This window comes from Neofelis nebulosa, chromosome 13 (genome assembly GCF_028018385.1).
Source record: "Neofelis nebulosa isolate mNeoNeb1 chromosome 13, mNeoNeb1.pri, whole genome shotgun sequence".
In the NCBI taxonomy this organism is placed as follows: Eukaryota; Metazoa; Chordata; class Mammalia; order Carnivora; family Felidae; genus Neofelis; species Neofelis nebulosa.
In genome coordinates this window covers 79805060-79949238 of record NC_080794.1, presented here as the reverse complement: position 1 = coordinate 79949238, position 144179 = coordinate 79805060, and the positions used below count along the sequence as shown (strand labels likewise).

At 43.3% G+C, this 144179-nt stretch overlaps 1 protein-coding gene and 2 long non-coding RNA genes across 7 annotated transcripts; 2 read left to right on the top strand and 1 right to left on the bottom strand.

The window, feature by feature from the left end:
• Window positions 1-45003: 45003 nt before the first annotated feature.
• CACUL1 (CDK2 associated cullin domain 1) lies at window positions 45004-129692 on the top strand. 5 transcript variants are annotated; one of them, XR_009252676.1, is made up of 12 exons: window positions 45004-45838; window positions 71836-71962; window positions 72875-72977; window positions 96155-96250; window positions 98480-98582; window positions 104794-104883; window positions 109407-109545; window positions 116079-116122; window positions 116560-116748; window positions 127843-127995; window positions 128792-128896; window positions 129038-129692. XR_009252676.1 is itself a non-coding variant. In XM_058697915.1 (9 exons), exons 1-9 carry the CDS (start codon window positions 45472-45474, stop codon window positions 116598-116600), a joined length of 1110 nt encoding a protein of 369 aa, XP_058553898.1. In that variant the 5' UTR covers window positions 45004-45471; the 3' UTR covers window positions 116601-121478. The 5 variants fall into 5 exon arrangements, 1 of the variants encoding a protein (XP_058553898.1); XR_009252678.1 differs by lacking the exon at window positions 128792-128896; XR_009252677.1 differs by having other exon boundaries at window positions 128792-129692.
• Window positions 49360-50039, bottom strand: LOC131493447 (uncharacterized). The gene is made up of 2 exons (XR_009252680.1): window positions 49831-50039; window positions 49360-49609 (listed from the first exon to the last, which is right to left on the bottom strand). It is a non-coding gene; the product is annotated as an uncharacterized LOC131493447 (long non-coding RNA).
• LOC131493448 (uncharacterized) lies at window positions 78060-87941 on the top strand. The gene is made up of 2 exons (XR_009252681.1): window positions 78060-78461; window positions 78720-87941. It is a non-coding gene; the product is annotated as an uncharacterized LOC131493448 (long non-coding RNA).
• Window positions 129693-144179: the final 14487 nt, after the last annotated feature.

Here is a 144179-nt window from a genome sequence, read left to right as displayed (position 1 = left end):
AAAAGAAGCAGCCTCTTTTCTCATGGCTGAGGCAAATATTGACTCAAATCTGAGCTGTTTTCTAATTTCCCTTACAATTCAATTCGTTGAAGGTGGTGATTCGTGGTGACTGGTGGGTTTTGTTTAAAAAATTAAAGAGGAGGCAAGATGGAGGGGTCTTGCTACAGAGCACTGCGTTGCCAACTCATGTTTTGGATCATTTGGCTTTCCTGTCCCCGGATGCAGAGACATGAAACCAGAGAATCAAGTGGCAGTTGAACATGGTTAATGGAGACTTTATTATTTTTTTTAGAGTTTATTTGAGAGACAGAGCATGAGTATGGGGAGGGACAGAGAATGAGGGAGACACAGAATCCAAAGCAGCCTCCAAGGCTGTCAGCACAGAACTGGCTTGAACCCACGAACTGTGAGATCATGACCTGAGCTGAAGTCAGATGCTTAACTGACTGAGCCACCCAAGTGCCCCAGTTAATGGAGACTTTAAATACCCGGAGTGACTTTCCCCTCAGTAGGTAGGGAGGCGGGGAGGTGGGGCAGGAGAGAGGCTCCCCGACTGACTGTAGAATAAGGATCCGGATTGTGTGTATTCTCTCGCCAGGGGTAGGGGTGTTCAAAGCCCCTCACTCCCTTCTCTGGTTTGCTCCCCATGCAGATTGGTGCTGGGCATGGTGGAGACGAGCCACCTTGCTGGCCTCGGCATTTTGGATGAGAAAACAGCCCCAGAGAAGTGAGAGAGGCTTGCCCTGTGTCTCCCTGCTGTTGGTGAACACCGATGCAGACGTTGGCTGATGCTGGGCTCCTTGTAGCTTTCAGTGGCACCTGTACATATCATCAGTGAGGCAAGCAAGGTGCCAGGCCACGAACTTGGAGGACCCCTTACTCTCAAGCACCTGCATTTGTGCCCTCACTACCTTCTTGTTGCACTCTGGCCCAGGCCCCGCATCACAGCTTGCTAACCTCTGTTTCCAGGTATTCCCTGCCAGACCCTGCACTACTCATTTTTCATGTATTATTGCATTCAATTCCCACCATCCTAGTGATATGGGTGTTATCGGTACTTTCATTTTTACTGACGAGGACAGTGGGGCTTAGAGAGAGAGTAACTTGACCAAAGTCATGAGGCTGGAAAGGCAGAGTTCGGTTGGAATCCCGGCTCCAGGCCCCATGCTCTGTTAGTAGAACCCCAGATTTCCCAGGGAGAGAAACACTTGGATCCAGACATTATGGTCCCATGGGTTGCTTGCTCAGCCTGCAATGGCAGGGGTGAGGGGGGGGGGTTCCCTGGAGAGGGGCTGGGGAAGGGAGAGAAAGCCAGGTGCCACATGGCTTGGGAACATGGCCCCGCATGTGTGAGTGGTGGTGGGGAGGGTGTGTGGCCACAGGAAGGAAGCAAGGAATCTCACTCTGTCCCCTCAGGTCAGCAGACCCTGCTGATGAAAACAGGGCTGCTTTTACCTTTGCCTCTTGCAGCCTCCCAATCTTAAACACATAATTTCTTTGCATTTGGCTCTTTCTCCGAGTCTCTGGAGATGGAGCCTTTCCCTGGGGACGGAGGATAGGGTGGGCATGCTCAGGGGGGCTGGGGTTTGGGGCTCAGGCTGTGGCTAACTCCAAGCCTTGGAAGCTGATAGGAGGGCAGCTTCCTGGAGCATCCCCACAACCCCAGTGCAAGGAACATTTACTCTTTGGGGGAAGGAAAGCTGGGGACAGGGGGTAGGCTCTCTGCAAGGGCAGCAGGGATCTCTCGGGCCATGAACAGTGCTCTGAGGGAGCCAGCCCAGCCCCCTGCCCACAGTGAGCTGAGAACCAGAACAGCAGCTGATCTGAAAGACTGTGATCTATAATTTATACCCAGCTCCTTCCAGAAAGGACTGGCGGCTGTCTGCCAGGGGATTTGTAACTGTGGGTTTTGCTTTGATGAAGCTAAGGGGATTTCAGGTGGTCCCTCAGGTTAGGTGGTACTGAATCTGCTGTGAAGCAGATTCCCATGTATTCACTTCTCTATCTTCACAGCACTGCTACAGAGTCAGAATAATTATCTCCATGTGACATATGGGGAAACTGAGACACACAAGGTGACATGACTTGCCCAAGGTCCCATACCTGGAGAAGGCAGGATTTAAATCCAAGTCTGCTTGATTTGGACAGCATCCAAGATTATTCCCTAGGAGGCAGATGTTGATGTCATTTAAAATCTCTGGCTGAAATCTCTTTGGTGCCTACGGGCATTTTAGGCATGACCCAGCTCTGCATGTTACCCAGATGGTTCTAGCCACCCACTGAACTGTGGCCTATATTTCCGTGGGAACATTTCCACCCAAAACATGGGTCTTGGCTGGTCTGGAATAGAATGTCTTTTGTTATGTAGAGTGAAGAGTGAAGGGGGTGAGATTTGACATCTATGTACTTTGTACATGCAGACCTGGCCATAAGGAGATCTACTACCCACCTCTCCAATCAAAGAACTGAATTGTAGATGATGCGGTCCTTAAGAACATGACTCTGAAGTCAGATTGCCTGGTTCCAATGTTGGGTCTGCCACTGGGTGATGTATTTGTCAGCTTGGGCGGCCATGACAAAATACCATAGACTGGGTCGCTTAAACAAGAGATGTTTAAATGTAAACATTTCTCAAGAGAGAAATGTATTCTCTCACAGTTCTGGAGGCTGGAAGTTCAAGATCAAGTGTTAGTTGATTTCTTCCGAGGCTCCTCTTTTTGGCTTGCAGATGGCCTCCTTCTTGCCATGTCTTCACATGGCCTCTCTTATGTGCACATCCCTCCGGTCCCTTCTAATAAGGACACCAATCCTATGGGATTGGGGCTCTACCTTTATAACTTCATTTAATGTGAGTTATTCCTTTAAAGACCTTATCTCTAAGTACAGTCACATTGGGCATTAGAACTTCAACATATGTATTTTGGAGGAGCAAAGTTCAACAGGTTTTTTGTTTTATTTTTTATTTTTTGAGAGAAAGAGAGAGTGAGAGAAAGAGAGAGGAAGAACAGTGGAGGAGGGGCAGAGAGAGAGAGAATCCCAAGCAGGCTCCACACCCAGTGAGGAGTCTGATAGGGGCTGTATCCCACAAACCATGAGATCATGATCTGAGCCAAAAATCAAGAGTCAGATGCTTAACCAACTGAGCCACCCAGGTGCCCCTGGAGGAACACAGTTTAGTGCATCATATATGAATATAGTCAGGAGCCTCCCTAAGCCTCAGTTACATGAGGTTAATAAAAGTAACTATTCCATAGAGTTGTCGAGGGAGTTGAGGGAACACATGAGGACAACACATGTCATACAGCAAGTGCTTCATGTACCCAGTGCCACCACCATCACCTCCAGCATCACCACTGCATTATCTGTGTCACTCTAAAGGGAGTTATGAGGAACCCAGGGGGCTGCTGGTTTCAGACCTGTAGGTCCTGCTTGTCATTTTTGGCTCAAAATTGCAGCCACACAGAATCAGACCTGCAAGGATCTTGACCTATGATACCAAATGCCGATTTTACAAATGAAGAGACTGAGGCTAAGCTAGTGGCTCATCTAGGGTCAGAATACTGGTGCCCTGGGCCCTGTTCTGCTGTTCCTATGGCTTTTTGAACCATTTCAGTGACCACAAGGGGCCAGAAAGATACGTTCCTTGCTGGAGCCACCATGAGGTATCTGAACTATTATTTTTTTCCCCTTCATGTTTTTTTTATGTTTATTTACTTAGAGAGAGAGAGTACACACGTGCATGAGTTGGGGAGAGGCAGAGAGAGAAGGAGGGAGAGAGAGCACACAGGAGGGGCAGAGGGGGAGAGAGAGAGAGAGAGAGAGAGAGAGAGAAACAGAGAGAGAGAGAGAGAGAGAGAGAGAGAGAGAGAGAGAATCTCAAGCAGGCTCCACACTATCAGCACAGAGCCCAACATGGGGCTCCATCTCATGAACCACAAGACCATGACCTGAGCTGAAATCAAAAGTCAGATGCTTAATCAACTGAACGACCCAGGTGCCCCTTCCCTTAATGTTTTAATGCCTGTTTTCCTCATGTCTGGACAGAGTGCCTGTCAAAAGTGAATGAATTAAAGCCATTAATTACCAGCTCCCTACACGTGGGTCCCCAGCCCAGCCCCTCTTCGCAGACCCAGTGTCCCAGCTCCTGATGTGATGACATCAAACCCTTCCAAGGGCAGCCTAACATTTCCTTGCCTTATCCCATCCAGGCATCTGTGTCTCTCCAGGAATTTGGATGGAAGTATTAATAATCCACCAGGCTTCAGTCAGAAGGGCATGATGACTCACTTGTTTTGACAGTATAATATCTCTGGTTAAAAATAATGCAGATGCTAAAATCCAGAAGTCCCAACAAGGCCTGGCAGCTTGGTTGACTTCTGACCAAACGTCCACTCCTGCCATCTTCCTTCCAGCAGGACCCAACTGTGCTCAGGTCTGAGGTACCGTGTACTCAGTGGGAGTCAGCCTGGAGCCCAGCTCTCTCCTGTTTTGTGTTAGGGCTGGGCATGTGACCCAGTTCTGGCCAATGGGATTGGAGGGAAGTCTCCTGGGACTTTTTTAGATGGGAATCCCCTGACTCCTAGTTTCAGGTCTTGGGATTCAGTTGTTTGGGAAGTGATGGCCGCAGCAGCTCTCCTACAACCAGGAGGGCAAGGTCAGAATAGGCGCTCAGAGGATGGGCCTGGAACCCAGGCAACACAGAGCTTTGAATCTGCCCCGGAACTGCCCACCTCCATCTTCTTAACTGAGGTGAGAACCTGTGTTGTTGTTGTTGTTTTATTTTTGAGAGAGAGAAAGCTCAATTAGAGGAGGGGCAGAGAGAGAGGGGACACAGAATCAGAAGTGGGCCCTGTGCTGACAGCGGAGAGCCCGATACAGGGCTCGAACTCACAAATCGTGAGATCACGACATGAGCCGAAGTCAGATGCTTAACTAACTGAGTCACCCAGGTGCCCCAAACCTGTGTTGTTTAATTAAGCCAGGTTTACTTGGGTGTTACTTACAGCCAAAGCCATCACAATGGAAGCCAAGTTGGTGGTGAAGCCCTTGGCCAGGTGCAGCTAAGGGAAGGTGTCTGTTTCTACTCAGGGACAGAAGAGACTGTAAGGACCCTGGATACACTTCTCAGTCCTGATGTCTCACCTTGTGACAGGTGGTCAGAGAGTCCTCCCACACCACCCTCTTTCCTGTCCTCTTCATCCTGTCCCCCTCCTCCGCCTTCATGCAACAGATCAGTGGGCACTGCCCTTCGAGGTGAGGGGGGTCGTTCTACTCATTAGCTTCACACCAGCTGCCTCTTCCTTCCCACGGCCGTTTCTCCACCACCATCTCCTCAGCTCATTCTGGTTCTGGACTCCAATTTTACATGGAAGTCCAATGAGCAGCTACTGAGGTCTACACATGCTCCAGGCCATACACGCCCTCCACTGGATCCCTCCACTGACTGTCTGATATGGGCACTCAGGCTGAGCCTGGTGCTCACCATATTTTGCAGATGGGGAGGTGGAGCTAAGTGAGGCCAGGCGATGCCCCTAAGATCCTGCAGCCAGGTGTTACACCTCTTTCTGCTACTTTTTCCCTGTAAGATGGGGTGGGATTGGTAATATAGTGTAGTAGGTGAGGGTCCTAGCCTGAGGGCGAGTGGATTCAGATGTGGCTGGGCAGGGGCATGGGCGCTTTCCAGAAGTGCGTTGGCCTGATGGCCTAAGGAATTTGCTGGGATGAGAAGTCACCTAAGGGAGAAATTTGGCAAGATCAGCTCCACCCAGGACTGGCAGTGGCACAGGGGAAGTGGTTGTTGGGACTGCACTGAGCCTGAGTGTAGTCTGGGGCCTTGGAGACCTATAGGGGACAGCATTGCAAGTAAGGGCTGTGAGATGTCAGGATGGCCACACTGCAGCTCGGGGGCCTGCAGGACCTGAGTGGGGAGAGAGGTGTCAGCATGGCCCAATGGCCTGCCAGTGCTGGAGAGAAACTAACACACATATGGGCAGGTCCAGTCCCCAGGTAGGACAGGTGTGCATGGGGGCTGTGTGATCCCCCAGACATTTGAGGGCTTTACCTTGGAGGAAAGCTGTAGACAGCCTCTCCTGCTGAGTTCCTTGCCCAGGGTACTATAGTCCAGGAGTTGGCATATCTGGCCCACCACCTGTTTTTGTGTGGCCTATGAAATAAGAACAGTTTTTACATTAAGTGGTTAAATTTTAAATATTTATATAAGTACATATATATATATATAAATTTATATAAATACAATATACTCAATTTTGCTTCTTGGCCTACAAAGCCTAAACTATTTACTATCTAGGACTTATTAAAGGTTGCTGGCCTGTGGTGTGGTCTTTTTTTTTTAGAGTCCAGACTTGGGGGCACTTGGCTGCTGGTGGAGAGACTTGGCCTTGCCTGTATCTCAGCCCTGGGGATGCTGGCCTTCCTTGGTCTTAGGCACAGTGCACCAATATGCCCCCCTTCATTTTCCTTGAGGCCCCCCAAGCATAGAAGGGTAGGTCTGGGAGAGGGTGCCAAGCTCCAAGAATGAGCCCATGGCTCCACCTTCCCACCAAAGTCTTCCCAGGGCTGTCGGTGCTTCTGACAGCCACTCGTGCTGCGGGCAGGTATGTTCCTGCCAACTGAGCAGCATCTTGCTGATAAAACCCAGTGATCTGCGTTTAACAACAACAAGGCCCTGCCATGTGTCTTTCCCCCGGGGCTGCCCATCTGTCGGCCCTGGGAGATACTCTTCGTGCAGCTGGAAGCTTCCCCACCATTGAATCAGGAGAGAGCTGAGGCCCCCAGAGCCAAGCCCAGCATACAGGCCAGCAAATCTCTGTGCTTAGCCTACTCCAGCTCCTGGCCACCTTCCAGGCTCTCCATGACATCGCCAGATGGTGGTTAACGAAGGGTGAAAAGCTCCTGGGGAAGGCCTGGGCACAGAGCAGTGTGGGAAGTCCAGCCAAACAGAAGGCACCCTGACCCTGGCCATGGGGAGGGCTCCAGGTGTGGCCTGCCTTGGGCCAACCAGCTTTTAATCCTGACCCCTTGCCAGCTACCTTTCCTTTTCTTTCCTTGTCACCATCTCCAGGGACCTGCCAGTTGGATGCTTATACGTTGCAAAGGACAAGCAAAGGCAAGGTGTTAGTGGGTGCGTGCAGTCTTACAGGCTCAGGCCAGCGCGTTCTGGGAGGGCAACTGCTCTGTGGCCTGCCTACCTGCAGATGCCCTAGCAGACTGAGCCCTTCCTTTTTCCTGGAGTGAAGGATTGGGCATCACACATCTGGGATCTCTGTGGTACATCGTGCATCCCGCCGAGCCACAGGCTGGTCTGTTCAGGTGAAATAGTTTGACCTAACTATCAGAGCTGTGACTGATGTTCACTTCGTCCCCTAATGTTCTCAAGCATCATGCTAGAGAGGCCAGTTCACTAGTTCTGTCCCCACCTGGGCCTCTGTCTTCTTCTCCCTTCTGGAACCCCCAGAGAGCCAGGTGGGTGAGGCCAGATGGGAGAACAGGGCTGGGTCAGGACAGATCCAGTTCCACATAATGGAGAGAATATTGTTATAAAATAATCCAAGCCGACTCCAGGATGCCTGTCTCCCTAGTGGGAGCGTGTGGCATACTTCCTTCCCCTGGGTGTGAGGAGGGAATGTGGGACGGAGGAAGGAGGACACCGCAGGACATGGTGTGTATGACAATGTGCCATGGTGCATCTGCCAGGAGGTTCTGGGCTATTTGTCGGTGGGAGCTGGAGAAAGCTGCGGTGCTGTGCACAATAAAGCAGGGGGTCTTTTTGAGGTTGCAGGGGAGCAGGTAATGAAGAAGACGCCCAAGCAGCCTGGTAGGTGCTGGCTGGTAAAATGGCTGAGGTTCTTGCGAGTGGGCATAGCCAAGATTTAATTTTAAGCTTGTTTCGCGGATCCATGTGCCCTTCCTCTTTCCAAATCACCAGTGCAAACTGCTGCCTTCTCAAGGCCTGGGGTGGGTCTGTGCCCCGTGGTTGGACAGGGTCATGTGAACACAAAGAACCAGCCAGGGAACACAGAGCAAAACCCAGGAGTTCAGAGGAGGCAAGGGAGGAGAACTGGAGGGGCCAAGGGCATGTAGCGCTTTGGGGAGGGGTGTGAGAGGAGGTCTGAGGCAATGTGGTCTGGATCTTAGGGTACCGAGAGACCCCAGGGGACACCTATCCACTCTAGAAAAGTGCATTGAGCCCATGAGCCCAAGGTGAGTGGATGACAGCTCTGCTCGGCTGCACGTTGGCCCATTTTCCTGGCAGGTTACCAGCCAGTCCCGGTGTCTACATCTCCCTGGCTTTTAAAGCAAAGATGGGAGTCTGCAGCCCAGGTGTCGGTCAGGGGGGCAGAGCTTTAAAAGGGCACCAGTCATCCCTTTGAGCAAGGGAAAAAGCTGGGCATTGGAATGTTTCTCTTATTCCGTTTATTTTGTCTCAGCATTGGGGAGTGAATGGAATTAAAAACCTAAAGAAGCTTAGAACTTTAAGACAGTGGGGATAGGCCCAACCTGACCCAGGATCCCTGGGTCCTTGACCCAGAGGTGGAAATGGTTTTGGAGAAGGTCTTCCCCAGGCCTTCCCCTAGCCCTGCTTAGCCATGCTTAGGCGGAGGTGTGGTCGCAGGGAGGGACGCTGGCCCCAGAGGTTCTTACCTGCTGTGGGTTTGGTGTTTTATGGCTGGTGAAGGTCTTGCTTGGCTAAAGAAGAGCTAGAGAAGGTGGAGCATGAAGCCCAGATGCGCCCTATTAGTTCTGGCTGGAGAGGGAGCCAGCCTGTTGGGGAGCCCAGAAGACAGCAGTGTTTGTTGCCAGGCTCCCATCCGGGCCACTGGAGAGGCAGGCATTAGCACAAACCATGCCGAGTGAGGCATGGAGCAGGTTGCATTCTACAAAGAGGGCTGCACCAACAGGCACCCCACCCCACGCTCTTCTTCCAGTGTGACATTGACCTCCATCATGCAGGGAAGCAGGTGTTCCTTGAAACTGGGAAGATACTGGTGACTGCCTCCACCAATGAAGTGTGGTAAGTGACTTACAAGGCCAGGTCATAAAGGGTAATCTAGCTTCTGCTGGGACATGCACTTGTGGGGCCCTGAGCCCCCAGCTAAGAGGTTTTAGTTACACCAAAGACCCCACGCTGGAGAGAGCATGTGGCGAGACCATATAGAGATAGAGAGCAGCTCAAGGAGCCCACGCTGCCACAGTAACCCCGTGGAGCATAAGACCTGAGAGGGAGTGAGCCTTCAGGTGACCCCAGCCCCATCATTCACGTCTTCTCCACCGGACGCTGAATGGAGCACATGAGGCCCCTGCTGAGCCCTGGTAACACTCCAGCTTCGTGGGCAAAAGAAACACGTTGCTGTTTTAAGCCACAGAGTTTTAGGCTGGTTGTTATGCAGCCACAACTGACTGATACAGGGGTGGAAGGAGGATATTACCACATATTAAGTGGCCATTTTGCCCAATATTTCACAGGCATGAATTCATCTAATTCCTATAACAGAAAGGTAAACACCACTGCTGGCCCTTCTTTAGAGATGCAGACACTGGGAATCATAGAGATAACAGACGCTGGGAGTCATAGGCAGTAAGTAGCTCCACCAGGGACACATGCCTGTGGGTGACAGGGTCAGGACTGGAACCCAGAGCTGACCTGGAGCCAATGCTGTTTCCCATGGTGACACCTCTCTGTTCTGGAATTCTTGCCCGAGCTCTGTTGTGAGCTGACTGACCAGCCTGGGACAAGCCCTGGCCCTCGTCTATGCCACAGCAGACTCCCCATCTTGTACCTTTGGCCTTGCCCGACCTCTGCCTTTGGACACCTGAGGTTGGACCCTATGGACCTACAGACTTAGGCCTTTTGAGGCCAGTGGAGCTGGACACATAGACACGCATGAGGGCTGGCTCCCCAGCAACAGTGGCAACAAGAGAAAAGTGTGCTCTGGAGCACAGAGCTTTTTGTAAAGGAGCTAAGAAATATTCTCTTTCTTTAAAAAAATTTTTTTAACATTCATTTTTGAGAGGCAGAGAGCACGAGTGGGGGAGGAGCAGAGAGAGAGAGAGAGGAAGACACAGAATCTGAAGCAGGCTCCAGGCTCTGAGCTGTCAGCACAGAGCCCAATGCAGGGCTTGAACCCATGAACCGCAAAATCATGACCTGAACCGAAGTTGTATACTTATCCAACTGAGCCACCCAGGCGCCCAAGAAATATTCTCTTTCTATGCTTAGCATTTACCCTGTGCAGAGCACTGCTCCAAGGCTTTTTACGAGTAGTAACTTTAATCATCAGAGCAGTTCTATGAGGTGGGCACCTGGTTGTACAGATAAGGAAACCTAGACACGGGGAGGTTACTGAATTTGCCCAGAGTTACATGGCTCATGAAGGCTGGAACTGGTATTTGAACCTATCAGTTTGGCACAAGAATCCCATGTGGAGGGACATTAAAACAACTCTATTCTCAGACTCGTCCAAGCAGATTCTACATTGCGTTTTCTTTCTTCTTCACATCCATATTCCTTGATCTGAATCTCTTGGAGAGAGAAAACAGGAAGACACAGGCTGGCACTATGAAGGGGAAATGGGGAGCTCTGGGCTTCTTTCTGCCCCCCAGGATGCATTCAGTCAAGTAGCCTGCTCCTGCACAATGTGGAGACAGAGGTCTGAAATGTCCCTGAAGAGATACTCGCATCTGAGCAGGCTCAGAGTCTCCACAGTGCCTGTTGCCATGGCAAACAGCCATATAGAGAGCCAGGCAGATCATTCCAGAACCCCCGCCCCACCGGTTACCCTCTGACCCAGCAAAGTGAATGGTCTATGCTTTGAAGATGCTGCATCTCTAACAGGAATCTGAGCTCAATGTTTGGCCTCACCTTGGAGGCCATGTTCCTGCTTTGGACCCGGAAGTAGCTTTCCTCCCACCCCACTGTTCTGGGGGGAATAAAGACAGTGCAGTGTTCCGATGCTCACAACCCCTCAGCCTTAGAAAAGCACAGTTACTCTCCACACTGATGAGACTGAATCCTTGCATTTAAGCTGTCACCGAATGCTGATCTTGAGCTAGGCCTTGCATGTCCCCATATCAAACACTCAGGAGCGATTCACTAGTCAGTGACTGAGGTTGGGTTATTGTTTTGTTGGGGTAAGTAGAATATCTCCCCTTTTTGGGCTCCTGGGTGGATAGAATGAGATACAGTATATCAAGGACTTAGCACAGCGCCTGGCCCCAGAGAGAGGCAAAATGCATGCTTATTCCTGTTCCTTGTTCTGACCTGTCCCCCTGCTACCCAGTACATCATCTTCTGTCCTCTCTTTCCCTGGAAAGTACACCAGAAACATGAAAGAAAGCCTAGAGGGCTTCCTGGAGGTGATATTCCTATACCCAAAACAGGATGTATATACGTTCTAATAAAATCATGGCCCCTATTTTTACAGTATCTACTGTGTGCCATGCACCGTCTGTATGCTGTCTCACTTGATTCTTATTGCAATCGTTTGAAGTTTCATTATCCCTACTTTTCAGATGAGGAAACTCAGATGAGATGCAGAGAAATTAAGTAACTTACCCAAGACCACACAGGTTATTTGAACCTGGGAAGTCTGGTACCAGAGTGTGGGTATTTAACCCCCACGCAATCCTTTTTTGTGTCATATTTGTGTTTGTATTTGCATCGGGAGTCTTTCCAGCTGCCCTTCATACCCCTCTTCCTGCTCTGGCTCCTCTGAGCGGCTAGACCTACCTCCCTGAGGGATGGGGAACCTCTTGCCTCTGTCCCCTTTTGGATTCTCTATGCCTCCAGTAAGGCAATGACCATTTGTTCAACCACTGGACTGCACCTTCCAGTCCACTGAATGACTATGGAAAGAGAAGGGAAACAAAGGAGACAAGCTCAAGTGTGAGACTGACTGGGGCCATAGCCATACTGGTTGGCAGGCTCATGGAAAAGGAAAAGGTCCCAGGAATGGGGCTAGAGTGGTCCTGGCAAGGCCAACTCAATGATCACCATCCAGGGTCTAATGGCAAGCTCTGGGAAGTCTGGGAAGCAAGCTCCAGCTTTGAGAGACAGGGCTGGAAAATTCTGGCAGTGTTGGGTCTCCAACCTGAGCTCCCTCCAGACAGGGGAATCAGAGCTGGGCTCCCAGTCTGTGGGGCAACAAAGTGCTGGGCAGGGAAACTGAGGCAGGAACCTTATCCTCCATGTTGGGCCAGTCCAGGGGTCCACATGCAAGGTTCTGACTCCCAGTATGACCTGGCCATGCAACCTTAGGCCTGTGGGTAGTAGGACTCCATTCCAGGCCACGGGATGCCATTACTAAGGCTGTTGAGACATTTACTGCCTGTTAGGATGGTCCCAGACCTGAGTAGTGCTGGGTCTGCAAGTGGGCATGGGCATTCCAGCTCAAGGAGGTGGGAGGGAAAATCAGGTGAGTAGAGGTGAAGGTCGCACCTCTTAGCACCCCACCTCTCCTACCATAGGGTCCTGTGTGCAGAGAGCTCAGAGTCCTCAGACCCTCAGAGTTTGCTCTCCAAGGGCCTTAGGATTGGTGTCACCTAGGGCTTAGGAGGGAAGGACATGACAATCTGATTGTAGAATTTTATACTAAAGTGTTAATGACTACTTGTTTTTTTATAAAGGGTCTGAGGACCTCACAGAGGCCCCTTCTTAGTGTGATGTGGGGGTGGTGGTGTCGACTAAGCTGGGGGGATGCCATATATGCCAGTAGCCTGATTAAAGCCTACCTGTCTCCCCACACAGCCCCCTTCTCTGTTCTTTACAGATGTCCCAGGTCCTTGACTCTCCCCTTCTCACTCCCGTTTTGACCCCCATGTTCTCATTCTTTCCTTTCCTTCACTTAGCCACAGTGAGAACCAGTCCCCCGTCTTGTCTCTGGCACCCTGCCTGGGAAGCGACTTCTGGCATTTGCCCTCTGCCCCAAGGACCAGTAAGAGATGTCTCATCTCTGGTCCATGGTACCAATCAACTGCATCCAACATGTCCAGCCTCCCCTGCTGGACCTCTGTGGAGTAGAGGGACAGAGCAGGAAGTGATAAAGACTGTGGCGTCCTTTGGGAGTCAGGAAGACTCCCCTTCCTCCCAGCTGAGCCCTCCTTCTGAAGGAAAGGCAGAGGCCCCTCTTGGTAGTACAGAGTGAGCCCCACGGGTAGGCTGCTCTGCTCCCTGAAGCCAGGAACCCGCATCATCTCCTTGGTGCTTGTCCTTGAGTCCTGGCAAATTCACACACTGTGCCCTGGCTTTCCCAAACGGAGAGATCAGCCACAAAAAAAGAAAAAAAAAAAAAAAAAAAAAAAAAAAAAAGCCATGGGTGAGAGATGGGGGAGGCCATTCCTCTGGCTCCCACATATGGGTTTATTATTCCCAAACTGCAGCACTGGGGTCAGCCGGGCTGGCCTCTGCCTGCAGCTGTGGCCGCCTATCTCCACTCCAGCAGGCTCCTTCCACCTAATGACTGCTGGCCACCTGCACAAGGAGATAGATGGCTGCTGTCACCCCAGCAGGTGTGCAATGCAGAGACACAGACGGTGGGCCACAAGGGCAAAGGTGGCCGTCGCAGATGGGTTGGGAGCTGGTTTGGGGCTTCGGGAAGGACGGAGGCTCCAGCCTGCAGCCTTTCGTGAAAGGCAGTCGCCATTCCGGCCTCCTTCCCTTTTTCCTCTTCCCCTCTGTCCTGGAAGCCAGCCACCTTTCCCTGTCAGGACCATCGGACTGGTGGTGCATGGGCACCATGGGCTGTCCCTGCCTCCAGGGATGAGAGGGGAGGCTTCCCGGTGTCATGTGACCCAAGTGCTGGCTCTGGCTTTCTGTCTTTATCCTGATGTCATCATTACGGCCTCCACACTGGCTGTTACCAGGAGAGGAGGAGGAAGAGGAAGAGAAAGAAGGGGGGGGAGGAGGAGGAGGAGGAAAAAGAAGAGGAGGAGGAGGAAAATGGGGGTGGGGTGGGGAGTGGGAGGGGAAGGAGGAGGAAGAGGAAGAGGAGGAGGGGTCATTGACTCCCATGGGGCACTGTGGTGGGAGAAACTCCCTCTCACTGAGCTGTGGAACCTGAGTGACTTTCCCGTTCAGCTTGTCTGGGACCGAGTGGGTTCCGGGGGGTGGGACTTTGAGTTTTAAAAGTACGAAGTTCCTGGCAAGCTGAGATGAGTCAGGCACCCTGCGTGGAAAGCCATGTGTGGATGGGGCTGGAGACAGTGCCCTGCTACCCTGGAAAGAAAGTGCCTGCTTCCCCTGGTCCCCCGACCCTCTCCAAGAATGCAGCTTTTCGGTCACCTGGCCATGTGAACTACGGCTTCCTGGGGGATGAGGTCTTGCCTTCATCTGCCTCCATGCCTGGTGTGTCTCTGGCGAACTCCATTTTCCAAGAACTGGTGCACTGGGAACCTTGGCTGTGCCCTGAGAATGAGATTGGCCCGTTTCACTGGCACCTTCCCATCCCTGGGTGGTGGCCCAGAGCATGTCTCTGAGAGCCTAAGGTTCAAACCAGAGAAGCAGATGCATTGCCAAAGCCAAGGGTAAGGGTGGGAAGTGAGGGAGTCAAGAACTTCTGAGAACATGAGACAAAGCCAGGGTCAGGGCTGTGTTTGAGACTCCTGTTGATGACTGGTTTGTAAAAGTCACCGTCACATCCCCAAAACATCAGAGTGTCTATGGCGGAGGTGCCAGTACGAAGGGAAGGGAGGAGCTGGGTGAGTGATGCCTCTGACCCTGACTTTGCACAGGATGCAGCAGGGTGGCGGGGCCGGGCTCTGGGAGGTGGTCGGCTCAGGTGGCCCGACGTGGCCTTTGTCCCTAAGAATCAGCTTCCTGCACACCTGAAGCTGGAATGAAGATTTCCACCTCCCTGGCCTGGAACCCTTCTGCACTTGCCCTCTGCTGGCTGTTCTGGATGACTCAGCCCCTCTGCCCACCCCTGAATTAGCCTGCCTGGTCATTCCATCACAGGTAACCCGGAGAAGAAAGCCCGAGACCTCAGGCGGAGATGTTACCAGGCACACAAATGAGCTTCAACTTTAGTCATGTAAAAAACAAAAAAACAAAAACACAAAAACCAAAAAAGCGGATTTCCGGTTTGCCTCCGCAAAGAGGAAGTTTTCTTTAACTTCTCAAATCTTTCGGGCCCCAGTGCTGACTGTTCTTCCTCTTAGGCACCTGCAGCCTCAGCCCCGGCTGGAAGTGCCCCTTTATGCAGTCAGCACCAACCACGTTCAACTTCTTGATAGCTGATTCCAGCCAACCTTCTCCTCTCCCCATTTCCAACCCCAAGAATGTTGCAGAGATTAATTAGAAAGAAGCTATCTGCAAGAAGGCAACCGCATGACAAGTCTCTTGAGAGCGGGGCCCCTGTCTAATTCAGCTACTCATTCCATAAATACATATTGGATGTGCCGGGCACGCTTCCAGGGAAGAGGGTAGAGCGGTTATGGGCACAAGGCTCTGGAGCAAGGCTGCCTGGCTCCACCAGTAACCCCACCAGTTACAAGTCGTATGACCTTGGACAAGTTAATTAACCTCCCCAAGTCCTAGGCATAATAACATTACCTACCTCATCAGGTTTTAAGGATTAAAAGGTAGATACACATTCCTGAGAACAAGGGATGAAAACACATCTCTGCACAAAACTTGTACACTAATGTTCCTAACAGGCAAAAAATAGAAACAACCTAAATGTCCATCAACCAATGAATGGATAGAATCTGGTACATCCGTACGGTAGATTATTCAACAATAAAAAGCAATGAAGTACTGACCCCTGCTCCAATGAGACTGAGCCTTGAGAACATTATGCTGGGTGACAGAAGCCAGTATTATATGGAAGTGCCACATATTATATGATTCCATTTATATGAAATGTTCAGAAAAGGGAAACCTAGAGAGGCTGAGAGGAGATAAGCAGTCGCCTGGGCAGGAGGAGGAGGGGAGAATACAGAGTGATTGTTAGTGGGTACAGGGTTTTATTTTGGGGGTAATGCAAATGTTCTAAAATTGACCATGGTGATGGTTGCACAACTCTGTGAATATGCCAACAGCCACCGAATTGCATTTAAATGGGCGAATTGTATGGTATGTGAGTCACATCTCCATGAAGCTGTTTTTCAAATGTCTTCGAACAATGGCTGGCACATATTAAGCACTATGTATTAGCTCGTGTTATCTGGGGCTAGGAAAATAGGAATGAAAAACACGAGCAGATTCTCTGCTCCATCCAGCTTGTGCTCCTAGAACTCACTTCTCTAGCTCATGCATTGTCTAACGCAGGGCTGGCACACAACCGACGTTTGCTACCATTAGACTGTGTGTGCCCTGTAAAGTGTGGCCATCTTGCTTTCCGTGAAGGTGTGACTTCTTTTTTTTTTTTTTTTTTAAGTTTGTTTCTTTATTTTGAGAGACAGAGAGAGAGAGCATCAGTGGGGTAGGGGCAGAGAGAGAGTGGGAGGGAGAATTCCAAGCAGGCTCCACGCTGACATAGCACAGAGCCTGTCGTGGGGCTCAAACTCAGGAACCGCAATCATCACCACAACTGAAATCAAGAGTCAGATGCTTAACTGACTGAGCCACCCAGGCACCCCGAGGGTGTGACTTTTGATGTCTGGCTTAGCGCTATCTGCCCATCCCTTCTTGTCCCTTAACAAAGCTCACCCTCTCATGGACCACAGGACTGACTCACCAGTTCTGCTTCTGAATTTTCTCAACTCCTGACCTGGCTTTGTCCTCTTCTGTAAAGCAAGCGGGAACTCGTACAGCCTTTGCTATTCAACGTGCGGTTCCAGGACCAGCGGTGTCTGCAACACTATGGAACTTGTAAGAAATGCACAAGATCCCGGGCACTGCCCCGGAACTACGGAATCAGAACCTGTGTTTTGACAGGATCCCCAAGTGATTCATTTATACATTGAAAGGTTGAGAAGAAACCCTGAAGCCCCTTCTTGGCTGTAAAGCTTTAGGATTCTGTGGGAAGGCATCTAGTAACAACAGCCAGAATACGTGGAGCCCTTACTCTGTGCCAGGGCCTCACACAAGTCCATCTCATTATCCCCACAAGCTCAAAACTGGGGTAATCATGATGCTATCTTCCAGGAGAGGGAGCTGAGGCTGCCTCAGAAAAGCTGGGCCTCTCCGCTGAGGTCACCTAGCTAACTGGGGACAGAGCTGGATCCCAAATCGGGTGGGCCTGACTTCAACCATGCCGCGTTGCCTCAGGGGTCCAGGCGATGCTTCAGAGAGGAGTTGACATTAGATTTTACATTGCCAGATGATGAGGAGTTTGCCAGGCAGTGAGTGGGAGACAGACGTTCCAGGGGAAAAAAAGAGTGAGGGCGGTGGTCCAGGGCTGGGAGAAAGTTTGGCAAGTCTAGAGAGTGGCCTGAAGTGTGGTTTTGATAAAATCAGTGATAATTTGGCAAGAGCTGGTTTCTGCTGAGCACAGCATGGGAGGAGGGGGAGATAGTCAGGTTACCTAAATTATCAGCAAGTTTAGATAAAAATCTAATGACATTTTAATGTGTTTTCTGAAGGTGCTATTTACTGAGGTGAAATGTATTATACTGAGCAAGCATATGTTGTTCATTGTGCTAGAGAAAGATCATTCCTGTGGATTGAATTTGCCTTTTATAATTTACCTGCCATTACTTTAAAAAGGGTCAGCTTTGCCATAGCCATGTAAAGTATCTTGGGAGTTACGGACAGTTGGGAGCTATGGGAGTTACGAGTCTCTCCTCGGACAGAAGGACCATTACCAAGGAATGTTACACTTGCTAGAATTCTTCCCGCGTTTGTCCATCCACACATGGTTCTGAAGTTGTCCTCAAGGGGTCTCCACATCACTGGGCAAAGCATCACAGAGTCATAGCAGTGAGGCCACAAGTCATGTCCTAAGATTGTAGCCATGGTGAAAACCCTCAAAATCAAATCTCAGGGGCATTCATTGGAATGGACATTTTTAAGCTCATCTTTAAAGTTCTTGTTCGAGTCTGTGCCCCAGTGACAAATCATTTGGTAAAAACAAAAGAAAGAAAAGATAACACATTCTTCTCTTTAACTTGGATTTTCCTCTACTGAGGCAGTATCTAAATCAGTTAGGAAGTACTGAACTGCAAGGAACAGAAACCGCAAGGAAACATGGTCTAAATAGCAGAGATGTAGCAGGCGGCTCTGAGTTGGACAGCTCCAAGGGCTTGCTAAGAGATGGCTTCGCAGTGATATCCTGGCCTTCGGCTCTTCCCTATACGTCTGTCTCAGAATATTGGTTTGTCCTCTTGTTGGCTTCCCTCATGATTCCAAGATGGTAACAGCAGTTCCAAAAATCTAGTAACATAAAAAAGGGAAGCATCACCTTATGGGTTTCTTTTAAAAAGGATTGAAGCCTTTCTAGAAAGCCCCTCACCAGACTTCTCACATTTCATTGGCCATAACTGTGTTATATGCTCTTTGCTATATCAATCACCAGCAAACTACAGTTGGCTTAGATCAGTGGATATTTGCCCCCTGGGGGTGCAGAGGAGCACTTGTCTGGGCTGGGCAAGGGTGAAGTCCTGAAAACGAAAGAAAGAAAGAAAGAAAGAAAGAAAGAAAGAAAGAAAGAAAGAAAGGAAGGAAGGAAGGAAGGAAGGAAGGAAGGAAGGAAGGAAGGAAGGAAGGAAGGAAGGAAGAAAGAAAGAAAGAAAGAAAGAAAGCAAGCTCCACCAGTAGGAAAGAATAGCAGGAGGCATGGTTTGGGGTAGGTAATCAATAGGATTTTCTATTAATTTCTTATTCATGGCAATGGAAAACTCTTGAAATTCTGAAATCAGGGGGTGTGATAGTCAATTATTGGTACAAAAGTGCTGTTTAACAACCACCACAGAATTCTGGATGCCTCAAAAAATAATCAACTGGGCTGCTGTCTCATCTGGACTGTGTTTGGCTGGGGTAGCTTCTCTGTATCTGACCCTCACCCTCCTCCTGTGGCCAGAAGACTCTGCCTGTTCTTCTCATGGAGGTGGCAGGGGTATGAGAGCCCAAGCCCCAGTGAGTAAGCCTGTTCAAGCCTCTACTTACCTCCTGTCTGCTAATGCCCTATTGATCAAAGCAGGTCACAGGGCCAAGCTGGACCTCAAGGGGCTCAACCCATTTAGTGGGAGGTACTGCAGAATCAGACAGCTGAGGGCCTGGATACAGGAAGGGGACAAATGCAATCTATTATAGGGGGGACAAAATAGTAAGTCAAAATAAAAATAAAATATTAAGTCAAAAAGAAAACAAAGGGTGACTTTAACAGTATTTTTGCTTTTAAACTGCACTTTAAAAATTCAAAGACCTTTTTTTTTTTCAGAACATAAAGGAATTTGGAGATGTTCAGGTGAATAGAAACATTAAAACATTGGGACCCTGGGTGGCTCAGTCGGTTAAGCATCCGACTCTTGATTTCAGCTCAGGTCATGATCTCACAGTTTGGGAGTTCCAGCCCTGCCTCTGGCTCTGCACTGACAGCCTGAAGCCTGCTTAGGATTCCCTCTCTCTCCCTCTCTCTCTGCCCCTCCCCTGCTTGCGCGTGCTCTCTCTCTCTCAAAATGAGTGAACTTTTGAAAAACATTAATAAGGTCTGTGTGTGTGTGTGTGTGTGTGTGTGTGTGTGTGTGTGTGTGTGTAGATTGCAAAGAGTTTCAAAAAGCAGATTTTTCTAGCTCTGAACACCACCGTATCTGTGGTTGTATTAACACCATATATCAGAGTATTCGTTTCCACCGGTAACTACTCTCATTGCCCCATCCTTCTCTTAAAAAGCAATACCTGTGGTCTATACTGAGGAAATAAGTGAAGACCATATAAATGAGAAAAAACAAGGCTTTCACTGAGAGCAGAAACTCAAAAGCAGGCAGGGGAGTGGGGAAGCTTTATAGTGAGGGAAAAGGAGGATTTCAAGACTGTCCTGATGGGAGATTGTTGGGGAGGCTGGAGGTGGGTAACTGGAAATGGGACATTTTGTGTCATCGGTCCTGAGTTGGAAGCAGGGGCAAAAAATAGTGAAGCTGGCTGGCAGTGACAGTCCTAGCCTTTCTGATGGGACTGCTGCACAGGCAGGTTGCTGCAGAGGTTAAGGTCAGAGTTCTACTATCAGCCACGGTCTGGCCATTGTCTATTTGTGTATTAGTTTCCTAGGACTGATGAGACAGAAAGCCCCAGGGGCTCCTCAGGATGGTGGAAAGAGCCCTTCACTCTGGACTCCAAACTTTTCTGCCCCCCTCCAGACATCAGTGCCACCAGCACCCCCAGAGACACACACAGCTCTCACCTCACCAACCTGGCCACAGGGGCACCTCCACGGTCCCAGAAGAGAGTGTGTGCCTCATGCCATGCCTGCTTTACATCTGTCCATCCAGATCAGGCTCAAGAGCCTCACCCCTGAACCTCCCCAAAGCTTTTCCCCTCTTTTCCCCCAGACAGAATGAATTGTTCCTGCCTTTGGGTCACCCAAACGATTTGAGTGAATATTTATTAAGATGAGGATTGATCACCTTGTGTGAAAAGGCATTTGTTACCAGTTTGTCTCCTCCCCTATGCTGTGAATACGTTGAAGGAAAGCTTTCAGCTTTCTCTGTGCCTAGTAAAGGGCTTTGCAGAGAGAAGGCTTACAACAAAGTCTTTTTTGGAAGACAACTGTCTTTTTGGGGGAGAGAAAAGGGCATAGTTAGAGTTGACAGATAAAATGCAAGACAGTTAAATTTGAATTTCAGAGAAACAATAATTTTTTAAATATAAGTATGTTCCAAATATTGCCTTATAAGCAGATCCAGAAATAACGTATGAGACATACTTATACTAAAAAAAAACAACAACAAAAAACCCTACTCATTGTCTATCAGAAACACAAATTCAATTGTGCCTACTGCATTCTTGTTTGCTAAATATAGCAACCCAGACCACAGGGTAACGCCTAGTGAAACTGCAAAATGGTTTGACTCTGAGGCCAAGAGGAAATCTCCCCAGTCCACTCTTCCCTTCTCTGTGAGGCCAGAACTCTGCCCCTGGAGTTGACGAGGCTTTGCTGCTATTGTACCCACTGATAAAACCCCAAATGGCTGGCTCCTTCCCCAAAGATCAGAAACCAGGCTGCTCATTTCCGGGAAAATGCTTCGAAGATTCCTAGAGGAGAAGCAATGCGTGGAAATGGTAGTGGAAAGACAGGAGGAAGGAGCCTTAATGGTCCTTAATGGGCAAGAAGTTAATTTTTTGAGCCATAGTCATTTCCTTCGTGTTGGAAAACAGGAGTTAATTGTGAACACAGATGAGGAAGTGCTTCCTTGCATGGGGAAGTCTTCTGTGATGAAGCATGATATCCAGAGGAGCTCTGCGTGGTCACGAGAGAGGAAAAGACAGATGCTGGTCCATGCTGTGCCCCTACTCTCCTTCTGGGCCCCACTTCATCCATAGAAATTGCGGGGAGGATGTGCGCGGCAGGTTGAGTGGTGACCCACAAAACCTGCCAGTGTGATCTTACTTGGCAAGGGGGTCTTTGCAGATGTAACTAAGGACTTTGAGATGAGAAGATCATCCTGAATTATCTGGGTAGGCCCCCAAATCCAGTGACAGATGTCCTGATAAAGAACACACAGAGGAGAAGAGAGACATACAGAGGAAAAGGCAATGGCAGAGCCAGGTGACACGAACCCAGAAATGCTGACACCACCAGAAGGTAGGCAGAGTCACAGAGGATTCGCCCCGAGGCCTCCAGGGGCAGTGTGACCTTGATTTTGGACTTCTAGCCTCCAGAATTGTGAGAGACTAAGTGTCTGTTGTTTTAAGTCCTCAAGTTTGTGGTATTTGTTAAGATAGCTGCAGGAGTAGAGTCCTTAAAGCCCAGTGCCAGGCTGGGAGCGGGAGTTAAGGATGTCCCCCCCCCCCAGGGGGCCACACACTGCCGCTAATATGAAGCCTCTCTTGGTTTCTTATGAGAAAATGGCCTACAATCCCACAGAGTTCCAATTTTATGTAAGACCAAGCCCTATTTACCAGATACTTTATACTAGCTACTCAGTTGTCATAAACATTGAGTATAAGGCAATGTTTTAAATTGGGAGTAGTATGTGGAAAATCTCACTTGCACATTTTTAACATCAAATTTAATTAATGTGTATATGGGGAATCCACAGAAACATGAGATTCTCCTCATGTTTGTTTTTGACAAAGAACATCGGTGGTCTCTAAGTAGAGGGGCTCAACACCATCCACTGAGTTGTAGGAAAAATAGTAGAACTTTAGGTCCAAAAAATAAGAAAGCAGTTTCCCAGTTTTCATATGTTGAAACCCTAACCCCAGTGTGACTATATTTGGAGATAAGGCCTTTAAAGAGGTGATTAAGGTTAAATGGGGTCATAATCTAACAGAATTGGTGGCCTTATAAGAAGAGAGAGAGGGGTGCTGGGTAGCTCAGTTGGTTGAGCATCCCACTTCAGCTCGGGTCATGATTTCCCGGTTCGTGAGTTCAAGCCCCACCTCAGGATCACTGCTGTCGTCAGCCTGTCAGCACAGAGCCCACTTCAGATCCTATATCCCCCTCTCTTTGCCCCTCCTTCACTTGTACTCTCCACCCCCCGCCAAAAAAAAGATAAAAAAAAAAAAGAAGAGCAAGAGAGGGATCTCTTGTAAGCCCATATTGAGAAGGCGACCATCTGTAAGCCAGAAAGAGAGCTCTCACCAGAACCTGATCATGCTGGCACCCTGATGGCAGACTGCTGGCCTCTAGAACTTTGAGAAATAAATTTCTGTTGTTTAGGCCCCCAGTGTATGGTATTCTTATGGCAGTCTGAGGTGACTGATACAGGGATATGCTATCAAAAACATTTGGGGACCCCTGAAGTACATAATATGGTTCTTATATATTCCTCCTCTAATTCTTACCAAATTATTTTCCTGGAAAGTGCAAATGGCTCAGAGAGGTTGACTGTGGCAGCAACGATGGCTCCAATTTGTCCTTGCTTTCCTGTGAGTGGTCTCCTCCTATACAGACTTTGGCCTTGGCCTTGTGACTTGCTTTGGCCAATACAACAATAGGTATTATATCATAAGCAGAGGCTTGGAAATTGCTTGTGAGTTGTAGGTTGCTCCCTCTCTTACTGTGGGACCTTCTAGCACTTAGTGAACAAAGCTACCAGAGTCTCGGGTGGCTGAGAGACCATGAGGAGAGTGACTACAGACATCCCCTCTGAGGCCTGGGGCCTGTGCGTGGGACCACCCTGGACCACCAAGCTCTAACCAGCTGGCCCTGAGTACAAGAACTTCCCAGACAACCCACAGAGTCATGAAAAAGTTGAAAGGTTTGTCATTGGAAGTCACTAAGTTTTGGGGTGGTTTGTTACATGGCAGAAGCCAAGTGATACATGGGGTAGGCAGATTATAGGGTCTTTCACCCAGTTTAGATGAGTTGGAGCCCAAAATATGGATGGTCACCATATGAGATGATTTTCTTTTTCTTTTTTTAAATCTTTATTTGTTTTTGAGAGAGAGACAGCATGTGAGCAGGGGAGGAGCAGAGAGAGAGAGAGAGAGAGAGAGAGAGAGAGAGAGAGAGAGAGAGACAGAATGCAAAGCAGGCTCCAGTCTCTGAGCTGTCAGCACAGATGTGGGGCTCGAACTCACAAACTGTGAGATCATGACCTGAGCTGAAGTGGGATGCTCAACCCACTGAGCCACCCAGGCGCCCTGAGATGATTTTCAAAAGTCTTTCCAGCTTTGTTATTTGTCTTTGCACATATTAGCACATATCAGATGCTCAAAACCAGTTGTTGAGTGAAGAAGATGGGTCATAGCAAACACACATCAAACATTCCCTACATCTGCTTACGTGGATTATTTTACTTAATCCTTCCCCCCAAATATGCAGTAGGTACTACGATTACCATGCCCATTTGAAGATGGAGCAACCAAGGCTTAGGGAGTTTAAGTAACTTGCCCCAGACCAGACAACTGAAGGCAGCCGAACTGGGATCTGATCTCCTGTACCTCTGCCTTCACAGCACCCACGTAGGTCCTAGGCGACACCACAAATTCTAAACTGCCCATCCTTCTGTACTGGATGAATTCCGACGGAAGCTGGAAACAGAATTATGTTGTATTTGGTACACACATCCTGCTTCTGCAGCCGTACAGTGGTGGATGGGGTCTGATCGTCTTAGTTCTCATGATGGTGCTTCTGTGGGCCTGGTGGCCGGTGCCTGATTGAGAAGAGGTCACCCATGGAGGTTGTTAGGAGTAAGTGACATACAGCACAGGAGCTAGCAGCTTCTGGTGCCACTACCTGGGAGGAGAGCCAGGGTGCCCTTGCAGCTCGGGCTCACTGAGAACTAAGTGATGCCAACTGCCTTCCCTGGGACCCAGGTGGTGCCCATTATGCAGAGATAGAGCCAACTCTGTGGAAGGTCAGTGCCAGGCAGAAAGAACAGCTTTCTCTACTGGAGGTCTGTGTGAGGCCTTCGGTCTGTCCATCCTCCTGCCTTCATTCTCAGACAGAAAACCACAGATTGAGTCACTCTGGTCAGAGCTGTGTACAAGCTGCTGGTGGGGGTGCTTGGGCTTTGTTAGAGGCAGTTTTCCCTTTGAGGGGAGAGGGTCTGGCAGCTTCTGGGCAAGGGCTATGAGAGTATAAGAGTGGTGAGAGTTTTACATGAGGTTGTTCTTTTAGTCCTTAGAGGGGGTGCTTTCCTGGTTCCCTGTGCCTCTCCACCCTGTTATTCTCCATTATGGTAAACTGTTTACTGTGATTATTTTGTTTGCTTATTCACTTGCTTAAAAATTTTTTTTAATGTCTTATTTATTTTTGAGAGAGAGAGAGCGAGCAGGCCAGGAGCAGAGAGAGAGAGGGAGACACAGAATCTGAAGCAGGCTCCAGGCTCTGCGTAGTCAGCACAGAACCCTATGCGAGGCTTGAACTCATGAACTGTGAGATCATGAGCTGAGCCAAAGTTGGACGCTTAACCGACTGAGCCACCCAGGAGCCCCTCCACTTGCATTTTTCTCCTCTCTTCCCCATTGGACATGTATCTCCATGAAGGTAGAGACCTTGTCTTTTTCTTTATGGCATCCCCTGCATAATGTCATGTACATTTAGTTGCACGATAAAAATGTGTTTAGTGAACTCCGTAAGGCAGACATTATTAATCTTATGCAATAAAACAGAAAACTAAAGGTCAGAATTGTTGGGTAACTTGCTTAAGATGACGCAAGTAGTGAATCATGGGAACCAAATTCTAACCTGGGTTCTACTGACTTTGAAGCCTGTGAAGTTTCTCTAAAACATGAGGCAGGTACCACAGGTGGTAAGAGACAATAGTGCACAAATGCATTTAAATAATATTGAATCATGAGGCAAAAGTCATTTCCTTTCCACTTATCCTTCAATCCTGATTATCTCAAAAAAATTAGTTTTTCTAAAAAAAAAAAAACTGGCCTCAAGCTTAGAGCAAGACTGTCAGCATGAAGTTTGGCTATGAGAGGCGGAAGGTTTGAAAAGATTGGATGAACAAGGTAAGGTATTTTCTCTTTCATATAAATGAAGCATAGGCAAATAGCCCAGAGTTGGAAAGGCAGTTCTGTGATAGTCAGGAACCCAGACTTCTTCCACTCTGTTGTTCTGGCACCTTGGTCATGTAGAGTATACTTTATAACCCAAGATAGTTGCTGCAGCCCCAGCCATTGTGTCCACCTTCTAGCCATCGGGAGAAAGGGAAGATCCTGCCACTTTCATTAGGGGCCACTTCCCAGAAGTCATGTGTAACAGCTCACTTTATATTCCTTGGCCCACCGGAGAATTTTATTTCCACTGCTGTGTTAGGAGCCTGGCTTTCACAAGGTTCGTGGGCTCATTGCATTTGGCAGAGCCTCCAAGACCGGAAGCTTTGATCAGAAAATCAAGAAGTGCTCGAATGTGGGACGGGCTGTAAAGTAGGACTTGTCTTATGGCTCTGGGCCCAAGGCTGATGAGGACAGGGAGTCAGTCTGCATGGGGCTGTGCGAGGCAATTTCCTTTCCTCCCCAGGGTGCGGGGTGGAGGGAGGGAGGGGATGCTCCTTTGTGTTGCTCCCCTCATTGTCCTACTGAACCCAACGAAGGGGAAGGGTTGCGAAAGAATCCCTTGTAGGGACTAGGGTGCCCGCAGGAGGGGGAGCCTGGCACTCCATCCTGATCAGATAGCTCTCAGGCCCTGGACATGCTGGTCTCCAGATGGGCCTCACTGAGCAGGGGAGGAGAGGGCTGGAGAGAGATGGAAGGGTGAAGGCGAACACCTGTCTACTGATGTATGCTCTGAACACCCACGTGTGTGAGTTTCTCAGGAGTCCAGGGGACGTGGTGGGAGGTGGCTGCCGCCGGGCAAAAGAACCCAAGCATCAAGAGGCTGTGGGTATCAATGCCAGAGGGGGCAGCTTGAGGTGTGTGGTAGAGTGGAACCAGATTGCTCACTCGGGGAACTGGCGAGCGGAAGACACCTTGGAATCAGGAGAACTCCTGCCTGCACCCACACGTGCTAGTGTCTACAAGCCACCCCCAGGGAGGATCAGCCAGGCGAGTGGAGAGGACTGCAATGTGCCAGCCACACCAGGAGACCTCTGTCCTCTCCCCTGAGTTGCTGAGTCCCAGCCCCCAACCCCAGACAAGCTGGAGAAGGGAAGGATTTTCTCAAAGGCAAAGCAAGCCTCCCCTTCACTCCTAAGTATGAGGAGGAGGGAAAAGCAGACTGCCTTGTCCTCACTCTAGTCCCTAGACCCCGAGCCCAGTTGTGATGGGGAAGAGGTGACCTTGGAATCAGACAGGAAATTAGCATGCTAAACCAGACTGGGCTGTTTTAATAAGCTCTGAAATATGCCCAAGATCCTGGGGAAGGGTACTCCACAGAGGCTGATTGATTCTTTTACTCACCATACGCCCTTACCACCATTGACATTGTGCTAGCCACTGTCAGATGCATAGGTCCCTGCACTTGTCCAGTGGCGAGGGAGACAGATGATGGAAAATAAACTCATGCTCCCGGGGTGGGCTACAGAGGACTGGGAAGGAGATGGAGGGAGGTAGTTACCTTTCTGAGGAGGGGATCTTGAGCAAGGGCTCAAATGAGCAAGGGAGGGGCTTGTGGGACTGTGGGGGCTAAGATCGGAGTTTTCTCCTGATTTCCTACTGGAGGAGGCCTAGCCAGCCTGCTGGGGTCTCCCCGCGCACCATGCATGTCAAAGCTGGTGATGATTAGGATCTCAGATTCCCAAATCCAACCCTGGGATTTTGATCCGGTTGTATGGGAGATGGGCCAGAACCTTTCCAAAGGTTTATCTGATTCTGATCATCTCAAGGTCTGAGAACCAGACAGCTCAATGTCCCATTTGCTACTCACCATGCACCTGCTGACTTGAAAAGGGAGCTGGAACCATTAAAAATTGAGAGCTTTCACTGTGTATCAGGAATGCTGCTAAGCACTTTGCATTATCTTTAATATGTGTATATGTATAATATTTGCAAGACCACTGAAGTAGGTACTATTATTCTACCCATTTTGTAGATGAGGAAACCGAGGCTCAGAGATGTAAGTCACTTGCTTGAGATCACAAGATGGCATGTGGGAGTGCGAGGTTCTGACCCTGGCATGAAACTATGGCTGTGCCTTCACCCTTCAGAGATGAGGTAAACACTCACCATGACAGCAACCAGCCACACAAGGCAGAAATTTCAAGTGACACATGGGAGTGGACCAAGCACAGCTTAAGATTTCAGAGGTGACACCTCACGCCAGTCAGAGTGGCCAAAATGAAGAAATCAGGAGACTATAGATGCTGGCGAGGATGTGGAGAAACGGGAACCCTCTTGCACTGTTGGTGGGAATGCAAATTGGTGCAGCCGCTCTGGAAAGCAGTGTGGAGGTTCCTCAGAAAATTAAAAATAGACCTACCCTATGACCCAGCAATAGCACTGCTAGGAATTTACCCAAGGGATACAGGAGTACTGATGCATAGGGGCACTTGGACACCAATGTTTATAGCAGCACTCTCAACAATAGCCAAATTATGGAAAGAGCCTAAATGTCCATCAACTGATGAATGGATAAAGAAATTGTGGTTTATATACACAATGGAGTACTACAGGGCAATGAGAAAGAACGAATAATGGCCCTTTGTAGCAACGTGGATGGAACTGGAGAGTGTGATGCTAAGTGAAACAAGCCATACAGAGAAAGACAGATACCATATGGTTTCACTCTTATGTGGATCCTGAGAAACTTAACAGAAACCCAAGGGCGGGCGGGGAAGGAAAAAAAAAAAAGAGGTTAGAGTGGGAGAGAGCCAAAGCATAGGAGACTGTTAAAAACTGAGAACAAACTGAGGGTTGATGGGGGGTGGGAGGGAGGGCAGGGTGGGTGATGGGTATTGAGGAGGGCACCTTTTGGGATGAGCACTGGGTGTTGTATGGAAACCAATTTGACAATAAATTTCATATATTAAAAAAAAAAGATTTCAGAGGTGACAAAGAAGGCAGTGAGGTCTTGGGGCGCCTGGGTGACTCAGTTGGTTAAGCTGCCGACTTTGGGTCAGGTCATGATCTCACGGTTTGTGAGTTCGAGCCCCACATTGGGCTCTGGGCTGACAACTCAGAGCCTGGAGCCTGCTCTTCCGTTTCTGGGTCTCACTCTCTCTCTGCCTCTCCCCTGTTCGAGCTCTCTCTCTGTCTCTCTGTCTCTCTCTCTAAAAAAAAAATGAATAAACATTAAAAAAATTTAAAGAAGGCAGTGAGGTCTGGATATTGAGGAATAAGGGCTCGGACAGTCTCCAGTGGGGGGCTACGGCTTGGGAAGGAGGAACAAGCAGAAAGCGGTACCTGCAATGCAGAGCGTGGACAGTCACCCAGAGAGAAGCAGAGACCAGAGACCACATGGGCCCTGGCTGGGAAAGTGGAGACAGTACTGGCCTTGGTTCCTTATGGCAATTTGGACCTTCATCCTAGCGCAGAGGGTGATAAATGGAGCCTGGGGGCTAGAGTTTGCCTGGAAACAAATCTCAAGCAGTGGAAAACTAGAGGTTTCATGGTCAGCATATCTAAAAATAGTAACTCAGTGCAAAACTGAAATAGAAAAAGTTGTCTACCTGCGTCTCTGTGACTTTCCCACTGACTGGCACTCAGGAACCTGTGTCCCTCTGCCCTCCTCCCTTGCTGTGCCTCCCATTGTTTGCATGATGCTTGGATATACTTTTTCTGTCTCCAGAATCCAGGAGATCTCAGTAGCCTCATGATAAATGCTTCTGTTGCTTCAGATAGTTTGAGTGGTTTTTGATCCCTGCAATCAACATATCCCTGTCTAGAATAGAAATGATGAACCTGATGTCTGGTACAGGCCAGTTGAGATATGGGTGTGGGATCATGCAGGGCGACCTCTGCTAGGAAGCTGGAAATTAAGAGATGGAATCTGAGCAACGTATTGAAGATAATGCCAGCTGCTGTGACAGATAAACCCTGAGACCTTAGTGGCTTAGCACAGTAGTTTATTCCTTGTTGACGCCATGCTGTGTGCATGTTCCTGATCAGACAACCTTTATCCGGGAACCTGGATCCCTCCATGTTGTGGCTCCTCCCTCCCATAATACTTCCCCTGTGCTCGCCCATGACTGTGCTGAGCCTGTGGGGAAGCACCCCTGCCCAGATGTGACAAAGATCCCTTTTACTCACTTGCCACTGAAGAGAATGAGAAGTCACTCACATGATCTCACCAAAATGCAAGGGGGCTGATGCTCTAGCAAACAGTATGGCAGTTCCTCAAAAAGTTAAACGTAGAGGGGTGCCTGGGTGGCTCAGTTGGTTAAGCTTCTGACTCTTGGTTTCAGCTAAGGTCATGATCTACTGGTTCATGAGTTCGAGCCCTGTGTCAGGCTCTGCATTGACAGTACAGAGCCTGTTTGAGATTCTCTCTCTCTCTCTCTCTCTCTGTCTCTCTCCTCTCTCTCTTCCCCTCATGCATTCTCTCTCTCTGAAAAAATAAAAAAAAAATAATTAAATTGAAAAGTTAAACATAGAATTACCAAATGACCCAACAATTCTACCCCTAGGTATGTACCCAAAAGAACTGAAAACAGATGTTGGGATAAATACGTGTGCATGAGTGTTCTCAGCATTATTATTCACAAAAGCCAAAAAATGGAAACAGCCCAAATGTCCATTAACAGATGAATGGATAAGCAAATTGTATGGATATCCACACAGTAGAATATTCAGTCACAAAAAGGAACGAAGTGTTGTTATGTGCTGCAACATGGGTGAACTTAGAAAACTTACGCTAGGTGAAAGAAGGCAAATGCAAAAGGTCACATAATGAACAATTTCTTTTTTTATAAGACATATCCAGAATAGGTAAATCTATGTTTGTTTTTTTCTTTTTCTTTTTTCTTTTTTTTTTGCGAGAGAGTTGTGGGGAGGGGCAGAGGGAGAGAGACAGAAAGAGACTGAGAATCTTAAGCAGGCTCCACACTCAGCATGGAGCCTGATGGGGCACTGGATCCCACCATCCTGGGATCAGGACCTGAACCAAAATTAAGAGTCGGATGCCCAACTGACTGAGCCACCCAGGCACCCCAGAATAGGTAAATCTATAGAGATAGAAAGCAAATTGGTGGTTACCAGAGGTTGAGGAGAGGGAAGAATGGGTAGTTATTGCTTAATAAGTACGGAGTTTTCTTTGGGGATGATGAAATGTTTTGGAACTTGATATAGGGGTTGGCTGCACAACGTTGTGAATGTATGAAGTGATGCTGAATGGTACATTCCAAAATGTTAATTTTATGTTATGTGAATTTCACGTCAATAAAAAAAATGCAAGGGGGCTGGGAAGTGTCATCCCTGGTAGGGCAGTGGCTGCTTCCTAGGGATAACTCCACACTCCTGAAGGGGGTCATGTGTCCTTGGTGACCAGCTAAGCATCTGTGTGCATCTTTCTTCATCCTTCCTCCAGAACACTTATCTCCTCCCCAAGGGGAGATAATCCAAAGACCTCCCAGGACACTGTATCCAGCTTAAAGCTGAGGATGTCCTGTCCTGTTGATTTCAGACGTGGCTTCCCTTGCTCTGGTGACATACAAACTAGAAGGACAAGTTATCTGAATCCCTCACCTTCGCACCCAACACCCAGAGGTAGAGCAGAAACAGCATGACTACAATACAAACTTGTGTTCTGAAAGGGGAAGACAGGCAGACAGAGCAGCCGCTGGCCCCTGACAATTGTGAGCTCTGGCTGGGCAGGCACCGAGGAGGTGGGACCATGGGTGAAGAATTTCGCTTGTTAGACCCCATTCTAATTTCTGGGAGGAACTCCCTGGCCCATTGTTCTTTATGGCCCTGACTCCATCCTCTGGGAGATTTTGCCTTGATCATTACCTCCTGGGCCACATCTAAAATGAATGTTGGAGAGTTTGCTCTACTTAGCGACTGTGCAGCTTGCACGAGCTGACTTCCTGCCTGTGCAATCTCAGGGCCCCAAGGGTTGTTTAATGCTTGAACAGTCAAAATATTTGCTAGTTTGGGTTTGTCATTTCTTTGGCAACAAAACACCTAAAAATGGGAGGTTTCTTACTAGACACACAAAAAAGTGCATTGTGTATGATTTTAGTTATATGATATTCAAGAACAAGCAAAATGAACCCATGATGCCCCTTGTTTTTGATCGGAATCCATGTACAAGAAGACTCAGAGAGGCTAATTGGCTTGCCTAAAGTCACACAGCCACTTCGAGCAGAGGCAGCGCTAGAACACAGGTCTCCAAATTTACAGCCCAGAAAGCTTGGCTTGGCTCTCACAGGGAATGAACAGACACAACAGTTTCCAAATGTGGATTTTTCTTTTGGTACTTTTAATTAGCATATATGAAATACACTGCCAATCTAATTTAATTATAATTAGGTAACCAGAAGGCTGATTATGTTGTAAATTTAGATTAAAGAGCTGTTGTTTTCAATTAGGTTTGATTGTAAAGTGCTTTGACACTCTTCTTGGCCTCACGGAAAGTTCATTATATAACTTCCCAGTTTCTCACTTGGATTTTGCCCACAGGTCTGGGGTGGTAGTAACTGAACTAAAGTTCCCAGGACACCCCCAGTCTGGTGCAGATTTGGACCTGGTACCTACCCATTGGTGGCAAGGGCCGCCAGATGCTACTGGGCTGTTGGATCAGGGTACTTTCAGCTGCCTGTAATAAAGAATCCAACTGGAAAAGCCCAAACCTCAAGGGGACTTAAAGTCACACACAATAAGACACACGCAGGTATGCAGGCCCAGGGTTTGTTAATTTGCTTTCAAACATCCTTAAGGACTCAACTCCTTAAGGATTTCATCTCCCTGCTCTACCAACTTAAACATGTTGGCTTCTGTTCTCAAGCTTGTTGCTAGATGCTTATGGGATGGTTGCTGCAGCCCCAAGCTTTCTTATGCCCCCAGAGGGGGACATTCCTTCCTTGTGTCCCTTGAGCCTCCAGCAGACTTCTCATGGCTCCTTGGTCAGGACTGCAGCACAGACCCGTTCCTAAGTCACCATCCCTAACGAGTCACCATGATTGACTTGAGCAAATCAAGTAGAGTCTTTCCAGGAGCCCATGATTGCCTGATACCCACCAGCAAATTAGGAGAGGCCATGGGGAAGGGCAGTGGCTGTTGGCTAGGCTACCAAAGGTCCTTGCCTGAGGCCAGTGTGGCCACACCCTGCAGAAATGGCTAAGCTCAGCTCCTGTCCTTGACTCTCCAGCAGATACCTGCTCTCTCTATTCCTCGGGGCTAAGCTTTGGCATTGTTTGTAGATGGTGTTGGCCATATAAGGCATGGCTAAGAAAGAACAAGGATGAAAAAGAGAAGACATTTTAGAAGATCATGCAAGCCAACGAGAAGATGAGACAGAAGTGCACATAGCTGCGGGAGTGGCTAAGCCACCCCAGTTGTCTCTGGGGAATATCGGGAGCTCTGCCTTGGAAAGAGGGTATCAGAGAGAATGGGTTTGACCCTCAGCGCCTCAGGTAATGTTCCCAGCAGTCCTCTGAAGTATTATCTGACCCAGACTCAACTGTTCTCCCACACCAGGCTGCCTGGAGAAGTGACCATCCTCTTGCTGGAAGATCACCTGAGGCTCTGAATTCCCTCTGCTGCCATGCATGGCCCACCTATGGACAGTGGAGTGTGGTGGACATGTAGGTAGGTCCTGAGGTCAGACTCCTCATGCTCACACTCCAGCTCCTTTCACCTCCAACCCTGGGAGTTTCTTCAAGCTCTCTTAGCCTCAGCTTCTTCATCTGTAAAAACTCTACTTTATGGGTCTTGTGAGGATTGAATGAGATAATCCATAGAAAATTCTTAGCACAGAGTCTAGCAGATAGTCAACAGGCAATGGATATTTGCTATTTTTCTCACTACCATCCGTAATTCATGGTATTCTGGGCCAAGTGGAAGAGCTGGCTAATGCTCTGGCCATCACGACCCCCAAAATCCTTTTCAGCATTGGTTTGAAGGGTAGCTCTGAGCACAGAGCAGAAAAAGCAGCCCATGCTGGAAGCAAAAAGCCCCTGGTATGGACCTGGCACATAGTAGGTACACAATAACTATTAGTCACCCTCCCTGCCTTAAAATTATACAATCAGCTCAATGGCCTTCCCATTCTCTCCTGTCAAGCCTTTGGAGTGATGCTTAAACTGTCACCTTGGAGACAATGTGCTCCAGGAGACAGGTTTCCATTTTGAATCTCTGATGACTACACAGGCCGCCTCCATTTCTTAAAAAAACATCTTCAAAATGTTGGGGCAACTGAATGCCTGAAAGTTGAACAATGGATCCCCATAGTAATGACGTTGCACTCTCAGAAAGCTAAATATATTATAAAGTTCTTGATCATAATTGTCCTTTTTGACAGTCCTTAACAGTGTTTTGTTACCTTTTGAAATGAATTTTGTTCTTTTATTTTGCAATTAAACACATGAGTAACTGGCTGAAGTCCAGTGAATGGCCGAAAGAGATTAGAGTCTCTGCAGCATTTGTAATGGTTTCCATCTGTGTCCAAACAGGATTAACTTTACAGCTTTTTATTTTTTTATTTTTATTTTTTATTTTATTTATTTTTTTTTTTTAATTTTTTTTTCAACGTTTTTTTTTTATTTATTTTTGGGACAGAGAGAGAGACAGAGCATGAACGGGGGAGGGGCAGAGAGAGAGGGAGACACAGAATCGGAAACAGGCTCCAGGCTCCGAGCCATCAGCCCAGAGCCTGACGCGGGGCTCGAACTCACGGACCGCGAGATCGTGACCTGGCTGAAGTCGGACGCTTAACCGACTGCGCCACCCAGGCGCCCCTTTTTATTTTATTTTTTAATTTTTTTCACATTTTATTTATTTTTGAGACAGGGAGAGACAGAGCATGAACAGGGGAGGGTCAGAGAAAGAGGGAGACACAGAATCTGAAACAGGCTCCAGGCTCTGAGCTGTCAGCACAGAGCCCGACGCGGGGCTCGAACTCACGGACCGCGAGATCATGACCTGAGCCGAAGTCGGACGCTTAACTGACTGAGCCACCCAGGTGCCCCTTTACAGCTTTTTAAAAATCACTGGTATCAGTTCATCCAGTTTTCCATTCTGTTTTTATGAAACAATAAGGCAAAAACATGCAATTTTCAAAAACATATACTGTTGACCACATAATAAAAGGGAGCCTCCAAAACTGACCTGTTGGCTGGCAGGATGCATCACTGTTTCAAAGCTGGAAATGTTTGGGTTTAGACGATGAAAGGCAATTTGGGGTGTGAAGTATGAAAGTGCTGATTAATGTGTGAAAAAAATGGAGCTGAGACCCATTTCTATCTGCCCCTTCTTAAATATGATAAGATAGATACTAACTCCTACCAGATGACCAATGTGGCCTCTAAAAGGTCCTGGCCTCTGCCCATGGCTAAGCCACTGAGAATGCTGGCCTCATGATCATGAAGCATCTTGGTCCAACCACCTGGAATGCCAGTGAGCATTGCCCAGATTGACTGGCCATGAAGAACCAGGTGTTTCGTGCTCACTGCTGCCAACCACAGACATGCCCATGGCACCTGCCGGTGCTGGCTGATGGCGAAGGGCCAGTCCTCAATTTCAACCACAGGAGGGGCCTCACTTGCAGGCCACAGCTGAACTGTGTTGGGCCCAGGTGTTGCCTTCCCCTAAGACTCCATTGGGATTGGACGCACTGGATCTTTCAAAGCTGTGTCATCACTCAACATGCAAACAATGACTTTTAATAAACTTCTGAATTCTCATCTCCAGAGTTCTCTGTAACTTTCTCCCCTGACACAGTCCTTCACCCCCCTCCTCCTACACAACCCTTTCACTGCTGCATGATCAGCACATTCTTTCACGTATTTTTCCTTCAAATTTTTCCTCCAAGTCTTTGCTTTAACCCAAACTTAGCTGTTGTCTGAGCACAGTATCTTTGTGGCCTGTCTAGGAGACACATGTTTCTCATACCCTGAGGTATTTCTCTGATAGGGAGGTGGTGTTGGCATCCTCCTTGTTCCTTCCCTCCCCCTTGCAAGCTCCAATGAGGCATACACCATTGGAGTTTCCCACCCCATCCTCACAGAGCAACCATCTCCTGGTTATTAGCACCCCTCACTTTTGTTTCTGGACGACCTTTATCTCTACATCAATTCCTGCCATCATTCCCTTGAGGGAAACTTCAACACGCATGTGGGTGGTCCTTCCAGTCCTCTGAACTCTTCCATCCCTGGCTCTCCCACCAGGCCCAATTCTAATATTTGCAGCAGGAGCACAAATGGAGGCTCATCTGTATGTCCCAATATTTAAATGTTACACATCCAGCTAACCAACTGTTAAATAACACATATCCTATTTCCTTTCCTTGATACAAAAAAAGGTACATGTAAAGTTATGGTAAAATATCAAGGATGATTGAATTGAACTACTTTTGTATATGTCTGCGCACTCTTTCCACGAGCCTATTATTTGGGTAAGTAATGAAATAAAGTCATACATAATTCATAAATTATATTTATTCCCTAAAAGTTAATTTTCTTGCCTTCATTTAAGTAAATTACTAATTATGTTGTTATAATCAAGACTTTCACATAATTTGTGTTCTATTGAGAGTAATGACTAATTAGACAACCTTCTGGGGACATTGTGGTTGTTAAGGTGTTTTTCATCGATTTCAAAGTGGAGGAACTATGTTTGGCTGAGGTTGAAGCAGCTGGGACTTGTCAATTAAATTCTTAAAGTAATACTTGGATTGGAAGGGAACCATGAGTTTCATATATCACATTCATATCATGATAGATCATGAGTTTAACATACAACATTTTGATGGGGTTAGGTTGTATATTATCAATTATGTATCACATTATCACAGAAAATGGCATAAAATATATTAATTTCATTACATAAATTGCTAATCATCAATATCACAAATTTTTATTGTCTCTCAAAAGAAATATCAAGATCGATACAGTATTTTAAAGTGTTTTCCTTCCAAATTCTTCAATGTTGACAACAACAACATGTTATTAATGTGTTAAAATTTTTCTCCAGATTACATTTTGAGATGTAATGGCCCAAAATAGTCTCTACAGAAATTAGTTTGGGGAAATGTTGTATGAATTTCCTTCATAGTCATGCGAAGTTTTTGTTTCCTTTAAAAATAAAAAAAAATGTTTTAAAAAATGAAGTAGACAAACTTAGCTCTGGTTTTCTTTTGTCAGCCACAGTTCATACCAAATAGCTGTGGGATAGTGCAAGTACCCTTTCTTCTAAAGACTACACTCAGATCTGAGAATCTTCTGTTGTCTCACTTAACTCTTCAAGTGCATCTCATCTATCTTGTCTAAATTATATCAAACTGCTTTAACACAGCAAGTAACTCCAAGACCGTGAATTAGAACATGAAAATGGACAGCTCGCACAAGTGGGAAATGTTACTTTGTTATGCAAGAATCTATTGCAAGTGGAAAGGATTTCAGAAGTTAATTAATTTGTCTTCCCTTTCAGTTAAGTGTTTCTGTCATTCAAATGGTCTCTGCATTTTGATATATCTCTGTCTCATGTGTAGGTGCTGGACACCACCCAAAAAGCCTTCATGGCATCCAGGAGAGGTCACTTGTTTTGAGGACAGGGGGTACAGAGAATGTTTGCCAACTCAAACATTCTACCTTTGGGTTATGACCTATCCTGCTGGTTTCTTAATTAAAGACAGACATCCTTGTAATAGCTCTTCGACTTCATGGAGACTTCTCATTCATAAACAACTTTACCTTCTCTCTAGCCATCTGCCCCATCTGTCTTTATTTTCTTACCCAGCTTGGAGTCCGTAGCTGATTCATCATTTCCATTGCTCACCCAACTCTCCTTCCGTTGCATGCATCTGATAAAACCCCAGCTATGGATGACCATGATCGTCTATCTAGGTCTGTGTCAGAGTGGCTGAGTTATCCTTAAAACCTTTCCTTCTCTCACTTTCCCGATTTAATGCATCGAGTCCTGTCCAGCCTAACTCCAAAATCAATCTGCAGTCCACCACCTGTTTCTACGCCCAGTGCCATCCCCCTAGTCCAAGCCATCATCATCTCTTGCCCTAAGTATTGCCATATTCTCTAATTGGTCTCTTTTTTTTTTTTACTCTTTCCTTTCCTAAAGGCCACTCACCTCAGGGCAGTTAGACATCCTTATAAAAACGTAAAGCATACACAGCACTTCCTCACTCCTTTTCCATTCAAGCAGATACAGAATCCTCAACAGGACTTATAAGGACTTGTATAACCGGGCTATTTCCTACCTTTCCTCCAGGGATATTCCATATCCCTTTTCCTCTCCTTCACTCTACACGAGTCTCATTACTTTCTTTGGGTTCCTAGATTATGTCAAACACCTTTCCCCTAATGAATCTTCTGCCCAGAGTGTTCTCTCCCTAAATTGCTGATGGATGAGCTTCTACCTTTCTCTCAACTTAGCAGAAATATGCTTTTTCAGAAAAATCCTCCTTGGTCACCCAAAGTAAAATACTTTTCTGTTGTGCCCTCTCACGGCATCTAGTATTTTCCTTCATGATGCCTTGTCATGCTTTGGCTTATGTGGTTAATTGTTTAATACTTGGCAGTGCAGCGGAATGGAAATACGAGAGGCAGAAACTCTTTTTGCCTGTTTACTCTCCGAGCCCCAGCATGTGCCTGGATACAGATACACTTGTGAGTGACTGAGTGAAAGGGATCGGCCTGCAATAAGGTGCTGATAGGAAGAACTTTTTTTTCTACAGTCTCCTTCAGCCTAAAGTCATTTCCTTCAGCTTCTAAATTCGCCACAGGGAGACTCTGCATCATTATCTGCTTCCCTGCTAGGATGGAATTTAGCATTCAGATGTTAAGATGTAAAAGGAAGGAACAAAATCCAACATGGAAAGAAATTTCGAATAAAGAATACTCCCCCGAGTGGCTACACATCTTCACGTCAGCAGCAATCTCTGTGCAACGAGTAAGGCTTGAGTTATTTATATGTCTCTAATCCTCTTGCCTTCTAATCAAGATCATTCCAGTAGCTTTGCATTTAGACTTCCAATTGCATTATACGTTTACAAGTCACTTCTCTGTCAAATGCTGTATTGGTCCATTATAATCTCCTAGGATAAAAAAAAAAAGTATTCATTCGGAGTGACTGGGTGGCTCAGTCAGTTAAACGTCAGGTCATGATCTCAAGGCTCGGGAGTTCGAGCCCAGTGTTGGGCTCTGTGCTGACAGCTCAGAGCCTGGAACCTGTTTCAGATTCTGTGTTCCTCTCTCGCTCTGCCCTTCCCCCACGCATGCTCTGTCTCTCGCTTTCAAGAATAAACATTAAAAAAAAATTAAAACAAGACACAAAAAACAAAGTATTCATTCTTCTTTATCCTAATATAGTTTATCTCTATCAAGGTAATGTTTTTAAGTTTTCCATGCTAATGCCTTCATGAAATTAATAGTAAGTTTGAAATAAAACAGCAATTAAATCATTTATATGTTGTATGTTGTCTACAACATCTTCTCTGATTCAATTAGTTCTTACTTGACTGTTAGAAGATGCATGTACAGCCTGTGGATTTTTTCACATAACTTTTCTTGTCTTCTTTCCTTTTCTTGTTCACCTCTGAGCAATGTCATCCTTTACTAACAATGCAAGAACTAAGATAAAAAGATGTAAAAATGGCAATAATAAACTTTGCTTTCTCTTAGGGAAGAATGTATCTCACCGTATAGATCATGTTTTAAGAGCTGATGAAAGGGAAAAGAACAGTTGATATGAATAAGCTTTCAGGTAGACTTCAGCTAGTCATGCATTTACGCATTCAAAAATATTGAACAATCACAACGAACTATTCCATGGGAAAGGTGACATGAAGTACTTAAAGACTGCGCCCACCCCCCTCCAAGTTTTAACTATGTATTTTTTAGTTCTTTTTAAAATTTTTTAAAGGTTTATTTAGTCGAAAGAGAAAGGGAGAAAGAGAGAGAGAGAGACAGAGAGAGCAGGGGAGGGGCAGAGAGAGAGAGGGAGACACAGAATCCAAAGCAGGCTCCAGGCTCTGAGCTGTCAGCACAGAGCCTGATGCAGGGCTCGAACTCATGGACTACAAGATCATGACCTGAGCTGCAGTCAGATGCTTAACCGACTGAGCCACCCAGGTGCCCCAAGTTTTAACTATTTTAGACAATTAGCCATATATTTATCTAATCCGTATATACGCAATTTTGCATAAATATATTGATTAGGTAGGTGCTAATGAAGGGGAGGGAGTGGAGAGTTTGTGATGAAGTTATGTAACGGATAGGCTCGAGGAGATTAGGTACTTGTGCCTTTAAGGGGCACTGTTGCATAGCCAGCACTTATTTAAACCTCCCAACTTGACCCCAGGTTTTGTTCTTGTATCTATTCCTCACTTTTCAGCCGATGTACTGAAGGAGAAGCTGATACCACTCTGGGCTCCAGGGGTGGGCCTTATTTGCCAGGAATAAATCCATACCCTTTCCAGTAAATGGCTCTGGAATATGTGTAAATGTCATGTGAATCAGTTCAGGAACGAGCCAATGAGGCACTGAGAGGATGTTTGCCGAGGGCTTCTGGGGAAGGACCTGCTTGCTTATAATAGACAGCTATCAGAAGTTACGGCCGCCTTCTTCTTGCCATTGGTGTCCATGTATACGAGGCCTGGGGGCTGTGACAGCCATTATGCCAGCAGCCTGAGGATGAAGCTTGTGAAAGAGGAGATCAGGACAAGGAGCACGACAGAGAACAGAGCTTGGAGCCAGTGCTGAACCACACCTCACTTTGCCCTGCTTAGACTTTGTCAGTTTGTTAGCCAATGAATAGCCTTCGTTTTTATGTAATTTTTACTCGAGATTTGTGTTTCTGGGAGCCAAAATGAACATTTAGTGTATAGAATTCCAATTTATACTTTCTTCATGTTGTTTTGTTTATTTTTTAAAACTTGCAGTTTTGGAATTTTTTTCTGATTATAAAAATAATACATGCTCATTGTAGAGAATAGAAAACATTGAAGGTTAAAAGAAGATTAAATCCATCCATAAGCCCGTTATCCCTAGATAACTGCTATTAGTATTTTGAATTAGTCTTCTCTTTATGTGTACAAACTTATGATGCAGGCTGGCGGGTCCAAGGACCCAGAGCAGGTCCCACAAGACCAGCCAAGAGTGTCCCTGGCTTTGCACTGGATGGAATCAGATGCAAGCTGAGTGGAAGTAAGAGCAGAGTTTGTTGAGGACATAGAGAGACAGCAGATACAGACACGGCATCTAGGAGACCCAGAAAGGAAAAGGAACATGAACCTCATCTTTGCTCAGGGGTCTGGAGTTTTTACTGAGGGTGGTGGTCTGGTGTACAAATCCCATCAGGCATCCAAGAACCTGTTTGAACAAGGACGAGTGCTCAGGTGTCCTCTGTAGTGACTTATGCCCTGGAGCCAGGGGCTTCGTGTCAAGGTGTTTGGAGTCAGTGGTCTTGGAGAATGTTCATGATGGCCCCGCTCAATCCCTCTTCAGATATTATCTATTGTGTTGGAAGAATCCAAAGAAATCATCAACTCCTTGACCTTCACATGGAGAACATACATTAAGGCATGTGTAAGGCAGGGGTGCAGGTTCTAGCAAGAATAGAAACAGGAAAAGGAGCAAAGGAAAAAAATATATATATATACGTTTATCCTGATTTAATGAAACTCATAGCATAGTGGGAAATAGAAACAAACAAGCCAACCTAAAGATCAAACAAATAGATTGATACCTGGAACTATGGAGGGTTGTAGTAATTATTAACCTGGGTTATAACTCTCCAGTGTCAGGTCAGTGATTGCTAGTAATGCTATTCCCTATCTCCATATCCTAGAACAAACCATCTAAGATTTTAAGTTAATAAGTATTAAAATATATGCTTTTAAGTGTAATATAATGATGTCTCAGAATATCCATAAAAAAACCCCAGTTGTCAACATGTCCATTTGGTTTCTCTTTGGTAGATGGTGTTTCTTTTTCAACGTTCACTTATTTTTCAAGACAGAAAAAGAGAGCATATAGGAGCTAACACGGGAATGGGGGGGGGGAGGGGCAGAGAGAGAATCCCAAGCAGGCTCTGTGCTGTCAGTGCAGAGCCTGATGTATGGCTCAATCTCACGAACTTGTGAGATCATGACTGGAGCTGAAACCAAGAGTTGGATGCTTAACCGACTGAGTCAGCCAGGAGCCCCAGGTGGTGTTTCTTCTTCTTCTTTTTTAATTAAAAAATTTTTTTAATGATTATTTTGAGAGGAAGATTGAGAGAGAGAGAGAGAGGGAGAGAGAGAACGAGTCAGGGAGGAGCAGAGAGGGAGAGAGAGAACCCCAAGCCAAAATCAAGAGTCAGACACTTAACCAACTGAGCCACCCAGCCCCTGTTTCTTCTTATTTATATGGCAAGTTGCACCCTGTCAGTGATTGCTTTGGCCCAATCATCATTATAGTTTTCCATAATGGTGTATTTAATTGCAGCTAAAATGAATGTCTTATATCGGCCATTTTGGCAGTACACACATGAAGAGTTCAGTGGCCACCAGTATGCTGGTAGGGCCTTGATAGAATGGAAATTACATTGCTAAGAGAGTACCAATACCTTAAGTTCTAAATGTTTTCCAATTTCCGTTATGGTTTTCTCACCTGTGAGTTGATTGGAACAGTAGAAGCCTGAGGGTTTATCAGCTGTCTGTTGGTTATTGATTCCTAATTTAACTACATACTGGGTGAGTTGTTGCTGTGATACCGATCCTTAGACATTGTAGAGAGACTTGCTTTATGACCTAGTACGTTCAATTTTTGTCAACTTTCTACATATTCTTGTTTATATTCTGTAGTTGTTGAATGCATTGTTCTACATGTATTCATTAAATCAAGCTTGCTAATTGTGTTATTCAGATCTTCTGGTTCCTTAAAGATTTTTTTTGTCCCCTTGATCTATGCATTAGTTTCCAGTGGTGCAGTAACAAATTATCACAAATAGTGTGGTAAACAACAGAAATGTATTCTCTTACAGTTCTGGAAGCTAGAAGTCTAAAATCAAGGCACTGGCAGGGCAGAATTCTCTGGAAGCTTTAGAGAATCCATTCTTTGCCTCCTCCAGATTTGGGTGGCTGTTGACATGTAAGTGGGAATGTGGCTCCATCACTCCAGTCTCTGCTTGTGTGGTCACATTACCTCCTGTCTGTTTTCTCTTCTCACATCTCTTTCTGTCTTTCTCTTAGGACGACACTAGTCATTGGTGTCATGGCCTACCTGACCAATCCAGAAAGATCTCAAGAACTTTACGCACATCTGTAAAGACCCTGTTTCCAAATAAAGTAAGGTTTCAGGGATTAGGACATGGATGTATCTTTTTGGGGGCTACTATTCAACCCACTAAAATCTATTAGAGAGAGATGGAAAAATCAGCTACTATGATGATAGAGTTCTCTTTCTTCTTGTACTTTTGTCAACTTCAGCTTCACATATTTTGTATATTGGAGATATATTTATGAGATATACATATTAGAGATATATTTATGATTTGTATCTTCCTTGTATATTGAATATTTTATCATGTGGAGACCTCTCTTTATCTCCAGTCACACATACCCACCCACCTAGAAAGTCTATTGATGAAAAACTACCAGTTGCTATTTGTCTGAAAAAGATGATTTGTTTTCCTTTTTCCATCGTCTTTTTTGCTAGGCATAGAATTCTAAGGTTACATTTTTTTCCCACCCTTAGGGTTTCACTCAATTATCTTTTACTTAAAAAAATATTTCCAGGGGCGCCTGGGTGGCGCAGTCGGTTAAGCGTCTGACTTCACCCAGGTCCCGATCTCGCGGTCCGTGAGTTCGAGCCCCGCGTCAGGCTCTGGGCTGATGGCTCGGAGCCTGGAGCCTGTTTCCGATTCTGTGTCTCCCTCTCTCTCTGCCCCTCCCCCGTTCATGCTCTGTCTCTCTCTGTCCCAAAAATAAATAAAAAAACGTTGAAAAAAAAAAATATTTCCAGGGTGCCTGGGTGGCTCAGTTGGTTAAGCCTCTCACTCTTGATTTCGGCTCAGGTCATGATCTAACAGATCAAGCTTCCCTCAACCTCCACCCTCCACCACCCACCTCTGGTTCTGCTTTGACAGTATGGAGCCTGCTTGGGATTCTCTCTCTGCCCCTTGCCCGTACATGTGTCCTCTCTCTCAAAATAAATAAACTGAAAAAGAAGTATTCCCCAAACTTCCCAGGGCCAGATAATTAGCATAGTTCTAGGCCCAGGCAATTAAAAACATGCACTGCTTCAAAAACTATATGCCATTAATTCATCTGTGAGAACACTGTCCGATTAAATCATTGTTAAGTGGTTGGTAAACAGTTCCATTAAGTATAGTACTGAATATATGGGAAAACATAGGTAGAGGAGCCGAAATAAACGTGGACATTGAAGAACATCCGAGACAATGATTTCTCACTGGCTGAAGGGATTCTTTACACTAACTTCGTATCTGTGGAAATAAAGATTATCTGCTAGTTTAGTGTAGTAACGGTGTTTTCTCGACTTTACCACAAGTAGCTAGAATGTGCTCCACAACAAACAATTATAACATATATTCTCATATAATATACTGCTATTGCTATAATTGGAGAACGCAGAGGAATTAAAGAAATTATAATAGAGCTACATAACCTCTCCCCCTTGCCCCTCTGAACTCTCCCATATAATCTCAAATTTGTAGTCAGATTTGTTAAACACTATAAAAAGCTTTGCATTTAATAATTTAAAATTCCTGGGGTGCCTGGGTGGCTCAGTTGGTTAAACGTGGGACATTGACTCAGGTCATGATCTCATGGCTCGGGAGTTCGAGCCCTGCGACCGGCTCTGTGCTGACAGCTCAGAGCCTGGATCCTGCCTCACATTCTGGGTCTTCTGCTCTCTCTGCCCCTCCCCACTCCTGCTCGCTCTCTCTCAAAATTAAGTAAACATTAAAAAAAATAAAAATTTAAAATTCCTGGCCTCAGTGTATGGAGAAGTTAAGACACTTAAAAAGAAGAATCCATGAAGAGCTCACTCGCATTTTTTTTTTAAGACCCCTTGCTACGTTTCCGATTTTTATTCTTGGTTTTGAAGGTTTCCGCAGTGTGGGCTGAGGCCCACGAGCAGACTCGTCAAGGGCCACCCAGGACAGTCCCACCCATTTGTAACGTGCGAACCAGGGCCTCTCGTGGCTCCCTAGCTCTGTCGTCAACCAAAGGCCGGGGCTACGAAGCTCTGCGCGGTGCGGTGGCCCATTTAATCCGGAGGGCGTACGAAAAACACCACTGAAGCGGGGGCCCGGACCATAGCGAACGCCGAACGGTTTTGGGCGCGTCTTCAAGGGCCAGCCAGATTCCGGTCGTCCCGGTAACCAGACAAAGAACGCGCTTGCGCAAACTCCTTGTCACGTGGGGCTGGGCCGGGAGGCGGGACCGACGGCTGCTCTTTCGGACCCGCGGCCCCTCCCCTCTCAGCGCCGAGGCCAGCCGAGGCGGGGCAAACCTCTGCCCTTTTGCGTGGGGGTGACTCACAGCTCCTGCCCCTTTTCACTTTGGTCTCTCCTGGCTCGTTCCTCGCACCACGTGCCCTGCTGGCCGCGCCCCCAGCTGCCCTTTCCAACTGCCTGTTGGAAGTTGCTGTAAAATGTCGTGAGGGGCGCTGCCGCTTTACGGCTGCCTCTCCCAGGCTAGAGCCCGGGAGCGCCCACCGCCGTCAGCCCTGTCTCGAAGAGTCTGCTCGGCTGAGACGGAGAGACCCGGCGCGCCGCTCCCCTCCCCGCCGCGCCCGTGCCGGCCGCCGGCGATGTGAGCTCGAGGTGGCCGCGGTGCCCCCTGGCCCGGGGTTGAGACGGGCGGCAGGTGCCTGTGAGGCGGGAGGGTGCTGGGGGCCTGCAGGATGGAGGAAAGCATGGAAGAGGAGGAGTGGGGCAGCTACGTGGCGATGATGGACGACCAGAACCACAACAACTGGGAGGCCGCGGTGGACGGCTTCCGGCAGCCCCCGCCACCGCCGCCACCCCCCTCGTCGATCCCAGCCCCTGCGCGAGAGCCGCCAGGGGGGCAGCTGCTGGCGGTGCCCGCGGCCTCGGTGGACAGGAAAGGCCCCAAGGAGGGGCTCTCGATGGGGCCACCGCCACCGCCGGAGGCCAATGGGGTGATCATGATGTTGAAGAGCTGCGACACGGCCGCCGCCGTGGCCAAGGCGGCCCCCGCCCCCACCCCCAGCTCCACCATCAACATCAACACCTCCACCTCCAAGTTCTGTGAGTCCAGCCTCTTCCCTGCAGCCTTGGCTTTTCTCCTCTCCACCCGGACACCGAATCCACCCTTCTCGGCCAGTCCCGCTTCCTTTGTTTCAGGCCTGGGTCTCTCCTCCCCTCCCCGCCTCCCTCCCCCCTCGCCCGGTGTCTGCGGCCAGCGCCTTAGCGGCCCTGGCTTCTTGTGTTACCTGGCCTAGAGAAGCAGCCTGGTGCGCCCACAGCCCCGAGTTCTCCTGCAAATGCGATCCTTATCACAGCTGGCTATCTCTCAGCATTAAGAAGCCCTTTTCTTCTCCGTTGCCCCTGAAAAGTTTCGCCCTCAGACGTGAGGGGAAAATTAGGCCGTCTGAGTTTCGTTAAAGGATTCTTTTTTTTTTTTGTAGTCAGAGAGAAATCTGGCAAGTTGTGTTCTTGTGCTTTTAGCTAGTCCGCGTTCGACAAGTCAGGAATTAGAAAGCTGACCAATATTTACACCTCGTTCTTTCCTTCCCTTCACTAGCGTGCACTTTCTACGTCCTGATAGAGAACTGTAGTTGTTTTTAGAGTGACACCAATGCGGTGGGAGCGACATCCGTTTTGAAGCTAATAATGTATAAAATTACTTGTCAAAGCGTACACTCATAAGAATAAGCCATTTAGCATGTGTACAAGATAACGTTGAACTTTGTTAGTGGTCTGCGTTAATGCTCAATTGCAGGCGGAAAGATTTAAGACCAAAATCTGTTTTGTAATCTGAAACTGACCCTAAACCGACCCTAAACGTAATTTCTATAGCTAGGAAAAAAGAGTGCTTTTGCTTTGAGTGGGGTGTTTTGTTTTTGGTTTTTTTTTTTTGGAGGTGGTGGTAGTGGTGAAAAGTGACCATGGCAGCCAGATTTTTCTCTCCTATTAATAACTGCAAGTTTTAAATGACATCTGGTAAAGCAACTGGAGATTTCATTTCTAGTTACTAATTTTATCAAGCAGTACCAGTAATTGTCCAATTAGCTGTGTGGAGAAAATATCTGCCTTGATTCAAATATATATTTAACAGCCTTATTTTTTTGGTGGGAACAGCGCATAATCTAATCTAATCTATTTGCCCTCAAGATACAGCTTTGGTCAAAGACATTCATATGTAGGTATGGTTGGTAGGATTTGGATATGATTTTTTTTTTTTTGTATCATGTGTATGTGAGAATAATATATTATATAGTTTGTGTATTGGAGTCTAGTAGTGAAACCAGGCTTTGGACAGTGTGGCCTAGTGACTTATCTAAATGCTGCAGGATCTTGTTTTAGTGCTTAAACAGTTCCTTTGAGAGTTCAGAAAACATCCAGTCAAGAGCAGAAACCAACGAAATTAGGAACAGAAGAAAGACTTGCTAAACCAAAAGATCGTTCTTTGAAGATCGATAAGCTAGATAGACCTCTGGTAAGACTGATCAAGTAAAATACATGCAAATATAATTAAGTGAAAAAAATGGGCAGTAACTACAAGCATGAGATTTCAGAAAAGAATTTTATGAATTCCTGTAGGTTAATAAGATGAAAAGTATCAATTATTAGAAAAATACATATTGAAAGTTGGTATCAGAAGAAATGGATAGCTTGAACTAATAAATATTTAACAAAGTGGAAGGGTAAAGACCTCCCCTTTCAAAAACTGGACTGAGATAAATGAGTTGCATTGGACTCTTAAATAACAATTCCTTTTTACAAGTTCTAGGAGACGGAAATAAAAAGATGCCTAGTTTGTTTTATAAGGTTAGTGAAATCTTGATTTTAAAACTAGATAAAGACAATATGAGAAAATTATAGACCTGTTTCAGTTATTAGCATAGATATGAAAATCCTACACATCAAATCTGACAATGTGTTAAAAGAATCCTGATCTATGGAGTTTAAGAATGTAAATATGACTCAACATCTATTTACTGTTAATATAATTTATCTCATTAATAGACTAAAGGAGGAAAATCATGATTATCTTGATACCATAAAAGCATTTGATAAGGTCCAATAGCTATGTGATAAAAAACTTTTCCCACGATTGGGATATGAGATAACTAGATCGAGGTCATTACCAAAAACCTACAGCAAATAATAATACTTAATAGAGAAATTTTAGATTCATTCACTGTAAGATAAGTAACAAGTTAAGGATGCCCTTTATCACTATTATTGTTTAACATTCTAAGAAAAGTCCTGGCTAACACTACAAAGGGAAAAAATAAGTGTAAGGATAGGAAAGGAAGCAATAAAACCCATTATTTGCAGATAACATCACTTACCTAGAAGAACCATTAGAATTGAGAGAAACTATTAGAACTCGTAAGAGTTTAGCAAGGTTCCTGGATTCGAACCATAGGGCACCTGAGTAGCTCAGTCGGTTCAGTGTCCAACTTCAGCTCCGGTCATGATCTCACAGCTCGTGAGTTCAAGCCCTGCATCAGGCTCTGTGCTGACAGCTCAGAGCCTGGTGCCTGCTTCAGATTCTGTGTCTTCCCCTCTCTCTCTACCCCTCCCCCGCTCACACTCTGCTTCTGTCTCAAAAATAAACAAACATTAAAAAAAATAGGATCAAACCATAAAAATTAATAACATTTACTCACTAGCAATAAACAGCTAGTATAGGGAATCAGAAGTAAATATCATACAATAAAAGCAACAAAACTGTAAAGTCTGTAGAAAACTTTAAAACTTGAATAAGGAACCAGAAGAGAATCTAAATAAATCTTTCCATGCTCTTGAGATATGTTTGTTTATTATTATGAGGGTCAGTTTTCTCCATTTTAATCTATAAATTCGATTAAACTGCCATCAGAATTCCAGTTGGTTTGTCTGACAAACTCAGTAACCTAGATCTAAAACTCATATGGCAGATAGAATAAAGTTTACGAATAGCTAAAGCAGTCTTAAAGATTTGTTTCTGGTGGGGTTTGCCTTATTGGAAATTAAGATACTATTTCAAGGCTGTAGTAATAAAAACTGTAGTGTAAGTGCACAAACGGAAAAATAGACTTGGGAACAAATTAGATAGTGGAGACTTACCCATATGTGTTCAGGAGCTTAAGAGAAATCACTGGAGAAAGGAGTCCTATTAGGGAGAGTGGCTCAGTATATGGAGAAAAAACAAACCCTATAGCACAGGCAGAATGGGTTATGGATAAATTAAAAAGACCTAGATGTGAGAGGAGAAATTATAAAATTAATGGAAGACATTGTCGAAGTTCTTTTCTTAGGGACCAGGGACTCTTAATGCTTCAAAAATATGAAGGTGAAGAAGTGATTTTGATTATATAAAAATGAAAGATTTTCATTCAGTGAAAGATGAAAGCATGAGGGAAGGTATTTGTAGTGCCCAGTATTGATAAGGGATTGATATATAGACTAGACAAGGAACTACACATCCCTAAGAAGAGGGCAGCAACCTTTGTAGAAAAATAGGCAAAGGATATTAATAAATAGCTTATGGAATAGCAAATCTTAACATGCATAGATAGAGATGTTTGGAATTATTAAGTAATCAAGAGACATTCAAATTGAAAGAGTAATGGTATCTTTTCCCACCTCTTAAGTTGGCAAAAAGTAGAAAGTGAGATGGCACCAAGCGTGGGTATGGATACAGCATTTGCTGGTTGCACTAACAGTGTAGTGGACGTGTGAGGTGTTGGGATGCCCAGAGTCTCTGTGGACCAAATAATGGAAGATAGCTGGAGTGTTGATGAAGCCCTGAGCTGTGACAGTGAAGGTGTGTTTCTGGACTGTAAGATGAAAACAGCTTCTGGCGGTCTGTATTTGGAATAGATAAAAAGAAAGCATTTGTTAGCTTGATAGATGCATACTAGGCGCCAGGGATTGTGTTGATCTGTCCCAGTAGAGACATATCTGGAACAACAACTACAACTGGAGTCACCACTTGATGATTTACTGTAATCCACAGTCCTTCTCCAAGATTCAGGTTCTCTGCACTGACCCAACAGGTTAGTGAAACAGAATGTCATAACAGTTACCATCCCTGTGTCTTTTACGTCTTTGAAGCTGGTTCCGTCCTCTCGTTTCCACGGAGGTGTGCTCTTGCTTTGGGTTTATTTTGTTAGAAAGGGGTACATCTAGGGGATTTTATTTGGCCCTTCTTATGCTCATGACCCTTACTACATAGTGTAGGGAGCCTTTAACTGTGTGTTCAAGAACTGGGGAAATTACAGGGTGGGTCTGTGGATTCACTGGGCCCACTGAGCTGGATGGAAGCCAGAACACTCTTTCTCAATGTGACATCACAGCTCCTGATCTGACTGGTTTACCATAGTGACGTTCTGGTCCCTGAGGGTTAATACGGGCTTAGAGCCGGCGTCAAGTAACCCCCCCCCCCCCCCAAAAGCCTGAGTGATTCTGTTTCCCACATGCACTGTGTCCTTGATGAAAAACTGCATGTTCTATTTGGAAAAGGCTAGGAGAATGACTTTATGCGCTTGATGGAATTTTGTAGGGTCCTTCCTCAATGGAACCCATTATCTCCTTTCTTCCAGGCGCTCTGTGTCTTTGAACAAGTTCAGCCTGCGTATTAGGTGATATGCCATAACTCCTCCATTGTGGCCACTTAAGTCAGGCCTCAGTTTGATATATCTAGAGTTTTTCTGTTTTCATTTTCTTTTTTTCTTCTCGTCAAGTAATACGTTAGTATACTCCACATCTGTTTTTCTTATGGACACTATGGTTAGCCACCACCAGAGATCCAAGCCATTCTGATAACGGGTCTGGCCCTCCTGCCTGTTATAATAACCAGGCCTACTTTATATCTGACGGTTAAGTGCTTCTACTTGTCCTTTATCACCTTGGAAATCCCACTATCCCATTGAAATCAGGGAGCTCCTTTTAGTGGCAGTATTACCCATCTTTAGCCCAGAACTAAAAAGGACAGCCACCACAGCAGTTTTCAAGGAAATCCGTGTATCCTTCACCAATGTATTTCTTAATTCCTTGATGAAGGGTCTTGGAGGACATTTAAGAGAGAGAGAGGTAGAGAGAGTTGAATATGATAAAAACACTCAAACAGTCTTGTCTTCATAAGTCTAGATTCATTCTTCTGCCTACTAAGGAATTTCTGGTGTTCCAAACTCACCTTCCCTCCCTCGTCCTCTTCATTCTCCTAATCTTCCTCTTTCGCCTCTTTGTCTATTTCCTTCTTTCTCATACACCTTTTCTCCTTCCTTCTCCATTTATATTCAGTAAATTGTACCCAGTTGAGGCATAAAGTTTTATCTAGGATTTGAGCCAGCTAGAAGCTAGCCTATTGCTACGAATGCTGGCAGAAGTCAGGAAACTCCTGGATCAGGGAAAGAAATGTTATTCATGGCACCACAAATAGGGTGAGAATCAGCATATTTGCATAGGTTCCCCTTACCCCCCACGTCTCCAGAGACAAGCACAGTACGGCCAAGATGGATGCTCCCTCATTGGGCTTGTGTTGCAGCTGAAGAATATTGAACTTGGGGAATCTACTGCTTTTATAGAAAGCAGTAAGCAAGCTTCTTCTTTGTTCAGGGGAAGATAATACCTCACCTTTCAAGGTTACCAGCTGTAGCGTGGCTCAGGTTCAAGAGCAGTTGGTCTGGGTCTTGCAGTCTTAGCACACTCAGCAAGACATGTAGGAGTGCAAGAAGCCCACGGAAGACTATCTCTCCAAAGGTAACCATGACTGCAGTTGAGAACATTTTCATCATTTAAATACTTTTTATGCCTCTTTGCTTTCAGTTCCCCACCCCCTAGCCCCACTGCTTTCTGTTACTAGGTTTTCATATAAATGGTATCATATAATCTGTATTATTTCATGCTTGGTTTCTTTCCTTCACCCTGTATTTGAGATTCATTCATATTCTTGCATGTTACTGAGTTTAGGGCTGAGTTCTATTTTGGCTGGGATACTACAAATTGTGTATCTGTTCATCTGTTGGTGATCATTTGGGTTGTCTCCAATTTGGGTTATTATGAATAAAGCTGTTATGAACCATCATGTGGATTTTGTGTAGATATAGGTTTCCTTTCTTCCTTTTTTTTTTTTTTTTTTAATGCTTATTTGTTTATTTTGAGAGGGTGTGCATGTGCACAGGTGGGGCAGCAGCAGAGAGAAAGGGAGAGAGAGAATCCCAAGCAGGCTCCACACACCAGTGCAGAGCCCAATACAGAGCTTGAACCCACGAACTGTGAGATCATGACCTGAGCCAAAATTAAGAGTTGGACACCCAACTGACTGGGCCACCCAGGAGCCCCTAGACATAGGTTTTCATAAATATATCTGTAAATGGAATTGCTTGGTCATACATTAGTTATATGTTTAACTTTATGAGAAACTGCCAACCTGTTTTTTCAGAATGGCTGTATCATTGTACATTCCCATTAGGAATGTGTCAAAGTTCCATTTGCTGCACATACTTATTTATACTAAGTATGCTTCACATTCTTGGAATTGTAAGGGGTTTTTTTTGGTTTTGTATTTTGTTTTAATTTTAGCCTTTTTAGAGGGAGAGTAGTAATATCTCATTGTGGTTTTGTTTTGCATTTCTCTTTTACACATGCCATTGGCTTTTCATGTGCTTATTGCCCTTTAATGTAATTTTGTTTGTGAGAATCTTTGTGTTTCTTGGGTTGTCTTAAGAATTCAGCATTAATTTTAGATACATATTTTATGAGATAATATGTATTGTGAGTGCTATCTCTCTGGTTTGTCTTTTTATTCTTGACCATGTCCTGCAAAGAATAGATGTATTAAGTTTTGATGAAGTCTAACATCAGTTTTTTTCCTACAGCTTGTACTGTTTTTTTTTTTTTAATCTTAAGAAACATTTGCTTATCTCATAATCAGGGAGATTTTTTTTCCTATATTTTATTTTAGAAATTTTATAGTTTTAGCGTTTATGTTTAGATCTGTGATCTAAGTTATGAGTTGATACCAGTGTGTAGTAAGAGATAAGGATTGAAGTTCTTTTTTTTTTTTGAATGGATATCCAGTTGTTTCAGCACCATTTATTTAAAAGATTATCCTGTTTTTACTGACTTACTTTGGCGACTTGTTGAAAAATAGCTGACCATGTATTTGTGGGTCTAAATTCCATTAATTTGTTGTTGGGTGTATCATATTGTTAAATCTTCTTGTTGAATTGGTTGGTTGATCATTATGGAACTCTGTCTTTATCTTACTCTGAAGGATGCTTTTCTTGATAGCTGTTCAGTTTTTTTTTTTTTTCTTCAGAATTACTGTTAACACAATGTATCTTTTCCTATTATTTTATTGTAATCTGTATGTATTTAAAGTGCATTTCTTGTATACAGCATGTGGTTTTGTTTTGCTTTTTAAAATCTAGTCTAACAACCTCTGCCTTTTAATTGGAACATTTAGACCATTTACACTTAATGTAATTAATGACATGGTAGGGTTTAAATCTACCATCTTCCAATTTATTTTCTCTTTGTCTCCTCTGTTCTTTTGTTTTTCTTAAATTTCCTCTTTACCTGTCTTTTCATTAATTATTTTTTATGATTCATTGTTTGTCTCCAGTTTGGCTTATTAGCATGCCTTTTTTTTTTATATATAGGGCTTTAGTATTTATGGTATGAAAACTACACTTATCACAGTGTACCTTCAAGTGTTAGATCACTTCACATATAGTATAATAATCGTATCGGTATACTTCGTTTCTTCTTCCTGCCCTTTACGCTGTGTTGCCACTGCTATAATCTTCTACATATAACGTGTCAAATATAGAGTTGCTAACTCAGCTTAAAACAAACATTTATCTTGAAAAAAAATTGAGGTGAAATTTATGTAACATAATACTCACCATTTTAAAGTGAACCATTCAGTGGCATCTAGTGCATTCACGATGTAGTGCAACTATCTCTTTATCTGGTTCCAAAACATTTTCATCACCCTAAAATAACGTGTCTTACCTGTTAAGCAGTTACTCCCAATTCCTCCCTCCCATCAGCCTCTGGCATCCATCAACCTGCTTTCTGTCTCTATGGGTACACCTATTCTGGAGATTTCATATGAATGGAATCATAATATATGAAACTTGTCTTAAATAATCAAAAATAGGAAAGTATTTATATTTACTTAGTTATTGTTTCTATTACTCTTTATTCCTTTGCTTGGACCCAAGTTTTCACCACTTTTCTTCTGCCTTGAGAATTTCCATTAACATTTCTTATCGTGCAGTCCTTTTGGTCTTGAATTTATTCAGCTTTCGTTTGTCTGCACAAGTAGTTTACCTTTATTTTCTTTTTAAAATTTTCTTTTTTATTTTTTAATTTTATTTTTTTAATTTACATCCAAATTAGCATATAGTACAACAGTGATTTCAGGAGTAGATTCCTTAATGCCCCTTACCCATTTAGCCCATCCCCCTTCCCAGCACCCCTGCAGTAAGCCTCTGTTTGTTCTCCATATTTAAGAGTCCCTCATGTTTTGTCCCCCTCCCTGTTTTTATGTTATTTTTGCTTCCCTTCCCTTATGTTCATCTGTTCTGTGTCTTAAAGACCTCATATGAGTGAAGTCATAGGTTTGTCTTTCTCTGACTAATTTTGCTTAGCATAATACCCTCTAGTTCCATCCACGTAATTGCAAATGGCAAGGTTTCATTCTTTTTGATTGCCGGGTAATACTCCATTGTATATACATACCACATCTTCTTTATCCATTCATCCATTGATGGACATTTGGGCCCTTTCCATACTTTGGCTATTGTTGATAGTGCTGCTATAAACATGGGGGTGTATGTGTCCCTTCGAAACAGCACACCTGTATCCCTTGGATAAATACCTAGTAGTGCAATTGCTGGGTCATAGGGTAGTTCTGTTTTTAATTTTTTTTTTTCTTTTTTTTTTTTTTTAAAAATTTTTTTTTTCAATGTTTTTTATTTATTTTTGGGACAGAGAGAGACAGAGCATGAACGGGGGAGGGGCAGAGAGAGAGGGAGACACAGAATCGGAAACAGGCTCCAGGCTCCGAGCCATCAGCCCAGAGCCTGACGCGGGGCTCGAACTCACGGACCGCGAGATCGTGACCTGGCTGAAGTCGGATGCTTAACCGACTGCGCCACCCAGGCGCCCCCTGTTTTTAATTTTTTGAGGAACCTCCATACTGTTTTCCAGAGTGGCTGCACTAGCCTGTCTTCCCACCAGCAGTGCAAAAGAGATCCTCTTTCTCCACATCCTTGCCAATGTCTGTTGTTGCCTGAGTTGTTAATGTTAGCCATTCTGACAGGTATAAGGTGGTATCTCATTGTGGTTTTGATTTGTATTTTCCTGATGATGAGTGATGTGATGTTGAGCATTTTTTCATGTGTCAGTTGGCCATCTGGATGTCTTCTTTGGAGAAGTGTCTATTCATGTCTTTTGCCCATTTCTTCACTGGATTATTTGTTTTTTGGGTGTTGAGTTGATAAGTTCTTTATAGATTTTAGATACTAACCCTTTATCTGATATGTTGTTTGCAAATATCTTCTCCCATTCTGTTGGTTTCCTTTTAGCTTTGCTGATTGTTTCCTTCACTGTGCAGAAGCTTTTTATTTTGATGAGTTCCCAGTAGTTCATTTTTGCTTTTGTTTCCCTTGGCTCCAGAGGTGTGTTAAGTAAGAAGTTGCTGCGGCCAAGATCAAAATGGTTTTTGCCTGCTTTCTCCTCGAGGATTTTGATGGCTTCCTGTCGTACATTTAGGTCTTTCATTCATTTTGAGTTTATTTTTGTGTGTGGTGTAAGAAAGTAGGTCCAGGTTCATTCTTCTGCATGTTGCTGTCCAGTTTTCCCAGCACCACTTGCGGAAGAAACTGTCTTTATTCCATTGGATATTCTTTCCTGCTTTGTCAAAGATTAGTTGGCCGTACGTTTGTGGGGGTCCATTTCTGGGTTCTCTATTCTGTTCCATTGATTTGAGTGTCTGTTTTTGTGCCAACTTTACCTTTATTTTCTAAGGATATTTTTGTTGGATATAGATTTCTAGATGGGCAATTTGTGTTTTGTTGTGTTTTTCTTTGTCAACACTTTAAAGATGTTTTTCCTTGTATTCTGGCCTGCCTCGTTTCTTATTTAATAAATGTCTGCATAGTCTTATCTTTGTTACTCTCTCTAACGTGTCTTTTTTTTTCTGGTTGCTCTTAGGATTTTCATTTATGCCTTAAGTTTTCAGCAGTTTGGTTGTTACATTCCTTGGGGTAGGGTTTTCTTTATGTTTATTCTTTTTATTCATTGAGATTCTTGGATTTGTAGGGTTTTAGAATTTGTCAAATTTGGGGTGCCTGGATGGCTCAGTTGGTTAAGCGTTCGACTTTGGCTCAGGTCATGATCTTATAGTTCGTGGATTTGAGCCCCGCACCCTGCATTGGGCTCTGTGCTGACAGCTCAGAGCCTGGAGCCTGCTTTGGATTCTGTGTCTCCCTCTCTCTCTGCCCCTCATCTGCTCATGCTCTTTCTCTGTCTCTCAAAAGTAAATAAACATTAAAAAAAGAAGAAAGAATTTGTCAAATTTGGAACATTATCATTCATTTTATATATATATGTGAATATATGTATGTATTTAGATTTACCACTCCCCGTCAGTTACACATATTGTTAGACCACTTGTTGTTGTACCCTGAATCACCGAGATTCTGATCATTATCTTTTTCCGTTTTTTTTTCCCCTTCCCTGTGCCTCAGTTCAGATAGTTTCCATTGCTATGTCTTCCTTGGTATCTGATCTGCTGTTAATCCTGCTTTTATTCAGCAGGAGATCGAGCTGTTTTTAATGTAGGCCATCATTGAGTCCAGGTTTGAGCCAGTTAACGGAGCAAACTGTAATAACCATATCTAGTTGCTTGAGGTAGTGCAATAAATAATCTTTAGTGAGTATATTCCTTTTGATAACTTAAGTGTTATCTAAAGTTGTGTTTCCTTCTACTCAGTACCCGTAGAATCTGATCCCATGTGTATTCTCTAGGTTTTTGTTAACATATTTTCTTTTTTTTAAATTTTTAAATATTTATTTAAAATTTTTTTTAATGTTTATTTTATTTTTGAGAGAGACAGAGCATGAGTGAGGGAGGAGCAGAGAGAGAAGGAAACAGAATCTGAAGTAGGTTCCGGGCTCTGAGCTGTCAACACAGAGCCTGACTTGTGGCTTGAACCCACAAACCGTGAGGTCATGACCTGAGCCGAAGTTGGAGACTTAACCGACTGAGCCACCCAGGTGCCCCAATGTTTGTTTTTGAGAGAGAGAGACAGAGTGTGAGCGGGCAAGGGGTACAGGGAGAGGGAGACACAGAATCTGAAGCAAGCTCCAGACTTCGAGGTGTCAGCACAGAGCCCAACGTAGGGCTCGAACTTACGAACCACGAGATCATGACCTGAGCTGAAGTTGGATGCTTAACTGACTGAGCCACCCAGGCACCCCTCCAACATAAGATATTAATGTCTTTGGACATCTTAGAGTCTTCCAAGAGTCTGTAGTGTTTTTTGGAATGTAAGCTGACTCCCGTTGGTTTATATTTAGTACTTGTTCCCCTGGAGAATCTGATTTAGTTGGAGGTTTAGGGACAGCTTGTAGGTAAGGCATGGGGAGATCTGCATTCCCTTGTAGGTTTCAGGTAATGTCATGACAGAGTCTTCAGTTAGGTAAAGACTAGCCTCATATTGTGGAGGACGGGTACTTCTTAGGCAGGGAAGGCTCAGTGACTTTTGTGAGGTCAGAGTTCCCAGATTGATCAGAGTCCACCAGACTGGTTCCATTTCAAGTCTCAAGGTCGTACTGTTTCACAGTCAGTACCCTTTCACTTAAGAGATTTATCTAAGATTTAAATTATTTTTGTATGGTTATTGTGTGTAACTTGCAGGATCATTCTATTTCTGATTTTTGAGCTATGTCAACCCTGTGCCTGTAAGAATTAAGAGATTGTTTTATGACAGTCACAGATGCTCTTTGGTCTTTGTTCATTGAGCTAATCATTTTCTTAAAGTTTTCTTTCACCTGTTACCAGAATCAGTTTACTCCACAGTCTGTGTTTCTCATTTCCATCATAACTGCCAGAACAGTCTGCCATGTCGTTTCCTCAAGAACTTTATTCTGGGTATCCATAGGTGATCATTTAACTCTTTACTGCTGCCTGACAGGTCCTGTTGTATTATGTTATCTGATGTTGGCACTGTCATCCTTGTCTAAATCCACCTAGATCGCAGGGCGCCTGGGTGGCTCGGTTAAGCATCTGACTCGGTTTTATCTCAGGTCATGATCTCGTGGCCCATGAGTTCGAGCCCATGTCAGACTCTGTGTTGCCAGCGCAGAGCCTGCTTGGGATTCTCTTTCTCTCCTTCTGTCTCTGCTGCTCCCCAGCTCACGTACTCTTTTCTCTCTCTCTCTCTCTCTCTCTCTCTCTCTCTCAAAAGAAATAAACTTAAAAACAAAAAAAAAAATCCAACTAGATGGGAAAACCAGAGCCAGCTTCCTAGCTTATGAGAGTGTGTCCTTAACTACTCCAGTACCAAATACTTAATCATTTATAGTTCAGTGCAAGCAATCACTAGGTATCCAAAGCAAGAAGAGATTTAATACTGGAATTAGGTCCTTGAAAAATTGTTGAAGAGGTTGGAGGTATAGAAGTCAGTGAGGCTGCTCCACTCGAGCTGAGGGCAGGCTCCTGCTGGTGCTGCGACACCACTGTGCTTACGTCGTCACACCTGCCTCCCTCATCCCTGAAGCTGGTCACCAGACCCTGGAACTTGGAGTTGGGATGCCACAAATTCTAACGTCTCTTGACTTGCCAGAATCACCGGCAGCAATAATACATCCTTTGTCTCACTTTGGCCTTCCAGATTTCACTCAGATGTGTCTCATTGGTGGAATCCGATTTGGGAAGTGTAATTATTTAGTTCAGCTTTACATTCTACATTGGTTAGCTTTCTGTGATAATAACTCCCCACATCTCAGGAGCTTATGGAACAGCGCGGGTTTATTCTTGCTCATGTTATATTTGTGGCTGGCAGTTGGCTGTGGCTTTTCACATGTCCTCTCATTTGCAACAGCAGCTCTTTTCTGGGTCCTGTCACTCTTGGCAGAGGCAAACAGAGGAGAGTGGACAGAAGCACTAAATGGCTTTTAAAGCTTTTGCTCAGATGTAGCACGTCACATCTGCTCATATTGCAAATATATTAAATAGAGTGGAATGAATGGTTCCCTGTTGCAAAGTATTGGGGATGGAGGCAGGTGGGACTGGGGTTTGAGGGTAAAAGGCAGTGAGGGGATAAAGACGGATAAAGACAGGGACAGCGGGGGGGATCTTGCCTTGACTGACAATACTGTGCAGTGGTCTCAGGAGAGTGATTAACCTAGTGCACCAAATGTTTCTCTTCAGGTAAACAAAAGTTTCACGGTATTTTAAATTGAACTCCGTGAAATCACTCTGTTTGTTTTTTTTTTTTTAAATTAATGATTAAAAATGTGTTAAAATGGACTTTTGAATTGGATGAAAAGTGTTAACTGATTTTAGTAAATCCTACCCTTTGCATCTGCCAGTTTCCAGATTGGTTGATCCTTTGGCAAGTGTATCAGTTAATACATTCAGGTCTTAAAATATGCTCTGTTTATAGCATCTGTGGTCGTTACTGGGTATTTTCTTACCTTTCAGTTTAGTGGAGTTGTGCCGCAGTAAGTGGCACTATGATACTGATTGATTGGCCGGATTTCAGGATCTCATTGGGAGTCTTGTCTTGCCATTTTTGACATGTATTGCATAAAGTGACACTGATGAAACCTTAAGGGAAAGTCATTGTAATGTTTATATAAGGCCCAGTCCCAAATCCCTAAAGGAAATGAATGCTGCTTACTTCCTCTTTATTATTTTTTTAATGTTTATTTATTTTGAGAGAGAGAGGGAGGGAGAAGGGAGGGAGAGAGGGAGAACAAACACAAAAACAGGGGAAGGACAGAGAATCCCAAGCAGGCTCCACATTGTAAGCACAGAGCCCAATGTGGGGCTCGATCTCATGAACTGTGAGATCATGACCTGAGCTGAAACCAAGAGTTGGGACGCTTAACAGACTGAGCTGCCCAGGTGCCGTGCTTACTTCCTCTTTAAACTGTAACTCTGTAAGCTGTAGACTGTATGTAATCACATGGTAAACTGTTAAATACCATATAAAAATTATTTTTGATAGCCTTTTGTAACATGTCTTGGCAGGAGAAACTGGCTTTCCCTTTTTCTTTCTACTTTTGTAGTCATTAGGCTATTAACCTCTATGGGTAGAGTTGTATATAGGTCCATACTTTGTAGTTGCAGTTGTTCTGACCAGACATCTGAATGGCATTTTATTCATCAAATATTTATTTAGGGTCTTCTGTATGCCAGGGTAATACTTTAGTCTCTGTTGATGAGATAGAGGTTAGTGTGGAAGATGATGACAGATAATTGTGATACGTTATGATTAAATGCTATAGTGAAGTTATATAAGTGCATGGTAGCATAGAGGAAAAAGAGAATCTTTATGAAAACCAATAAAAGTTTGTCAGGTGGGTTGAGGAGGCAGGATTGGGCTCAAGGAGACTTCCTTTGCAGAGGGAGCAGCCTGTGCTTAAGACCCAGAGTTGAAATTGTTGGAACACAGGGTTTGAGGAGGGAGTGGTACAAATTAAACCTAAATGGATAGAAAGGTGTGTAGATGTGAGGGGCTTGCCATGTTAGAGATGGGATTTTCTCCTGTAGGAATAGGAGCCACAGAGGGTATTAAGAGAGTCAACTTGGGGCGCCTGGGTGGCGCAGTCGGTTAAGCGTCCGACTTCAGCCAGGTCACGATCTCGCGGTCCGTGAGTTCGAGCCCCGCGTCAGGCTCTGGGCTGATGGCTCAGAGCCTGGAGCCTGTTTCCGCTTCTGTGTCTCCCTCTGTCTCTGCCCCTCCCCCGTTCATGCTCTGTCTCTCTCTGTCCCAAAAATAAAAAAAATTAAAAAAAAAAAAAAAAAAAAGAGAGTCAACTTGGCAAAATCTGTCTTAGCATGTTAATTTAGATTAGAAAGGAGAGAGAATGGAGGCCTTGAAACTAGCTAGGGGGTTGTAATTTGTTGTAGTCTAGACAAGAAATGATGATGTGAAGGAATAAAGCATTGGAAGAGATCATTTTTCAGATTTTAGAAATATTTGGGGACTAGAGTCTATAAAATTTGGTGGTGAAGGAGGGAGGATATAGATGTGGGAAGAGTATAGGTAGGTGTGTGTATGTGTGTGTGTGTGTTTCTGTGTGTGTGTCTTTTTTAAGGTCTGTGGAATAGTCATGTAGAAAGGTTTAGTGCGCAGTTGGTAAAATCTGAGCTTTTTCATTCCGTGTGCCTTAGAATATTGGAAATCCTGAAATACTGAAACAAAAATTTCTTTCCAGTACATTTGTTTTTCTGAGATTCACCATTTGAGATTCACCAAACTCATTGGCCTTAATAGAAAACAGCACAAAACTTTGTTTTTATTAAGATACAGGTTTATCATTTAAAAACTTAAACTGTATGAAAACCTATGTAATGAAAATCAGTGGTTCCCTCCTCTTCCACTTTCCATTCCTAACCCTCTAACTCAGAGTCAACTTTTTGTTCATTTAGCTGTTTCTTCTAGTATTTATCTACATACTTCAGTTGTTGTTATTGCTTAATTTTTCACTTTTATATGATCTGTTGGCTTCCTGTTATTAATATGAGGTTTTAGTTCTCTTATACTTCTACCTATCTTACCCCCTCAATTCTTTTAATACCACAATTTTTGGTTCAATTAATAAGCCATCTTTACGTTATGATTATGGCCAGGAATGCATTCGGATTACATTTTCCTACACAGAGATCTTCGTTATTAGTTGCTTTGTTTACACTTACATAATGTGTCAAACTTATTTTTAAAACTCTTCAGTGGCTTCATCAGATTCACCATGTATCTGTCACTGGTGTTTTAAAAATGTCCCATTAATCAGTATTTTCTTTTTGTCTGCTTGTGAAACTGTTAATCTTGTTTCTATTTATTCTTTAGGGCCACTGCCCAGTTGCTACTCAGGGGCTTCCCAGATAGTGTTTTCCGGTGTGTGTGTGTGTGTGTGTGTGTGTGTGTGTGTGTGTGTGTAGAACTTATCTTCTAGTAGCTTCCTGAGAAAATGTGTATATATAATAAAGTTTTGTCTTTCCATGTCTAAAAATTCTGCTTTAACCCTTGATTGATATTTTGATTGGGTATAGAATTATTAACTGAAAATAACTTTTCCTTGGAATTTAAAGCGTTGCTTCATTGACTTTAAGCTTGCAGTATTACACTGGAGACTTCGGGTGCCATTTTAATTTTGTTCTTTTGAACTAACCAAACTCCACACCTGAAAAACAAATAATTCAGTGAAGAAATAGACAGAAGACCTGAATAGACACTTTTCTAAAGAAGACATCCAGATGGCCAAGAGGCACATGAAAAGATGCTCAATGTCACTCCTCATCAGGGAAATACAAATCAAAACCACACTGAGATACCACCTCACTCTGGTCAGAGTGGCTAAAATGAACAAATCAGGAGACTATAAATCTAGAGAGGATGTGGAGAAATGGGAACCCTCTTGCACTGTTGGTGGGAATGCAAACTGGCGCAGCCACTCTGGAAAACCGTGTGGAGATTCCTCAAAAAATTAATAGATCTACTCTATGACCCAGCAATAGCACTGCTAGGAATTTACCCAAGGGATACAGGAGTGCTGATGCAGAGGGGCACTCGTACCCCAATGTTTATAGCAGCACTTTCGACAATAGCCAAATTATGGAAAGAGCCAAAATGTCCATCAACTGACGAATGGATAAAGAAGATGTGGTTTATATATACAATGGAATACTCTTTGGCAATGCAAAAGAATGAAATCTGGCCATTTGTAGCAATGTGGATGGAACTGGAGAGTGTTATGCTAAGTGAAATAAGTCAGGCAGAGAAAGACAGATACCATGTTTTCACTCATATGTGGATCCTGAGAAACTCAACAGAAGACCAGGGGGGAGGAGAAGGGGGGAAAAAGTTACAGAGAGGGAAGGAGGCAAACCATAAGAGACTCTTAAATGCTGAGAATAAACTGAGGGTTGATGGGGGGTGGGGGAGAGGGGAAAATGGGTGATGGGCATTGAGGAGGGCACCTGTTGGGATAAGCACTGGGTGTTGTACGGAAACCAGTTTGACAATAAATTTCATTAAAAAAATAATTTTTGTTCTTTTGTATGTGACCTTTTTTCCCTTTGAGAAAATTTCTGGGATGTTTTCTTATTTTAATGTGTCAATATTTTTTTCCCTTTATGTTTTTTCTATTCTTTCTTTTTTTTCTGGAATTATTGGTAGTTATACGTTAAATTTCCTGTTTTTGTCTTCTATTAACTACTTTTGCTATATTTAATCTCTTCCTCAATGTTTTGGGAGAATTTCTTGATATTTTCTTCAGTTGGTTTTTTTTAACAGTTGCTATATTTTTACATTAAGATCATTTGGATTGCTTCTTTTTCATGGCAGTCTTTAGTTTTTATTTTACATCTCCAAAGATAGTAATTATATAGGTTTTTTTAAAGTTTTTAAGAAGTTCTCATATCTTTCTTTTTATCTTTTCAATTTTTGTTTTGATTTCTCATGTCAACTTTCTGCAGATATAGGTGATCTGTAGTGGTCTGTTCATACTTAAAACTGAAAAAGGCTAATTGTGGTAGTTCTGTGTTTACAAGGGACCTTACCAAGTATAAGTGTTGGCCTTCATTTTAGGCTATTTAGATGCAGAGCTACTATTTTGTTGGAGAACTGCCAAATATTAGTATGTGAATATCTTTTCTCTGGCACTGTTGAGTTTCTCTAGAGGGAGGATCTTCATTCTGGGAGAATGGTGGGGGAGGGGTAAGCGGAACAGGAAGTAAAGTACATTTTTCCTGGTCCATGGCATTCCCTAATTTACGAAAAGGAGCAGGATTAGATGTTTGAGCATTTCTTATGTTGACTTTTTAATCTTTTTATTTTTTATTTTAGAGCGAGCAAGTGGGGGTGAGGGGTAGAGGGAGAAAGTGAGAGACAGAGAAAGAGAGAGCGACACGAAGGGAGAATCTCAAGCAGGCTCCACACAGCACGGAGCCTGATGCGGGGCTCAATCCCATGACCTTGGGATTATAACCTGAGCTGAAATCAAGAGTTGGACGCTCAACCAACTGAGCCATCCAGATGCCCCTCTTCTGTTGACTTTGGCTTTTACTTAAATCAGCCCTGTGCTTTGTACACACATGTTTGTGCAGGTACCCCTTACCTCCTTAATGTATCTATGTCTCAGAGTCCCAGGCTTTTATCTTTCAGTTTTTGCACAGAATAACACTTCTGTAGATATGCAACCAGTCTTCACTTCCTTCCTTCCCACTGCCCATTCTCTGCTTCTAACCCATACTCCTTGTATCCTGTCTTCGAGCCCTGAACTTCTCAGGGTCCTGCAGGGCAAAATTAGCTCACTTTTTGATGCTTGCACCTCAGCACACACTGCCTTATGCTACTACTTCAAAGTTAAATTTACCTGGTCTTAATGTCATGGAGAGATTGACTTAAGTCTTTGAGGAAATCAGCAGACTTCTAAAACTATGGCAGACTTGCACTTGGCATGGTTTACACCTGTGTATTCAGTTGAACAGATACTTTCTATATGAATATTAAGAGATTTGGGATTAGTTGGAATTAGAGCTATAATGATAGCCCTTGACCTTTTCATATATACTGTTATAACATGTTCGTTTTAGGATGTGTGTCACAGTCTCAAGTGTGATGTTGTAATTGTACAATAATGTGTAGTAATTCTTCTAGAGGTATGTAGATTTCATTGTTGCTGTTTGGCTGCTGTAGCTGGTTTTCTGATCAAGTAGTGATGAAGGACATTTGCATCATTACATTTCATTACATTTTGTCAAATTGAGAAATGTGTGGATTTTTTTTTAAATTTTTTTTTTTTAACGTTTATTTATTTTTGACACAGAGAGAGACAGAGCATGAACGGGGGAGGGTCAGAGAGAGGGAGACACAGAATCTGAAACAGGCTCCAGGCTCCGAGCTGTCAGCACAGAGCCCGACGCGGGGCTTGAACTCACGGACCATGAGATCATGACCTGAGCTGAAGTCGGCCGCTTAACCGACTGAGCCACCCAGGCGCCCCAGAAATGTGTGGATTTTTAAGCAGTAAAACAATAATGAAATGTTTTTCCTATACAAGTTTTACAGTGTTTTTAGGAAAGAAACATGTTATTTTAAGCAAGGCAAAGCAGGTTATATATTTAGTTTCATATAGTTAGTATGTAAAAAGTCTTGTGGATTCTGTTTGGGGAGGATAGGATAGGATGGGGTGGGAAGCACAGAACCTTTAAGCAATATTAATAAGGACTTACAGAAATAAAAATAAGATAGTAGTGTTAATTGTTTATGTGAATGTAACTTCATTTTTACATGGAATGATTTCTTAATGATCACAGGAGACATTTTATATTGTCCATAGTATTTAATTGAATGAAACCACAAACTGTAAGTCTTAGAAACTTCCTAAACAAATACCTGAAGCATGGAACTTCTAAAAGGTTTTTGTCTGCTTTTTTTTTTTTTTAATGCTTATTTATTTATTTTTGAGAGAGAGAGAGAGAGAGAGCGAGCATGCATGTTAGGGGCAGAGAGAGAGGGAGACAGAGAATCCGAAGCAGATTCCACGTTGTCAGGGCAGAGCCTGATGCAGGACTTGAACCTATGAACTGTGAGATCATGACCTGAGCCACAGTTGGACACTCACCCTACTGAGCCACACAGGTGCCCCAGGTTTTTGCCTACTTAAGAAACAGTTGCTTCATTAGGACTTAACATTAGCTACCCTCCTCTATTGGCAAATCAGAATATACCTAACTTGTAGGGGTTTTTTTCTCCTAAGGGAAAGGATATTTAAAGTATTTGGTAACCCCTGTTACTATTTTTTTTTTTTAAACCATCTAGTTCTCTTACGAACGGCTAAGTATTAACCACCTCTTGTGCCAGTATCAAGTTATTTTCCTTTTGAGAGAAATAAATAATTGGAAATTTCTTTTTTTTAGTTAACACTCCATTTATTTATTAGAATACATTACTTTGTTCTGCTTCAGAGTCTCCTGTTTTATTCTATTCCTTTTCTTCATTCCCACGGACTTTCCCCCAACTCCCAGGCTTTGTTCTTGGCCTTCAGCTTCTCTCAGTCCATTACTTGAAAGTGTTCAGTCATCCCATTGTGCTGGAGAGAGAGTAGAGCATTCTACCAGGTGGTAATGTTTTGGACAACACAGGTTTACTGGATTGTCACTGATGAAGAAGTCATACTTTTTTTCCCAAGATCACATACACTAGCCAGAGTTAAATAGAAAACCCAGAGCTTTTTGCCCTAGTCCATTCTGTCATCTTATCTGGTTGTCATTAATTATAGTTAATCTAAGAAGTCATTGCATTTGAGACATAATTTGGCCTATTAAATTTGGCTTAATCATTTAATTTGTAATTGCCTTTGTTGTATTTTTTTTTTTTTAAGTTTGTTTATTTTTGAGGGTGAGACAGAGCATTGGGCGGGGGCGGGGAGGGGGTTGGGGCAGAGGCAGAGAGAAAGGGAGACACAGAATCCGAAACAGGCTCCAGCTCTGAGCCGTCAGCACAAAGCCCGTCACGGGGCTTGAACTCACGAACTGTGAGATGGTGACCTGAGCCGAAGTCTGATGCTTAACCCACTGAGTCCCCTGGGCACCCTGCCCTGCCTTTGCTGTATTCTTCAGGAGTCAGTTCTGAATGAAGGCAGTGTTCTTGGTGGGAAGAAAAGAGACATAGAGGAATATATAAAGTTAAGGAATTTTTGATATGAAAACAGTTTCTAGCTGTTGTTTCACCATTCTTCTTTGATAACATTTACACCTTTATTTGACTCTACAAGTTGTTCAGAATATACCTGTGACCCTGGCTGTCCTGAGCTGCTGGAGTAGCATTAGGCTGTGGGTCTCATTCAGACTTGAGCAGGTGTAAGAATCACCTGGGGTGCTTGGTAAACAGATTCCTGTATTGTGAATCACTGCCCGCTCCTCTCCAAGTTTCTGATTCAGTAGTTTTGGGCTAGGGCCTGGCAGTTGGCATTTACAACAAGTTTAGATGATATTGACACTGTTCTGAGTATCACGCTTGGAAAACCACTAATATAAGGTAATGAAAGGTCTTGCAGTAGACCAAGTATAAATTAATAATGCCTGATATAATTTCTGAATATATCTTCCCCTTCCTTACAAACAAATAACAAAGAAATTCAAAAGGAATAGTAGAACTTAACCTGGTTTACTTCAGTCTGTGTGAAATAAAATATGCTTTAAACTTTAATTCCAGAACAACCACTAAGTGGTATGCCATCAGCTGTTTTTATAGTAAGCATTTATTTTGGTTTTCGGTAAATTCATTCACGTGTTAGTGAGTACTTGTCATGTGCTAGGCACTCTTTGGCGGGAGTTGGGGCTGTAGTAGTAAATTCCTCCTCCAGGGGGCGAGTGTCTAGTTTGAGGGAGATGGACAGTATGTAATATGTCAAGTTTTGATGAATTACTTGGATAAATAAGTACGAGAATTGAACATATGTATTCCTGCCTGGTATGAATTATATATCTCTAATAGTTTATTATTTATTAATAACCTTCTAATATTCCCAAACCTTAGATTTCAACTATTCCATGTGTTTTAGACTTTATTTCACTTTATTTTAGTAAAGATCAACTAAGCAACTTTCTCAGTAGGACTTAGACTGCATGAACTTGCTATCTAATAAATATGTGTTTCTAGGTTTAAGTCTTGTGGCATGATGTTTTGAGGCTAACACTAGGGATTTTACATTTTTTGAACTGGACTGTCTCTAAAGAGCACTGCATTCTTCAGTTCATTGAAATGCTCATTGTTCTGATTCTTATACTAGGCCTGCTTTGCTCATTTATATTACTGACCTGGGCCTTGTTGGGTTTTGAGTTTTAGTACCTTTAAACTGCTGAAAAAGTAGTGCATTATTTTCAAGCTGGAAAACACAACCTAGATAAAATTTAGAAATTTAATGGTAATTTTTGTTCAGTGTCCATGCTTTATATTTCTGTCGGTCAGTCTGAACTTTTTTGTGGACAAAGTTGAGAGTGATTGACTATGTTTCTCTAACAAGAGGATCTAGTTTTAAAATTCAAGGCTACATACTGCACACATACAAACACATGCTTTGTATGTATGTGTATATATTTTTTTAAATCAGGGATTAGGTTGAGATTAGCAAGGAAATAATAGATACCTTGAAGATTGTCATTTTAAGTGTTGATTGCAGATTGGCATGAAAAACCTTCCTAATCTTTGGCTAAGAGTTTACACCAACATGTGCTCATTCTTCATACTACCTCTGGCTCTCTTGATGCTTGTCTGTATTCTGTTCTTTTGCTACCATGGTGAAGATCAGCTGGTTTCCTAGAAGAAAGTGATGTTAGCTAGTGTCTTAATCCATTCAGCTGTTACAACAATAGCAGAGACTGCATGGCTTATAAATCACAGAAACTTATTTCTCACGGTTCTGAAGGCTGGGAAGTCCAAGATGAAGGCGCTGGCGAATTCGGTCTGGCAAGGGCCCGCTTCCTGGTTCCTGTAGACTGTCTTCTTGCTGGCGACTTCTGTTACATGAGGAGTGAGGAAGGTCTCTGGGGGTGCTAATTCCATTTGTGAGGGCCTCACTCCCATGACCTAATTACCTCCCAGAGGCCCTTCCCAGTACCATCACATTGGAGGTTAGGATTTCACCCTATGAATTTTGGGGGAAGAAACACAGATAGTCTGTAATAGCCAGCATTTAATAAAGGTCAGCTGAATTGGCTACTTATTTATTTATTTTCCAAGCAAAATATATGTAGAAATAGACGTATATTATATTTATAGATGGAAATGTAAAGTGGAAATAGATACGGCTTTTTTTGATGTGGAAATAGGCTTTAAGATTTTCTTCTGTGATCATGCCTTTTTCATTTTGGTTTTAAAGTCTCTTTTCAAAGATACTTAAAAGCAGAACATAAAAAAAAAAAATGCCACACGAAAGATACCTGAGAGGCATCAGCAATTACTGCTTCTGTAGTGGGACTCCATTCTGTACTTACAGCCGCAGGATTTTACATTTTAGATTCTTTTTTCTCCTTTGTATCCTTGACTTGGTGATTTGCTGAAGTGTAAAGCCTGTGGTTGAGAAGTAGGAGTGCTTTCCAGTTGCAAGCAGAGGTGGAGATCATCGAACTCAGCAGTTGGGGTGCCATGGGATGATTATGTTAGTTCTTGGCTTCTGTACTTGAAGTTTTCTTTCTGAGCATGTCACTTACCTTCGTTAAGCCTCAACTTTTGGTGTAGAGTGGGTATGTGCTCTGGTTTAGGTGATATAGGAGATTCAATGAACTAGAACCACATAGAAGAGAAAATCACTTTCGGTTGATCGCTGACAGTGGCCTTTGTGTTTGTGGACAGAGTAAACGGGTGGGGCACCAACAATTTCTGCTGTATTCTCAGATATGCTGAGCTTCTCTTACATCCATTCTCATGTCAGTACACAGCAACCCCATCCTTGGTGCTCAGGCCAGAAACTTTGGAGTCATTCTGGACCCTTCTGTCATATCTCACATCTAGACTGTCAGCAAATCTGGTTGGCTCAATCTGTAAAATATGTACGAAGTCTGACCTCTCTCACCCTCACGGCTACCACCTGGTTCAACCTCCATCATCTCACAGCCTCCTCACTTTGCTTACTCCCAACATAGCAGCTGGATGACCCATAGAAAACCCAAGTCAGAACACATCACTTCTCCATCCAAAACTCTCCAGATGTCCCCATCTTACTTAGAGTAAAAGCCAGTCTTTTTTTTTTTTTTTTTGGTTTGACAATATTATTTAATATTTTATAACATATCTTTTTTTTCAATATATGAAATTTATTGTCAAATTGGTTTCCATACAACACCCAGTGCTCATCCCAAAAGGTGCCCTCCTCAGTACCCATCCCCCACCCTCCCCTCCCTCCCACCCCCCATCAACCCTCAGTTTGTTCTCAGTTTTTAAGAGTCTCTTATGCTTTGTAAAAGCCAGTCTTTAAAATGTCCTCTAAGGCCCTCTGTGATCTGGCTTCGTCCATCCTTTTGTGTGTGTCTGTGTGTGCGTGCATATACAGTTCCTTTTGGTTTTAGCCTTTTATGTAGCCAAAACTTTTCTTTCTTCATTCCCTTCAGTGCAGGAATTCATTGGTCACGATTTTCATTCCATCTTTACTACTCCATCCTGCTTGATTTTTGTTTTGTTTTTTTACATTTTCACATGGTAAATTTACTTATTGTATAAATTTCTGTTGGTTTTGACAACTGCCTGGAGTGGCGTATCCATCCAGACGATTCTACACAAAACAGTTTGTTCTCCCATGTTACCCTTTGCAGACAGTCCTCCCCACCCTCTGGCCCCTGGCAACCACTAGTCTGTTTTCCTTTTTATAGTTTGACTTTACTGGCATCTTATATAAATGAGAATCTTATAATAGCCATTTTGGTCTGAGTCTCAACTGGCGAAATGCATTTAAGATTATTCCATGTCGTATGAATGTGTTCTTTAGAATAAATATAAGCAAGAGGGGTGCCTGAGTAGCTCAGTCAGTTGTGCATCTGACTCTTGATTTCAGCTCAGGTCATGATCTCAAGGTCGTGGGATTGAACCCTACATTGGGCTCCACTCTGAGCATGGGGCCTGCTTGGGATTCTCTCTCTGCCTCTCTGCTCCTCCCCTGCTCACACATGTGCATGCATGCTTGCTCTCTCTCTCTCTCTCTCTCTCTCTCTCTAAAGATAAATAAATGAACATTTTTTAAAAAGAATAAATTTAAGCAAGAAAAAGTGAATTCATTTAAAGAAAATACTGAGCAACAATGACAGGTGGTACATACATATCAGAGACCTCTTGAAGCTGAATTTGGAAATCAGTAGGTAAAGGCTTTCTTTATCTGGTACTTCTGACAGTAATTAGCCATGTACTCTTAGGGAAGTCAACTCTTTGCTTCCCACTTGCTGGTAAAATGAGTAGTAAAATACTTGATGTAGTAGTTGTTACCTTCTGCCTCTTGAGATGGCGGTGGTTCTATAAGACTCAGGGTATTTTAGGTTCTTTGGATAACTCCTTTTTCCAGCAGGCGGGGGCAGAGTAGCTCTTTTTAACGTTGGCGTTTCATTGGTGTGAATCCCCTGTCACCCTGGATTTCAAAGTTGTTAGGACCAGCTGTTGTAAAAACTTTATGAAACCTTTAGTGAAGGAAGGAGAGCCAGACAGTAGGAATGAGGTCAGCCTCAGTGTAAGTAAGTCTCCAGTTCATTGATGTTTTTCTGTTGGGCTTATCAAGTGTAAGTTGGTAGAGTCTGAGTCTGAGCCTTAGTAATGTCCAGGAAGTGCTGGTGGTGCAAAAATGCCTGCGAGTTTCTAGCAACCTCTTTTGTCACTGTAGCATTTGGACTTATAATATGGGGATGGTCCTATGTTACGTGAATTTTCTCGGGGGTGTCGCTGAAGATTGATCGTTGAGGTTCATAATTTTCCAGAACTTTGTTGTGGTTCATGGATAGGCTGCCTTGTCACATCATTGGCAACATGTATTTGAGGGTGACGTGCGTTTGAAAATGCTCCACTGATAACAGATACGAAAACTGGAAAAGGAAACCAAAGATACTTGCTTGTTTTGTTTTTATTTTTAAAGATGGATTCATGGTCATTCCTTTTTAAATCGTAATTAATGGCTTCTTTAAAATCCCTGGCAAAGTTGCTGTTTCCTTGTTTTTGAAATGGGATAATAATTGAGTTGTATTTAGGTGATTGAATGTCAAAGAAATTAGAATAAGTAAAAGGAATTTGAGAGCACAAAATTGCTTTGATTTGTGTTTACATGTGGTATGTAGTAATATTTATTTTACTTTTTACTTTTAGTAATGAATGTTATAACTATTGAAGATTATAAGAGCACTTACTGGCCAAAATTGGATGGTGCCATAGATCAGCTTTTAACCCAGAGTCCTGGTGACTATATCCCCATATCCTATGAACAGATATACAGGTAAGTCAAGATTTCATTTGCCTGGGTTTGAGAGGGTATGTTGAGATTCATGACACCTTGAATTACGGCAGTAGGTATGCATATAATACATGTATGGTGAGGCTCTATAGGTGATTTGTATATTCCACACTTGGTGGTTGGAGGTTTGATTTTATACTTTCTGCTTCAGAGTTGGCTTTTGAATCAAGGTAGAGTTAACCTCAACTCGATTAGACTTCCTCCCACCTCAGCCTGCTACCCCCACTATACATAATGAAGAAACTTTGGAGGTCAGTGAAAAAGACACGAATGACCAGTATCTGGTGCAAAAATAATGTATTTTTTGTTTCACAGGGAGACCCTTGCTCGATCTGTTGATGTTTATTGACACACAATTCTGTCTTTGGTTATTTTGTTCCCCGGGTCCTGGTAAATGGAAACAGCAAATTAGTGAGGACCTGGGGTAGGACATGAGATCAGCCCTGTCACAGAGGAGGAAGCGACAGTTGTGTTGTTCGACACAAGTGATGCACAAAGAGATTACATTGCAAACCTTTTGTGAGTTAGAAACTTGGTGCTAATTATCTCTCTCCCTTATTTTGATATTCATTGAAACGAGAGAGTGAGTGAGAAGCTAGTTTGTAAGTAGTTATAGTCAGATTCTCAGATTCTCACCTGATACTGGATTATCTACTACTGGCAAAATGTGTAATGCATTACTCTGAAAGATTTGCAGCTGGTGGTAGTATCTCTTTCATCTGAGCACTGATTGGGGCAAGGTAAACTTCTATTTAAAAGTTGTGATTGGTCAGTTTTTTAGGCCTGAATTGATTATTTGACCAGTGTCCGTATATCCAAAGTATGCATTCATCTTAGGTTGAATGAAGTTCTTTGTTGTTAACTTGGTTTTTCTGTTTTGGTTTTCCCCCACAGTTGTGTGTATAAATGTGTCTGCCAGCAGCATTCAGAACAGATGTACAGTGATCTGATTAAAAAGATAACTAATCACCTAGAGAGAGTCTCGAAGGAGCTGCAGGTAAAAAACTGATCGTACTGATTTTTGCTTCCTTGGGATTTTTGGACTGGTTGAAAGTAGTCTCTATGATATATATTTGGAGGCTTGTTAATTTGATTAAGGTATAAATTTATAAATATTTCCTAGATGAGTATTGACCAAATTACCTAACCTTTAGAGTAATTTGTTAGAAAATGAGATATAAATTGTGGAACTTTTTAGATTGAATACACTTTAACAGATTCCATAACAGATAGACTTTAACAGATTCCATTTATTATGTCAGTGTTGCTTTTATTTAAAACTTGATTGTTTCTGCTAACCTTAGTATTTGATGACTTTTATAATATAAATGTAGGTATATTTTAATTTTTTAACTGTAACCTTTTTGATATTATCTTTGAGGATTGGTGATGGCCTGCTAGTTTCTAATATTTGCTAATATAAACAAGTGAAGTCACATTTTGTTGATAAACCCTCTGTAGATGAACATCATCCCAGCTGTAAAATTTGGGTAGGGCAGGTTGCAGAAAGTATTCTGTTGAAGGAAGCACTTGGCCTCTGATCCCTGTCCCTCCCTGCCTTAGTAAAGTTTGCAGTGCTTGAAGGTCAGGGACTATGTTTATGCCAGGGCCAGATCATATTTTCGTTCTGGTGCAGAAGTGACATGTATAGAAAAGTCACTCAGCAATAGGTGACCAGGATCCATACCACACTTAGGAAGTGCTCCAGCAATTCTGGAATAGCCACAGTTTCTAGCATGCTTTGGCCTTGGATATTGTTCCTCACCTGCCTTCTGGTCTGAGGTATCTTGGTCTTGTTTACTGCAAACAGTTGCCCTAAGTAGCTTTTATTTATTTATTTTTTTATTGTAGCCAGAGCTGTGTTTATCATGGCCAAATACATAGTTTTCCTGTTGTTAGAGTGTAAATTGTTCTTTAATCTTTTTGCCACCAAATATGAAATATTTACTCATTTAACAAACAAATTTATATATTAAAAAAAATTTTTTTTTAAGTTTTATTTATTTTGAGAGAGAGCAGGCCGGGGAGGGGCAGAGAGAGAGAGGGAGAGAGAGACTCCCAAGCAGGCTCCGCACCATCAGCATGGAGCCCAACGTGGGGCTCGAACTCAAACTGAGATCATGACCTGAACTGAAACCCAGAGTAGGACACTTAACTGACTGAGCCACCCAGGCACCCCTAACAAAAAAGTTTGGTACCTAAGCATTATAAGTTGTGGATGAAACCCAGGATCTGTGCATGATAGCTTTGAGTTACTTGCTGACGAATTCTTGATTCTACGCTTGCCCTTACTTCTCACATCCAATTTACTACCAGACCTTGTTTGCTTCCTATTTCTCTCTTGGCTCCTGTCCACTTCTCTTCACTAGCCACTACCAACCCAGGCACTGAAACACTCATCTAAGCTGGTTACTCTGCCTCTAGTCTTCACATCTCTTGCTTTATTCTTCATTTCAGAGTGACGGTTTCTAAAGCATAAATCTGATGATCATTTTTCTACTAGATGGAAGTTCAGACTTTTTCATATGACTTAGGAAACCTTTCATTATTTGATTCTGCTTATTTCTGTAGCCTGATATGTTATGTCTCTGCTCCTGTGTATTGAACTTACTTCAGTTCCTTGAACAGTTTATGTACTCTTCTTGGCTTTTGCCGTGTTAACTCGATGGCCTGGAAAATGCTTCCTTTTTCTCTGCCCTCTTATTTTTTTGGCTGGCGTGATCTTACTCTGGCTGCAGCTTGGACATCATTTGATTTGGGAAACATTCTCTGATACTTTGTTCCCCCAAGTCTGGGTTTGGGGGCCCCTCACCTGTGCCTTTGCAACACCTAGTATATTATTGTAGTTCATTCTGGGTATTATAACTTCTTGTTTAGCTGTGCCTTTCCCTCCACCTGCCCCCAATATTATTTTCTGGGAAGGCAGAGGAACATGTCTGCTTTCTTTGTTATTGTGTCTTTAGCACCTAGCCCAGTATCTGATACATCCTAGCTGTTTTTATTGCGTTGTTAGTACCTAGTCTAGTATCTGATACATACTAGGCATTACATGCCTATTGAATGCAATGTATATCAAATATTTACTAATAAATAATTTACTGCTTGTTGAATAACCTTTTTCTAGTAGAAATCTGAATGTAATCATCTTTTTTAACATCAAGCATTAGGTGGTTTTGGGGTTCAGGAGTATCAGAGCTTTTATTAGAACAGCAAAGAACTCCGTATCCTCAAAAAGGATGATTTTATTAACACTGTTTTGCTGTTATTGAAATAATACTAATTAATCTTCTAAAAGAAAAAAAAGAAACCATTTCAGTTCAATTATCAGGGCAAGATATGCTACTTGTCCTATTTATATCTATGAAATGTGGGTTGAAAACGTTATTATGTGTATTACACTTGGGCCCTGACTTGACATGTAGATCATTAATTTGACCAATAGAACTCTGATTTGCTAAATTCATTTGTTAAATTGGAGCTTCTGCTTGAGTAGATTTTTCTTGTATTTAGTCTTATTAAGCACTGTAAGACGTTTTTTCATTCTTACAGTTACAGTGTTATATTTTTAAAGTTAGAGGGCACAATAGTATTGTATTATCAAGCTCAATCAAATTGGTAGTTTTGGAAGGTCACTTGGTTACATCTTTGCCTTGTGTTTGCTTCACCAATTATCAATAATATGAAGGTAACCTGTTACTTGCCCAGGCTGTGCTGCCTGGGGTACCAGTCGGTACTCTGGAGTCACTAAGGTTTAGAGACTAAGTTTCTGAGGTTTTGGAGAATGGTCCCTGTCAGTGTGCCTATAGCTCTCTCATTCTTTATCATGAATGTCTGATTGTCCATTAACCTTACTTTATTGATGGACCTTCATTTATTTAACTGATTTTTGATTGATGAATATTTAGATTGCTTCCAATCTTTGGGTGTTACTAACAGTGCTGCAGTGTTTACTACGTCCGTCCGTATTGCAGTTCACCAAAGTTGTACCAACGTACAGTCTAACCAGTTACGTATAGATCGGAGTGCCTGTTTTCCCCCACCCTTTCTTACTAATACAGCATATTAGAAGACTAAATTTTCCCTTTAGGTAATGAAGTAATTTTTATTAAAAACGAAAACATAAGAGTGGTATCTTTTTTGATGTTAGTATTTTGGAAAGCACATTGATAAATGTAAAGGTAATATATAAAACCAAGGGAATGTAGTTGATTTTTAGAATCAGTACATTTTCTGCTTAAGAGTTCAGCGATATGGCCTATAAAAATATTTTACTTCAGAATGATATCTTTTGTAAGATTCTAAAGTCTAACCATTATTAAATAGCCTGGTGAAGTGGGTAAAAACATGGGGACATGCGTTTTGGTCTCAACTCTGCCACTCAGTAGTTGTGTGCCTCTTGACTAAACATGCTGGTATCTTGTAAATTTTCTCAACATTGAAATGAAGTGGCTTTACTGAAATATCTGGTTGCATTAAGCAAAGTAATAAGGTATTTTGTCGACTGCTTCCTGCTTGGCAAATGCTTCTTCGTTGTTTTCCCAGGCTCAAGCTTGTTAGTGTCCACCTGTGTGGAATGTTCTGGACTCCTTGCGCTCCCCTCAAAGCAAAACAGACCATTGGAATTTTTCCTTCTGGATACTTACAACACCTTGGCAATGACAACCCTGTTAGAGCAGTTATTGTGTTATATTGTTTCTGCGTCCGTGTTTGGCCATCTCGCAGGTCCTCCTATGAGGGCACAGACTCTGTTGTGTTTGTCTTTTTATCCGTCATGTCTGGCACACTCCCAACACAGCAACTAAATGTGACCTATCCTATGGAAAGAGTAGCCTGATTAGGTACATACAATCACTAATCTCTAGATGTTTAGGCATTTTATAAATTTATTCAGTGTTCAGTTGATTCTGTTTATTGATTTATTCATTGTTACAAATACGTGGCATAAGTTTTCATGTGGAACAGAACAAGACTATATGCCAGGCTCCATGAGCCAGAAAAGTTTAATTTGGGTGGAACGTTTTGTTTGCAACTCTGATTTTAGAAATGAAATACTGTTAAAATTTGCTAAAACAAAAGTGGGATGAGTTGCATTTGGCACATCATCAGAAATGTAGTACTGGTGTTGATAAATCCATGAGTTAGACCTTCAGGGCATGGGCCTTTATCTTTCAAGGACATCTTTTTTTTTTTTTTTTTTTAATTTTTTTTTTTTTTCAACGTTTATTTATTTTTGGGACAGAGAGAGACAGAGCATGAACGGGGGAGGGACAGAGAGAGAGGGAGACACAGAATCTGAAACAGGCTCCAGGCTCTGAGCCATCAGCCCAGAGCCTGACGCGGGGCTCGAACTCACGGACCGTGAGATCGTGACCTGGCTGAAGTCGGACGCTTAACCGACTGCGCCACCCAGGCGCCCCTCAAGGACATCTTAAAATAGCTGCAGGTTTGTATGGTTTATGTGTCAGAGTGACTTATTTATCTCCATCATAAGTCATATCCTGTTGGGGAGACTGAAGGGTATATGAAATAATCTTCCATATTGCGCAGTTATTGACTTAAAAACTAGAGACTACTGTTTTCAGAGATTTCAAAAGATTTTAATTAGTTAAACCTAAATGTTTCTGCGTAACTGTATACTCTAACGTGTTGACTCTTAAAAAAAAAATCAGGGCACCTGGGTGGCTCAGTTGGTTGAGCGTCGACTCTTGATTTTGGCTCAAGTCATGATCCCAGGGTCATCGGATTGAGCTCTGTGTCTGGCTCCACGCGGAGTGTGGAACCTGCTTAAGATTCTCTCCTCCTTGGACCCTCTCCCCTGCTCGCACTCACTCTTAAAAAAAGGAAATCCTAGGGGCGCCTGGGTGGCGCAGTCGGTTAAGCGTCCGACTTCAGCCAGGTCACGATCTCGCGGTCTGTGAGTTCGAGCCCCGCGTCAGGCTCTGGGCTGATGGCTCGGAGCCTGGAGCCTGTTTCCAATTCTGTGTCTCCCTCTCTCTCTGCCCCTCCCCCGTTCATGCTCTGTCTCTGTCTGTCCCAAAAATAAATAAAAAACATTAATAAAAAAAAAAAAAAAAAAAAAAGGAAATCCTAGTTCTTTTATTTTGGAAACAATGACTTTTCTACCACTTAAGTAACTTTAAAAAGCTTTTTTGTTATTTAGTTTATTAAGTTTCAAAAATCACTTAAATAGCTAACCCTACTCAGTATTCTGCTTACATTATACTACACAGCATGTATATCTATACTTTTTTACCTACTACTAGATTGTTTGAGCTGTGATAGTGTTTTGCGGTAGTTTTTTTTTTCTTCCAAGTTTTTATTTATATTCCAGTTAGTTAATATATAGTGTAATATTAGTTTCATGAGTAGAATTTAGTGATTCATCACTTACATGTAACACTCAGTGATCATCACAACAAATGCCCTCCTTAATACCCATCATCCATTTAGCCCATCCCCCTGCCCACTCCCTCTGCCTCAGGTTTTTTTTTTTTTTTTTTTTTTTTTTTTAATTTTTTTTTCAACGTTTATTTTATTTTTTGGGACAGAGAGAGACAGAGCATGAACGGGGGAGGGACAGAGAGAGAGGGAGACACAGAATCGGAAACAGGCTCCAGGCTCTGAGCCATCAGCCCAGAGCCCGACGCGGGGCTCGAACTCACGGACCGTGCGTGAGATCGTGACCTGGCTGAAATCGGACGCCCAGCCGACTGCGCCACCCAGGCGCCCCAAGCCTCAGGTTTTTTTAAAGCCATTCTGCTCCCTTGCATTTAACTCCTCTCTTCTTTAAATAAATTCTCTATTAATATATTTTCCTTTTTCTGTATCTCTAAAGCCTCAAATGTGAATTTCTAGTTCTGATTTTTTAATATACCAGTGAATGGAAATAGGTAACAGGTTTATTAGTTTAGTGAACGATATTCTGGTTAGTTGTGGAAAATTCTGTTGAAACTCTTAGCAGTCCCTATACTTTTGGTGAGGGCTCAGACCAGGTTCTCCAAATGTCTGTTGACCATTTCAACTGGGATTTCTTCTTGTGGATGCCTCATATTCGTGTCTAAATCTAAATTCCTCTTCACCCAAATAATTTTCACTCTCAGACTTGAGATTTCATGTTCACCTTTGACTCCTTTTTTCTCCTTCACCCCTTGTTTCCAGGTGATTGTCAAGGTTGATAGAACACTATCATTTCCCTTGCTTCTGTCATCTTTCAGTCTAATTGCTGTTGTTCTTCTCCATGTCAGTATTGGCTCATGTCTGCAGCATTCTCCCAGTTGGTTTTTCTATACTCTTTGGTTAAGTAATCTTCTGAAAACACTAATATGATGGGCACACTTTCTTGTTCAGAAACCTTAGACTCCCTATTGCCTTTCTCAGTCACAGTCAATTTTTTGGTTAGTATAAAAAACTGAGCTGGTTGATTGGTTATGGGGGTTCCTAGTGGGAAACCTGATGTAGCCAGTGCCTTCCATCCAGGTATATAAGGTAGTCTGTTAGGTATAACAGCAGATAAATGATTGATAAGGCTAGATAATTTGGACCAATGCTTTACTGATTACAGTGTAAAAAATGGACAAGGTTGCTAATAAAAAGTGTAAGGAATTATAGGATCACAGTGGGAGAGAAGGAAACCCAGAGAGGGGAGTCTAGCACTTGAGCCATTTCTCCACTAGGGGCCCCTGTTTATTCTGGAAAAGAAAGCTAATTGGCCGAGAATTTAATAGAGTTTTGATGGGCTTGTGGGGGTAGGGCGATAAAAATTGGGAGATTAGAGTCCATCAAACGTGAAGGATCACATCCCAACAGTAGCAAAAGTAGTAAGTTACCGACTGTTGTCACTGGAGCCTGATTCCTGACTGCATTAAGGTGGTGTGGATTGGCTAGTGCCTCTAGTTGCTTACCAGAAGCAAAAGTAAATTGTCTCTGAGAAAGATAACATTATCTGAGGCATCAGATGGTTCTCTGATTTTTCATAAACAGTATCTGGCACTCCATCAGAAATAACTAGTCATGTTAGGAGGTGAGCATAAAAGTAAAAGAAATGGTAAAATCCATTTCCGGACAAGAATTGAGAGAATCCATCATCAGTAGTCTCTCACCTGAAAGAAGTAATGAAGAGTGTTGTTCAGATAGAAAGAATATGTTCCTAGATGAAAACTTGGAGAATCAGGTAGAAATGAAGAACAATAGAAGATAAATGTGTGAGTGTAGAATAATAATGATAATGTCTTATAGAGTGTACAAATCTATGTAATCAAAACACATGACAATTACATGTAAGGTGGAAGGGAGTACCTGGGTGTCAAATGTTCTAAGGCCCTTGCATTGTGTAGAAAGAGGTGAAATACTAAGTTAGACTGATAACAAGGATGCAGTCTGTAATTTTAGGGTAACCACTAAAAGAATGGTAAAAGAAAGTATAATTAACAGGTAACAGAGGAAGAAAATGGAATAACTTAAAAATAATCAAGGAAATCAAGGAAGGATTAAAAAAAAAGGACAGAGAACAGATGGAACACATAGAAAACAAATAGTAAGGTAATAAATTTAAACTTCAGCATATCAAGCAAGGGCCACCTGGGAGGCTCAGTCGGTTAAGCATCCGATTCTTGGTTTTGGCTCAGGTTATGACCTCACCGTTTGGGAGTTTGAGCCCGATGTTGGGCCCTGCGCTGCCAGGGTGGAGCCTGCTTTGGATTTTCCCTCTCCCTCTCTCTGCCCCTGCCCTATTTGCGCTCCCCCTCAAAATAAATGAACTTATTAAAAAAATCATTTAAAAATAAACTTCTGTGTATCAATTATTATGTGAAATGTTAAGACTACCGTATTTAAAAAAGTAAGCAGATTATCAAACTGAATGCAATTCTGCAACCTTATGAAATGCTGCTAATATGAGGCAGCATATTTAGCATAATTTTAGACAGAAGGATTGAAAATAAATGATGGAAAAAGGTATACCATACAAACATAAGCCTGAAAGAAAGATGATATAGCTACATTGATATCATAAAAAGTAGACTCAGAGCAAGAGGTATTATTGTATATAAAGAGAACTTGTTTTAGGTTTATTTATTTTTGAGAGAGAGAGTGCACGCGTGCAAGTTGGGGAGGGATAGAAAGAGGGAGAGAGAATCCCAAGCAGGCTCTGTGCTACCAGCATAGAGCCCGATGCAGGGCTCGAACCCACGAACCGTGCAATCATGACCTGAGCTGAAATCAAGAGTCGGACACTTAACCGACTGAGCCATCCAGTTGCCCTTCAAGAGAACTTTTTATAATAAAAAGTTCCAGTTCCAGGAAGGTATGTAACATTTCTAAAATGTGTATGCCCCCAATAACATAACCCCTAAAAGGATAAACAGACACATCCATAATCATAGTGAGAAGTTAACACAGTGATGTTAGCAGCATTTATCTCAAGAAATTAGAAAAAGAATACTGATGAAACCCAGAGAAAGAATTAAGTCACAATCTTTGCTAGTAGACCGTTGAAATGATCAGAAGTATTCAGGAAACTGTGGTACAAAACAGAGTAAGAAAAGTGCCATGACAGACTAACAGTGTAATAGTCACAGCCAGATGGAGGAGTAGAGAGGAGGCAGCATTAAAAATGATACGTCATGAAGAATGGGTAGATGTTTGGGGAGGGAGCATTTTTGGGCTAAGAAAGCTTCATAAACAAAGGCAGTTTCTGGGGAGGTTTGGGTAGCAAAGAGAGGTCCTGTGAAGATAGATGTGGTGTTTGAGGGAAACTGGGAGGAGATTAGGCGGAAAAAGGGCAGATTGGAACCAAACTGTAGAAGCCCTTACGTACCAGGAGTTGCATCTTAGGTCAATGTAGAATACAAAAGATTATATAAATATAAATCGGTTGCAGTAGACCAGGTGAACTACAGGTCCACAGTTCCTTATCTGAAATTCTAAAATCCAAAAAAAAGCTTTGAAAGTGTATTTTGCTTTTTGTAAGTTTGGTGTCAAAACTCATGTTGTAGTAAAACTTGATTTAAACTCGTGAGGAACTTGGTGGGAACATTTACATATTTTTTTTTCTCAGAAATATCCGTGTGTTACGAATTTCTCCCAAAAGATCAGTGTGTTGCTATTCCCAGTCTCTACTGCATATTCCCAATCTCTACACGTAACATATTGTGTAGATACCATGATACCTTCTGAATCTGAAAGGTTCTGAATTAATGGCACACCTCTAGCCCCAGGAATCTGGGACAAGAAATTGTGGACTTGTTGGTAAGGAGAAGGGAGAAAGCAGCATCTAGAATGTGTTGCAGGGATCAGAGAAACAGAATAGCTAAAACCGTGACCAGTTGGAAGAGAGGCAGGGTGAGTGGATTGAGAGATCGATATGGTTTCCATAGAGATGTTGGCAGTTGCCAAAGGGGACTTGAGAGAGAGGGAAGGAAGATAATGGTTTGAGAACGTTCAGGTCTGCAAACATTGAATGTCCATGTGTGAGCAAATGTGCTAGATGCTAAGGCTGCAGGGATAATTAAGATGCAGGTTTATTCTTTAGTACTGTTTAGGGGAAAGGTGTAATGATCGTTTTAATATATTAGAATGTGACGAGTAATAGGATAGAGGTAGGAAATGAGTCACAAGTCTTGCTAATTTTCCCCCGTGTGAAGTGTCTCAGATTGATCCCATGCCATGTCCCTAGTTTAGGTCCTCATTGGGACTTGGCTGAAAAATAGAAAAAGATTTCTAATTTGTATCTTGGCCATGCAGCTTGCCTTAGTCCGTTTTGTTTATTTTTCAGACTTATCTATTTTCTTAACCTTTTGACTCTATTTACCTAAAGAGCAAAGACCATACTCCTTAACAATTAGGATTTCAAGGCTCTTCACACTGTGAACTCGGCAAGATAGTGTAACATTATTTTGTTATTAAAATTTAAATGGGCTGTGTGTTTTCATCCTTATGTGTTTTCTCATTTGGTTTCTTTTGCCACTATGAACAATGGGGTTGGTGCCCCATGCAGTTGAAAATCTGAATGTAACTTTTCACTTCCTCCAAACTTAACCACTAGTAGCCTATTGTTGACTAGAAGTCTTACTGATAACATAAGCAGTTGATTAACACATATTTTGTATATCATATGTGTTATATATTGTATTCTTACAATAAAGTGAGCTAGAGAAAAAAATGTCAAGAAAATCATAAGAGAAAATACATTTACAGTACTGTACCGTATGGAAAAAATCCGTGAATAAGTGGACCCATGCAATTCAAACCCGTGTTGTTTGAGGATCATCTCCCCCCTTTCTGGAAAGGGGCGTTCTACTTGTCTGTTAGGGTTTGCTGAGCTTTTAATTTTAACTCCATTGTTCCCAAGAGGCTTAATTAATCACTTTCTCTTCTTTGCGTCTGTAGCATTTTATTTGTATTGCTACCGTCGTCCTTAGTTGAGCACTTTGACGTCTATTTAGTTACCGAGGAGGATGCCATCTGTGCAGCCTGTGAGCTCCTTGAGGGCAAGAATCCTGACGTACTAGCGTTGGTTTCTTTTGGCCTGTTGTAGTCTTGAGCTCAGTTAAGTACTTATTACATAAATATTCTAGTCATAATGCCATTAATCGAATGTTTGCATTTCTCTTACTTATGGGATGCACGGTAGGAGTATATGTCTCTATCTCATAGACGTTAGACTTAGCTAAGTGACTTGCTTTGGCCTGTGAATTATGGAAAGAAAGTGAAGTGTGTACGGTGAAGTGTGTACCCAAAGATCTGAAGCCCTTAAGATCAGCTGTCCGATTTTCTGAATTTCCCTTTGCCTGCTAAGTGTTTCAGATGGTGGAGGCTTTCTTATCCCGGGTCCCTGGGTAAGTATGACATAGAACAGACTTTCAAGATGGGCCTGTAGCCTGAGGAAGAAAGCTTTGCTATGTATTTTTTTCCCAGTTTGAACTCATTGAAAAAATGTACAAACTTGGTTTTAGTGTAGTCGTGAAGTTGTGCAGCCATCACTGCTAATTTATTTATTTATTTGTTTGTTTATGTTTATTTGTTTCTGAGACAGAGACAGAGCACGAGTGGGGGAGGGGCAGAGAGAGAGGGAGACACAGAATTCGAAGCAGGCTGCAGGCTCTGAGCTGGCAGCACAGAGCCCGACGCGGGGCTCGAACTCACAAACTGTGAGATCATGACCTGAGCCGAAGCCGGTCGCTCAACCGACTGAGCCACCCGGGCGCCCCACATCACTGCTAGTTTAAACAACGTTGTAGGTACCCTAGCAAGAAAACCGCTAGTCACCGGCAGTACTTTCCCACCCTCCCCTTCTCTCAGCCACTGGCAACCACTAATCTGCTTTAAGGTTCATTCCTCTTTATATCATGCTTAGTACTTCATTTCTTTTTACGGCTGAATAACATTGCATTGTATGCTTATAGTACATTTTATTTATTTTTATTTTTTTAAGCTTATTTATTTATTTTGAGAGAGAGACAGAGTGTGCACAAGTGGGGGGCGGGCAGAGAGAGAGGGAGAGAATCCCAAGCTGACTCCACACTATCAGCATAGAGCCCAACTTGGGGATCAAACCCACAAACCATGAGATCACGACCTGAGCCGAAATCCAGAGTCAAACGCTCAAACTGACTGAGCCACCCAGGCACCCCTATAGTACATTTTATTTATCCAGACTTTGTTATTTTAAGTCACTGAGATAAGTATTTGAGTTGACAGTATTTAGAATATCCTATTTGCCCCAACATTTGGATAATTGAATTTAATGGATAGAACATTCTGTACTCTTAAAACTGTCTTAAATGACACTTCCATACTTTGATTATTTTTGTGTACATCTGAATCCAGAATCCATTAGAGCAATCATGAGGCATTTTCCCCCATGTATTGTTGATAAATTTATTGTATACATTAATGCACTTTATTCTTTTGAGAGTATATTTTCACTTTCACAACAACTATTGATGTTTTGATCTATTAGCTTTATAGCCAGTAACCTGTTCACCAGTGTGTTCCTTCCAGCAGTTGGTCAGTGATCTGGAGCTTGCGCTGTACATCGTGTACGTGAATATTGTGTTTAAACAGGCTTGGTTCTCAGGCCAGGACAATAACATTGACGTGTTAGGAATGGTACCGGTAATACTAACCTGAGTTCAGGGTTCTGAGGAGAGGCCACAGAAACAGACATGGGGAAGAAAGATGTTGCAGTTTTTATTCCCCAGTAGGGCTGAATTTGGAACGGTTAGATGAGTATTTGTCAAGTAATTGTGTTTAAACCATTTATTTTACTAAGATTGGAGTAGTTTTAATGTCTCGTGAGCTGAATATATCTTGGTTGAGGTCAATATAATTTGACTCCAGACCTATTTGTAATAATGGAAATTAATAGAAACTAAACCACAATTAGTCAACATTATTTAACTTTGTGTCGCTCTTCAGAGACACCAGATTACAAATAAAAGCTTTACTGCCAAACCGCCAACAAACTGAGCCAAATTGTCTTGGTGTTTGAAGTCAGAGCAAGGGTTGCTTTGCTGTTTGTGTTTTGTCCAGTGGGTGGCAGCATAACTCAACTGGTTGTCTTGGTGGCCAATTTGAAATTTTACGTATTTTTTAGAGGCTAGAATTTCTGTACTCTGTTTAACTACAGAGTGTGTTTTGAAAAAAACTTTCATCCCCCGAATATGCTATTTAATCCTTACTGAGTGAGTATGATATTTTTTAAACTTTCTTTTAATGTTTATTTATTTTATAGAGAGACAGAGTGCAAGCGGGGGAGGGAGAAAGAGGGAGACACAGAATCCGAAGCAGGCTCCACGCTCTGAGCTGTCAGCACAGAGCCCAACATGAGGCTTGAACTCACCAACCGCGAGATCATGACCTGAGCTGAAGTTGGATGCTTAACTGACTGAGCCACCCAGGAGCCCCAGGATGATTTTAGATAATAAGAGAATTGCCTATTGTCTCTACATAGATTTCAAGTAAAATAATTATCATTGCCAACTGGTAGGCAGCTCTTCATATGTGTATTTCACTGAATTTTTTTTGAAAAAGTTATTTTGAGATCTATTTTTTTATCCAAACTGAAACTTAAAGCACTTGTTATAGCAAAGTTGTTCTTGTCTCACTGAATTTGCCAGTGAGATACTTCAACCCTCTGCAGACCATAATTCTAGTAAGTTCACTGTCAGTTTTTCAAGACAGGGACTGTGTTTTCTTTTTATATGCCCTCATGGGGCTTAACATAGTGTCAGACTCAGAGAGAGATCCAATAAAATACTTGTTGATAAAAAGCATGTGCTTGCTTTACAGCTGAGATTACTAGAACCATCTACTTGTTACTTAAAACAGCATCCTGAAGATGGAATTTGTGATTAGCAAGAGAGTCAAATCACTCCAGTAATGAATAGATGTTTGTAGTTATTTATGATCACAGTGTATACAGAGTACAAATATGAGTTGTATTCTTTTTATTTATTTTTTAAATATTCATTTATTTATTTTGAGAGAGAGAGAATGAGGGAGGGGCAGAGAGAGAATCCCAAGCAGGCTAATGTGGGGCTCGATCTCACAAACCGTAAGGTCATGAACTGAGCGAAAGTCAAGAGTCCCCAGTTATATTCTTTTTAAAATAAACTTTTTGTTTTGAGACAGAGTCATGTATTTAAATTGGAAAAGATAAGGGAAAAAGTTTTCTTTAAAAAATAAGCAAATAGGGATAAGTGGTAATTTTTGTTAAGTATTAAAAGAGGTGAGGTGTGTAGAAAGTGAGAAGTCATCCTAGTCCATCTGACTTCTTTAGATATTTTCCTGTATTAAGTAATCCTTGAACCTTTTGTAACTGCCATGTCACCTAGCTTAGTCACTGTTAATGTGGGTAAGCTATAGGAATCAGGGTCACAGAGGCTGGACTTTTAATTCAGTTTACTCTCAAAGACCCAGTGGAAACTTACATAAAGGAACTGGAATGGGGCGCTTGGGTGGTTCATTTGGATGAGGATTCGACTCTTGATTTCAGCGCAGGTCATGATTTCACGGTTCCTGGGATTGAGCCTCGCATTTGGCTCTGGGCTTCAGCACAGAGCCTACTTGGGATTCTCTTTCTCTCCCTCTCTGTCTGCCCCTCCCCGACTCACTCTCTGTCAAAATAAATAAATAAACTTAAAAAAAAAGGAACTGGAGAATAGGTGTGGACTATCCTTGTGCTGGGGCTCACGGGGATTCTGAACTGTTAGTTCTACGTGGCCTTTAATGATTTGTTACCGTTTCTGTTGTTTTCTTACCAGCCTCTGTGGCTGCCATCACTGATGGAGAAACTGTTCATGTGTCCATTCTTTCCTTAGATGAGCTGGTCACTTTTTATTTTTTTTATTTTTATTATTTTTAAAACATTTTATTTTTGGGAGGCACCTGGTGGCTCTGTCAGTTAAGCATCTGGCTCTTGATTTTGGCTCAGGTCATGATCTCACCATTCATGGGTTCGAGCCTGTGTCAGGCTCCATGCTGACAGTGGAAACTGCTTGGGATTCTCTTTCTCTCCCTCTCTGTTTCTGTCCCTCCCCTGCGTGCGACCTACATGCTTGCCCTCTCTCAAAATAAATAAACTTTAAAAAATATATATATATATCTGATTTTTTTTTTTAAGTAATCTCTACCTTCAACGTGGGGCTCAAACTCACGACCCCAAGACCAGGAGTCATTTGCTCTACCAATTGAGCCAGGCAGGCACTACGGAGCTGGTCACTCTTTAGAATTCATTTCACCTAGCTGGACAGTGCAGCCGTAAAATACAGAGACCTCAGATCCCTGATGAGTTTGGAAAACTGATTATGTATTTCAACTAGTTTTTTTGTTATCATGAGGGTGGGACTGATGTTTTCTAGCAGCTTTCTGCATTCTGAGTGGATGTGGAACTTCCATTACATTTTAATAACTTTATAATCACAACAGTGATTTGACAACAGTCAAGAAGCTGTTACATTTATTTATTTATTTATTTTTTAATTTTTTTTTTCAACGTTTTTTATTTATTTTTGGGACAGAGAGAGACAGAGCATGAACGGGGGAGGGGCAGAGAGAGAGGGAGACACAGAATCGGAAACAGGCTCCAGGCTCCGAGCCATCAGCCCAGAGCCTGACGCGGGGCTCGAACTCACGGACCGTGAGATCGTGACCTGGCTGAAGTCGGCCGCTTAACCGACTGCGCCACCCAGGCGCCCCGAGAAGCTGTTACATTTAAAATAAAAATTTAGGTAGAGTTTATCACTAATGTTAAAATGTTAGTGTATCATTTTTTACTAATTTGAGTGTAGTTTGCAGCTAAATTGTTCCTGTTGTCATGCAGTAAATGCCTTGTGTTGCATGGGTGATTACTGCTCAACCCTCTCTTGAATCCTCTGGGCTTCCTTCCCATAAAACTGCTTTTCCTTCACAGTGGTCTATGCTTGACTTTTCTAAATATTTAGTGGCCGCTGACCAGCTGTTTAAAGAATCCCCTGAAATTCTCAGTAAAAATACACACTTCTGGAGGGGCACCTGGGTGGCTCAGTTGGTTAAGGGTCCGACTTCAGCTCAGGTCATGATCTCACAGTTCGAGCCCCATGTCAGGCTCTGTGCTCACAGTGCAGAGCCTGGAGCTTGCTTTGAGTCCTGTGTCTCTCTCTCTGCCCCTTCCCCGCTCATGCTTTGTCTGTCTGTCTTTCTCTCTCTCTCTCAAAATAAATAAATATTTTAAAAATATATATCTATACACTTCTGGAAAGTTTCGGAGTTAGGACTTTGGAGTGTGGCTCAGGAATCTGCATCATTAACAAGCCCTTCGGGTGATGTGGAGAACAACATTCTTTGAGACCCGCTGGCCTGGAGAAGTGCACCACTGTTGCTGAACCTGGTCTCTCTTAAGCAAGGAGTGGTGTCAATCTTGTTTAAATAGAAGACTGTGTTATGGCTGAAGCCACTCAACACATTTGCACCACTGAAGTTCTAGTCTGGGTTAGAGAAGTATTCATGCAGACCGGTATATATAAACAGTAAAGCACAGTTTAAGTGTCTCATGAAGAGGGACAGGTAAAATAGACAATGGTGTGTCCAGATGGTCATTATGTGGTAGAAATGTATTTGACCTAGGAGATGTTGCTGTATAGCTGAGTGATAAAAGCAGATTACAAAATAATGTAATTCCATGTTTGTTAAAACATGCACACACATACAAGAACAGATGGAAATGTTAATGGTAGTTATCTACCAATGTTGGTAGTGGTGGTTTTTCTATAATTGCGTTTTTAATCTTTTAAAATTTTAGTAAACATGTATTACTTCTGTAAAGATACATGTTAGTAGCCTTATGTGTTTTAGACTCTTCTCTCCCATCCTTTCTTCTTCCCTATTTCATTTTAACATGCAAAAGTCATTTCTTTATTTGAAGACAATGTTATTATGAACATAAAAGCACATACTCTGGTTTTTTTTAGGTTAATTTATTTATTTATTTTGAGAGAGAAGGGGAAAGAGAGAGAATCCCAAGCTGGCTCTGCACTATTAGCACAGAGCTTGATGTGGGGCTTGAACTCATGAACTGTGAGACATGACCTGAGCCGAAATCCTGAGTTGGTTGCCTAACTGACTGCAACACCCAGGTGCCCCAAAGCACATATTCTAAAAATTTTTTTCATGTTTCATTTTGGTGGGATGGGGTTGGGGGCAGAGGCGGAAGAGGAGGGATATAAATAGGAAATTGTGGAACTTGTTTGTATCTTACATTTGTGTCCATTTTGATAGCCACTAGCCATGTGCATCTCTTCAAATGAAAATGGAATAAAAACTCAGTTCCTTAGTTTCATTACATACATCTCAAGTGCTCAGTAGCCCTACATGGCTAGTGCAGGTATAGGACTTTTCCATCATCGCAGAAAGTCCTGTTGGCAGTACTGGCCTCGATCGTAAGTATTTTTAAGTCTTTTGTCTAGTAAAATTCTTGAAATAAATCATGGTGCTATAAAATTAATATACATCCCTTTAGAATAACTGACCACACTTTTTTATCTAGCTTTCAAAACTAAAGATAAACTTTTGTTTTCCTTCCCTTCTGTGAAGGCTTGGTATGGTATGTCAAATCCAGCTCTTCCCTCCTTGCTCTAAGAAATATTCTTAATGAATAATATATATATATTATTTATATATTTATATATTATATATAAATAATATATACATTATTATATATGTATAATATATACACATATATATTATATGTATAATATAATACAATATTATACATATATATTATATGTATAATATAATATTATATGTATGTGTATGTATATATGTATACATACATACATGTGTGTATATATATAAAATGTTAGTGATTCTTAGCAGGTTGGGTCTTCAAAACTAGGTGCTGCCAAAGTTCTTTTGGTTCCTATACCATAATCCATAAGACTATCATCTAGTTCTTTTTTCTTAACTTAAAAATTTTTTAAAAAGTGCTGTCTATAAAATAACATCTATTTGAAGTTATTAATTGCAACATTGCGGTAACAAAAGATTGAAAACAAGCTGTCAATATGGAGATTAACTAGTACATTCAGATATTGTACTTAGAACAGGTTTCTTAAAGTGTGGTTTGAAACTTAGTAGTTTCCCTGAAATCCTTTCAGGGGGTCTGCAAAATTGAAACTGTCTCTAGTACTACTAAGATGTTTTTTGCCCTTTTCTGTGTTGATACTTGTTCTGGTGGTGCACAAGCAGTGGTGCAAACTGTTGGTGCCTTTGCACAAATCTTCACTTTCACATGCTGCAGTAGAAAACGAAAGCATTTCACTTAAGAATATGCTAGACGAAGCAGTGAAAATCACTAACTTTATGGTAACTTTGGCTACTTTAAAAAATACCCTGGGGGCGCCTGGGTGGCTCAGTCGGTGAAGCGTCCGACTTCTGGCTGAGGTCGTGACCTCGTAGTTCTGTGGGTTGGAGCCCCACGTCAGGCTCTGTGCTGACAGCTGGAGCCTACTTCAGATTCTGTGTCTCCCTCTGTCTATGCCCCTCCTGTGCTTGTGCTTGCCCTCTCTCTTTCACAAATAAATAAACATTAAAAATTTTTTTTTAAAAAATATTCTGTGCGGGACACCTGGCTGGTTCGGTTGGAAGAACATGTGACTCTTGATCTTGGGGTTGGGAGTTCGAGCCCTATGTTGGGTGTAGAGATTACTAAAAACAAAAAAAATAAACTTAAAAAATCCTGTGTGAAGAAATGGGAAACTACATACCAAAGTACAGTGATTGTTTTAAGAAAAAGCACTTGTGTGTGGTTGTATAAATTTTGAGCTAAACTAGCTGGGTTTTGTTTTCCTATAGACGCTATTTTTATTTGACAGAATGACGACAAACTGTGGTTGTTTAGACTTTGGTATATTCGACATTTTCTCAAATCAAGTGTGTCACTTCAAGGAAAGCAACTGACAGTATTTGTTGGCAATGATAAAATTCGAGCTTTGAAGTAAAAATTAGAATTTTGGAAAACCCGCATGGTCTACCACCATGACCTTGATAGCTTTCTAGGACTTTTAAAAAGACTCTCCTGATGAGATAGGTGGTGATAGTAACAAATGTAATTTTTTCTTTTTCATGTATAGTGAAACGTGTCAACGTGTGGAAGATCTGCATAACTCAGTCAGTATTTTATAAATGACCACTTTATGATGATATAAAATGTATGTGGTAAAAGATCCATTCATAGTACAAGATAGACCAGTGGGTTTTAATGTAATAGAGTACAAAGAATTCATGATACTTTCAGCTTTCCTGTTGCAACTAACCTTTAAGAAACTACCACTTGTCAAGTTTCAAAGAAAAGTATCCACAATTACCTGAGAAGGATATTAAAAATGCCTTCCTTATCTGCCTACATATCTGTGTGAGGCTAGATTTTCTTCATTTACTTCAACCAAAACAACATACCATGACTGATTCCATACAACAGCAGGTATGAGAATCTAGCAGTTAAGCTAGATTCTGTTAAGCCAGGTGCTAAAGAGGCTTGCAAAAATGTAAAAACATTGTCATTTTTCTTACCTTTTTTGGGAAAATAGTTATTTACATACAACTAGTTTGTAATCTAAAGTATATACTATAACATTTAAGTGTTAAAATGAAATAACTTTATTGTTGTCATTTTGGAATAAATAAGAATACATATTTTTAAAACCAAGGTTTAATTTCTAGTATGGTAATTATTGATAGATACAATCCATATAATACAAGCTTTTTGGAAGCTTTAATAATTTTTAGGAGTGTCAAGTGATTCTGAGACCAAAACGTTTGAGAGCCACTAGAATAAAAGTCTCCAGGATAATGTTGTTAGGAAAGGTACAGATTGTTTTGGTTTTATATTAGCATTTGGGTGGAAAGGGATATAAATGGGATAGTTATTTTCTTGTATGTATGTAAAATTCTTCTAGAAGGATATAAAGGAATTAAGTGTTGGTTGGTCCAGCGAGGAAGGAGTAAAGGTAAACTCTTTACTTCCTTTTGAATGCATTTGAATTTTAAACCAGATGAATGTATTACCCATTTAAAAACAGAAGAGATTGAAACATTCCTACCAGCTGTGTTATGAATTTCAGGGAATCTAGGTCTGTTATGAAAAGTTGGAGCAAGTTTGGAGCATTGGTCATTTTTCTGGCACCTTGCTTTTTCTTGTTTTTCTTTTCTTTTCTTTTCTTTTTTTTTTTTTTTAGAAGAAAAATGAACCTTGCTTATTTTAGGGATAAAAAATTGCTTTTAATGTCCAAGCCAAATACATTCATATTGAAATGATGTAAATCAAATAGGTAGCAATTTCCCCAGTGGGGCCCAAGGTATACTGAACTTAAGTTTTAAGGAGGAACAATCTGTTATTTTTTTAATAGCAGTTATTTCTAGTTCCTAGTAAAGAGATTGGATTTATTTTAGAAGACTGTTATAATTTATAGTCCTGTCATTTAAAAGGTTTTGAATAAGTGCTGCATGAAATGTGGAACTAAAAAAGCTAAGTGAATGTTCTGACATTTGATTTAGTACAAAAAGTGCTTTTTAATACTCATAACCTTTGAGGCTTTGGGAATTCTTGAAAAGAATAACTAAGGAATTCAATTTTATTTATTCTGTCTGCTATTAAGTGTGCCTTTTGATCAGTGTTCATACTTTTAACTTCTGAATAGATAAAGTGTCCTTTTATGAAAAGGGAAAATTATTTTAATGCAAAAACTCTTCAGATTTTCTTTTTCTCATATAATACTTCTAAAATTTATTTCTTTGGATGCTGAAATATCATTTGCAGAGCTCTTTGCAGCAGTTTAGAAAAAGATATTACATGTGATTCTGTCCATTAGTTATAGTTAAAAGTATGCTTATAATGTGGAACCATTTCCCCCAACTTCTTTAGTTAACAAAAGACTGCCTTTCATAATGTTAATAGGTTTTTCTGAAGTATTAGACAAATAGGTGGTTAACTCAGAAAGTTTACTTATCCTCACTAGTTGCATATGCATTTGTAATGTTTGACATTTTTCAAAGCATATTCATATTGTTTTCTTTGATTGTTGGCTTATCTTAGAAGTAGCACAGTTAGTATTCTTCCTATTTCATATTTATGGAAATTGAAATTCAGAAGGCTAAATGAATTGCCTAAGGTCATACAGTCTTGTCAGATAATAAAAAAGCAGTTTAGATAAAAACAAGGCTAGATTAGATTAGATTTAGATACACTTAGAGAAATTTAGATTTAAGGAAGACTGTCCTTGCAAAAATGCATTTATCTCTGCGTGCTGTGTTCCAGGTTCTGTGGTCAGCTGCTGAGGCATAAAGACACCGGTCTTGCCCTCCGGGGACTTGAAGTTTAGTGGCAAAGACCAGCTAGTGGGAGAAGTGAAGAAGAGGGATGGTGCCCTGTTGGACGGCCTATATCTCAGACAGTTTTGAGAAAGGGACACAAATCTTGAAGGGTGAATAGAAGTTAGCCAGGGTGAGTCTCATCAGGGCCTAGTGATAGAGACGTTCAGGAAGAGGGGTCAAGGAGGTCTCCAACAGCACACCGACGTTGTTTGGGAACTGTTTGGTAGTGCCTTGTGAGTGCTGTGCCGGGCCGTGTACAAGAAGGAGCAAGATGTGAAAGCAGAGAGGCAGATGGGGTGCCCTGAATTGTTCTAAAGGTTACAGGGTGCCAAACAAGGAGGGTGGATACATGGAAGGACTCAGATTGACCAGGGTATGAGTCCTAGTTCTTGGGCTTACTGGCTGTGGGGCTGTAGATAAGTGACTCCTTCTGAGCCCTTAGTTGCCTCATACGTAGAATGGAAATAACATTCAATTTGCAGGTAATTAGGAGGACCAAGAAAAATAAAGGTGAAAAAAGGACCTAGTTTGTGCCAACCCTCTATTCAATAATGAAAGATGAATTAGAAGTAAGGACAGTTCACTACACATACTCTAACGTCTAAGTAGAACTGAGAAAAGTATAAATTAAGTCTTATTTTAAAAATAGTATTAGAACATTGGGACATTTCTAAAACAGTATAGCTGAAATGGTTTTATAATTTCATTGCTTAAATTTAGCACTTAGGAATCTTTTCAGCATAGCATTTCCTTATACCTTGTTTGAAAGCAAGACCTTCTGTGCAGGTTATGGTTGTCAGGTAGTGAGACTTCGCCGGGTTGGAACCACCTGTTTGCATGGCAGGTTGTGCCATGCCCATCCCCCTAACTCTCTAGCTCTGGAATGAATTCGTAGCTGGGAGACCTGGGTCTATCCTATTTACTCTCTAATTTTAGACAAATGACTTGCCCATTTGTGCGTTTCTTCAATATTAAAATGGCACCTAATTAATTTACCTTTAGAGAATAAAATGCAACGGTAGATGGATGTACTTTCATAAAACACAGTGCCTTAGTCTGCTTCGGCTGCCATAACAAAATACCGCAGACTCTGGTTGGTTTAAACAACAGAAATTTATTTCTCACTGTTCTCGAGGCTGGGGAGTCCAAGATTAATGTAGCCTCTGATTTGGTTTCTGATGAGAGCTCTTTTTCTGGCTTGTAGACAGCTACGGGCTTGCTGGGTGCTCACATGGCCTTTCCTCTGAGTGTGTTGGTGGGGGGATAGATAGGTGGAGGAGGGAGATAGAAAGAGAGAGGGAGGAAGGTTGAGCACCCTGGTATCTTTTCTCATGACACTAATCCTAAAGGATCAGGGCTCCCCTCTTATGACCTCATTTAGCCTTAATTGCTTCCTTTTTCCAAATATAGGCACAGTAGTTCAGGCTTCAACATAGGAATTTGGGGAGGGGGACACATAATTCAGTCCATAACCTGCAGTAAAATTGGAAGTGTTTCTTTCGATGGCTTTATGACCTGGTATTTTGGTAACAATGAGTTAAAAGCCGGGCATGTATTATGTTTATTTTGTTGCTCTCCAGAGCTGCAGATGTATATGAACCATTTAAGTCTCTGCTTTCTAACTAATTGGTTAGCTATAGAAGTGGTATAGAACTCGGAATATTACTGTGCCTAAGGTAATTATAAAAATTCAGCAAACTTTTTTTTTTTTTAATTTTATTTATTTATTTTGAGAGAGAGAGGGCAGAGAGAGAATCCCAAGCAGGCTCTGCACTGTCAGCATGGATCCTGATGTGGGGCTCCAGCTCACCAAGTGTGAGATCGTGATCTGAGCTGAAACCAAGAGAGTTGGACGTTTAACCAGCTGAGCCACCCAAGCGCCCCCAACAGCCGTTCTCCTAGTGTATTAAGTCTGTACCATTTCCTTGCATTTTTTTTTTTTTCTTATTCTAGGTCCAAATACAGCCTGGTTCTTATCAGAAATGTACACATAGTTTAGTGATAATTTTAAAAATCATTTATCTTAATAAATACAACTTGTGAATTCAACTTTTTACTCATTAACCGAGCAAGCCTTTTAGCTAGCATGGTAAAGTTACACAGTTTTTAAAGACAGCAAAACCAAACTTCAGTTTTGCATAGCAGATTTTGAAACAGAGATAGAAGTCTAAACTAAATTTCAGGATATACACCTTCTCCTTTTTTTTATTGGGAATTTCAATATGAATTTTGACTTGGACTTCTGAGTGTATTTGCATTTTAGATCTGTATTGGAAAGTCTTTATACTTGGTTTCGCATAATGATCACATTTATGTTCTTTCTCACAGGCCAGCCCTCCAGATCTCTATATTGAAAGATTTAATATAGCCCTTGGACAATATATGGGAGCATTGCAGAGCATTGTGCCTCTTTTCATATATATGGTAAGTTAGAGCTGTTTTCCCTTTCCAAAGTATCTCAGTTTATTGGCCTAAGTACAGATAGATGCAGAATTAAGCATGTTCTCTTTCTCTTTTACTACGTATTATGTTAGAAATGGAAATTAATCTACCTCAGTAATGTTTGATTGTGTTGACATAGACTTGTTTACCCTTTTACTGTTTAAAAACTCCATAAATAACACTGCTGAATAGACAATTAGGCATTAATAATCAGCAGTCACTGTGTTAGCATTTATTTTATTTCTGCCATATGGAAGATCCTGTGCTTAGGAAATAAAGATATAGAAGAAAGATTTCTTTTCCTCGGAAAGTAGAGAGTTAAGCAATATATTTAAAAACATGATGTGTGATAATGTCAAGGAAGTCACCCCATAAAAAAAGTAGAATAATAAAATTTTCTTCCATTATGATGTCTTTCATTTGGAGAATTATGCCATAAGTATAGTTTGTAGTCTGTTGACTTTGTTGATTTGCCTCCTTCTCTCTCCTAAATATATAAAGCCATAGAATTTTTTTTTTTTTAATCTTTATTTATTTTAGAGAGAGAGAGTGTGCAAGTGGGGAAGGGGCAGAGAGAGAGAAGGAGACACAGAATCTGAAGCAGGCTCCAGGCTCTTAGCTGTCAGCACAGAGCCCGATAGGGGGTTGGAACCCACGAACCGTGAGATCATGACCTGAGCCGAAGTCGGACAGTCAACCGGCTAAGCCACCCAGGTGCCCAAGCCATAGAACCCTGATGTTGGTGTTCTTACTGAAGGCAGGGGCCCTTAACCATTTTTGCAATTCCTCTTTGTTTTTTAGATTAGGAAATGGGATGTTTGGGTTGATCTCTATTCTGTAGCATAAAGATTGCTATCTGTGAAATACTAATCTCCAAAATGATTTATTCTCCATAAAATATACCTTGCTGAAAAAACATAACAGAACATTGGGAGAAATCTGTATTATCAGCAGGGGACTATTACTTAAATAACTTGTGGGAGATACTTAACAGTAGAAAAGTAAGCAGTTAAAGGTAATAACATGTATGTACATTTAGAGAGAAATCTCCAGATACATTAGGTAAAAAAAAGCAACATGCAAAGCAGTATGTAATATTTCTTTATAGCAAGTGTTTTCTCTTTATTATGGAAAATAAAGCATATTCATATATATGCAAGCAGCATTTTAGAAAGAATATACAAAAGTTTCCGCAGTAGAATGGGGCCTTTGGGAATGCGACAGAGGGTCTGTTGTGCGAGACTTATTTTTGTTGCGTGGTTTTATTTTGTCACCATGTGCGTATTATGATTTTTATAATCTTCTAAGAATTAAGAGAATCAGAGAGCAACTTGCTAATGTTCTTTCTTGTATTTCCCACACCTGTCCATGGAGTTGACATTTAAGTATGAACAAGTTCAATCTTGTTTGACTTGCCAGTCTTTCTCATCAGGATGCTTTTGGCTACAAAAAACAGAACACCTGATTCAAAGTGATTTAAGCAAATTAGGAAAAGTATTAATCCCTTGGAATAAAACTCTGCAAATAAGGCTGTCTCTAGGGTTGGTTGAATCCGTGGTTCAGTAGTGTTACCAAGGATTCAGGTTCTTTTTTGTCTCTTCGCTGTACACAGCATCTGTTTCATCTTATTCTCACGGTCGTAAAGTGACTATAAGATGCTTGGCACCAAAGCCTAGGTTTCCCTCAGTCTGATTGTTCTATGTTGGGTCATGTGTCTGCCTTTGAATCAAAAACCATTCCTAAGAAATGCCACAGGCTGAATAACTTAGACTAATGATTACAATGGATTGTATGTTGGGGAGTCAACCAGTGCCTGCTCAGCCTAGATCGTTGGTAAAGGGGGTACCTTTCCCTAGTGTTTCCTGTTGTTGCCTTTCAATGATGGAGTGTTTCTAAAGGGCATGTTATGTGCCTCTCCCGCAGTGTGGTCCATGTGTCTCTGTATCTGTTTAGTTAATGTTGAGCATCTTCCCGTGTTCTTTTGGAGTGTGTGTGTGGTTCATAGCATTTTATCTTTATGTACTTTAACCCCTTGCCAGAAAGACATATAACTAATAGTAGCAGGGCTTTTGTTTTTTGATATTGGGGTTTAATGTTTTTATTGATGCCCTTATAAATTGTTTCCTAAAATAATTTATTTTTTAGTGCTTCAGTTCATTAGATCATTTCCCCCTAATCGATACACTAAGCATAATGTATTTTCTCTTTCAGAATAAGTTTTACATCGAAACCAAGCTTAACAGAGACCTAAAAGATGACCTTATAAAGCTGTTTACGGAACATGTTGCAGAAAAGCACATTTACAGCCTAATGCGTAAGTATTTTCAACTTACAGGGATGAGCTAACACTAACAAGATTTTTTTGTTTTTGTTTTTGTTTTTAAGCTTATTTATTTTGAGAGAGAGCGAGAGCATGAGCAAGGGAGGAGCGTAGTGAGAGGAGAAAGAGAATCCCAGGCAGGCTGTGTGCTGTTGGTGCAAAGCCCAACGCAGGGCTCGACCTCATGAACTGACCTCACAAACTGTGAGATCACCATCCCAGCTGAAATCAAGAGTCGTACTCCTAACCGACTGAGCCACCTAGGCACCCCGGTGATCTTTTTGATTTTTGATTAGAGAGCATCGGCATATAAAGCCCAGTGTTGACATCTACTGAATCATAGCAAGAAGTGTTGGAAGTTCAGTTCTGTAGAGAGAGACCCAAAGGAATTGAAAATGTGATTTGAAGCCCCCTGGAGAGCTGGGGGCACTTAGCCAGGTTATTGGGCAGTGAGTGCCTTTATTATCTGGCCTGACACTTCCTCTTCCCCTGCATCCCTCCACCAACAATGGGGGAAGTTAACCCCTAACTTTGTTACTGGTAATTCTAGAAGGAGCACAATACTGTATGTTTGAAATGGAAGCACAGAATCCTCTCTGATTTTTTTTACCCTTTGGTATAAAAATCTCTTCTCAAAAAAAAAAAAAAAGTCTCTAGTGTGGCTCTGTCACTTATTAACTATATGTTAGGCAAGCTTCTCAGCCTCTGGTCCTGAGTTTTTCTTCTATTAGTTGGGACTTGTAAAATGTTTACTGTAATGGCAACAATAGTTAGCAAGTAAGCAGATCAAAGTGCCAAGTTCAGTTAGTTTTTCTCTCCCCCTATTCCCTGGCCCCCTGCCTCATCCCAGTAGGTGGCATCTTATCCTACCTTTCCTGAAAGAGTATACCTCTCTACGTGGAGTTTAGGAAGTCCCTACAACCTAATATCTCAGCATCTTTTAAAAGCTCCTATTTTATGCAGTATATTATTGAAGTCGTTTTTTAGAATTTGGCAGATATTTGGATTTGTAGTATGGATTTTTTGCTTTCCTAATAGTCATAAATAGTCTGTACCACAGCAAACTTTTGTTAGTATTTACAGAAGAATTATTCTAAGCTTGACCATAAACTCTTTCTAATTTTTGAGTTTAAATTAAGAGAAGGAACTGTTAAACATTGGGCTGGTTTATTTTAGAAAAGCAGAGTTTTCAGATAATATGCTAGATGAAGATAATATTTGTTTCATTATTATGTTCCCAACAGATTCTAGAATCAGAATAGAGACTGATACCTTGGGAGTACGACTTTTGAAAAAACTGGACATATGTTTATAAACATCTTTAAACGTAATCTCATGAGATATTGCAGCTGTTATAACCACTTAAATATTATCTCTGATGTTAACATTGTCTTTGCCTTCATTGTAAATTAGAACAGAGTATTTTGAAGTCTTTCCTTTTAAAATTCTTTGAGAAACGCTGCCATTTGGTAGAAAAGCTTATTTAATCAAATATTCTGTGAGTATGTTTTTATATTTGTCATTAATTTGGAAATCAATTTTATTAGGCAAAAACAAAGAAAATATTCAAAGAGAATATAGTAGTCCAGATCTGGTGAGACAACTCTGTCTTCAATCCATGTAAGCCTTCCATAAATTCATGATATTTTATAAGATCAGACCACATAAAGACATAAAATCCGGAAAAAAATGAATTTTTTTTTTCCTTTTAAACCTTCAATTAGGGGCGCCTGGGTGGCGCAGTCGGTTAAGCGGCCGACTTCAGCCAGGTCACGATCTCGCGGTCCGTGAGTTCGAGCCCCGCGTCATGCTCTGGGCTGATGGCTCGGAGCCTGGAGCCTGTTTCCGATTCTGTGTCTCCCTCTCTCTCTGCCCCTCCCCCGTTCATGCTCTGTCTCTCTCTGTCCCAAAAATAAATAAAGAATGTTGAAAAAAAAATAAATAAATAAATAATAAACCTTCAATTAATTTGTACTTTATTTTTCAAAAAAAAGTAATTATCATCTTGTTTATTACATAATCTGATTTTCAACCAAAATTATATTTAAAGGTAGACAGGCTTTTCTTTTCCAAGTAAACTGTAAAGTTCCTTAAGCTTTTGTGAATTGGATAAACCTGAGCTTATCAGTTATCTGTTGAGCAGTTACCAGGCATTGTGCTTAGAGTAAGGGATTCACACAGTGATCACTGGCCTAGTTTGGGCTCTGTAACAAGAGACACTCTAAGTGTTTAATCATGTTATGTTTTAAAAAAAAGATTTTTAAAAAATAAACACACACATATAGTGCTTACTATGTAGTAGGACCTATCGTAGGTACTTTAGGACAGTCATTACCTCCATTTTACAGATGGAGAAAATGAGGCATAGAAAGGCTAATATTAATTAAATCAGAAAAACACAGCTATTAAGAATTGATTTCTTGGCCCTAGTTGACATTTTCCTATACTTCTCCCCTCCAGCAAAAATAGCTACACTCAATGTGTATAATTTTCTGAATTCTGATCAGTAATTTCCTTTTTGTGGCTTTAGATACATTTGAAAATGCTAGTGTTTATTATTACCGTGTAACATACCACCTCAAAACATAATCTTTTATAAAATCTCTTATTTTGCTCACATCTGCAATTTGGGCAGGGCTTTGCGGGGCACTTTATCTCTTTTGTACTCAGAATCGGCTGATGCAACTCACCCAGGGGTCGGGGACTTTGAAGATGGGTCACTCATATGACTGGCAAATTGTGGTGGCTGTAGTTTTCTCTCTTGTGTTTCCTCTAAGAGTGAGTGTCCCAAGATCTAGGAAATGGAAACTGCCAGTTTCTGAAGTCCTGGGCCTAGAAACTGGCACAGTGTCACCTTTGCTGTCTTCTGTTGAGCAGGCAGTTATAGAACCCAGATTCCAGGGGACTGGACAGGGACACCTCTCAGTGGGAGGCCTGTTGAAACAATTTAGGGGCCATGTTTTACAGCAGAGCAAAATGAACACCCTCTCTGCTAATGAATAATTGGTATTCGAATGCCCTGGTTTTTAAAAATTTGTGTATTATTTTTTAAAAGCAGGCTTTTTTTTTTTTTTAAGTTTATTTTGAGAGAGAGAGACAGACAGACAGAGATAGGAGGGGTTGAGAGAGAGGGAGAGAGAGAATCCCAAGCAGGCCTGTCTGCCCTGCCAGTGTGGAGCCGGATATAGGACTCACACCCACAAACTACGAGATCATGACCTGAGCTGAACCAGGTGTCCCTTTAATGCCCTAATGACCACCTAGGTGTCCCTTTAATGCCCTATTTTAACAATTGTTTCATGAATGAAGATAGTGACTTCTCATTGCAAATAAAGGTAGTTTTTTTTTTAACTTTTATTTTTTTTTTTTAATGTCTATTTTTTTTTAAAACTTTTTTTAACGTTTTATTTATTTTTGAGACAGAGAGAGACAGAACATGAACGGGGGAGGGTCAGAGAGAGGGAGACACAGAATCCGAAGCAGGCTCCAGGCTCTGAGCTGTCAGCACGGAGCCCGACGCGGGGCTCGAACTCACGGACCACGAGATCATGACCTGAGCCGAAGTCGGCCGCTTAACCGACTGAGCCACCCAGGCGCCCCAATGTCTATTTATTTTTGAGAGAGAGAACACGAGCCGGGGAGGAACAGAGAGAGAGAGAGAGGGAGACACAGAATCTGAGGCAGGCTCCAAGCTCTGAGCTGTCAGCACAGAGCCCGATGTGGGGCTTGAACTTGTGAAGCACGAGATCATGACCTGAGCTGAAGTTGGACACTCAGGTGACTGAGCCACCTGGGCACCCCAAAAAATATTTTTAATATCAGTTTTGATTTTAAGAATTACTTCTCATATTAAAAGAGGAGAAAAGCCCTGGGGTCAGCTTGTAGCTCTGAGGAATAATTGGATGAATGGAGGAGCTTCGTTCTGGTTCCAGGTCAGCTGTTAAGCTGTGTGACTCTCAGGATGGCACTTAATCTCTCTGGACTTTAATATCATAGACTGTAAAGAAAGAGGTGAGAGCATTAGAAGTTCACTAAAGTCCAATTCTAGTTTCCATCAGTGGGATTGTTGGAGAATCCTTGTTTTGTCTTTTTAACTATATAATTAGGGGCGGCGGGGGGGGGGGGGCTGTTAACTAAGGGTTTAGTTAACAGTGGCTTTAGTACTAGTTAGTACTTTATTAGTACCTGTTACATGTAAGATCTGTATTTCAACGGTGGCATGGTGAATTAGAATGCAAATTTAGAGTGAAACATAGGTTCTCAGCCCTCTTCTGCTGCCTGCTAGCTCTGTGACTTTGGATGCATTTTTCATTGTGCATACAATATAAAATATTGTTTTGTTTTTAGCCTCTGTTTCCCTACCTGTTAAAAAAAAAAAAAAGATGATAATTAAGCTTGTGAGAAAGTAAATTGTAAGTAAAGTTTATGAGAAACCTGTAAAGTACCTAGCACCTGTTAAATACTCAAGAAATATTTTCTTCCCAGTCTCAAGCTGCTGCCTCCCCAGATTCTCTTCCTTTTTCTTAAAAGAGGAGATCAACTACAAGTCTTCTAAACACTGATCTCCTAAAAATAATTTAGGTGGAGAGGATTTTAGTGAACTGTTAACACCTTCTCAACTTTGTAATTGTTATTGAATATAATTCTTTTCATTTAATTCACCCCAAATTAATTTTGATATATTTTATGTATAATTTAATTTGTGAATGTATCATTTCTTCATTTGTAAATGTATATATTTGATTACATAATTAACATGTGACTGAACATGAAGATTTAGTGGGATCAAGATTTACGAAGGCCAAAATGATTGGTCAAAAGGTAGGAAAATGATTTGAGATAGAGTCTGCATGTGGGACATATGTTAAAATTAGAGATAACCTTGAGTTGAAGAGACTCCTAGGGTCTAAAATTTAGAATTACAATTTTTAGGGGCACCTGGGTGATCAGTCGTTTAAGCATCCAGCTTTGGCTCAGGTCATGATCTCACAGTTCGTGTGTTCGAGCCCTGTTTCGAGTTCTCTGCTGTCACCGCAGAGCCCGCTTCGGGTCCTATGTCTTTGTCTCTCTCTGCCCCTCCCTGCTCGAGCTCTCCCTCTCTCTCAAATATAAATCATTATTAAAAAAATAAAAATAAAAATAAATAATAAAAAAAAATTGCATTCTAAAACATTTTCTGCAGTGCTTTTGTCATCCTTAAAATGTATCTGTGCCATTCAGAGTTAGCAGCTCTCTCCTGACGATAGAAGCAGAAGGATCACCTTGAACAGTATACCTCTTACTGTCATCACATAAGTTCGGATGTAACTCGCATTGCGTGTTTGAAAACTAAAATCATTGGTGGCCAAGTGAGGTGGTGTTTTCATTTTTGAAAAGGCATAGCTTATATATGACTTTACAAGCTTGGCTTAGAGTAAAATTATGCCAAGTTTTATGGGTTTGGGGGTAGTAAATTGTAGGTCTCTGAGAGATAAATTAAAAATTCTGAGTCAGTGGTGTCTGTTGTATCTACGAAATGATGGAATATGTTGATATCTGTTAATGATGTTATTTGGAGGAATTATTTCTATTTATTTAAAAATGTTTTAATAAAATTTTCATTGGAGAAGATAACCTAAGAGAAAACTGACTCTCTTGTCACTGTCGGTCGGAGTCCTGTGGTTGTGAGAGTCAGGAAAGTGAGGATGAGCCAGACAGTGTCTTGTCTTTACTTTTAGTAAGAAAAAAGTACATGTGGTTGTAGCATTTGGAAAAGTGACTTTCTGACTGATTGCATTTCCTAAAATTACGAATGAAGTATCCAGGAGCCTCAAATACGGCGATTTGGGGAAAGAGAAATGATTCAAGGGGGTTAGAGACCATTTTATTTTCCAAATGTAAACCTCCTGACTCATGAACTTAGTGGGAGGTACTCTCAGCTCACTTGCTAAGTACCGTGAATACTATTGCTTTTGGAAAGCTTATTATCAGAACCTCCATGAATTGAATAATCTCCCTTAGTGTTTTAACAGACCTGCACGTGTTTACTTATTAGATTGAGCTCTAGTGCATTGGATTTTTAAAACTCTTTGGAGTATTAACTTGGTTTGTCCTCTGAGGCTGTTCTTTTGTGCTCATTTGCTCTTTAGTCTTTGGGAAAAATAATAACAGAAACCTTGACAATAAGTGTTCTATCATTTTTATAACCCATTTTCTCTTCTTTCAGCTTTACTCTTAGAAGCCCAGTCAACACCATTTCAGGTCACACCTTCAACTATGGCAAATATTGTGAAAGGCCTATACACTCTCAGACCAGGTAAGTAGTGGTCATTTCTTTTGGGGTTGGGTTTGTTTATCTGTTTATGGTAGCTCCAGCTTATCCAAGAGGACAGTGTTTGTCTATCTGTTTCTTGAGGCTTAATGGTATTTGGATTTGTTATAGCAAAAAAAAAACCCAAAAAACATTGAGTAGATACTACACTCATCATTATGAAATGTAAACTCAGGACTCGCTTGAAATTCTTTCCACACTAGTGAAAACCAACTCGGTTAGCAAATACAAGGAATGAATTTGTAGCAGACGTTTTGGATGAAATTGAATCTCATATCCAGTATTAATCTCTTTTTTTGTTATGGAGTTTCTCCTTTGCTTGTACCCCACACTGCAAGTATATGTAGACATACATACCCACAACTTCATGTTCTCAGGCCTATTTTATAAATTGCAAGGAATCTAGAAGTGTTGGTAAATGTACAGTCATTTCATAAGTATATTGTGAGGAGAGAGAGAGTCAGAATAGCAGAACCAAAAATCAGAGATCACTGTATTCAAAGGCCTGGCTTGTAAATTGTCTTAATGTATCTATCTTAGAATTAAAAAAAAACAAAACATTATGAGGGGCGCCTGGTTGACTCAGTCGGTTGAGCGTCCGACTTCGGCTCAGTCATGATCTCCCGGTTTGTGGGTTCAAGCCCTGCGTCAGGCTCTGTGCGGACAGCTCAGAGCCTGGAGCCTGCCTCAGATTGTGTCTCTCCCCCTCTCTCTGCCCCTCCCATGCTTATGCCCTGTCTTTCTCTGTCTCTCAATAATAAATAAATGTAAAAAAAAAAAAAAAAATTAAAAAAAAATTATGAATATAAAGGAACCCCAAGATGTTTTTGTATTTATCTTCCTATTTATAAGCCAGAACCTCAATCTTGTCATACAGTTGTCCAGCGAATTACAAAATGCCTATAGTAAGAGAGATTGCAAAAGCTCTCAGGGTAGGGGCACCTGGGTGGCTCAGTCAGTTAAGTGTTCGACTTCGGCTCAGGTCATGATCTTGCTGTTTGTGGGTTTGAGACCCATGTTGGGCTCTGTGCTGACAGCCTAGAGCCTGGAGCCTGCTTCGGATTCTGTCCCGTCCCCCCCACCCCCCACCCCTCCCCTGCTCTCGCTCTTTCTCTCTCTCTCTCAAAAATAAATAAATGTTAAAACCAAAAAAAAAAAGATCTCAGGGTAGAACATTGTTCTACAATCTAGAAACCTTAAGGGATGCTTTTTTGACAGTGCTTTTTTGTGGAATTCTTTATGTCATTTAAGGATTAAATGAAATAAAACATGATCTAAAGAGCTTAACATGGTACCTGATAATAAGCATGGCTGATATTAGCTGTTTTGATTATCCAGTTGGGTCCAGTGGTTATTTTATTTTCATTAATTGACGGCTTGATTGTTTGCTTAATTAATTTGAAAGACATGTGAGAATTTAGCTTGCTGAAATGGAAACCAATTAAAAACTGTGGTACCAGTAGTAGACTGTGATGTCACAAATACCTTCTTTCCCAGGTTACTTTGTAAATGATTAGTGTCTGCTAGAATATTCAGATGTAATGTTACTTAAATTTGGATCAGGCCTTGCTCTACTCTTGATAACTGTAAACAAGTTATTCTTATAAAGTAATTAATTACTTACATAAAGTAGCAAAAATATTTTATTACATATGTCCAGTAAACTGATGTTTTCTAGTTTCTCAGAATTTTGTATTCATTTTATTAAATGATGAAAATGGCTCATGAAGTTTTCTTTTAGTGCTATAGGTTATGAATGGGTTTTTTTTTTTTTCTTTAATTTTGGAAGGCATCCAAATGCGGTATGACAAATTTCTAAATTCTGCCTCCCAAGTAGGCAGCTTTATCAGCTCTGGCTTTTATCATCTATAGCAAAATTGCATAATAAAACTAATCACTAAGGGTAGGAAAACTTACAGATATGTATTTATCCAAATGCTGTTTTACCCATGTTCGAGCTCTTATAATAGGATTCATACTACTTGTGAGGAGAATTTTGTATTTGAGAGTTGTCCTTTTGAAAAGGCGAATTTTATCACAGACTAACCGTTTGCTGCCCTAGGCATTTTCTGAGATACTATTAAACATATTTTGACATTTACCTGTCTTGCCAGTGCCTGTTGTGCTCCTGCTTTGTTAAAGTAGTTTTAGTCACTGGACAGATTAAGGTTAAAATACTTTAAAAGTTGAATTTTAAATGTGGAAGTTTCTTTCATTGCAGTGGTTCTCAAGCACTGATCTTTGTATAATGAGAGTCACCCAGGAAAGTTTTTTAAACTAAATTCCTAGACCCTAATCCTTGGAGATTCTTATGACTATTACAATTTTTGGTGTGTTTCCATCCGATCTTTAGAAGCTTAGTTGGGACACAGTGCCAGCTGTCCCAGCCGGCCCTTCTTCATTTAATACACACACTTTTCTTTGATTCCTTCACCTTGTATCTTAATGATTGCCTGGAGTTCCTGAAAATGGCATATCGGTCTGACTCCTGCCATCTCTGACTGATGGCTAGTGGCTCTCCTGGGCACCGTGTGGAGACCGTAAAGCCATATTTGAGTTGAGCTGAGCTGACAGGAGGGACACTATTGAGAACATTTTTGCCATGAGTTTATACAGTGGGCTTGGCCCTGGTGGTGTTTTTGTGGTATTTGTTTTTGTTGTTGTCGTTGTTGTTTTGTTCTGGTCGTGTTTAACTTACTGTCCTCCTGTTGGGCATTTTTTACTTACCAGTGACCCAGCATCACACAGCATTAAACATATTTGTTTGCTTGTGTTTGTTTCAGATTTAGAATTATTTACTCAAATTACAATTTTTAAAGCGAGCTCACTGGATTAAATACAGCATTGACATTTTATGGTTTTTGATATGTACATCCAAGATGTTTTCCAAAAGGGAAAATTTGAAAGGGCAAGATGAAAAGAATCTAAAAGGGATAACAGTGCTACATTAAGACCACCAACAGGGCAGGGGAATGCGAGTTTTAGCATGCCCTTGATACAGGTGGATGTTAGTTGTATTTAGCGTTCACAAAATGAGAGGAAGAGGGTGTTTATTTTAGCTTGAGTTTTTTGAATATTAACAAGGCTGTCGTTGTGTTTATTTTTTTCTTGTAAATTATAAGTCTTGTATATTATTAGTCCTGTCATTCATTCATTTATTTGGTCTTACTGACTTATAAAAATGTTTTATAAATAAGGATACTGATTCACCTTTGTCATGTCTGATGCAAATGTTTGCCTTTTCTGTTTTTTAAATTTTTTTTTTTTTTTTCAATGTTTTTTATTTATTTTTGGGACAGAGAGACACAGAGCATGAACAGGGGAGGGGCAGAGAGAGAGGGAGACACAGAATTGGAAACAGGCTCCAGGCTCCGAGCTGTCAGCACAGAGCCCGACGCGGGGCTCGAACTCACAGACGCGAGATCGTGACCTGGCTGAAGTCGGCCGCTCAACCGACTGCGCCACCCAGGCGCCCCCTGCCTTTTCTGTTTTGATAGATGAACGCTTATTTTTCTATAGAGTATTCTCTTTATCTTTTATCTTTTTCTTAATAATTTGATACCCGTGTTAATTCTCTTTTCTTTCAACACTGCATACATTTAATTTGCTATAATTTAGTTTGGGCCAAAATAGGTTTTTATTTCAAAAGTACTTACTCTAGTTATCTTCAGCCTACTTCCTAAATGTTTAGACCTCTCTCCCCCATTTTTGTGGTACTTTTTGTAGCTTCCTTATTACCTGTACTGTTCTCTATTCTTGGGCCAGTATGTATGTATGTGTGTATGTACATATGTGGTGTGCTTGTTTAATTTTTTTTGGTATTGAAGCATAGGTGGCATGCAACGTTATGTCGGTTTCAGGTATAGAACATCGGTTCGACACTTCTGTCTGTACATTACTCAGTGCTCACCACCATCAGCATAGCCGCCGTCTGTCACCAATCATTGTTACAATATTTTTTACTATGTTTTCTGTGCTGTACTTTCATCTCTGTGACTTAGTATAACTGGAAATGTATACTTTTTAAATCCCCTTTATCTGTTTTGCTCATACCTCTGTGCATCTCCCATCTGGACCACTGCTCTAAGAGTCTGTTTTGCTTGTTTGTTTGTTTGTTTGTTTTGTTTAATTAATGCTTATGGGGTTAGTATTTCCACCAAACCCTCGCTTTTAAGTCCCTTCCACTTGGAATTCTTTGCCTGTCTCACTCATTTTTCCCCCATATTAATTACAATTTTTGATAGGTCCATTCACAGATTCTCTAGAGATTTTCATTAAATTTTGTTAAAACAGCAAAATGGAAAAATATCTGCTTTCTTTGACTATAAATTCATTTTAGAAAGGAAATTTAACCTGGTTGTATATTTTTTATCAGAATAGGATTACACTAATTTTCCCCCCATTTTGAGTTTGGTTTAATATATATTCTTTCTTTGAACAAAAGAAAACTTTACATTTTTCATTTAATTTGTCTGATTTCCTTAATGAATCTTTTCCTTTCCTCACAGAGTGGGTTCAGATGGCTCCAACTCTGTTTTCTAAATTTATTCCAAACATTCTCCCTCCGGCGGTGGAGTCTGAACTTTCTGAATATGCTGCTGAAGATCAGAAACTTCAAAGAGAACTTATACAGAATGGTTTTACGAGGCAAGTTTTTTTCCCCCCCTTTTGACAAAATATGTCCATTTCCTTAGGCCAGTTTGGCTTGGCAGGGGAGGGAGGAAATAACTGCTGAATGGTCAAGGTGACACTGCGGGGAGAGGCCGTTGGCTCCCTGTCTGTGCACAGAGATGGGACAGCTGGGGTTTGATTCCATGGAAGCCGCCTGTCACTAAAAATGGATTTGAAGACAGGATTTCTCAGTGGGTGAGTAGTTAGACTGGGAAGCCTCTAAGTGCTCTTCTAGTTTTGATCCTCTACGTTAGTTCTCAACACCTGGGAAAACAGAGAAATTTTATGTTTAGTTACAAGGTACTTTTATGACTGAAACTAGCAAATGACTTCGTTTTATGACTAAACCAGTAAAGAGGCTTTTAGATTCTGTTTTTCATGTTTTCACTTTTGTCCTAAATTCTACTTGTTTCTTCTTTTTTTTTTTTTTTTTTTTTAAATTTTTTTTTTCAACGTTTTTTATTTATTTTTGGGACAGAGAGAGACAGAGCATGAACGGGGGAGGGGCAGAGAGAGAGGGAGACACAGAATCGGAAGCAGGCTCCAGGCTCCGAGCCATCAGCCCAGAGCCTGACGCGGGGCTCGAACTCACGGACCGCGAGATCGTGACCTGGCTGAAGTCGGACGCTTAACCGACTGCGCCACCCAGGCGCCCCTCTACTTGTTTCTTCTTAAAAATTAGAGTATGTCTTTACGTGTGTCCAGAAAATTTGCCTTCCTTGGTTTTGATACATACACTTGGCTAATTTTTCTAAAATTTGCAATTCAATATCGTAGCTGTATCCCAGAAAGTCTTGCAAAGTGCGTTTTTTCAACTGAAATAGATTATACTATGGGAAAATACCCTGTTGTGTCACCAAATCATTGAAAGGTGCAGTCAGGCCTTATATTTTCATAATCCCTGCTCTCAGCACTCTTACATACCTTCTCTTGTTTCAATTCCTGACATTAAAGGAAGAAAGTTACAGAAAGTTAGGCATAGTTGTGTACACAATGGTAGGTCGAATATTGATTCACTTTATCTAAGGCTAGGCTGGGGATGGACCTTCTCTTTCACTGGTTCTGAAGCCAAGCTAAGTTTCGGAACACCAGTCTTGACCCAGATCACTGTTACTGTCTCTAGTCTCAGCACAGGTTAGGAAAGAAAGCAGAAAGTCTGTTCTTTGTAGCCTCACGGGTTGGTATTTATTCCCTTTTTGCCCTTGTGCTATCTATATTCATGTGGTAATGGGGGCACTGAGTAATCCACTGATCATTTGCCCCCTTGCTGGCAGCTCGCCCAGGAAAGGCCCACGGAAGCTGTGTAGATAGGTCTGGTAATCTTGACTTTCTTGGATCAAGTTAAGGGAAGGCCATAGGAATGCTGGAATGTTAGGCTAATTTTTCTCCCTGATGTCCAGTGGCCAGGTGTTTCCTGACATTAACTGCAGTATTTCTAATAATGGTATTATTTTCATACACAGAATGAAGCCGTTTAATGGCATAGCATTTTACTTAGTCATATTTGAAGAGCTGTTCTATTCATACGGTTCAAAAGTCAAGATGATATAAAAAGCATACATCGAGAAGTTTTGCTCCTTCTTGTCTTCCAATCTGTTCCTACCTCGTTAGGTGACCATTTTATGAGCTGCTGATGATTCCTTTCGGTGTGCCTTTTAATATACCGATGCAAACAAACACGATATGTGTTCTCATTTTTATTCCTTTCGTACACATTCTGTTGTGTAGCTAGAACTTGTTTAGCCACTCCCCTGTGGATGGCAACTTGAATTATTTCTGGTCTTGCTGTCACACATGTGCTACAATGAATACCCTTGTACGTGCATAATTTTGTACCTGTTGCAGGTGGATCTGGAGAGTAAATTCCCGTCAGTGGGATTGCTGAGCCGAAAATAAAAGGCAGGTGTAATTTTGATCAGTATCACCGGTTTTCCCTTCACAGGGGATTGTGCAGTTTTGCACATCCACCAGCAAATTTTGAAAGTACCTCTTCTTTACGGTCTTGCCGGTAGAGTATGTCGTTACACTTTTGGATTTTCTCTGGTCTGGCAGGTGAAAAATAATTACTCAGAGTTGGTTTCATGTGCATTTCTCTTACGAGTGAGGCTGAGAACATGAACATGTTGTATTTCTTTTTTGGTAAACTGCCTGCTTATGACCTTTGCTTACTTTTCTGTTTGTTAGTCTTTTTTTTCTTGAATTCTAGGGGCTCTCTGTGTGGTGCAGAGATTGTTTGCCCAAGATAAGACCGTTAGTTTTCTCAGTTTGTCTATGACTTTACTCATGGTGGCTTTTTTGTTTTAAGTCATGCAGCAGTTTTTTATTTTTGTGTGATTATCAGGTTTTTTCTTTATGGCGTATGGGTTTTGAATCGCAGTTGAAAGTTTTTTCTTAAATATTTTTAAGTGAATGGAAAATAATCTGAGTATACCTTTTATGGTTTTCTTTAATTTAGGCTTACCATAATAGTGAAGTCTTTATGCTTTTATTCATGTTTTTATTTGAATGTTTGCTTTTAATTTTAGAGGTGAGTTTACTGATGCCTTTAAAAACTAAACAGCCTTCTGAAAACCTTTATTTCTGTGAAGCACTGTGTGAAGATAGCTCTTGTGGATTTCTCTGAACACCTTGAATTCACCTTCCAGAACAGTGTCTGGAACTATGTAAACACATCAGATATTTTCCTAAGCCTGATTTTGGAACTGGAAGAAGAGGACGGGGTGCAGGCCTGCTTAGTGTGCAGCAGCTCTTAAAATTTGCTCGGGATGAAAGAGGAACTGACTCCATAAATAGTCTAGTGTGACGTTCGTTGCCTTTGTACACGAAGGACTAACACGGCGCTGCTCTGCCAAGGCCAAGTGGGTTGTAGTCGGGAAAGGTCCCTTGGATTTTTGGTGTGTATTAGAATTTTTGTTTCTCTTAGTGGAATTCTTTCATACAACTTCTGCCTGAAATTTAAATGTTAGTATTTCAAGAGGTGATATGATTAAAATGTTTTATTTTACAAACCAGATTGGGCCCCTTCTGGAATTAAATTAACAACTTCTGCATTACTGTGAGGACTAAAGTCTGCCTCACAGGTTGTGCTGAAGGGTGCTTTGCACAGAGTAGGCTCTGTCTAAGCTGACATTCTTGGACTCACTCCACTCCACTGCTGAGCCGCCCCGCCCCCCATGGAAAGGTGTGCACACATCATATACTTAACAGCTGAGAGAAAGGCTGCCCGTGCTTCCGTGAATCTCCTGTATGTGGGTCTTCTGCAGTCTGCCCTGCCAGACCTGAGGCCTTCTTTGTTCATTATCTGGCTAGGATTGTTTTGGAAGAAATGATGTCCATCGATGCAAAAAACCTTGAGAATATAGTACAGACTGTCTAACCAGAATTCTGTTACTGGCTGTCCTGATTGAGCAGTCATTTTATGATTTATGTCTAAGCAGTTACACGATTCCTGCCCAGCTTCACAAACAATTTCTTCATTTAAGATCGTGTTCCATTTACGTGGTGTAGTCCTGAATAGGCATCACACAGCTTTGATGTGGATGGCACAGAGTGTCTTTGAAATGAGGTGTGGATGTTGTCAAATATATCCTCGATTGCAGTTAATGGGCGTTTCTCATCAGAGCCGGAGTTCGTGTGCAGCATCTTTATGTACATGGGAATACACGTACTAGACTTAACATATGAGAGCAGAATTTTGTCTTTATCTGTTACCTGCATGATTAAATTGATGATTGGAGGGTGGGGGAGGGTAGGTTGGTATCAAAGATGACATTATGTAATCTTGTTTGGGAACTTCTAACATGAGTGCCCTTAGACGGAACGTTCTCTTTCAAACCAGACCATGGTCTCTTCAGAGCTTGTGCCGAATAGCTTTTAAAGGCAGGTATCTTGCAGAGTACTTGTTACTTGGATTTCTGCAACAAAAATAGAACCTTGCAGGGATCTTGTTGATCTTTTAGTTGAGAGGGTCACTCTAGAATTGGCACTTTTTTATTTAGTAGCAGGGGTCTGGTTTTGAGGGCAGCCATAGCTTGCCAGACTTGGGGCATTAGATAATATCTTTGGCCACATACACAGCCTCTCGCATATATCACATTCACATATCACATTCACATCCCTTTGTGCCTTCTGTTGTTTGCACATCTGTATTATTCTTCTCTTATTTTTACGTGTTCAGCTTTTATTTAACCCTTTGGGAGTGGGAATGAAGGTTGTGTGTACAAGTTGAGGCTCTGGATATAAAATCCTGTGTCTTCCTTTTTGATCAGCATTAACCTACTTGCTTCAGAATATTTGGTGAATGCTTAACTGTGATGATACAGCTTGCTTTGGCCAGGGGTGGTGTTAACAGCAGAGGTGTTAAGAAAGTGGCGTTAGGGCAGATTTGTTGAGAGTTCTTTAGGCTGCCTAAGGCTCGTTGATGCTAGTTCATGCTATGTGCGCTGCATGTTTTTTTTTCTCTACGTGCCCAGCCTAGAGAAAAAACCTTCAGAGGCCATTTGGTATCTTCTCTTCCTGCTGGTAATCGAGACTCCTCGCCTTGTCCAGCAAGAGGTTTCTGTCCTGGTCTTGAGCACAGCCAGGGAAGGAGGGTGGGAAACTCTGCTAATCTAGTAAGATCACTCAAAAGCATGAAATAATTACTTGAGCTAGCATTTTCATAACCCATCTGTAGAGGCCATTTATGAATTATTCACTGATTTGTTAATTCAGCAGATATATATTTTCTGCCCATGTGCTAGACACTATTCTAAGTATTGGGTAAAAATGAGACCCAGTTTTTATGGAGCTTGTGCTCTAATGTTGGGAGATAAATAACGAACATGTAAGCAAATTATTTCACATAATAAAACATGCTGTGAACAAACCAAGACAGCATGGGATAAAGAGTGAGTGACCAGAGCACGTGTGAAGGGCTGGTCCAGCCAACTTGAACATGAAACGCCTTCCAAGGAGGAGACATTCCAGTGGGGACGTGGGTGGTAAGGAGACAGCCACGTGGCTAACTAGCGGGAAGAGTGCTGCAGGCAGAGACCAAGGAAAGTACCAAAGTGCTGGCGTGTCCCAGCGCAGAAGGAAAGCCAGCATGGCTGGAGTGTAGTGAACAGAGGTAGAAGATGAGGGTAGGGAGGTAGGCAAGAGCCATGTCTCACAGGACTGGGAAAATGAATTTGAATTGATTTTTAACTGTGATGGAAAGCCACTGAAGGGCTTTAATCAGAGGCATGAAATAATCTTACTTATGCTTTTATGTAAGATGGCTCTGGCTGTGGTCTGGACTAATAATGAGAGTCTTGCAGCTGTGTTAGGGGAGAGATGATGGTGGCTTGAATTGGGAGTGGAGCCATGAAGATGATGGGGCGTGGCTGAGTTTGGATTATGTTTTGTGACAGTATGCTCCAGAGCAAGAGAAAGAAAGAAATCAAGAATGAGCCAGGGTTTTGATCTGAGTAATTGGGCGGATGGTGGTGCCATTTACTGAGGAAGACTGAAGAAGGAGTGGGGGTGGCGTGGAGTCAGACTGCATTCTGGCCATCCTGAACTGCCAGTAGTCCTGACTCACCCAGTTAGATGCGGGGAGACAGCTGGACCTCCTATCTGCAGCACAGGGAAGGAATCAGAGCTGGAGACAGAAACCTGGGAGTCATTGGTATATGGATAGTATTTCAAGTCTTTGCACTGGTATGTATGATCACCATCCTGGCCTACGGAGAATATATACATGGGGAAGAAAAAGCGGCCAAGGACCATGCTGGGTGGAGCCAAAAGTGTTTAAGGAAGGAAAAGATGGGACAAGGTATATGCTGCTAAGTGACCGAGCAAGGAAAAGCTAGCAAATTGGTTGTAATTACTCATTATAGTCATTTGTCTGGGTTATAGTCTGAGAAACTGGAGAGACAAACGTAGGATTTACGGGTAGCATTAGGACCTAATCAGAATCTCTTATCTGTAAAGTGGAACTACAATCTTCTCTAGGTGTCTAAGATGGAACTGGTTAATATTTATGAAGGCTCATGTTCTTCCACTTGTAGGAAGGGTATTCATGTACATTAAGATTCTGAGATTTTTCTAAAGCCTTAAGCAGTTTTTGGTTTTATAATAAGGCTTTTTTGGGGGGAAGACTTTGAATTATCTTCTATTTCATATTTGAAATGTGCCTTAGTATATGGCGGTCGCTGTGGGTGTTTGTAGCAGAACCCGGGTTTATCTTCAAACACGTTTTTAGTCTGAACCTATTTCTAGAACCCAGTGTAAGCCATTTTTCTAGATAATCCTTCCTTTATTTAATAGCGTTTTATATTTAAAAGACAACACCTTTTAGCTAAGAATATTCAGGTTATAAATGACTGTACTGCTGTTTAAGTTTAATGCCTATTTTAAGATAGGTTGTTAGAATTGAAATACTTGCTTTCCTTGTATTACCAGTTATGTCAATTCACTTCTCCCATTTGGATGTATGAAGATGTCTGTGTAATCTGGTTGATTCCCTCTTCTTTTCTTATCCCCAGAGGTGACCAGTCCCGGAAGAGAGCTGGGGATGAGTTGGCTTATAGTAAGTAATGATGTTCCTTACCATTTCTGATGGTTCTATTACGTAAGGCAGCTGCTGGTGGTGACCGTACGGTGAGTGTAATCGTGTCCACAGTGCTCTTGATGGTGGTCTCACGAGGCTGTCCGTGTGATCAAGTTCACGCTGTTTTGCAAGCTGGGACGGCTCCGAAGTCCAGTTGGGGGCGGTGGTTCTCAAGCAGCTGTCAAGAGCCTCTTGGATTCTTTAGTCTCTGCTAGAGTGTGATAGTGATCCAGTCTCCTTTCTGATGATGTAGCCTCCTTTCACTTCGCTCACTTTTTTTTTTTTTTTTTTTAATCTCCTTTTGAGGGATCGGGAGAGGGGTGAGAACTATGTATTAAATAAACAGATTCTTACCATTATCAAATGCCGTCTGCTGTTCATACCTTTTCCTGTCGCAATGTTTTTTGTTTTTCCAGACAGCTCATCAGCGTGTGCAAGTTCCAGAGGGTACAGATAGTGAATGTATTGAATGTACTTTCCTTCCTGAAAAGAGGACACACTGGAGCTGCAGAGACTGTATTGGGAGCACAGCGGGGGTCCTGCAGACACTCAGGAGCTCTGTCACAAAGTTGTTCTTGGAAGAGGATGTTGGACTTCTTACTTTGGTTTGTAATTTTAAAAAACAAATAACTAACAAAAACAAAAAACAGTCAGTTGCTGCTAGACTTGGGGATGATTTTGAAATGGGACAATCTTTTAATGAGTTTATCTACAGATTCCGTGAGGAACAGGCGTCTTGAAAAGCGACCATTGCTAAGGGAAATCCAGCAGCGACCGTCAGCAGCTTCCTCCAAAAGTATAAGAGCAGAAGAATTTTTTTTTTTTTTTTTAAAGCACTTGTTTTGTTCATTTGTGGATGTGGCACTTCAGCACATTGGCTTTTACACATCGAGATCTCTTTTGCTTTGAAATCGAGCAGATCATTACAATACAGTGTTTTTTACCCATAACTAAAACAAACCCCGTTTAAAAGAGTTGGTCTTTGTTTAGCGTTAGAAAGTCTTGTTCAAGGAAAATGCTAATAACTCTGCTTCTGCTATAACATCTCCCCTCACCAGTTCACAACTGTTTTCTACTCTGTGCCTTGAGCTTTGTGCACTTTGCAACTCCGTGACCAGTTGTTCGACTCCCGGATGCTTTCTGAAAAAGCTTGTGGTGTCACAGACTGACCCACTGAGGTGGCAGGTGTGACTTTAGCAGGATACTAATAAGTAAGCGGGAAGATAGAAACACGTTGCTCATTGGTCAGATTCCCCCCTGCCTCACCTGTGGCATATTCATGCTGATGTCGGGGACCAACTCTTACAGAACATATCCATTCCCTCCATCACTTCCATGATCTCACCAGCTGCTGTAGCGTTGGCATGATGCTAGCGTAGGATGAGCTGTCCTCTAGCACCAAAACTCCGTTTTTCAGGACAGTGGAGACTTACCAGAGGGTGACAGCTAGTTACTAGGATACTCCGGGGAGCAGATATGGTTATTGAATCCAGATAGAATCAGTGGTGTGGCATTCCTGATCCATTTCATTTTAAATGGGTGAGACAGGTACTTCAAAAAAAAATGTCTGCAGTCTGCATCTTTTGTAGCATTATATTCGAGTATAACAGAGGAGAAGTCACACTGCTGTTTTGAAGCTTTGTTCCAGCTGTGACACAGCTCTTTTTTTTTTCCTACACCCACAGTGCTATTTAGTTTCTTATAAGAGACTCTAAAGCTTATTCTAGTCGTTTTGGGAAGGCAAAGAAAAATAGATGTGGCAGGTGAAAATATTTTTCTCCTCAATTTTGCTTGAATCTAAATCGAGCATATGCTTGACTGTATTTGGCCACGTGACACTAATATTTAGCTCTTCGGAGAACTTGGGGCAAAACCAGATGGATCAGGGATACTGCCACGCTTCTGATTGTCGGGTTTTTCATAGAGTGGCCTCTGCCAATTCACTCTGTCCTTTTTTTGGGGAGCAGGCTGGGTGGGAGAGTTAGAAGTGTGACAGTAGGAGCAAGTAAGTGCTCTAGTAGAAGTCCTCTATTTGTAAAACTACTATTCCGAGAAGTCAACGTAAAAGTTGGCAGATTTATTTTTTAAGTACTTCTCAACCAGAGCTGGATTTCGTGGAGGACTTTGAATTGGACTCATTTAACCCTGTGAGCATCTTGGGTTGTATTGATACACACTGAATCACTGGAAGGATATATACAGGTTCTCACTGTGCCCTATATAGTTTGATTCGCTACCCCAGTAGCATTCTGGTATCAGGGAAGAACTCCACTCTATCGTGAAGTCCAAATTTTACTTTCTCAATGGAACGCTTGCCGCAGGCTTATAAATAACACCTGCAACTAAAGTCTCCCCTGAGTGGTTTCAGGAATATTTCTGAAAGGAATAAAATTGGAATGCTTCTTTAAATGTGGATGAATTCTTCATTATCCTCATAATGTACCCAAATGCTTTTTCCGGGAGAGTGTTTCTTTGGCTAACAGGGGAACTTCTCTACAAAAGCATTGTATTATGATGTGAATTGGTGTTAAAATCTTCGGATGCTTTTGCATTATTAAGTTAATGGAGAAACATTTTATGTTGTCTTCTTTTTCTTATTATATATGTGTTAACAAAAAGTGGACAAAGTTTGCAAAATTCAGCTTCTCTAAATATTTGCACAGCGTCTGCAGCTAGCTATGGGCCAGGGCGTGGTACTGGGAGGCCGTGAGTGGAGGGCCCTGTAGAAAGAAGATGCACGTTCTCCTAGTGCATGTGACGTGGTTGTTACCTGTTGGCCCCTTGAGGTACATTGCAGTATGGAAAACCTATTTCTTCGTTTTTGAGTAGAAATTGACCTTGCTTCTTTAATTGGGTTTCTTAACAGAATTCTTAGTCGGCAACACGAGGGGAGATCAGAGTTGCCCTCCGTTTTGTATTGACAAAGCACCGTTTACCAGAAAGTGTTTTCTTGTCATGTTTACTTGTGTTCTTCTTTGCCCGTACAGTATCTAGTTTCTCCACCCCAGTTGAATCCTGGCTTTTGTGGGGCCCAAATCATTGAGGACAGAAAACTGTCCACGGATTGTCTTGTTAATCGGCACGTAGTTGCTTCGGCAAGCCTGACCGCCAAGCATGTGCAGCCTGAAACCAGGCTCTCCAAAAGAAAGCAGTTCAGTCACCTTGAAATAATGCCATGTCCAAGTCATTGGTAATTGTAATTGAGAGACGGTACTTACTTTCAGAGTTGGCCTCATGCTTCAGTAACAGTGTCGTCTCCTGGTCCCCGTTGTCACAGCTTAACCCTAACCCGACGGGACCTACTTGTTTTCTGTGGAGCAGAAAGCAAAACCTGGTATAGCGACTCTGAACAGTTCGTAGGTAGAGTTAGAAGAAACACAAACCCGGAGGCAGGAGTTGTGCGTTGGTCAGGTTTGTGGGAAAGTCACTTTTTTTTTTCCTGTCCCTTTTACAAATTTGAGGCAGTTCCTCTCTCCCTTTCTTTGAGGCGTGGGGTGAACACTGACCTGTGAGCGAGATCGCAGGGGAACAGGTGCCGTGGCCGTTCGTGCTGCGTGTGCGTCCCTAGTGCGCCGGCCCCGTAAAGCTGCCGCTTCCCTCGCTATAAATGCCACGCTTTCTGTCAGGTTGCAGATTTGCACACGTGAAGAATTCCTCAGGAAGAGTTTGCACATGCATCGCCTCGCAATATTCTGTACTGACCGAACAAGGGATTTGAAAGTTTTTCAGCACAAAAGGAGAACTTCAGAGTGGTGGTCTGTGCACCCGTTCTAGCAAAGGTAATGGTGATCTAGCAAACACGATCGGTTTCTGCAGTTATAAAGTGAGCAGGGGCACTTGTATCATAGTATTTAAATAAGCCTGTTTAATCTCCAGAGTGGCCCTTCCAGATTTTATCTTCTTTTCTTATCGAGACTAGTTATATTTTCGTCTATGTTTTCTCTGTTTTAGGGCAGTTAATATTTTCCATGGTAATGACAGAGGCATTGCCCTTGAGCTAAAATTCAGTTGTTTAATAAGCAGCTATTATTAAAATAACTGAACCTTGTTTTATGAATATACACTAATCTGAGATAGTAAAAAAAAATTTAAAAAGCTGCATTAGGTATCCAGACAGTTTGGATGTTTTGAGTTGATTTTTTTTATGGTGTCTCATTGCGCTTCAGAGTATTATGTTTACTTTACCCCAGGTCTAGGCCTCTTAAGGACTTTAAAATTTAAGATCAGAATGTGAATCCCTTGACTAGCATAGGTTTATAGGACCTTTTCAGTTGTGATCGCAGTTTTCAATAAGCTTGCCTTAGATGAAGTTCACGTTTATCAGAGGTTAAGATAGAAGTTATAGGAGTTCTTGGAGAAATGGCTTTCTTGTTACTTTCATTACCTTGTTGCAATTTGCCCCAGTTTCTGGCCACCAGAATCCATGAAAGGACCCCTGTTCTTTTTCAAGGGTAGCGATTCCTGTTTTGTCCCCACTGGTGATTAACTAAGTCACTGACGCTTTCCCTCCTCCCCTGGCCAGGACCCTATTTTGAACTTCTTTCCAGAGCCGAGTGGCACAAGTCCATACACTGATTCTGCTGACGGTGGTGGTGTGGCTGTGGGAGAATTAGAATCCTCATCAGAGGTACATTCTTGACCTCAGTACATACTGTACCCCTGCTGGTGGGAAATTTATCTTCATTTCTGGTTGGATTGCATTGTTTAGAAAAATGTTAATGGTTTATAATTCTAGGAAATTTATAGAGTGGCTCTGGGGTAAATTTTGTGGTTTGAAAAAAAAATTTTTGTATTGATTTTAACATGTCATTTCAATGTGGTGACGATGTACTAAATGCAATAGGACTGTGGATATTCTCTTAGAAGGGTATGTTTTGTTAAACAGATGGCAATTTAATTGCTCTCATTAGCCCTGTTTGTCAATATTACAGCCATGCAATTCAGGAGAAATTAATTCAGATGTGACGTTGTGGGGAACTGTGGCTGGACACAGGAATGTTTGTGAATAAATGGGAGTCAAAGACAGACAAGAGGCTCTTGCCAGCCACCTGCACAGCCAGAGCAAGGAGGAAGCAATGAAGTCTAATCCCTGGTGGTGCTTCTTTGTCGGAAAGCATGGTGGAGCTTAGAACAGGGTGTTCTGTACATCAGTTCTTCTGTTAATCTAAGAACAACAAAATTGTGAATGAAACTCTTTTTGATTGGGGATTAAAGCCACTGACTTTGGCTCTGACCTTTAACTCTGGATGGATTTGGAATCACTCCTTCTGTATTAGGGTGTATAACCGTCACTCTAAAACATTGTGGTTAATGAAATAAATCTTGTACAGATGTCCTTGGCTTGTTATGTTGATACTTGGTTCATTGGAACTTTGTTATGGCACAGAACATAGGATTTTGCTTATGGTGTATTCACAATTCCCTCTTAAACGATAAGCACACTCAGCACATGTCTGTTCTGTCGTGGATAATCAGTGGCATGGTGAGTGTCCATCTTGACCTCTGTACCAGTGATAAAAGAAACGGGGTGTGTGTATTTATATACATTTAGTACATAGTCTGCATACGTATGTAGTATCTATACCTATGTACATATATGTGTCGTTTTCTTCTTTAAACACTGGCACATTGTAGACCTTTAATCAGAACTTTTGACTTGTGGTTGTTTGCACTGATGACACCATGCTTTAAAAAAATAACCCCCCTGTGTTTTCTTGCTGTGATATTAGTATTATCCCCTAGGGTGTTGTGCTCCCTCTTGCCAGTTTTAGTTCCTCTCACTTTCTCTATACAAATGTTCTTCCTAACAGTGTGCTCAGAATGCCGGTTTTCAACTTCCGTCCTCCTCTTGTTTAAAACCCAAGCTGTGTTGTAGTAACACCCACTCTTAGATTACCATACCCAGCGGGGTTCTGTGACTGTCTTTTCTTTTTCTCTGCATTTAAGTCACCTGACAGTTGCCTTCTCCAGCTTTTTCTTTTTCTTTCCCCAGCCAGGTAGGGGGTTGTTTAAATCCTCTCCCCTCTCTTACAGCAGATTTTGTTTTTTACGGAGTATAAAACTTTTCTACTAGAGTCAGTTCTTTAAGTGTGCTTGTGTGTGTTTATTTCCTCTATTGGCATGTGTCTTTAATAATCTAGAATTCCAGAACATTTTGCATTTCAAAGAACGTGCTTTGGTAGAAGGACTATCCTACACGTAATCTGAGAGCAAATGTTTGTCTCAGCTTAATGGAGTTGTGTGTTCTTGGGTAAGGTTATTTTTCTGAACCTCAGTGTCCCCATGTTAAGCCCATTTCCCTCCCCAAATTACTCACGATGGAGAGTCTCTGCATAGTGCAATGGGCTTAATTGGCCAGAAGGATATAACAGTTTTAAACTCAATTACGCCCCTAAGTGACTAATAATATACCTCAGAATATGTATTTTTAAAAATGGCCATAACTACAAAGAGAAATACATTAATCTACCAGTATAATAGGTGTTTTAAACATACCTCCCTCATGAGTTAATAGATCATGAAGAAGACAAAAATCATAATGATGAAGGGCATAGAAGATTTAAATAGCACAGCTAATAAAGTAGACCTGATGGAGATATCTAAAATCACCTTGCACCTTCCAATAAGACAATAAGCATTTTTTGCAACTTAAATCTAACATTGTATTTAGAGTATAACAAATGATGACCACAGTGGATTTACCTGAGGAAGCAAGTTGGTTAATATTAGAAGATCAATCAGTGTAACTCATCTGTTAACAGATTAACATATGATCAGACTGTGAAAATCCAAAGAGTCTGCAAGGCAGATGAGAAGACTTAAGAGTTTATCAAGTTCACTGGAACAAAATCAACATGTGAATGTCAATTACATTTCCATGCGTCAAGCAACAAGCTATAACGTCTTAAGATTTTAATTGTAATTAAGAAAATTTACAGTAGGAACAAAACAGTATAAAGTATAGAAGAATAAATCTTAAGAGCTATATAAGCCTTTTAATGAGAAAATGATGATGGAAAAAAACCCCAACACCTTGATTGACCTAAATAAATGGGAGATATGGATAAGAAGATCATCTAGGTTGCAGCTCTTTGTTCAAATTGATTAGTAAATTAATGCAATCCCAACAAAAAATCCCAATGGTTTTCACTGTGGTACTTGACAAGCTGATCCCATAATGTGAATGCAAGAGCAAAGGGCCAAGGATATTCAAAACATTACTAAAAAACAATGAAGTGTGAAGGGAACTAGCACTACCAGATTTAAAAGCTTACTCTAAAATGAAAAACAAAACCAGAAGCCATTTACTCAGACATCTGAAGAAACAACAACAAAAAACTTACGTAAAATGTAGTCATTAAAACAATGTGGGATTGGTACAGAGATTACAAGTGGAGGAACAGACAAGGTTGAAGAGCTCAGAAACTGACTCACTTAGTACGGGAACTTAATTTTTAAAAGGAGGTCAGTGCAGACCAGTCGGGGGGGGGGGGGGGGAGGGCGGGGGGCGGAGCGGAGAATGGATTATTTAATAAACAGTGCTTGAATAACTTTTCACAAAGGAAAAAAGTGAGTTGGGCCCCCCTCTACCTTGCACCAGCTGCAAAAAGCAATCCCAGGCGCATTCAAGATTCACTTAAGAAAGTTAAAAGTATGAAACTTTTAGAAGACAACAAATACAGAAGGATATTTTTATGGGGCACCTGGGTGGCTCATTCAGTTAAACATCCAACTCTTGGTTTCGGCTCAGTCATGATCTCCCAGTTTGTGAGTTCAAGCCCCACGTTGGGATCTGCGTTGACATTGCAGAGCCTGTTTTGGATTCTCTCTCTCCCTGTCTTTTGCCCCTCCCCAGCTTGGTCTCTCTTCTTCTCTCTCAAAAATAAATAAACTTAAAAAAAGAAAAGGATATTTTTACGACTTTGGGGAAGGGCAGGATTTTGTAAACAAAAGAGGAAGTGCAGACCATTGAAAGATGAATAATTTGGCTATAAAGTTCAGAAACTGGAAAAACTTAGTACATTGTTTAGGGTAGGGATTCATGAGTAGTAAAACTAAAGAAAACAAAGATTAACATTTAAGATCATAGTTTCTTGGGGGTGGGGTGGAAGGAAAGCAGAGAGGAACACAGGCTGATAAACCCTTGATAGAGGTTGATAGAGGGGCATTTTGACCGTTGTAAATAGATCAGTTCTTGAGTTAACATGTATATTCGGTGCAAAGCCAATCCAAATGCCAAAGAGTATTTATTTTTAATACAAATTAAAAATTCACATGGAAGTATAAACAGATGATAATAGGATCTTCATTGAAAGGGGAGAAAAAAGGGAACTTGCTCTACCAAAAAAATTGTTTTTAAGTGCAATTAAATTTTTACACTCATATAAAAATAGACAAAGTCAATGGAAAAGAGTTTAAAAAATAGACTTCAATGCTTTTAAGAATTTAGAGTACTCTAAAGGTGGCTTCTTGAAATAATTCTGACCATGATGGATTATTCAGTAAAAGGTGCTGGTTTAAGTAGAGAAAATTAAATTTATTCCCATCATACCATTCACCAAAAGAAATTCCATTTGGACTAAAAATTTTAAAAGGGTAAGTTACAAAAACTTGAAGACAATATAGTTAGTATTTGGGAGGATTGGAGAAGTTTCTTCTAAGGATGTAAGCAGTAGCATGAAACATTGCTTTCCAAACCAGTCACCTGTGTGCACGTAGAACACCACCCCCAGCATGTGTATATAGACCTGTATATTTTTAAATTAATGGTTATGTACTATACTAAGACACATAGGCAAGAAAAAAAAAAAAGAAATAGAAAAAGTGAAAATGTTTTAAAATATCTTTTGTGTGTATTGTAAAAAAATACCTTTTGCTCTTTCTAAAAAATTTTTTTTCTTTTAGAGCTATATGATTAAAAAATGCTTCATTTTTCAAACTTCTAATTTTAACATTTTGTGATAAAAAATAATTTCTGGTTTTAAGGTAAGTTTATTTGAATGCTGGGTTTTAATGGCTATTGTAGCTAAAAAAGCCACTTGATTAAGATCTGAGTATCCAAATGACTGCTTACTGAAAAACAATGCTCATTTTCAATTCCATCTACTAGTCTTAAAAAGTGTTTGTTGGAATCTTTATAATAAATTTCCATCTTTCTCACTGTCAGTAACTTGTTCTTGCTCAATTGCAAGTGTGGCATTTTTATTGTTGGTATATATTAAAAAAAAAACAAAAACAAAAAAAAACGGGCTCAAAACCTACTGAAACTCCTGTTTGGATTTCATATCCCAAGCTTTCAGTGTGCACTTATGAGAGTTTATAGGTGACAGTTTTTGGTAACACATTTTGGTAAAGTTGAAGTATGTCTGACCATTTTGAAAGTGCTTTTAGCATGAATTCTTTTGGAAAAAATAGCTACTTTCTTAATGTTAGAATGTCATCTTTACCTTGAAGGATCAGATAAAGTGGTTGTTGTTTTTTTTAATACCTTCCCGTTCCATATTACAGACAGGCACTGGTCCGTAATAGAGCATTGCAAGGGTGCCCTTATGTCAGATAACATCCATGAGACCACTTGCTCTATGCGGACATACAAAATAAGTATTCTGCAAGATGGCGCCATTGTCAATGGCTGCACTTTGTGGAGCTCAAACTGCTTCTTGAAGCATGTACCTCACGTTTTTTGCGTGCTACCTAGCCACTTACATAGGCACTGTGTTAATGAAGTTTGGGTAAAGCTTCTTTACTCTTTTTTTTTTTTTTTTTTTTTAATGTTTCTTTATTTTTTTTTTTTTTTAAAAAATTTTTTTTTTCCAACGTATTTTATTTATTTTGGGGACAGAGAGAGACAGAGCATGAACAGGGGAGGGGCAGAGAGAGAGGGAGACACAGAATCGGAAACAGGCTCCAGGCTCCGAGCCATCAGCCCAGAGCCTGACGCGGGGCTCGAACTCGTGGACCGTGAGATTGTGACCTGGCTGAAGTCGGACGCTTAACCGACTGCGCCACCCAGGCGCCCCAATGTTTCTTTATTTTTGAGAGAGGAGACAGAGCACAAGCAGGGGAGGGGCAGAGAGAGAGGGAGACACAGAATCGGAAGCAGGTTCCAGGCTCCAAGCTGTCAGCACAGAGCCCAACTTGAGGCTCGAACCCACGAACTGCGAGATCATGACCTGAGCCGAAGTTGGACGCTCAAGCGACTGAGCCACCCAGGCGCCCCTCTTCTTTACTTTTAAAAACATAATTGGCTCCTGATTTCTTCCTGCACCTCTGTGGATCATCTTGTTTACTTCAGAGGCCACTAGCTTAAATATTAAGGAAGGTGAATTACCTCACAGAAATTGCAAGATTGGGCAGTTCCAGGATCAATAAATGTGGCAGCTCATGGATGTCATCAAGGACCCAGGTTCCTTCCGGCTTTCTGCTCTGCCAGCCTCCATATGTGAGCTTCGTTCTGGAATTGCTTCCCACAGGGTCTTGGCTCGCACGGTTGCCAGACATGAGGCCAACCACTTGAGAAGAAGACCTTGTTTCCCAGCTTTTTTTTTTTTTTTTTTTTAAGAGCAAAGAAACTTGCTCATGAGCCCACCTGCATGGTTCCTCTCACTTTTCACTAGGGAAGTTGGGATACATAAACATGCCCAAACTAATAACCGGGCAAGAGATTGGGACCACTGTGGCAGACTTAAATAAGTCTCACCTCTTGGGGCTTCGGTTGGGCTCACCTTCCCACTGACCTCAAGAGGAGGATGTGCTAGAACTGAGCCATGTCTCTGTTAGGAAAACGGAAGAGAAAATGGCTGTTGGCAACTATCGGTTTGCTTGGATCTACCGCACGGGGGAATGACTACTGCTACTCAGGAGCCTCAGGGAGATGCCAAAAACAACCCCTCTGATTCTACATCAACTTTGTTTTCCACACACGTACACAAAAACCAACTCTTACCAATTCTCATTCAGAATGAACTGATGTACTCTTGTTTGAAAGTCATGGTAGTCCAGGTCTAGAATCCATAAGCAACAAGGATATAGGCACACCCCTGACTGGAATAGCCAGGGAACTGTAAAGACCCCAAGGCTGGGAAGAGCTGGAGCTACCTGAACACAGGCCCAAGAAAACCCAAGTCCCTGGCTGGGAAAATTTCTCTCTTGGGTATGACTAGTTCCACCTATAACAAAAATAAGACCATGTTGTTGAGCTAGTGCTTGGTAAACACTTCCTCTGTCAATGAAAAAAGATGGCTCAAATAGCATAGGAGAGGGAAAGGAAATAGATGTGAACTAAGCACCTACTTTATGGTAGTGGCTGCTGTTTACTGGCCATCTGCCTGTGTGGCAGGTGCTGTATGCAAATTTTAAGAGCATTTGAGCAAGGCAATTAGTGCTACTCTACTGAAGTGTAGGCAGCTTCTAGCCTGGTCCTCAGTGATCCCCGCCTCCTGGTATTCATTCACCCTTGAGAGTGAGCTGGACCTAATGACTCTTCTCATGAATACAGCAAAAGTGATGGGTGTCTCTTCTGTAATTAGATTACAGAAGACTGACATCCGCCTTACTGGTGTATACTCTGGCTCTTCTTACTTGCTTACTTGAATGTAAAGGCCCACCTGGCAAGGAACTGAGTGTAGCATGGGGCCAACAGCCAGCAAGGAACTGAGACCATCAGTACCAGCCCATGAGGCACTGAATTCTACCAACAGCTGCTGAGCGAACTTAGAAGTGGATCTTGCCCCACTTGAACACAACGAGGATTTCTGCCCTGGCCAACACCTTGATCATAGCCTTGTGAGAGATGGTGAGCCAAAGAACTTAGCCAAGCTGTGCCCAGATTCCTGCTCCAAGGAAACTATGAGGTAATATATATATGGTGTTTTGAGCCACTACATTTTGGACTAATTTGTTACAGAGCAATAGATAACAATTATGAGATAGTCAAGATGTCAGAGATTTAAAAATTCGTCCAAAGTTACATAGCAGCGGCAGATTTGAGCCTTCATCTGCCAGGATGCTTTTGTCTCTACCACCTGATGATCCTGACAGCCTCCGGTGGAGGTAAGCTCTGCCCCAGTGTAATTCTTAAGACCCACTGATCATACCTCCCTAGCCGAAGCTGTTCAACCATGTCTATAATAACCTTAGGAGAGAACCTTCTCCACTGAGGTTCCATGACAGAAGCCCTAGAGAAAATGGTTTGAACAGTTTTTGTTTTTTTCACTTTTCCCAAGGTTGGCACATGGCTTCTAGATGCACAGAGAGAAGTTCCATATACTGGGTGCCTTTAGGGCATAAGGGATTAATTCTCTCAGAAACCCTGGTTGAGAAGGGCTAGTGGGGAGAGAGAGGCAGAGCAGGAGGAAACCATGAGGTGTGCTCTGGGGAGAAAAATGCCCTGAGTATCCCCTGGGAGAAAAATGCCCTGAGTATCCCCTGGGAGAGATTTTCCTCATGAAGCAGCCTCAAAAGCTACTAGTGAAGCCAGGAACTACACACACACACACACACACACACACACACACACACACACACACGAGAGTCCCCTAGGGCCAGTGCTCAAGGCCAGTCTGTGGCTCTCCTCTGGTGATAATAGGGTGAGGCCTTCGCTGGATGGGGTACTTGAGTCCCACTTGCACTGTTTCCTGCATTTTCCAGGGGCATCCGGAGGTGGGAGGAGCCACAGGAAAGGCCTGTCCTCTCAGGCAGCACTATCTGTTGGCATGAAGTCCAATGGCGCTCTTGGGAAGCGAGAGATTTCAGGTAGTGTTTTTCAGCCACATGGGCTCTTTTATGGACTGTCGTGTCCCTATGCCTGAAAACACCTCTTGGAATACTGCTTGAGTACGTTATTCTCCCCCAGCTATTTGTTCATGTGTCATCTGCTATCCTGTACCCCTTTAGGTATCCTGTACCCCCCGATAGGATGTACCGAGGAGGATACTTCACCTCTGTGGTATTTCCTCCAAAATCCATAACCTCAGTCTACACACAAGAAAACGTCCGACACATCCAAAGTGAGGGACTTTCTACGGGACACCTGACCGCTCCCTCGTCAGAGGTGTCGAGGTCGTGAAAAATGAGGAAAGACCAAAATCTGCCTCGGATTAAGGTGACTGTGGAGACAGGGAGACTTAAGTGGGGCGTGGGATCCTGGGATTGAGAAAAGATATTTGTGGAAAAGCTGGAGAAATTGGAATAAACTTCGTGGCTTAGTTAATAGCGCTGGACCAGTGATGATTCCCTAGTTTTGATAAACGTACCAAACCTAAGGTTTTAACACTCAGGGATAACGGGGGAAGAATTTATAGAAACCCTCTGTACGATCTTTGCAACTCTTCCATAAATCTAAAACTGTTTCCCAAAAGAGTTTTTGAAAAATTCCATGGGTTTCTCAGGGTTATAAGGTGGTGTGAAATAACAGTCCTCAAGGAATCTGAGCTTCTAATTCCTCTTTCAGAAGCCGTACAGGGAGCCACGATAATTCCAATGTGCACGTGGCTGTTGGGTCTCGTGGCTGATCGCCAAGCTGTCATAAAAAAAATCCGTGTTGAGATGACATGTGTTTATCTTCAAATCTGAGAATCTGAGCTCAACAAGCTGTGTTTGTTTGTTTTTTTTTAACTTTTTTAACGTTTATTTATTTTTGAGACAGAGACAGAGCATGAATGGGGGAGGGTCAGAGAGAGAGGGAGACACAGAATCCGAAACGGGCTCCAGGCTCTGAGCAGTCAGCACAGAGCCCGACGCGGGGCTCAAACTCACGGACCGCGAGATCATGACCTGAGCCGAAGTTGGCCACTTAACCGACTGAGCCACCCAGGCGCCCCAACAAGCTGTGTTTTATTCCTACTGTCCTCTTGCTGGTGTTGACAGTACGTTTTTGGTTTTCCAATCAGGGATTGGAGAATCGGATGGACATTGGTATTACCAGCCTAGCTTTAGGTGAAATGACATCGTAACCCATCAACCCATCAGAGGCAGCTTCGAAAGAGGGACAGTTGAAGTCCGTGGCGCTTGGGTCTCCTGCAAGTGGGAGGTCTTCCCCAGGCACTCGGGGGGCCCCTCCCTCCTGGGTTGCTTGTACCCTCTGCTCTCAGGCTTTCCAAGGATAGTCTGGGTCTAGTGGGTACCCACCAGTTCCCAAGACCTGGAATTCTCAAGCTGATTGAAAATCCTGCTGAATCAAGCTAATCCAAGGAGGCAGTGTGAAGTGTGACCCATCGGGGCCTGGAGACACGGCAGGGTGGGGGAGTGGCCTTGAGACTCAGGCCAGGGGAGCAAGTGGCAGAGCCGGGATGTAGACCAGAACCTCTGAGAGGCAGCGTGGTGCAGTTGAAAGAACATACGCTTCAGACTCGGAGATGCTTTGGGTCAGCTAGCTCCTGGTGTATGAGCTGTGTGTCCCTGTGCAGGTACTTCAGCTCTCTGAGCCTCAGTTTCTCCTGCTATGAAGCCAGAGTGGCCAGGCTTTCACTTTCCCATGGTTCAGCTGCTTCTCATCCTTCAGTGAGAATAACAACTGCCACCATGGTTACTCTCCCACTGTTCTGTCGCCGAGTGCTGGCTGTGTGCCTGGCACTGTGCAAGGCACTCTGTCCACTATCTCAATGACGCTCATTTTCCAGTGACAAAGCCGGAGCCCACGGATGGGAAGTGTCCAAGGTCACCCGCTGGTGACCTAGTAGCCAGTCCTTAATGATCGCACACTGTCGGGTGGATGTAAGGGCTACGAGATGTAACCAACACAGCCTGGCAAGGGCCGGTGCCCAGGAAGTGCTCACTTTGCTTCCTTGGGGTGGCCCCAGGTGTCTGGATGGCAGAGGACAGTGTCCACGGGGCACGAACTCAGCCTCCTGTCATTGATGCTCAGCCCTCAGCCTGCGGGCTGTCTAGTGTCAGCAGCATTCTCTGCTGGGCAGTGCCTGCCAAGCTCCGGGTGGCTGCTAGGCCTGTAAACAGAGCCCCATCTGAGCCCATCTGAGCCCCAGCCTCAGAGAAGACCAGACTTTCAGGACACATAGAAGAAGAGGTGCCCAACAGGTCTGTCAAGAGTCCGCTCTCAACAGAGCCAAAGACACCCCAAGTTAAAATGACTGCCCTGCCAGCCCAACCAGAAATCACAATCGAGTGGCTACTTATTGCTTGCTGGTTGGAGGGAGAGGGATCTAAGCCTCGGTCAAACATACTCAGAGGAGACTGAGCCCTGTTGCAGGGAGAGCTCAGCTTAGAATCTGGATCAGACTGGGAATTTTGGCCCCACCGTTAATTCACCCGAAAGTCACTGAACCACTCTGACCTCCAGTTTCCTCATCTATAAAACAAAAAAATTGGCCCATGGTGGTGAACATCGTTGTTTGGGTCTTCTGACCGTCCTTTTCTCTTCTTCATATAGTTTTGTTTGGGGAATTACTCCTCCTCTTCACTACAGTCTCGGGGGCACTGCTGGGGGAGCTGGGATGGCATATGGGGCAATCTGAAGTCTGAAAAGGGCAGGAGTCAGCCCTTCCCCAGAATGGACACACCAGGGACTGGGTGGGGTTCCTGTCACTGAGATCCCTGGCCCTGCCAGGTGCGGGGGCTCCAAAGCCTGGCTCTCCGCACCGTTCCCCACTGGTGACCACCGTCCCTTTGTCCACCACGGCCTTACTGCTGCCTTAGAGGGTCATGGCCAGTGACTGGTGTTTGCAGCCCAAGTGCCCTGGCCAAGACCCCCAGAAGATCTCTTGGGCGGGATCCCTTCTCCATAGCAGGGACTTTGTTATCCACTTTGGAGCTCTTCTGAGACAATGTGCGGGGCAGAAAAATTAATATATTTAAAATATGGAGACGATGATTTCTTCCTCCTCTGCATTTTCCCTCTGGAAAGAAAAGGGAGATGTCACAGTGGATCCAGAATGGAGTAACCAGGTGTGCGGTCCCTGGGAGCCCCCGTCCTTGAGCACTCCCTGCGGAGAAATCAAGGTGTCCGCTCACCCCAGCCCTCCGTCAGGCGCAGCCAAGCCTCTGGTCACATGAGCGATGCCCCTGCATGGCTGCTGGGACGTCTCTCAACGCCCTGGTCACCACGGCTTAAACTGCAAAACACTTCCAGCTCCTCTCTCCTCCTGCTATTTGTAAATCGCGTTTGCCCCAGTGCCTGACAGAGTGAAAAATGCATTTCCAATCTTCAGGCAGCAGTAAGTGTATTTCTGCCACCGTGGGAGCTGGTGGGGAGGACCCTGCAGCCCGGGGCCCTGGTCCTCAGCACTGGGTCTCTGGGGCATCGAGGGAACTGGTGACCTTCTGGGACAGTGGGAGCCAGGTCAGCCTGGAGGGAGGGGGTGACCCTTGGGCACCTTTTGGGGACACAGTGGAATCTAACAGTTGGGGGTGGGCAGGGGCGAGGGCGGCCCCCTCATTACCCACCCTGTGATATCTGGAAAGAGCGCTATGAGAACTGCAGGCCTCAGTTTCTGTCTCTAAATGAGGTCATTTAGGAAGAACAGCGCCACGGAGTGAGTCCTCTTTGTTCCAAGCACTGTGCCGGGCATTGTCACTCTTGTGTCATGTGTCCTCACTCAGCCCTGTGAGGCAGGCACCATTGTTAGCCACCCCATTTTCCACGTGAGGTTCAGTCCTGGGGCCCAAGCAGGGCTGAGTCCAGAGGGACTTTTGCTACACTGTGGTCCCAGGGAGCCAGCTGGCGATAAATCCAGGTCTCCCCCTCCCCCACCCAGAGCCATCGCCTCTCCAACAACGCTCCATCCATGCACCTGTGCCTGGCACGGTGGCTCCTGGGGGGGCATTTACTTGGGGGGGGGTGATGTTGCAGGGCTGCGTGGAGCCTCGGGTGTGTACCCTGCCACCTGGTGAGACTGATGCGTGAGAGCTGGTGCTATGTTAGCCGTCATGGGGTTTTCTCCCTGACTTTGGGTACAGGGTGCTAGTTGGCAGCTCGGTTCTTTGGAAGCAGGCAGATCCCAGCGCTGCCACTTAGAGCTGTGTGGCTGTGGCCTGCATTTCCCCCACCGTCTCAGGGGGGCTTGTACTGGAGGTGGGGCTAGTGAAGGTCCCTGGAAAACGAGAGCGGCTCTGATCACAGTGAGTGTGAATGACTTCTTTCCTTTAAGGAACACCATTATCACATGCCAGAGAATGACAGCAGAACCATCATACTGTCTAGTCAAAGCCCACTATTCAAATTGCCTTTTAACTTTTCTTTGGGCTAAAATTAGATGCCTGTTTCTTTTAACTCAATAAACAGCCACTGAGCGGCCCCCACGGATTGGATTAGGTGGTCTCCATGGTAATCCAACACATCTACACATCTTATTAGATTTATACCTAGACTGCGGTCCCAGAATGGAAGTCCTTGGGTAAAAACAGTAGCTTTCAATCACTGAGTGTACCTGTTGTCAGGCTGTGAGCTAAGCACTTTGTATACACAATGGCATTTAATCCCCAAAACAGTTCTATGAGGGAACTAATAACATTTTCAGCTCCATTTTACAGAGGGGTAAGCGGGCTTCAGAGAAATTCAGTAACCGATCTGTAGTCCCTCAGCTACCACGAGCTAGAGCTCTGGTCCAACTTGGGTCTGTCCCCAAAGGCTGTGCTTCTGGTCCTGGGCCACAGTGAAGACCCCGGAGCGGGAATGGGGCTCTGAGCCACCTCAGCATTTCAGGACACTTAATAGGAACCGATCGTTTACCCACAAAATGCTGCTTGGGCTGGCTCACTCTGCAGCTGAAATGCTATTAACTCTTCATGGTCAACATGGGAGTCTAATTTCAGTCGAATTGGCCCTGATGGGCAGTGAAAGATGTGATTGATGAGATAGGGTGAGTTCGCCCTTAACTGCACTGTGGGCAGGCAGCCTGGAGCCTGATGGGGCTGGGAACCTTAGGTCTGGGAGCTCCTGTTTCGCCCTCCTCCCCCTGGTCTGCTCAGAAACAGGGAGGGGTGAGAGTGGGCAGCAGGGAACCAGAAAGGTCCTGAAAGGCAGATACAACTGAGCAACCTGCGCCAACAGCTCAAGTCCGCCAAAAGCTACCCCAGGAAGTGGGAACTCTCCCTATTCCTGGTTTCCAGACGAGTTGCTGAGGCTCAGAGAGGTACCCAGGTGGCAGAGCCGAGATGGCCAGACCCAAATCAGAGCCCCACAGGAACTATTCCCTACACTGTCCTCTCTGCTGCCCACCTGTCACTGTGTGGCAGTGGACCCCAGACCAGTCACTGTGCATCACCCCAAAGACCCCACTGGGCTGAGTCTGCCTGCCTGGCTTGCTTCTACTTCACTGGCTAGAAGAGCTGCCAGATCCCGGGTCCCCTCATGTGCAGCTGGGATCCATCTTGCTGCAAAAGCCCAAAGCCTTACGTCTACTTGCCCCCCACGACACATTGAGGTCTGGCACCACCCGTCTCCCTCCCTCCCCCCACCCATCTCAGCAGTGGCGGCATGGGTTGCAGGCCTTCTCCCGACATTACCTGGCAAAGGGTCCTTGGCCAACCTGCTGCCCGTCGGTCTTGTCACTGGCAAGAAGAGGGGGGCCCTGAGCTTCGGCGTGCGGGGCTAGCAGCCGGGAGGCTTGTTACTCCCCTAACCTCCACCCCACTAGGATTCTAATTCTATAGGCCTGGACCAGGGCCCAGACACACGCATTTCGGCCTCAAACTCCAGGGGCCTTGGATGCACGTGGGGCCCACCACAGAGGGGAAGGGGACACACACTCCATCCGGTCTAAGGTGTGAATTTCTATGTGGTCTGACAGTTAATTCTTAAGTCACCTTTCCACTTTTCTCATCCAGGGCTAAAATTAGAATCTCAAATTTAGTTGACCTTTTCGTTCACCTGTCACCATGCTCTGAGCACCCATTCTGGTGCCAGGACCTGGGGTGGGGGTGCTGACAGGGACACACCGTGGCCCTGTCCCCCTGCTTAGTTTCTCTTAACAGAGCCCTTGGCAACAGAAGGAGCTGAACACTCCAAACGGGGGCCCAGCAAGCTGGGTCTGTGGGTCCTGTTTTCTGGAGTTCGTGATGCTTTTCTCCCCGAGCAAAGCCCTTGAGGGGCTTGGCGGGGGCTCCCTCCTCTCCTGGAAACCCTGTGAGCCCGGTTGTAGCTCAGCGAGCACATAGCATATTCCGCTGGCCGCTCGGCCCCTGGAAGCCTGTTGCCTGACGGCCCAGTTAGGGTGGTTGGACAATCCAGCTAGCTGGGGAGACGATGGGATCGGGGGACACTCCAGATTGGAGTTCCCCAGAGCCCTCTGCAGTCGAGGGCTTTATTAATATAGATTAATGGGCATAAACAGGATTCTTGATTTCCTCAAATAAATGGATTTTAAATGGGTACTCTGGCAACCAAGCCTGGCTCCATTCATTATCCAGCGGAAGGAGATTGAGCTTGTAGGATCTCCATTCTTGTCCTTATATTTCACAATGTCTGAGTCTGGGGTGGGGAGAGCAGGGGTGGCGTGAGGAGGGGTGTCATTCGAGGGGCTCCACTGGCTTCTCGGTATGAGGCCGGGCCCTGGGGGAAATAGGGCGGGTCTCGTGTGGACTCTCGGGCCCCTGAGTCCTAGGCCAGTGGGCCCATCACCAGGGGCCAGGAGCGCTGGCGGCTGTGGTTCTGACATTCAAGGACACGTGGAGCTTGTCTGTGGAGCACTGATTCAGGACGCATCCTGCCAAGAGGATTCTTGTCCACCTGGCACCGAGGGAGGGCTCTGGCTGGGAGTCAGGGTTCTCTTTGCAGAGGGTCTCCCCGTGCTACCCTCCACCTCCCTACTCTTGGGGCCTCCTATTGTGAGGCTCTCCAGAGGCAAGAAGGGCAGGAGCTGGGGAATACAGACTGCACTCTGCAGATATGCCAGGCAGGATCCCGGGAGCGCTGGGAAGGGGACCTCCGGCAAGCGGAGCCGGATCGGCACCAGGCCACACTCCCAGACGCTCAGAGTTCTCTCTGCAGACACAACGCTGACCCGGCATGGGCAGTGAGACCAGACTGATGCCGGAGGCCCGGCAAGTGGAAATCAGTCTTCCGGGGGCAGGTAGACTTCTCACCCTCACCGTAGCAGCCCCCCTTTCTTGAGCGCTCCCTAATGCTCTGACTCTGCCTGCACGATCTTTTTCTGCCTCCCGGGAGTCACGTGAGGCCCAGAGAGGTTAGGTGCCGGTGCGAGGTGGCACAGCCAGCAGGCACGGCACAAACCCATATGGTCTGGCTCCACGACCCACACCCATTCGTTCGTCGTTCATCCAGCAGTTCTTTGTTGAGCGTGTTTTGTTGAGCTACGTCCTGAAATCTGCGAGGGCCCTAGAGCTCCTGAGCATGTGTCTGGGACTCCAGGGTCAGTCCCGTCCCACTCCTCTGACCCGGGGCCGCGGGGAGGTTGACGGGGTTCCTCTGTCAGTGTCATGCACCCACCGTGCAGAGGCTTATGGGACACGGCGGATGGATGGTCTCCAGAAGCCTCCCGTCAGGCTCCGATGGGGAAATGGCAAGGGAAGAGCCAGCCGCCTCCCCGGCCGCCCTCTGAGGCAGGCCTGCCAACTCGCCCCCCTTAGGAGGGGTAACAGTCAATGTAGACTCCTGCTGGTGTAGCTGACGCAGCCTGTCTTCCCACGGCCCCACCTACAGGGGGCGCTACTAGTGTTCAGGCTTATTCTCAGTCAGATAGGCAAACTATGGTCTCCCAGTACAGTGAAATTTGTATTTTTCTACCATTGATTGATCCGAGCATCCTGCCACGTGTTCAGGAGCATTTATGTTCGCTTCATTCAATCAGCATTGCCTTCTTCCTGATAATGGACCAAGGCCCTCTTTTTTTCTCTTTATTTGGAAAAAAAATTTTAAAAATAGAGGACAGTACAGAGAACAATCAGATCAAAGCTCTAGAGCAGTGCTGTCCAACAGAACTTTATGGGGAGATGGGAATGTTCTAGACCCGCACCCTCCAATATGGTAGCCTCCAGCTGTGTGTGTCTGTTGAGCTCCTGAAATGGGGTTAGTGCAACTGAAGAACTGAATTTTAAATTTTATTTCATTTTAGTGGATTTACACTTAACTCTTAATAGCCACGTGTGGCTCTTGGCTACTATACTGGGCATCGCAGCTCTAGAAGCATTAATTACGGATAACTGGACACTCTCATGCTCCTGGAGACTGAGCCATTCTCAGTATTTCAAGATCCTGCTGGGCACAATTTGTTTGTATCCAGTAAGGCTGCACAGGCTGAGGTCACATCAGTGCAATGACTTTGGACAGAATGTCGTGAGGGCAATAGAGTCTGTAACCTGGATTTGAATCTAGGTCCCGCTGCTTCCTAGCTGTGTAGCCTTGAACATATTACTTGGCCTCTCTGAGCAGCCTAATCTGTGAATTGGTGGGCCGTGGGGAGTATTATTAGCATCAGCTTTTAAGTGTTTGAAGATTAAAAGAGATAATTTGGTGAAGTGCACTTGAACCCTGGCAGGAGCCAGGCCCACAGGAGGCAGACACACTTCTCCAGGTTTGTCCTCACCACAGCTCAGTTCATGAGAGCCAAGAGGAGTCCCGGGGCTCCAGATACCTGATAGATACTTTCGTACTTGTTCTTACCCACAACCCTAAGCATAGCTACTGTCCTTGACTCCACTTGGCAGGTAGGCCCAAAGGGAAATCGACACAGAGAGGTTAAGTGACTTGCCTCAGGTCACACAGCCAGGAAGATGTGGCAGGCCTGGGCTTCAAACTCAGGTCTGGTTGACTCCTGAGACCACTCCACCAACCGCCATGCGAAAGAGTCTGTAGTCGAGGGGCTGCTTCGAAATATATCCTCAAAGGCAGCGGCTCTCAAATTGTAGTCCCTGGACCAGCAGAATAAGCATCATCTCAAAACGTCTTAGAAATGCAAATTCTTGGGGTGCCTGGGTGGCTCAGTTGGTTGATTTTGACTTAGGTCATGATCTCATGGTTCGTGGGTTTGAGCCCAGTGTCAGGCCCTCACTGACACCACGGAGCCTGCTTGGGAGTCTCTCTCTCTCTCTCTCTCTCTCTCTCTTTCTCCTTCTCTCTGCCTTTCCCCACTCTCTCTCTCTCTCTCTCTCTCTCTCTCTCAAAATAAATAAACTTAAAAGAAATGCAAATTCTTGGGCTTCATCCTAGAACAACAGAATCAAACTCTGGGGAAGGGCCACCAGCCTGTGTTTTAAGAAGCCTCCCGGGTGATTCTTGGGCACTAGAGCCTGAGACGCATAGCTTGTGGGGCCTTCAGAATATTGGTCTTGAGTTCCACTGGCGTCCACAGCTTCTGCTGTCTCTACTGGCCCCATACAACTCCCTCCCCAACCCAGCGTCTCCCTCTTGCCCCCTGACTCCCCTCTGATCCACGTGGCTACAGGGCCGCCCCTCCAGACCTGCTTACAGACATGAGAGAAGGCGGAGAGGTGGGTGGTCAGTGAGGGCTGGCCCTGCCTCTGTCCCCTTTGCTGCTGGCCCAGCTCCTGGTTGGGGACCACGAACTGCGGTCTGCAGGGCTGGCTTTTCAGACTGTTATCTGCCCGGTAATTAGTCCCGTGGAGAGCGATGTGGACAGGGATGCTACTGCTTGGTCGTTTGCAAAAGGAGGTGTCTCACTGGCTGATGGCTCAGTGTGACCGACTGTCAGCCTCCAATGACAGAAATCAGTGCCTGGTGAGAACCCCGGCCACAGCTCGGAGCTCCCTGACCCTCAGGAGAACAGAAGGTGGGAGGGCAGATGGAGAAACACAGGTCCTAGACGGGCTGTGCAGGTGACGGCGCAGTCACTCAGGCCTTGGTTGGTCATCAGCATTGTCTGGGGAGCTCATAAACCAGGAGCCCAGACCTCACCCCAGGCTACGAACTCAGACCTTCTGGGACCGACACCTGGGTGCTGGTTGTTTATAAAACCTCAGATGATTTGTTTTTCCCTTCCAGCTTTGTTGAGATCCAACTGACATATAACACTGCGTCTGTTTAAGGTATGCAGGGTGATGATGTGATCCACCTATATATTGTGAAGTGATGACCACGATAAGGTTAGTTAACACACCCGTCACCCCAGTTACTACTTTTTGTTGTAGTGGCAAGAACATTTAGGATCTACTCTTGTAGCAACTTGCAAGTATACAATAGTCACCATGCTGTGCACTAGATTCATGGAATCTACCCATCTTATAGCTGGAAGTTTGTAGCCTTTGATTAACATCTCCTTCTTGTCCCCACCCCCCAGCCCCTGGCACCCATCAGTCTACACCCTGGGTTTCTATGAGCTCTGCTTTCTTGGGTTCCACATCTTAGTATCATACAATATTTGTATTTCTCTGTCCAACTTATTTTACTTAGTATAATGCCTTCCAGGTCCGTCCATGTTGTAGCAAATGGCAGGATTTCCTGCCTTTTTTATAGATATCTGTATCTATACAGATTTGATATATAGATCTATATATCTCTATATAGATCTAAAGATCTATACAGATCTATACATTTTCTTTAGCCTTTGATCCACTGATGGATACTTAGGTTGTTCTCATGTCTTGGCTATTGTGAATAATGCCATGACGAACATGGGGGTGCAGATAACTTTTTAAGAGAGTGATTTCATGGGGCGCCTGGGTGGTTCGGTCGGTTTAGCGTCCGACTTTAGTTCAGGTCATGATCTCGCATTTTGTCTGTGCTGCCAGCTCAGAGCCTGGAGCCTGCTTCGGATTCTGTGTCTCCCTCTCTCTCTGTCCCTCCCCTGCTTGTGCATTATCTCTCTCTCTCTCTCAAAAATAAGCATTAAAAAAATTAAAAAAAAAAAAAAAAGAGAGTGATTTCATGATTCTAATGTGTAGCCAAGGCTGGAAACCATTGCTGTAAATGAGCACTTCTCAAATTTAAAAAGCAGCTGGAATATCCTGGAGATTCTTTTTTTTTTTTAAGTTTATTTACTTATTTTGAGAGAGAGAGAGAGAGAGAGAGAGAGAGAGAGAGAGAGCAAAGGAGCGAGCACAAGCTGGGGAGGGGCAGAGAGAGGGAGAGACAGAATCCCAAGCAGACTCCATACCATCAGTGCAGAGCCCGATGTGGGGCTCAAACTCACAAACTGTGAGATCGTGACCTGAGCTGAGCTCAAGAGACAGATACTTAACTGACTGTGCCACCCAGGCCCCGAACCCCACCCCGGGAGACCCTATTTGAAATGCAGATCCTGATTCAGTGAGTCTGGATTGGGGCCCCAGAATCTGCATGCTAAGAAAACTCACTCATCAGTTTGCCAAATGACCAACTGGTCTTCACAATCAGATTTCCTATTTGATTGATAAATGCAATATATGGTAGCTTATTAAAGGCAAGTTCATTTTTGCTGAGGATGTTTCATCAGCAGAAAGTCAATTACCAGCGTTTCATTAGAGAAGTTTAGCACTTATGCTAATTTTCCGCGTAAGATATTTTTAATTCATTTGCATGATTTGATATTTGGCCAACTGATTCTCAGTGCATGGGCCGTTTCCGTGTCCACAAAAAAAGTCTTTGGCCAGCCCTGGGGAGAGAAACCACACAGGTAGGTCTTTGGGTGAGCCCCTGACTGTCCCAGAACAACACCCCCCAATTTATCAGGCATGGCCTTCACTTCCTTTACATTTGGGGAATCTGCTGCTAAATGTGTTCGAAAGCTACATCTTTAAAAAAATTTTTTTAATGTTTATTTAATTTTGAGAGAGAGAGAGTGTGAGCAGGGGAGGGGCAGAGGAGAGAGGGAGACACAGAATCCAAAGCAGGCTCCAGGCTCTGAGCTGCCAGCCCAGAGCCTGATGTGGGGCTGGAACTCACCCCGCAGGGGTGGGGGCTGGGAGGAGTTTGGACCCAGCACCCTCGCTCTCCTAGTCCCCTAGCAGCATGACTATTGGTCACGGTCCATCGGGACCTGCCTGACCTTGCAGACCAGGGATGGCCCGTGGGCAGAGCAGGAACAGTGGTGTGCAAGGCGGAGTCAGAGGGCTCGTGTCAGTACCGAGAAAGGGTCCAAAGCCACTTCTTGAGACCCACTGAGGCATCAGGAGGCCAGAGAGTAGCTAGATGCCTGTGCCTGCCCTTCCTCTGCTGCCTTGTTCCCAAAGCAGGAGGATCTTCCAAAGCGGCAGTGATGCAGCAAAGCCGAAATAAGGCCGAGCAGAGAATCACTGACCCCTGTGAGGCTGGGCTGCCCCACCTCCGCCTGGCGGAAGCCTGGGTAGCTGGGGAGGGCTGGGCTGGGCTCAAACACCCACCGGAAACCAGGAGGAGATCAGATCCTGCGGCCTTCAAGGGGCACCTGAAGGTCCCTGGTGTTATTGTGACCTGTGGGGAGGGTACCTGACCCCAGGATCAGCCCATCAGAGAGTAGGGGAGCCGGCCACACCTTTAGGAAGCCATCTGGTCCGGGCCTCTGCTTCCGGCCAGTAGGTCACTTTCGTGTCCCTTGCAGCTGAGACGAGGCAGCTGAGCCCTAGAAGTTAGTCTGGATTGGAGGGAGGCAGGTCTGAATCTGGTCTCCTGCCTTCTTGTCTGGGGTGGAGGGCTGAGGCTGGGCTAGTGTTCCCAGGTGTCCTTCACCTCTTGCCATTCCTTCCTTCCCCTGGTCTCCAGTGGACAGTGAGGAACAGGCAGGACAGAGCAAGCGTCAAAGGTTAAAAAACCTAGCGAACTGGCATGGAAAAGACCGGGAGCCTTCTGTGGGGGTTTTGGGGACAGAGCAGCTGCTGGGACATTGGTGCTGGGCCTGTACCCCAGTGGCTGAGCTCTGACCCACAGGGTTGGAAGTTTCCTCAAGACTGTGACCCCCAGGGGCACGTGGGTGGCTCAGTCGGTTAAGCGTCCGACTTCAGCTCAGGTCATGATCTCACAGTCTATGGGTTCGAGTCCCGCATCGGGCTCTGTGCTGCCAGCTCAGAGCCTGGAGCCTGTTTCAGATTCTGTGTCTCCCTCTCTCTCTGCCCCTCCCCCACTTGTGCTCTGTCTCTCTCTGTCTCTCAAACATAAATAAATGTAAAATTAAAAATATTTAAAAAAAAATAAAAAAGATTGTGACTCCCAGCCTCTTCCTGGGGAGGGGACAGGGCCAGGCACGGTGCCAGTACAGCTGCCGGAGGCCGGAACTTCTCTGGCAGGTGCTCCATCTGGGCACAAAGACTCAAATGGGTGTATAAAGACCCACACCAGGCAAGTCTGCCCCATGCCCTGTGTCCTCGGAGAGCTGACCGGTGTGGGGACCCCTCCCTCCTGTGACCACTGACCCAATCAAAGCATTAGATGCGGGTGACATCAGAGCATCATCCAATGGAGATGCTACTCATTCCCACCCCAGTGAGATGCTCATGACCCTAACTTGGGACCTTCTCCACCCGTCCAGGCTCTTACCACATCACCCTTGAGAACGGGTGCATGCCGTGTACAAAGCCCACCACAACCCCCTTACCAAGCAATTTCCTTAAGCTCTCTGTATCTCCTCTCCTATTTGTGGAGGGGATAGTATTAGGTCCCATTGCACAGAGACAGATTGAGGATTCAGTGAGATGGTCTGTGTCAAAAGTTCAGAACGATGCCTGGCACACAGGAGCTGTTCAGGGAGCCGTTCTTTGCCATCATGCTGTCTTAGGGAATGGCGAGGGAGGGGTGCCTAGAGGCCGCCTTGGGGAGGAGAGGGGTCGGGAGCTGCTGTCTCAGCTAGATCCTGAAGACCGAGGGGCTGCGCTGGAGGGGGAGGGAGCACAGTGTCCAGCATGGGGCCAGTCCTGACCAGTCTTGGGGCTCCACTCTGGAGGCTTCAGGATCTTTGTTCCCAGCCCAAGCCAGGTGCGGCAGGCACCAAGGTTTAAAAGTGGGTGGGCTAGGGGCACCTGGGTGGCTCAGTCAGTTGAGCATCTGACTTCGGCTCAGGTCAAGATCTTGCAGTTTGTGAGTTCGAGCCCCGCGTCGGGGGCTCAGAGTCTGGAGCCTCTTTCAGATTCTGTGTCTCCCTCTCTCTGCCCCTTTCCCGCTCATGCTCTGTCTCTCTCTGCCTCTCAAAAATGAATAAACGTTAAATAAAAAAAATGTTTAAAGTGGGTGGGCTGGAGGCTCGGTGGTCCTGCCTCGGCATCCTGCCGGCTTGTATCAACAGCCCTGATATCGGGAGCTGGGCCTCTCATGCCCTCTAATTAGAAGTGGGATTTTTCTATTTCTGGGCGGCCTGTGCTACCCAAGAGGCAGCTGCAGCGGGTGGTGGGGGGAGGGGAGTGGCACTGCGAGCAGCCAGCCTGGGTGGTGGTGGGGGGCAGCACACTTTCCCAGCCCTAATTTCAAAAATCGAGCTGAAAACCAGTCAGACCTCCCTTGTGACTCAGCGCCATTATCCCTAATCACGTTGGGAACGCACTAGCCTCTGCCTGGCAAGTTCCTATGGCAGCGCCTCCAGAAGGATCCGGCGTTGAGGGGAGGGGGGGAGACGGGTTCGCAGCAGCACCGCTTGCTCCGGAGCAACCAGAGAAGGAGGCTCCTGCCCTGGGAAGGGGGCCCTGGGGAGGGGTTCTGGTCCTGGGGGCTTGGGGGGGGGAGGTGCCGGAACATTCACTTCTGTGCCCAGCGCTGTGGGGGTGGCGGGCTCTGTGGTGTGGGCTGGTCCTCCCGGCTGGATCCAGTCCTGGTCTCACCTCAGCAGGCTCAAGATACTGCTCTCGGGGAGTCCCTGCCCCAAGGCAGGAGGCATTGCTTTGACACACAAAAAGCCTCCATTTCAGGAATATTCAGTATAAGCTGAATGTAGGCATTAAAAATGATGAGGTAGCCCTTACAGGGAAGGACCCTAAAAGATACACTATTCAGTGGAAAAGGCAGTTTATAAAATGGGTGTATGGTCTTAGCCTGCTCAGGCTGCCATCACAGAACCCCGTGGGCGGGGAGGGCTTAAACAACATTTATTTTCCCGCAGTTCTGGAGGCTGCGATTCCCAGATCAAGATGATGGCCAGGATGGTTCCCGTGAAGATTGTTCCTGGCTTGAGAAGGGCTCACTACTGCTTTGTCCTTACATGGCCTTTCCTGGGCAAGCATTTTGGGGTGG

Excerpts from the sequence above, each read along its gene's own strand:
- CACUL1 (XM_058697915.1), top strand. The coding sequence starts at position 45,472 with ATGGAGGAAAGCATGGAAGAGGAGGAGTGGGGCAGCTACGTGGCGATG. Across the intron at positions 45,839-71,835 it reads CACCTCCACCTCCAAGTTCT|TAATGAATGTTATAACTATT; the intron begins GTGAGTCCAGCC and ends TTTTACTTTTAG. Across the intron at positions 116,123-116,559 it reads TGGGGATGAGTTGGCTTATA|ACAGCTCATCAGCGTGTGCA; the intron begins GTAAGTAATGAT and ends TTGTTTTTCCAG.